This window comes from Anastrepha obliqua, chromosome 3, assembly GCF_027943255.1.
Source record: "Anastrepha obliqua isolate idAnaObli1 chromosome 3, idAnaObli1_1.0, whole genome shotgun sequence".
Classification (NCBI taxonomy): Eukaryota; Metazoa; Arthropoda; class Insecta; order Diptera; family Tephritidae; genus Anastrepha; species Anastrepha obliqua.
This window is the reverse complement of record NC_072894.1, coordinates 14,538,177-14,682,355: the sequence shown is the minus strand read 5'-3', so window position 1 is coordinate 14,682,355 and position 144,179 is coordinate 14,538,177. Positions and strand designations below refer to the sequence as shown.

Below are 144,179 nucleotides of genomic sequence, written 5' to 3'. Positions count from 1 at the left end.
AGACGCGATTATCTTGAAGTCGTGTTTTTTGAAAATTACCATCGCGGTGATCATTATTTATCAAAAACTATTTGACCGATTTGCATAAACTTTTTTGACGTGATAACGTCTTATAATTCGATGTAGCCGGCTGCACGCACCAAAAAATGCGGCGTTACCTTGCTTGAACTGCAAGCGAGAGCGCGGAACGAGCGACAAAGAGCCACAATTCGCCCCCGCGTTCGGCAACGTTCGGCATCTGGCTCTCTCCTACTTGAGTGAGCATATATATGTATGTAACGGGTGATTTTTTAACTATTATCTTTTTAAACAGTTGGTTTAAACAGCTGACGCACGTTTCATGTTTTGTTTCACTGTCACACATCTTCAGTTTGGTCTATAATTTAACCATGAATCATCGTCTTACAAACAAACAATTGAATTTTATAACAAAAATGCGTTTTCTGTTAAGAAAGTTTATCGCGCGCTTCTTCCATTTTATGGTCAGTTTAATCGACCCACTGAAGCGGCTATTCGAGCTATTGTGACTAAATTTAGAACCAAATTTACATTATTGGACATCAAACCACCAACTCGCTTACGTAGAGTGCGAACTGAAGAAAATATCGCGGCTGTATCGGCCAGTGTTTATGATGACCATCAATTATCGATTCGTCGCCGTTCGCAGCAATTGGGCCTCTGTTACTCAACAACGTGGAAAATTTTGCGAAAGGATTTAGGTGTGAAGCCTTTCAATATACAGCTGGTGCAGAAATTAAAGCCGAACGACCTACCGCAACACAGAGTTTTTGGTGAATGGGCTCTTGGAAAGTTGGCCGAAGATCCACTTTTTTATCGAAAAATTGTGTTCGGCGACGAAGCTCATTTTTGGATCAATAGGTACGTATGTAAATAAGCAGAATTGTCGATTTTGGAGTAAAGATCAACCAGAAGAATTGCACGAGCTACCAATGTATCCAGAAAAGGTCACAGTTTGGTGCAGTTTATGAGCTGGAGGTATCATTGGACCGTATTTCTTCAAAGATGCTGCGAATCGTAACGTAACTGTGAATAACTTTTTTTGCCCAAAAATGCAAGAGCTTGACTTGCATTACATGTGGTTTCAGCAAGACGGTGCCACATGCCACACAGCACGCGCAACAATGGATTTGTTGAGAGGTGAGTTCGGTGAACATTTTATTTCACGTTCGGGACCTGTCAATTGGCCACCCAGATGGTGCAATATAACGCCCTTAGATTATTTTTTGTGGGGCTATGTTAAAGCTCGTGGCTATTCAGACAAGCCTGCTTCAATTAACGCATTGGAAGACAACATTAAAGCATTTATATGTGAGATACCGGCCGAAACATTGGAAAGAGTATGCCAAAATTGGACTAAGCGGTTGGACCATTTGAAGTGCAGTCGCGGTCAACATTTGCATGAAATAATCTTCAAACCTTAAATTATATGAACTGTACTATCGATTTAAATAAAAATTATTCTTCGAAAGTTACCCTTCGGTATGATATATGCCTCATTTGAATAAAAGTGCTAAAACATATTAAATTATGACAATCGTCCATTTTTTCGGTCTCACAAGGTATATAACCCCTTAATTCATTATTTTTAGATGACTGGAGAAGCTCAACTCGGGGTGTACAAGGCAAAGCTACACTAAAAATAAAACTTAAAACGTAATGTGGACTTAAAATGAACTGTTAGTGCCATATTTTTGAAAATGTTCTAATACCATGTACAAGGTGGCGCAGATTTAAGCACCCCATGGAGGATTTACAATTTTTCCTCACCAATCGAAAGATGCACTGTACTATTTCAAATACTTTTAACTCGAACTATAATTTTATAAGAAGTCAGATACGTCACATGGTCAGTCACATTCCTAAATCTCAAATTACTCATCATGACATTTATAAATTTTATGGGCACAAAATGTTTTGTTGAATGTAAAATTATCAACACTTCCGTGAGATTTGCTTATTTGCCTTCTATTCATGAAAATTATTGTAAGGTGAGGTTCTATTAGTTAGGGGTAATGCCACAGATATTGTGATTCAGATGGACGCACATGTTGGTTGGGTCTTGGAGATATATTGAAAAGTATGAAAGTTGGCTGCCGCAAGCAACATTTCTTGATTAGTGAACAACTTCTTCAACACCAAACCATAAAGGTGTTTTACATAGCATTACGGCTGGTGAGGAAGAGTTAGCCCTGCTATCATCATGAAAACAAAATCTCCTGCTCTTGTGAAACTGACTGAAACATTCATTGCCATTAGCAATAAATAACAATTGTCTTTGACATCTATGTCGACTGATTCCCTTCATACTGAGAACTTCCGCATGGCCCCCGTAAACTCCTTTTTGTATGATGATAACAAATCATACAATCACTGCTCGATACTTGATTTTTTCCATTGCAGAAAATACTGTGTCACATCGATACGAAATGGTTTGTAAATAAAGAATGAACTGACAAGAGTGCTCCAACATAAACAAAAAAAATTAGGCTAGTAGCAACGTCATCTCTTACTTACGAAAAACTTATAGAACAACCTAGTATAGGCTTAATGACGAAGAACTAAAAATGATACAATGTTCTAAATTGAATGTGTAAATATTTGTTTGCAATCAAGTTTCCAGCTTTGAAACAAATAGTGCTTTTCTAATAAAAATTAATATCCTCATTGAATCTGAAAATCTGCTAATTGCAAATAGCACACTTTGTCACGAAACTCATTTCTCAAAGTGAGTTTATTTACACAGCAATTTGACGACTTTTTAAATATTGAATTGCTGAAAATTAGTTAGTGGCTTACAGTTGATCTGAGAGGCTCAGTAGTCGCCTTTTACGATTTTGTTTGCATAATTTTTCTCTCCATTAACTCAACATCAAAATGACACAACTAACAGCGTAAGCGCAATTACATAAAATACGCAAATAGGTAAAGTGTAACTACTTCGAAAATGAGAAAATTTAGCGTTGAAAAATGCAAATTTGTTGCAATAAAAAGTGGCGTCGCTGAGCGATGTTGATAAACAAAATGAACAAGTTAGGTAACGAGGCGAGACGTCCGCACGAGTACGAATGTATGTATGTATGTATGTGTATTAGATATTCATGAGTGCAAACTTACGTACAAACACAGTAACACATCTGTTTATATGTATGTATGCACAGTCAAATGGAGAGCCGCGATCTTCGGTGCTGCTAACGGAAGCGTGTCGCCCGAGAGATGGGAAATATGAAAAAATATACTATATTGTGGGTGAAACCTTGAAGACACTTTGATACGCATTTTGCTTAGTGCGGGCTATAAAACTTTCGACAAGCATCAAACACATACATACATACATATGTATGCGTGCAACTATTACATATATACTTGTACTACTTATATATGTATATACCCATGTAAATGAAAGGCCAAAGCATTTATGAAACCATGTCGCTAGCGTTGCTGGCATATTCGCGCATAAGTTAGTATTTAAAATACCGCAAAATCACAGTAACTCGAACAAAGTGGAAGAAAATTTGATAAGCGGCAGTGCCAGTGGTAATGTTGTTGCTGAATTCACTCTTTAGCACTTGCTGTTCCATTTGTGTGGTTTTGTAGAGAGTTTCATTGTTGTTGCATTTAATATATTCACTTGAAAAAAACGCTAACTAACTCACGCGCTAAGCCAACAAAGTTTGACATAAAAAAAGAGTGAGTGATGTGTGTTACATATTCGTAAATGCATGTGTAACTGTGCATTACATACGAGTACATACATACACATTGCTTATGCACCATCAAATACCGATGCCCATAGATTTCCAGTTTAAGACTGCATGCCACGCATACTCGTTACATGGCTATTACACAGACATATAAGTACATAAGAGGTAGTTTTAGTCTAACAGTTGGCAAAATGCTCCAAAGCCAAAGTCAAGTTGGCGTCAATGAAAACCATGTTGCTCATATTTACATATGCACTTACAAGTAAAATGACACCGGTGCCAGATGCTTTTAAGTCATACTAAGCCAAGCAGAGTGAGACAGCAAAACAAAAGCAAAAAATAAATAAAATAACGACAAAACCCTATTGAACAAAAAAATGGAGCCCTCCACTTCTTTAGGTATACAAGCAATCGATGTACCGTAATTTATTAGGTGCGCAACTAAGTTCCCCCTGTTTATCAATAGATGCCGCCAGCAGTGTGTGCTAGTCGATTCTAACATAACCTGAACGTCATAAACCAAGCTTAGACATATGGTAACCAAACTGCTTCGACACATTAGTGATTTTGTTTTGGTATCATATACTTTTGGTTTTGTGAAAATGTCTGATTTTGTGCCGAATAATCGCCATTTGCGGGAAGTATTGATTTTCCTCTTTCATTCGAAAAAAAACGCGACTGAAGCGCATCGAGAGCTACAAAAGTTTATGGAGGTGCTGCTTTAAGTGAAACAACGTGACGAGATTGGTTCCGTCGCTTCAAAGACGGTGATTTCAATGTTGACGACCGTCTGCGTGAAGAAAGGCCAAAAACCTTCGAGGACGCTGACGAATTGGAGGCATTGCTCAATGAGGATCCATGTCAAACGCAAGAAGAGCTTGCTTCAGTATTAGGAGTTACCCGCCAATCCATTTTCAAGCGATTGCATGCGTTAGGAATGATTCACAAACAGGAGACTTGGGTTCCTTATGAGTTAAAACCAAGAGATGTCGAACGTCGTTTTTTCGCCTGTGAACAACTGCTCCAGCGGCAAAAAAGGAAGGGTTTGCTTGATCGCTTCGTGACGGGTGATGAAAAATGGATTCATTACAGCAATCCAAAGAAAAGAAAGTTATGGGGACTGCTCGGTCATGCTTCTACGTCATCACCTCGGCCGAATATTCACGCTGCGAAGGTTATGCTTTGTATTTGGTGGGACCAAGTTGGTGTTATTTATTATGAACTGTTAAAACCAAGCGAAACCATCACTGGGGATCGGTATCGACTTCAATTGATGCGATTGAGCCGAGCACTGTGCGAGAAGCGGCCGCAATATGTGGAGAGGCATGAATAAGTGATTATACAGCATGGCAACGCTCGGCCTCACGTTGCCAAGACCGTTAAAACCTACCTGGAAACACTGAAATGGGCAATCATACCCCACCCGCCATATTTTCCAGACATTGCGCCGTCCGATCATCAGCTGTTCCGCTTGATGGCACATGGTCTAGCTGACCAGCAGTTCCTTTCATATGAAGACATCAAAAAATGGCTTGATCCGTGGATAGCCTCAAAATGTGAACAGTTTTACCGCGACGGTATACGAGATCTACCAGAAAGATGGGGAAAAGTGGTAGCCAGCGATGGGCAATACTTTCAATGATTCACTTGTAACCATTTTTTCAGAATAAAGTTGTGTTTTCATCAAAAAAACAGCGAGCACTTCGTTGCACACCTAATAGTAAACTACAAGGTGGTTCAATAAGTTTTGCGGTTCGATAAGAGAGAACCTTGCAACAAGGCTAGTGTTGTTTTTTGTTATGTTGGCACACTCTTCATATGAACGTACGTGAAGTCTTATTTCAATCTGCCAATTCATTCGTTGTTTGCAAGCCGTTTAGCATCGACGTGTCATAATATTTTCTACAAAAGAAAAAATTAAGTATCGTGCAGTGATTGAATTTTTAGTTTTGGAAGGTTTAAACGCAAAGGAAAATCATGAACGAATGTTGAAAGTGTATAAGGCCCTTTTGCATCTCATTTGCACAGTAGAAAGATGGGTTGCTGAATTCAAACGAGGTCGTACAAGCCTTGAAGACGATCCACGTCAAGGACGTCCGAAAACAGTAACAGCATCAGAAATCGTAAAAAATACAGGATATCGTATTGGGAAATCGTCAAGTGACTGAAAGAGATTAAGTAGAGCCTTAGGCATCTCATTGGGCAGTACAAGCAATAATTTGACTGATGTATTGGGTTTTAGAAAGCTGCGTGCACAATGGGTGTCGCATTTCCCCGCAATGGAAAAAAACCTATTCTAATGCAATTTTCTCAGCAACATTTCGAGTATCTTCGAAAAGATAAAGTGGGTTTTTGGGCATCGATTCATCACTGCGGATGAGATTTGGATATATTACCATGATCCTAAATCAAAACAAGAGGCTAAAGGGAGGTGTAAATCTGGTTCTTCAGCTCCGAAACGAGTTCGTGCCCACAAATTAAGCAAGAAGGTGATAGCATGAGTTTTTTGGGATACCAAAGGAATTTTGTTTGTGGTTTACTTGCAGACTGGTAAAACAATAAATTCTGAAAATTAGTGTAACCTCTTAGAGGAGCTGAAGAAACAACTTTGTGAAGACAGGCCCACTAAGCAAAAGAAAAAATTATTTGTCATCAGGATAAAATAACGCGTCACAGGGCATTTTGACAATGGTTAAAATCCATGAACTAAAGTTCGAAATGATGGAGCAGCCACCGTATTCACCGGATTTGGTGCTAAGCGACTTCCATCTGTTTCCAGACCCAAAAAAAATGCATGTTTGGAAAGAGTTTTTCCTCAAATGATGAGGTCATAACAACTGTGGAAGCATAGTTTGTAGCTCTCCGGATTCCCAGTTCAGGGATTTAGATATTCATAAATTGGAGTCACGTAGGAACAAATGTATTGATATTCAGGGAGACTTTACGGAATAATGAAGGGTATTTAAAACCTTAAAATTATGTTTTTCTTATCGAACCGCTAAACATATTGAACAACCTAGTATTAGAGTTGTCAAAATATAATATTTCATCAGCTGATCGGTACCCAAGTGTTGAGCAGAAACCGTTCGCGTGTTAAGAGAATGGCTCTAACCAACCTCACGCAGCTACTCCAGGAAGTTAGTAGAGAATTCTCCAGATTAATTTAGCCTTGGGATATCGAAAAAGACAAAGATCAACATAAGAGATAGATGCTATATATTTCTCGACCGCTTCCCACCTGCCTCCACACTTTGCTCACCTTGTCTTAAGCAAACATTCACTCAGGAAGTAGGACAACGTATTTCTAATCGAAATTTGAGATGTTTTTAAAATTGCGAGGTACGTTATATTTAGATTCTGTTAGTTGAGCTTCCCATGTTTTATGGCCCGAAAAGCTTTCCCTAGTCGTATCCTTAGTTAAAACCTTTATATGCCCTTAAACCATGCCGATTTCTTGTCGACTTCAATAAGTTCCTTCGGTGAAGTTGTATATAAACTGTTCGGGTTCTCCAATTGAATGACAAGAAGAAAAACACGGCGCTTTGTGTTGAACACATTAACACCTTAAGGGGGTCTTCTACCGTCACGGTTTGAAAAAATCGATTTTTTTTTTTTTTAGATTTTTTAAAAGCTACTAATGTTAAGAGTATGCTATAAAGAGGGTTTTATGAAAAACATGTTCCTTCATGAGCATTTCGGGGAGAATACATGCATGCGCGTGGCATTTTCGAGCGTTTCTTTATCTTTAAACGCCTTTTCCCGAAAGTTGACTTTTTTCAACTTTCTGGTCACACATCTACTATAAATATTTGTCGAATTCATTCCATCTTTTTTCCAGTTATTCAGTGAACATCTCGCTATGTTTTCCCAGACCACTTTTTTCAATTTTTGATTAGTTTAATTTTGCGGGCCTCTAAAGTGTAAAAAAAAGAGGAAATTTTCAAACTTTTTTTTTAAAATCACGCATTTTTTACAAATTTCAAAATATTTAAAATCGCCACTGGGAAAACATAGCCAACGCTACACTTTATGATAAAAAAAAAAATTTTTTTGATTTCAGATAAGTAAAATGGTCGATCGCGTGCCACAAAGTCGCCTAGGACATTTTTACAAGGGCAACCTCGAGGACGGTTCAAGGACACAGGGCCAAAGAATTCGATTTGAAAAATATATTTTTAAATAGTGCAAACTTGTGCAAATTAAATAAAAAAAATCTGATTTCATTATCTCAAGTGGTTGCTTTGTAATTAATTCCCAAAAATAGGCCCAAGATTAAGGCGCGACGGTAGAAGACCCCCTTAAGAGCGATCGTAGAGCAGTCTGTTGAGTGGCACACACCACTGTGCATGTGTTTCATCGACTTTGCGACTTTGCAAAGGCCAAGATATTGCGGGCTCGCAAACCTTTCACGCAAATGGCACTTAACTCAAAGTAGTAGAAAAGTTCTGCTATCTCGGAAGGGTCCGCTGTTTTTGGTCTTTTGACAAATTGTGGAGATCATCATATAAAGGGGTTTCCAATAACAGGTGTTATTTTGATTAGGATTGCGCTATCGAGAGATGATTAACGATTTTTTATGACCGAAATTGGATGGTATTGAACTGGACAACGTTTATTTTCAACAAGACGGCGCTACGTGCCACACAAGCAACGAAACCATTGAGCTTTTCGTGTTTCCGGAACGTGTTATCTCTCGAAGAGGTGATCACAATTGGCCACCGAGATCTTGTGATTTAACACCTTGTGACTTTTTTCTTTGGGGCCACGTGAAAGAGAAGGTCTACGCCAACAGCCCAGGGTCGATTCAAGACCTCAAAAATGGAATTCGTGAGGCTATCGAGGACATATGACAGCCTCTTTGCAATTCAATTATGGAAAATTTCATGAAAAAGATATTGTCCTGGGATTCTCCGTTTGATCTTCAGGCTGATATCGGAGAATCACTCTTGCTAATCGGTGTTACTATAGGCTAAGTAAGCAATTGAGTAGTCGATGATGACCAAACTGACACTTTACAAGACGCTCATCATACCCGTGTTGCTTTATGGCGCAGAGGCATGGGTAGTGTCACAAAGCAATGCAGCCGCTCTTGGGGTGTTCGAGAGAAAAGTTCTTCGTAAGATCTTCGGTCCTGTGCGCGTTGGCGAAGACTACCTTTCAAGAATGAACCACGAGCTGTATGAGCTCTACGCCGACATTGACGTAGTTCAACGCATCGCCATCCAACACCTGCGTTGGCTAGGGCATGTCGTGCGTATGAATGAAGAAGCTCCAGCAAAGAAGGTGTTCGAGGGCGAAGTTCAAGGGAGCCGACGCAGAGGAAGACCATTGCTCCGGTGGAAAGACCAGGTAGAGAAAACCCTAGCTCGCTTAGTGTACAGAATTGGGGAAGGCGCGCGCGGAGCAGAGGCGCCAGGAGAAAGCTAGTGAGGTCGGCCGTAACTCGGTAACGGGTTGTTATGGCCACCTAAGTAAGTAAGTAAGGATGTAGTCCTGTAAACGTGGTCGTGGTGGTCATTTGCCTGATGTAATTTTCCACTATTAACGGCATACCTTCCACTTTATAATGAAATAAAACATCCGATCATTTATATTAAAAAATAGCAAAAAGCACCACAAAGCTTGTGGTAGTGGGTTTAACTGAATAAAGTTTATATAAAACGTTCCAATATCGACTCCTGAAATGCATAACCTCCTCTTTTCTTGAAGTCAACATGAAGAAAAATTACAACACGACATGAGATTACATGAAAAACGCAATACAAAATATGTACGCAACCACAACAGCCAACAAAGGCTGGCCGTATAATCGAAGACAAATTAAGTCGATAAGCGACTTGGCCATAACGGACGACGTCGAAATGACGTCACGCAATGCGATACTAGTACGCAGCCGGCCACTGCCAAACTGTGTGCGGTTTGTAAAGACGGTGGTCGTGTCGTGGCCGTGGCTGAACTTGAGCTTGAATTTTACAGTTTTTGCAGTTTGTGATTTCGCGCGCAGCTACATAACGTCGTCGCAGTTACATTTGTGATCACGCCGCTGCCAGCTTCACCAATACTGAGTGACAGGAAGTGAATGAAAGCAAGAAGGTGGCAACAGACTGCCGAACAAGCGACTGCGGTCTGTTTTGGCAGATGTGCTCAAACTCGCCACGCCATATAACAAAGCAACTTGTAAGATTTATATCATTTTTTGTATTTTTATGGTTGTTTTGTTGGTGTGTTGCTTGCTGTTGCTTGCTGTTGGGGGTTTCCAGTCTATTTTCAGCGCACACATGCACAAGAGTGACTTTGCTGTTGTTGATTTATTATTATTTTGCTCTGCGAGTAGGTACCAGGTATTGTTGTGCTTGCTTTGTGTGAATGATTATGAGAGCGTTCGCGACGCAGGAAATGCGGTAACATTGTGTGTAAACAACAACTACAACAACAACGACAGTAATGGTAACAGCAAGTGAAGCAAGTGAAGCAAATTAAAAAATTGAATATTAAATTGTAAAATTGAACAGGAAACGAGGAAGTTTTGCGTTGTATTGTATCGAAAAGAGTCTTATATTTGGACATAATGGAGTTAACACAAGTTGTTAGAAATCAAATGGAAATTGATTACAAAAATGAAGTGGAGTTTAGGTTTTAAAATTTACAAATAGAAGTGCGAGTTGAATAATTTATTTTAGGAACTTTAAGCGCAAATGGCTGTATGCGTTTTCATGAAAATGTTGTACGAACGGGCAGTCATCGCTAAATCGACTTCTTTCATCATTCTGAGCCTTTTGGTATGTATACAGGCTGCATACGGTTCTTGAGAGCAACTTGAAAGTAAAACTAAGCTTTTATTTCGAACAAAATTTAATGAAACTTCACGACTTTTTTACACAACATTCATATAAACAGATTTAAAAAAATGTCCACAGTTGCAACATTCTTTTTTAGTTATTATTCTTAGCACCGTTAATACACATTTGTGTTGCGAGATTTGGTTTCCATATGAAATAATTATATGTGCAATCAGAGATCAATATTGATTTGGCAAGCATAGAGAGCAAGTTATCAAAATTTGTTATTATTTGCATTGATATCATAAAGAAAAATGTAAGTAAAATAGATACTTCTTTTGAACAAAGAATAATTGACGGGTTAATCTGTAGAATGCCACGTGGAAGACATTTATCCGATGAATAGACTGCTCTGATTAAAGAGCTAAGCGAAAATTTCAAAAGTATTATATATATGAAATTGCTGCTAGAGTAAATCGGCATAGGAATATCATCAGCAACTTTCTTAAAAATCCAGAAACATATGGTCAACTCAAACGAAGCGGCAGGCCACCTAACAGCGACAGCAGATGCAAACGAGAAATTCGTCATCTGGCTGCTCAAAAAAAAAGTCTTGCAAAAAAATCAAACACAATTTAAGTCTTAAGGTCACCGATAGACGAATACATCAAATTTTGGTCGAGGATGGAACACCTAAATATTGTTTGCGGGAGCCGGTATCAAGACTATTAGCACGCCACATTAAGGCTCGTTTAGCAATTGCCGGAAAATATAAATTTTGTACTAACGAAATTTTGTACTAAAAAAAGTTCAATTTAGATGGTCCAGATGCTTGCCAGAAATATTGGCGGGACCTTAGGCAACCACGGCAAACGCGCCATAAGAGGAACCACGGTGGCGGGTCTTTGATGATTTGGGCCGCTTTCGAACATGGTGGAAAGTCTCCAATTTGTTTTATCTCGACAAGAACCAACGCAGAATTCCATGTTGAAATATTAGAGAATGTTCCCATTGAGTTTGCGGGAAACATATATTATAATGATACGACTGGACTTTCCAGCAAGACAACGCCCCAATACATACGGCCTTCCTATCGTCAAGAAAAATTTCAGTTCAGGATTGGCCAGCACTAAGGCCCGATTTAAACTCAATTAACGACTTCTGGGGAATATTGTCGGCCCTTATTTATAAAAATGGTCAGTAGTTTGAGACAATCAAAGGCCTGAAAGGTGCTTTAGTGGAAAAGTGGGATAAGAACGGTGATTCCACTCTTCGAAACTTCGCAGACTGTAAGCCTAAGCGTATAAATGATGGCATTTCTCAAAATGAAAAACATATTAATTATTAAAAAATCGAAACTTATAGAAACGTTGAAAAAAGGTGTAAAGAAAGGCCAATGCGCATATACTTATTTCATATCAAGTTATTTTAATTTCTTTTTTAATTTAATAAGTTTAGCCAAGTTGAGTTTTTGTTGTATAACTTTTTGTTCCTATTTGTCCTAAATATATGTATATTAAAATTATTGGTTGAACCTTTCTCCTGCTTCTTTATAGCTTTTCATTTGAAAATACCCTTGCACATATACTTATTTCTGTGAGGGAAACTAAAATAATTTCAAACGAAATTTCTAAAAAGTTAACTTTGTTCAGACAAAAAAGAGTGACATCCTGGTTCCAAGAGAGAAAGGGAAATTTAAGATTGAAATTATAAAACTGGTAAGAAATTCGATGACCGAGTCTTTCAACGATCGTGAAAAATACTCCTATGTTCTCGCTGCCACCCTGTTGGAGGAAATTGGGAAATACAGCTGTCAGTGCTTAATGACATTTAATGACAATAGTATCGAGAAAACATATTTTTTTTTACTTTTATTTAATTAAAAAAAAATCCAATTAAAAAATGGCATCTGCTTGCGTTGTTAATTTAAGCACCGTAACATTACCTTTGGTTCATCCCACAGCGCCAGAAGTGGCCCACTGGACGCATTATGCCATAACCTCAACCTTTACCTCAAGAAGAATGAGGTTCTTACTGTAAAAAAAAAATGTTTTTACTCTTATTTCATTAAAAAAAAACGAAATTACTGTTAACCAAGCTTGAATGGTATAAAAACTCCTTAAACACTAACTTGCCTTGCAGGCGCTGAATCGACAACAAATGCCGGTCTACGAAGCCGAAACGAATATTTTTTTCAACTAAATCTGCATTCATTACCGTATCGATTGACCTCTCTTTGTAGGAATGAATTCTGTTAGAAGCTTTTCGGATTTTATGTTTAAGCTGGGAAGAGTCCTCATCGCGTGAAAAATTGGTCAGCTCAAGTTTGATTGAATCGCTTCTTAAAAGGGAAGATGAGTATTGCATTGAAGATCCATCAGAAATAAGAAATCTGTGTTGACTGCTTGAGAAGTTGAATTGTGCTTATAGATAGGAAGGAAAAAATTAAGGATTTTTACAATAGTATTAGGGGTTCTTAAATAATCTTAAATAATAAACGATGAACGAGTCCCTTGAAATGTTGAAAGAGTCGAAAAAGCACATCGGTATCTGAGAGCCAAAGCAAAACCGCATTTATAATTTTATTTTCAACCAGCGATGGGGGCCTGTTTTCTCAACAATTTTCAACTGATTGTGCAATCAGTGTATGCTGAAACTGTAAGGATACCAAAGGACTCAATACCAGGTTAGGTTAGGTTGGTTATGGTTGCCCTAGCTTAGGGCGCACTTAGACAAATATTGAAAATTCGTCCGTTGTGATGCCATACAGGGGAGAGGGGAAAGGAGAAGGGAAGGAAGAAAGAGCCTTGGGATTAGAGACGATGATGATCATGCATTTTACGACGACGCCGACGGTGGCTGATTTGCGTTCGTAGTTAGCCGCAACAAGCTACTGATGAACTTCACCAAATTTGTGATATTTACATAGACCCGCTATATTCACAGGCGTAGCGAGAAAATTAGAGCCCAGATGTCTAAATCTTTGCCAGACGAGAGCAGGGCAGCTGAGAAGAAGGTCTTGAGATGATTTCACCTCGTCCTCAAGATAGCTTCTGCAGAACGGACTTGAGGCAATCCGAAGTCTCACCGCATGAACACCTAACGCGACAATGTCGAGCGTCCCCGATCTACCCGTGGACAGAAGGACCTCACGACCTTGCACGTTTGCGCACTAGCCCAGCGCTCGCTGAGTTGACTCGAGGCTCATCTTTCCAGGAGCAGACCACAGGTTCTTAAGGGAACCCCAATTCTTTCATTTCGCGACAAAACTGTCTCCAAAGTTCCCTGTCTAGCCAGCTCATCAGCCTAGCAGCTTCCCTCAATGCCGCTGTGACCGGGAACCCAAATGAGCCTGATGTCGAAGTACTCGGAGAGAGAAGCCAGACATTCCCCGACCAATCTCAAACGCACAAACAACGAGCCCAAGGCCCATAATTACGATATCCACGGGTGCCACATTCAGCATAGCGTTTAGCGCTAGAGTAGGAGTGGTACGGAGCACCCCACTGATCCCAATGAGGGCAGACCTTTGTACTCTCTCCAGTTTCTTAATTGATACCATCCTTTCTAGCGCGTTCCATCAGACAAGGACTCCCTATAGCAAGATTGGTTTCATAATCGTATTATAAATGTTGGAAAAATAATAAAATATTTCAAAACTAATTTTTCTTTTCTAGATATTCGGAGCACTTGGGTTCACGTTTGTAGTGCAAGGGATTGACAATATACCCAATGATCGGAAGGTATCGGGAATGTTTAAATAAAACAAAACAGAGTTAAATATCAGGCAAATTTATTTTATCTTCTTCAAAATACGACCCGTCTGAAGCAACACACAGGTGCCAACGTTTAACCCAGTCCTCCACGCACCCCTGGTGGGTCGACGTAAGCATGGCCTTCAACTCCTTCGTCGCATTCTCTTTGATCTCCTCTATCGCCTGAAATCTCCTTCCACGAAGTGATAACTTCAACTTGGGAAACAAAAGGAAGTCGCACTGGGCCATATCGGGTGAATACGGTGTTTGCACGATGGTATTTACTAGGTGTTTGGTCAAATAATCCAGCACAATTTGGGCTCGGTGCGATGGCGCGTTATCATCATGCAAAATCCATGAATTGTTTGCCTACATTTCCGGTCGTTTGCGACGTACAGCATCTTTCAAACGCTTCAAAACGGATAAACAAAATTCTTCTTTATTGACTACCTGGCCCGATGGAAGGTACTGATGGTGCACTACGCCCTCGGTTCGTTTAAATTAAACATTTCCGGCACTTTCTGATCATAGGGTATATCACCCAGATTGTATGATGTCCACTGTTATGAATGCGAGAAGCACCATCCTTATCTGGGCCTGTATGGTTGATTGTGAGGGCACTAAAACATCCATTGTTGAAGTTCGCAAGATTAAAAGCACAGAAAAATATTTACAACTGCAGTTATAACTTCGTTAATGCACATTTTTGAAAATGTAAATCTAGAAAGATACTCCCTGTCATAAATTTAGAAAGAATATTTCACATTGTTTTCCTAGACTTTTCGCCTGTTTTGGCTGTTTTAAGAACTAAAGCAATAGACAAATGCTTCGGCTCATTGATTTTGGAGGGCCATCAGTGCAGCTATACTCATCTTCGCTTCCGCGATTTTGGCCGAGTTTAACAAAGCGCGCCAGTAGTTCCTTTCTAGTGCTAACCGACGCCAGTTGGACACACCAAGTGAAGCCAAGTCCTTTTCCACCTGATCTTTCGAACCCAGAGTAGGTCTTCCTCTTCCTCTACTACCAACAGCTGGTACCGCATCGAATACTTTCAGAGCCGGAGCGTTGGTATCATTCGGACGACATGACCCAGTCAACGTAGCCGCTCAAAAAATTCATAAAAAATTAATTACTTACATTTATTATCACTTAACTGTTTTAAAACCCGAATTTTCGTAAATTGCCAACATTTGTCATTAGCAAACTAAGGCCCAGCAACCTTGAGGCTAAGACCCTAACACTAAGTACAGATACTACGTTTTTCCATGCGGAGCTCTTCGCCATAATGGAAACAATGGAAATCATATCCAAAAGAGGGTTCGAGAAAAATTAAAATATCGTACTTTGGGACAGCCACTCGGTTCTCACAACCTTAAATAGCTTAACCTTCAAGTCAAAAGTCCTAATAGAGTGTAACAATGCACATGAGCGACACGAAGGAAGGCAGACTTTTATGCCGAAAAAGGGGCAGAAGGGCTATTCGTTGGACCAACCCCATTTTTCGGCTTTAACAAAAATAATATAAAACAGGAAACCAAAAAATGGATCCAAACTAAAATCAGGGAACACTGGAACGGCACAAGCGGCCTTAATCACTCCAAAAAGTTTTTGAACTTCAGTGCCAACAGAGCAAAATCTGCGGTAACCCTAGATAAAAAGGGCCCAGATTACGCTGTGGAGCACTTACAAGTCACTTTGCCAATAATAAAAACTTTAACACAATAGGATTATCTAGTACAAGTTTATGCAGGTACTGCTGTGATGAAGAGGAGTCTATGGAACACTTAATCACCAGCTGTGAGGCATTAGGCCGCAGAAGACACAGAATCCTGGGCTCGTACCTACATACCAGAGGAGGAATACCTACAATTGCTCCCTCCTAAGGAGCTGCTTCGATTCATCGGTATGCTAAATAATTATGATTAAGTAATTAGAGGCGCACAATATATCAATTTGGTCGCAGTGCATAAAGGCCTTAGCCTAACCCGTACAACCATTACCATTACTAAGACCCAGCAACACATTTGAAGACAATTTCTAGTATGCGAAGCCACCAGCCATATGCGCTGCAGTTGTAGTCATTTTGATTATTTAACAGCAACAATAATAATAAATTACCCCAAATTTATATTTTTCTACTCAACAATTTACCTTCTTTATACTCATAATAGAATCAAACATTGATTTGTTAACGCAGATTTCATCACGAAATACCACGCGTCGTATACGCAATTTCTAATACTTGAAACCAGGGAGGATTATTGTTCCATTTAAGCTCATTAGAAGAGGTTGCGCGTGCCGCATGTAGTTCGTTATGACTAAAGGCAGCGAAAAAAAAATATTTTCACGCATCACGCCACACTTGAAAGATTTATTTTCATTAAGCCTTTAAAATCACGTGGCACTTGTCAAAATATTCGTGGGTGGTGGCCGAGTGCTATGCTAATTCCACACATCACCGGTTAAACAGAACAATTTTTCACTTGAAAAGCGAGCGTGAGAACTTGCTCAGCAGCAACCAAAAATATAGAGTATATTTATAAGGAATTGCTTGGATGTGTATATATAGCTTGAATATTGAAACGAATAAGCATACATACATACAAATATATATGTGCGCGAGTATAAAATACATAGAAGAATAGTGGGGGGAAAGCTCTTCAAATTATCTATGAAACTAAAACATTGAAATTTAAATATTTATTTATAAAAAAATTAGAATAATTTGCTTTGTTCAAGAATACTTTCCTCAATACTGGCAGTTATGAAAGCCGAATTAGCCTTGATGAAATTAGCAAAACTAAAAATATAATCTTGGCCGCCACGATCATGTGATTTGACACCGTTGGACTTCTTTCTTTGGGGTTATTTGAAAGAAAAGGTGTACGTCGATAAGCCATCAACAATTCAAGAGCTAAAGGATGAGATAACTCGGCACATTAACGGCATAGAACCTCAATTATGCCTCAGCGACATCGAAAATTTGGACCATGGGATGGAAGTGTGCCGCCGATGTTTTGTTCCGTATGTAATTGAGCCATACCAATATTATCATAGTAAAGAGAAATGATAATAATTTCTTAAAAAAATTGTATTTTATTCAAAATCAACACCGGCCCTTGAAACTTAACCACCCTTTATGTAAATACATAGCACGTACATTAGGCCGGGTCGATTTGTGGGGAGGCAAAAAAATCGCCCATTGCTCTGTGAAAATCATATTCTAGGGATCAAAATAAGAAACTTTGCCGAAGGAACCATACCTCTAAAACGAATTCTGATGTCCCCCAATTTGGGTCGAACTTTTTAGTTTCTTTTCTCATGTAAAGGCCAAAAATTGTGATATTTTGAAATGATGGTATGGGGAACCCCTCAGGGGAGTTCCAGGGGGTGTGCCACTGGCATGGGTGGATCGGCCGTCCAAAGTTAGTGGGGATCGGTCATACATTTGCACTAAAAGGGTCAAAGTGGGATTTTTCGTTCGACCCAAATTGGGGGACATCAGAATTCGTTTTAGAGGTATGGTTCCTTCGGCAAAGTTTCGTATTTTGATCCCTAGAATGCGATTTTCACAGAGCAATGAGCGATTTTTAAATCGACCGCCCTACGTCGTACATACTTGCATACATACATACATATATGTATGTACATACATATGCATATGAGTTCACAAATTACCTAACCTTTTCAATATTTAATTTTTATTTTTTAAAAATTTGATAGGGTATTAATTGTATAACTGGTAGCACGCATTTATTTACAAAAAATCTGCAAGCTCTTTATCAAATAAATTATGGGCATGTTGCCAACCAGAATTCAAAATGAAAACATTTCAAATGTATGATAGATATTTTCTAAAGAAACTGATGCGAAAAAAAACCAAAATGCGAATATGTCACTAAGCGATTGCCGGCGAGGTACACAAATGTGCGCTGATTTAGCAAATCTATGTATTGGACACTTTTCTATACCTGTCGACATGCTAGTTTTTCTTACTAAACAGAAATTAGCGTGCTTGTATGTGGCTGTTTACTTGTCTACCTGACGAACTTTTGTTTATAGTTTGCCGCAAAGAGAGCGAATAATCAGCCAAATGTAAAGCGCAAATATTTAGTGTGAGCATTGAAAAGAGGCACGTCTATGGCAGCGTTGAATTGTTGCGCTCATAATATGCTACCACACACACACACACACGCGCGCACAGAGACACACACATACCTATAATATTAAACAGAGCAAATAGAAATACGTAAGTGGGTTTTTGTTTGGAATGGTAGAAGCAAGAGCCAGTCGCCATCAGCAGCGTTTACAGAATGACGCAACGCACATGCCAACGCTCTCCCATTTTATTTCTCTGCTTTCCTGTGACGCTCTTTCGAAATGTTAAGTGCCAAATAGACCGCACATGCGGCTTGTCCAACATATTTTTGTTTTGAAACAAATGATTTTTACATTTACACTCGTTGCATGTGCAGACAATAACTATGAGAGGTCAGTTCACTTGCTACTGCCATTATGCAAAGGAAAGAAGAGTTTAGAAAATTATGCTGTTTAAGACCAACCATTAGTGAAAAATCATCAATCTTGGTATCTTATAGCAAAACACCAAGAGAGTTTGTCTCTAATTGTGTTTCTTCTAGTCCAGCTGATTTTTAAGAAATTGCTGGAACGGAGTGCGTGAAATGATATTGCTTTACCTTACTTCTTTAGCAACTCGTGAGTAAGCATAGAATGGACTGAAAAAGAAAAATAATTAAAAAAAGAAAACACAAATATTGCTGCACTTGCACCATTATCGAAACCACCATCAAAATACAAATAGACAAGGACATGTTTCATATACAATCGAAAAAATCGTCAGCTTTAATATGAAGACAGATCAGGTTGGAGGCACTTTTTCCAATAGCGCTTATTTTACAGATCACGCGAGACTACTGCCAAACTAAATACTTAAGTTTTTTCAGTATTCATTGACACTTCATCGTGGAAAGACTTACGCTTCAACAACGTTTATAAATCGTACGAATGTTGTAATACATAAAAATCAACGCTCTGTAAAAGTGTTTATCGCGCCCTCAGGCCAACTTGTAGCTCCTGGTGACGCTCAAGCATGTATGTCCTTCAGCTTCTATGCGCGCGTGTTGGAGCGTCACCAGAAGCTATTATGGTGCGCATAACCATTCAGCGATGATACCTATTTTTGGCTTCATGGCTACATCAATAAGCAAAATTGCCGTATTTGGGCTGAAGCGCAGCCCGAAACTATTCAAGAACAGGCATTACATCCATTGAAAACAAGCTTTTGGTGCGGCCTATGGGCTGGAGGAATCATCGGCCCATATTCCTTTAAAAGCGAGACTAAAGGCGCCAATGTAACAGCGAATAGCGAACACTATCGCGCCATGATAAACGAATTTTTGGTGTCAATAATTGAAGCTCGTGATATCCACAACATTTGGTTGCAACAAGACTGCGTAGCATACAGCCCGTTAAACAATGTATTTCATGCGTCGTCGTTTCGTTATCTCTCGTTTTGGAAAAGTGAATTCTTCTTGGCCAATCGTGTGATATCACACCTTTGGACTTTTATTTTCAAGATTGCGCAATCAATTAAAATTTTCGTTGTTCTATTTCTATATAAAATCCGATACCTCTAAATTGATCACGCTTTACGTCTTCTCTATGTAGATTACTTGGGTGAGCGGCAGTAAGCGCATTACTGGGCAGCCTTTTTTCAATTTCTTTCGTTAATATGTCGCAGTTTTTTCATTATTATTTTGCTGTCATTTTTGGCATTGTTACTCTTAGAAAATTTATTGCCAATGAAACAATTTTTTACAGGCGCCCTACAAAAGACTTAAACTTCAATATGACGAACAGAAAATTAAAGATTTTAGATGTTTGTTCATGTGCATATATGAACAGAGCTCTGCTGCTACTTGAAACTTTGTGCCACTTATATCGTTTATTTCAGCCATTAGGTGTATAGCTAATATGAAACGAAGCGAAGATGGCGGCGGCTACAACATACACGTATACAGTTAGAACAATAAGAGCGCTCTATGTTCTTAACAGCGCACGTTAATAAACACTTTACACCACTAACATAAGCACCACTGCACGGTGCGGCGGCAATCTTAATTCGGTGTTGCCAGACTGCTTTCGTTTGCCTTTTTTCCGTTTAAAATAATGGTTGTATATGTAGTTATAAAAATTATCATTATTTACATTGTGAGTACCTTATAAAAAGTTGTATTACTTAACGCCATATTGATATGAATAGTTACTACAGGATTATTTGTATTGTGTTGGCCTTAGTGATGTTTTTAGATTTATGACTTCCAAATAGAGCTTCATACCAGAAGCCATTTATATGTATATTTGAGGAAGAAGCCTAAGATTTATATAGAGATTTCGACATTCATTAAAATTCAGCAATTAACATAATGTCAACGCCAAAAATGAAAGCTGGCGCAACTTTATAACGAGCGTCACCCGCAGAGCGCAAGCAGAATATGTTTCAAAAAGATCGGCAGCTAGAAAAGTTAATACAAAAAAAAAAGATCCATCAAAAATAAAGTTAAGGAAATAGAATTAAATACAAAGTGTAACGCGGCTCAGTTTTATCGGATAATTAAAAACCAAACGACAGTATTTCAGCCTAGAATAAATATTTGCTTATCTGAAAATGGTGATATATTACAAACTGACCAAGAAATCTTAGAAAGATGGCGACAACATTTTGACAATCTTCTAAATAATAAGCATGAAGAAGAGCATTCACCTTGGTGCCTATAGCTACAGCTGAAAACATCATCCCTCCACCAGAATTTGACGAAATTATCGTGGCCCTTAAAAAGCTTCGAAAAGGAAAGGCAAGCGGCGAAGACTCTATAGCGGCTGAACTTTTGAAAGAAGATGGTGAGCAGTTACATAAGTGCCTCCGCCATTTAATTAATAATAGACGTATGGGAAAAAGAATTCATATCATCTGATTGGTTAGGATACATAATCTTCCCAGTACACAAAAAAGAGAGTATGCGATAATTATCGTGGTATCTCACTGCTTAACACGGCCTACAAGCTCTTTACAAGTGTTCTCTATGAACGAATCAACGAATAAGCTGAAAGAATAATTGCAGGCTACCAATGCGGATTTCGTAGAGGCAAGTCTACAATCGACCAATGTTTTGTTCTTAGCCAAATGTTTGAAAAACACTATGAATACGGGCTAGATGCCATTCACTGTTCACTGCCTGTTCATTGATTTCAAACAATACCTGCCAACTTAATAAGACTCTTTAGCGCAACGCTCACAAATACAAAAGCAAAAGTGATCATTCAAGGGAAGCTCACAGAGTCGTTCCCTATTGAAACAGGTGTAAAACAAAGTGATGCCTTATAAAAAGTCATATTCAATTTGATGCTGCACTTTGTCGTAAGGGAAGTCAACAAAGGTGATAACTAAAACAACCCAAATATGTGCTTATGCAGATGACATCGCTATTCTCTCAAGAAATAGGAATGACTTAAAAGAAATTTTCTTAAAAATTAACAAAATTGCGAACGATATTGGCCTTTTTGTAAACGAGGGCAAAACCAAATATCTGTTGAAATCGAGGCGGCCTGAACAGCTGTCAAATTTCCATGTGGGAGCCTATACTTTTGAAGCAGTGCAGCATTTTAAATACCTTGGAGTTATGTTCGCATGTAGCGGTAATTCAACTTCCGCCGTCAGTGAGCACATCAACGCCGCCAACAAAGCGTATTACGCCTACCTTAACTTGTTCAAGTCCCGACTTTTGTCTAAAGCTTACAAAGTTCACTATGTACAAAATTCTTATTCGACCAATCCTAACATATGGTTGTGAGGTATGGACTTTTAAGGTTGATGATTGTGCTCAGATTGCTCGCATGGAAAGAAAAATTTTAAGAAAGATCTTTGGCCCAATAAGAATGGATGATGGTACCTATAGAATCCGATTGAACTCTGAATTGAACGATGTAACTCAGAACGAGACAGCTGTGCGTTTTGTTAAAGCGCAGCGCATAAGATGGCTAGGTCATGTGATCCGTATGCCTGTTGACTGTACCGTGAAGAAAGCCCTGGCAGAAAAGCTAATGGGCGTGAAGGCCAAAGGCAGACCGAGAAACCGTTGGATAGACGCAGTGGAACACGATCTTAAGAAGCTGGGAATACGTAACTACGAAGGAACAGCTCAAGATATACCGCTTTGGAGGAGCATTTTGAAGGAAGCTTTGACGCACCCCGCGTTGTAACGCTTTGAGAGAAGAACAATTAACATAATAGGGGTTTTGTCTGAAGAGCTGGGTTAACGCACGTAGTCATAACCTTTTACTCCCATAAGGTTACAGTTACTACAGATTCGGGTACTGAAATCTTATTGGGCCGAGTTATGTGAAGTTTTTTCGAACAAACAAATACATGTTTTCCAACGTGAATGCTCACAGTGATTGTTGATAACGAGCATTCAAGTGTGCTCGACAATTTCATTCGTTTTGACATTTAATTTCCAGTGTTTTGGTTTTTTCGCCATATATATTGATAAAGTGCCTAGTGTGGTGTTTCCGAATATATAAGTAGGGATTTTGGAGGACTTGAAAGCATAAATTTTTGGAGGCTCTATGAATGTGGAAATAGTCAGCTGAAATGCAGAAACACACTGGCTTTGAGAAAATACGAACAGTGTAACCGTTCTGACGGTAATTTGGCATGAGTATCTGCTGTCTGAAAAATATTTCGTCAGAATTTAAAGGTAGCCTGTTCATCACTGCAACCCTTACAGACCATCGGAAAGTAGGGGATCATGCAGCTAGACTCAATCTACCTGCAGGAGTTTTCAAGCGGAAGGTGCGAAGGAAAGTCTTTCCGCTACTTATGTGAATGTCCAGGGCTAGCTAGGCCACGACGCCGCTGCTTTGGTAACCCTTTCCTGCAGCAAATTAATGAGATCGCAGACATCGAGATAAAGAATTTGCTGCTATACTTGGACCTCGCTAAATGGATTTGACTTAGAACAACAACACATAAAAAACATCATTATACGAGGACGGTGGTAGTAAAACGGTGCTGGTCACCAATTAGGATTATTTCAGTGGAAATACTCAACCACTTCAACAACAACAACAACAAGGACGACATTTGGTTTCAACAGGACGGTGCAACTTGTCACACTGCCAAAGTTACACTCGAACTTTTGGCTACCGTTTCTGAAAACCGAATAATCAGCCGAAATTCCGATATCAATTGGCCGCCTCGGAGCTGTGATTTAAGCCCGTCGGACTATTTTTTGTTGGGAGCCGTTAAGGAAAAATGCTATGCGAACCATCCAGAGACGATTGATGCTTTAAAACACGAGATCGAAGTTGCCATTCATGAAATTGGAGCCCAAACAATCGAAAATGTGCTTAAAAATTGGGTTGATCGAATGGCCTACTGTAAAGCCAGTCGTGGCAGTCATTTGAACGATACTATGTCATTCATAAATGACAATGTTCAAACTTCAAAATAAAAACAAAAGTTTGAAAAAATATTGATTAGTTTTTTTTTAGCCGATTCAAAAAGCAAATTTTACATGACCCACCCTATAGTTACTCATTTCAGTTATATGTCAGTCAATTTTTAAGATTTTAAGTGCATAATTTTTTTACATATTTTTGAATATTTATACTTTCAGAAAATGCAAAAAATAAATCGAATTTTTAATTTTCACAGTGGCCTTCCCCCTTAAGATAGATTCATTTAAGAAAAGTTTGATTTTAATTGAACATAAATTTGTTTTTTTTTTTTTTGTTTCATTAAAAATATCGAACTCAAAAGTATACATACATCTTCAGACTGTGCAGTTTTCTTGTTTTAATATTTTTGTAAGGAACTCCTAAAAATCCATCTGGCATTTGTGACTGTTACTGAAGTGTTGTCGCTCTCTCATTGTTGTCTCTTTATAACTTCGCGCTCAGTTGAATTTACATTTGACGCTTACATGGGCCTGTGCTTTGGTGCTTTCTCGCTGTTGGTGGTAGTCACGGCTCGTCATTCATTTGAATTTGAATTTCAGTTGAGCAGTATAAACGGTATGTGTTGGACGCTTTTCATTGCGAATTTTAAGTTAGACGAGTCGCGTTTTCAGTAATTTCAATAAAACAACACACACACTGTGTAAAGGTGTGTGCGTGTGTATTTGCACAGTAGTAGAAACGCAAGCGAGTCGTGGAGAACGTGCCAGACACAACAAATATTTTACTTATTGTGCTGTTCTGATGTTTTTATAAAGAAAACAATTTTTTTTCTATTTGCATTTTTATGCTTGTGTACGCCGATTTTAGTTGCTAAATAAAACAAGGTAATTTTGTTGTTTTCCTACTATGAATCAGTGATTATAAAATCTTAATTAATCAAGTATATAAAAATAAATATTGTGTGAATCCAAAAATACATTAAATATTTGTGACGGTGAGTGTCAGAACGTCGCATAACGTTGGCGACGATGTCGATGGCAGCTGGCTGGCGTGAGTATAGTAAAGTAAAGCAGCAAAGCAAGGCAAAAGCAGTTACGTAAAGAGTGGAGAAGTGTGTACATGAGCGTCTTGAATGGTTATAAAACAAGTTGTTACGCCCATATGGCAGAATTTTCGTATGCATATTTAGAATTTGGCCTTTTGTGTAATAATTTGGCGATGTAATTGAGTTAATGATGCAGTTAATTTAATGTCACAAACAGCTGTCGCAGCAGCAGCTGCTGCCGTGGGGGCGTGGCTGTACAGCTTCGGTAACACCGATGAAGCCATCAGCAGCAACAGAATATTTCATTTAAGGTGAGCGATAAAAAGTATTATTATGTATTTTAGTTAAATAATTCATAATCGTGTCGATATTATGCAAGAATCTGTGACGCAAAATTCAACTAACGCGGGTTCTAAGAAAAAAAAACAGCAAACCCAGTTATAAAATCATCTCATGGCAAACACACGGCACAAAATCATATACAATCAAATGAAATTTCTCTTTGTAAATGTGTTGAACTCAATTAGAATGCGATTTTATGCTCCCAGCGGTGCCGCGCAGTGAGTAGAGAACCTATTTGTGTGGCAAAAAGAGTCCTAGTTGAGTAGTGTACATTTCTTTCTTTGATGGCGGTAAGCAACGTTGGGAGTGTCATATACTGCTGTGAGAGCAAATTACTTTTCTAACAGCGCCCGATTACTTGTTTAACTGCTCGAATATTAGTGAATGGAGCAACTATCCTATGCGCACAGTAAACTGTAAAGTTGCTGTTAATTTAGCAGCTGCTGTTCCATTGTTGATATGTGCACTGTTTTTGTTGCCTCTTGCCTCTCTGTGTTTGTTTCTCGAACGTGCGTTTCTTCAGCGTGTGTGTGTGTGCGTGTGTGTGTGTGTGAGTGCATGATGAGTACCATTTAGTTGTGTGCGTGAGAAAGCTTCAATTGGGTGCAAAATATGCTAATGAAAATCAAATAGACGCTGCAAAAACATACACATAAAGAGTAAAACAACAATTCTGTTATGTCAATAAGTGGAACTCAAAGAACGCCAAACGCTACTATGATACAATGCACTGAGAATTTAAAAAATAAAAGACAATAAAAAAACATTTCAATGTGAACGTTTTTGAAGTGCTTACGTGTTGTTAGTATTTTTAAATAGCATTGGTAAGCGTCATTTTGTTGGAAATCCACTGTACGACTCACAGTGGGGACTCGTCATTTATTTTTCATAGCCTGCCGAGTCATTTCTTCTCTATTTCTCATTTTAATTGTGTCAATGTTTGACAGCAAAACAATGTCAGCGTTTTGTTTTCTGCCACACAAATACAAACACTTTAAATAAAAGGGGGAAAACAAAAACAAATATAACAGAGCGCACATTGCCAATGCCGCCAAACAATTGAGGCACGCGCACGTGCGACTAAATGCCAAACGCAACGCTCGCTCTCCTGTTCGCATAACGCGCGCGTCTCTTGTTACGTAATCGTAGGCAGCCTGGTGAACGCGCGCCTCCTTGGCAAAGAAAAGTAAAAAAAAAAAAAAAATTGACGCAACATTCAATTGATATGCGTCGTAATCGATGGCACATCTAACTGCCGGTTAATGTTTGCATGCTATTATACACATACATACATACATTTGTACGTACATATGTATATGCATATGGATCTGTTGAAGCGAGCGGAAATGGTTATGTGATCACAAATATGGTGGCCTAGCACACCTTTCTTGATTACCAAGTTGCTTTAAAAGCAAGTAAAATGGTGATAATTGGAGAAATTCGATATTTTAGAACTGATATTTTGCGGGTTAAATTTCTATAGCCTGATGAGTTTTTTTGACTGCTAATTGGTTCTGTTTTTCAGCATTCACACGCAATTCTGGAAAGTCTTACGTAATTTTTATACATACATACATACATATGGGTCGCTTTTATTATATATACATATATCTCTAGTCGACTTCCAACTCTTACTTAAATTATGTTATTTATTACGTGAAGCTACCAGTAAATATTGTTTTCAGCTTAGTGCGCAAAGGCCTTTCACTTGAAGGTAAAATTTTCCAAAAGTGTTGCTAGTAGAATTTAATATGTAGAATAGTAGAGTTGAATGCGTGAGAACTAAGACTATTGATTATGCATTCCTAAGTATGTCAATTTCTCTGAAAGTACTTAACAAAAATTTAGCTTGAGTTTTAAGAAGATTGCGTTGAAGACTTAAATCTACATTTAGGCTGAAAAATTCTGCTGTATTAAATAAACAATTTTTTCGTAAATATCAATTGTGCGGTTGATAGAGTTAAATGCGCTTTGCCACTTAGCGTTTTCGAATATTTTTCAGTTCAATTTAGTTGCCGTAGTTTCCACTGTCACTACTCTAAAAAATAAATGCTCTTTTGCAACATTCAATAACGACTGAACAGCTTAGTGCCATTTAAAATTCTTCTACACGTCGAGAGTAAAGCGCCAAACGTTTTTTCCTAGTTTTTTAATGAACCTCAGATCTTCTTCTAGGCGAAAACGAGAGATAAATTTACCGGCGAATTGTATTAGTTTTAATTGTGAATAGTAATTTTAGTAGTAGATAAAATAATAACAGATTTTTGCGTATATTAGAAGGCCACCGTAGACAAATGTGTATCCGTAGCATTACCATTCAGTATGTAGGCCCTGGGCAGGTAACGGCGAGCCTACAAAACAGTTCTAACGCCATAAAAAGGTTCTTAATAAAGACCCATTTAACATTCGGAGGCAGCATAAATCCATAGGTCGCTCCATTTGTGGAACAACAACACCATAAATTGTTGTAGAAGTGAAATCGGTTAACAACAATGCCCCCTCCCATATAACTGCAATTCTCAGAAAAGAAAAAGCGTGTCATAAATAAAGCAAAATTACTTCAATTAGAGTACAAATGATGAACGAAAATAGAAAAAATTGACGCGACTAAAATTTTGCGAAATGTGCTTTTGAATAAATGCGTCTATCTCATTAAACACGTAAGGGGGGGTCCAGAGCTCGAAGGTAGTCTAGAGCTCGAAAATTTAGGGTATTTTCAGGAATAAAGATTTAAAAAAATGAAAAACGATATTTACATTTTTTAGACTTTTTATTTAACTTCTTTTACATACAAAAGTGAAACAAATTTTTTTTTTAATTTTAATAATTTTAAAAATGGCGCTGAAGTCGACCCTCTCAAAAAATTGGAACTGGACGGCCGTTTTGGCACTTCTATTTATCTGAAACACAAAAACCAAAAAAATATTAATTAGTATGACTGTAAGTCCCGCCACTAGAATAAAAAAAAAATTACAAAATGGCGCGGTTTTGAGTTTGAAAAAAATACGGAATAATTTAAATAATAATATGATTCTAGTACAGGTGATAGCCATTAATGTTGTGAGCAAAATATTAAAATTTCAGTCGAATCAGTTGACTAGTTTTTTTTTTTTTGACAACACCAGGCCGAAAAAAGTCATTTCGAGATAAAAGAATTTAAAGTTTGAGGTACAGGAGCGCGTGGACCGCTCTCTACCTAGTTAATGGGCTGTAAAAGCTATAATATTGAGAATTTCCGTTTGAAAATTTCACATTACATTCTTAAGGTACTATACTTTCGAAATATCGAAAAAACAATATATCGATTTTTTGAAATTTTTAGACCACCAGATCCTTTCAAAATAACTGGCACATACTTGGCACACGTATTGTTAGATCCACCATAAATATTATTGATATCGATTAAAAAACACGCCACCCTTTCATTTGTTAAGACTAAACTTCCATGCGTCCCTTGATATTATAAGCTCCCCTAGATATAACTCGCATTGCCTATGAGTTTGCTTGATTCGAAATTAATTCGGAACTGAATTTGAAACTTTCTTACATGCTCTTCATTTATTTGATAATTTAAGTCTTTGTAGCTGAACCGTCATGATCACGAAATTTGACACAACGGAAATATTTTCTTTGATGTTTTTCTTTAAAGAAAACGTGTGAAAATCGCTAAAACGAAAAAAACAAAATTCTTGTATTAAAAGCCGATACTCGCCGTAACCCTGCAATATCTTGAAAGTCAGCAAAAATTGCGTTCTAATAATCAATCGCCAGCAGTTATGGTACTGAATATTGCGTTTTATACACTTCCGTTACAATAGAAATATCTTAATGGGGCATCCAGAACATAATAATAAAGTTTATAACAATAAAATATATATAAACATATAATCAAACACAAATATTATTTTTCTATTCAATACAAACAAATAATATTTATTTTTATATTCAACTTATCTCTCTATTTTTGGCCCATCTCCTTAGTTTGCTCTCGAATTCTGGCTCTATTATTTTTAATAACCTCACTATCGCTACGAAATAGCTGTGTGACATAATTAAATATAAACCTCTCTACCCCTTTTGCACAAATAAGAAAGTAAAAAAAAACCTTAAGCGATGAACACAATTTTCGTTTTTGCGGACACAGCATAAGCATATCAAAATTTGATTTTCGCTACATACATACATACATATGTAGTTAGATGAATGTGTGCGTGAACACATGAATAAATCATTAGCAGCAGCAGCAGCATCGACAGCGTTAAGCATTTGTAGGCCACTTTGTTGTTATACAATCACACTCGATTACGCCCAATGAGTTTACTTTTGCACTGCTGTTCCCCTTTTTAGCATTGTTGCTGTTACTAACTGACTGGCGGCGGCTCGTGGTTGGTGGCTGCTATTCATAGGCAACTCTTCATATACGCGCACATACACACATACATACATGGATATGTAAGCTTTGTGGTAACTGACCTGATTTGCTTCATTAGCTGAACATCTGCCGCACAGTTGTTTAAAATAGAAGAATTTTAAATTAATTTAAAAATAGTAAAATAATAAAACCAACAAACAAAACATCAAATTCGAGTCATAAATCAAAGGAATACACAAAACAGACTTTTGGAAAAGTTTTTGTCTCTATCACTATGAAAATAATGAGGAAATGGGTAAAATTGAAAAATAAAAATATGAATAAATGGCGTGTTAATGACTTTGATCGAGGCATTGGCCAGAGAGAGTAAAAAACAGCAATCAAATCTTCAAGCCGACCGGACCATTTAGTGGCCAGTGTATTTGTTGTGCGTGGAAAATTTAATTACTTGCTGCTGGCGTTTCAACTGCCAACGACGCACAGTGTTTGCGTTTTTAATGTGAGGTATTCACAAAAAACAAAACAATGAAATAAAAATATAAAAAAATAAAAATAAAAATAAAAAAATAAAAAAAAATAAATAAAAAAAATAGAAAAAAAAATAAAAACAAAAGAAAACAAAAAAAAAAAAAATAATAATAATAAAAAAAAATAAAAAAATAAAAAAATTAAAAAATAAAAAATAAAAAATTAAAGCAAAAAAAAAAAAAGTTAAAAAAATAAACTAACACGTAACTAAAAAATTTTAACTTAGAAGATTTAATAGAATAAGAAACGGGTTTGCTTTGAAACGGAGACAACCGAACTAAATATACCCACTTTTAGCTGCTGAAAAATATATACAAAATGAAAAATATGTACAAAAAAATATATAATTTTTGAATTAGTTGAAATTACGGTTTTCAAATTTGTTGGTTATCTCCATTTCTAATTTTCCCCTGAGAAACTGTACGATATTATGTTAAATTCAAGTAGCATCATCAGAAGACACGAAGAGTTTTTAATATTGAATAGGATAAGGCTGGCAAAATATACAATGACTCACAGCTTATTTGATGCAGCAAAAAAAAAAATTATTTAAATATCCCATATATTTTATGGTATTTCCATTACAGAAAAAAATCGTATATTTTTTGTATTGTTAAATAACATACTTTATTTAATAACAAAAAATAACAAAAAATGTTTCTTCATAAGAAAGATATGGGAAATTAAAATAATTCAGTTACAGTTTTGGGGTCACAGCTTAAATGATGCACTAAATTAAAAGTATTGAAAAAACATAAACAAATTAATATTTCCAATTCATGAGTACAGCTAATACTTAGTGGGGTATCCTTTTTGATTCAGAACGGCTTTTAATCGGGAATTCATAGATTCTGCAAGTTTTGCTGTAAAATCGCGTATCCCATTCTGCCTGGCACTTTTCAAATCAGAAGCATTAGAAATGTTGTGGTTTCTTATTTCTTATTTTACAGCACTGACCACAAATTCTCAATAACGTTGAGATCTGGACTCTGTGTGCAGGTGTCTGTACTACATGTGGGCAGTTAAGCAGATAAGCCAAGTTTTTACAATACCAGACGTATGCTTGGGATCGCTGCCTTGGTAGAACCTAAACGAATCCCTATTGCCCATTTTATACGTACTTTGTACTAATCTATCGTTTGGCAAATCCAGATATATTTCTTTATTCATGTTTCATTTGATAAATGTTAAATTTCCGACTCCTGAATAGGATATGCAACCCCATAACATCACACTGTAATCCAAAGTTATTCATTTGCTATTTGGTGGTGTTCGCCACACGTGCCAGCTCACTATAAAAAAAGAGTGAAATAAATTGAAATTAAACAAAAATCTAGTGAACACAATCAAATATAGCGCACAAAAAATAATATTAAAAAAAAAAAAATATTTCAGTTATTTTAGATATTTTGTAGAAGGATGTTATAAAAGAGATTGAAATGAGTTGTTCGCTAAAAAAATTGTGAAATAAGAACTTTTGCCAATATGGTGTAGGCAGGTATGTATGTATGTCAGTTTGTTTATGCATCGCGCATTTATGTAGCGCTCACATTATTGAAGGGTAGGCGATGTTATGAAATCCACACAACCGCCCAATAACAAATGAAATGAAAGAATTTCATAACTTTTGCGTTGCGCATCGAAACGCTCAAAGCAAAGCCAAGGAAAGTAAAGCAAAGCAAAGCAAATGAAATGAAATCAAATCATATCAAATCAAATTAAACCAACTCAACTCAGTTTTATTTAAACACTAACACAACCAACGTTAGGGTGGGACCGTCTGCGGCAAGTGTACATGAAGGGCCCCAAGACGCACCCGCGCAGTTGAGCAGCGAAAAAGAACATCGCGCAAACAATTATCGATGTAAATTTTCTAACACACAGCTAGCACGCACACAACTACGTTTTGATTGCATGCACGCTCGACTGATTTCTATGATATGTACTCGTATGTGACCATAAGCGCGTAGTCGTTCGATTCTATTTCGATTATGCACCGCAAATGGGCGATTAATCATAAAAATCATTCAAGGCAGGCAACGCAACAGCTGGTCTTACGTAAGGCGAAATGCACTACAGCTCGAATTGAATGGAAATTTATATACGAGGGTGGCTATTCACTTTTCTGGCCTAATAATGGAGAGAGGAATGTTGGTGGTTCAAAATCGTTTTTATTATTTTTCATATTTTTTCCATGATAATCAGTAGAGCCTTTCATGCATTTGAACCAATTTGTTTAAGTATAAGATATAATACTTTGTACAGTTGAATTCTCAGGATGTATTTAAATTGTTTTTTTTTTACCACAAGAGGATCGTGCAAAATTTTATTGCAGCTCGCTCGCCATAGAGTGTCTGAATCACTCAGTATGTGACATGGCGTCCTTGTTCTTTTATTTCGCGCATAGCATCCATATTTTCTGGCATAACAACTGGTTTTGTACGACTGAGCTTTCCGGACTTCTTTGACGACCAAGCAGAGACCATGAGGAAGTTCATTATAAAGGGTGGTTAAGTTTCAAGGGCCCTTGTTGATTTTGAATAAAATACAATTTTTTTAGGAAATTATGTCCATTTTTCTTTATTATGATAATACTGATATGGCTCAATTACGTATGCAACAAAATATCGGCCAAATGGCCGCCGCGGCCTCAGCGGCACACCTCCCTCCGATGGTCCAAATTTTCGATGACGCTGAGGCATAATTGAAGTTCTATACCGTTAATGTGCCGAGTTATATCATCCTTCAGCTCTTGAATTGTTGCTGGCTTATCAACGTACACCTTTGCTTTCAAATAACCTCAAAGAAAGAAGTCCAACGGTGTCAAATCATATGACATCGCCGCGACGTGAGTTTATTCGGCTATCAAATTTTTCGCGCAAAAGAGCCATTGTTTCGTTAGCTGTGTAACAACAAGTGGCACCGTCCTGTTGAAACCACATATCGTCCACATCCATATCTTCCAATTCGGGCCATAAAAAGTTCGTTATCATCTCACGATAGCGAACACAATTCACAGTAACTGCCTGACCGGCCTCATTTTGGAAAAAATACGGCCCAATGATGCCGCCGGCCCATACACCGCACCAAACAGTCACTCTTTGTGGGTGCATTGACTTTTCGGCAATCACTCTTGGATTATCATTCGCCCAAATGCGTCAATTCTGCTTATTGACGAATCCACTGAGGTGAAAATGTGCCGCATCACTGAAGATGATTTTCTTCGAAAATTGGACATTCACTGTTGCTATTTCCTGCCATCATACTGACGCGTTGCTCGATTGTGTATCTTTCCATGGTTTAAATTGAGTTAGTCTGGAATTGAAAAATGTCAAATGAAATGCAGAAAAAAACTTGACGTGTGGTTGGAGGTGTGGTTCACATTCAAAATCCGCCCTTGAAGCTTAACTGCCCTTTAGATATCAGTTTTTTATGGAACGCCGGGATGGTGTTTGCTCGATCTATACTGACTTTAGTTCATAGATGCATTCTTCTCTCGCTAATCCACGTTGAAAATTGTCCAAAATAATCGCACGAAAATTTTCACAGTTTAATTCCTTTTTTTTGGCGAGTTGATTTTTAAAGCCACTGTAAACAGCATCACTCTGTCTCACACAGCTAAACGTTCCGAGTACGCCTATGGGAAAATATGTTAAATTTTCAAATTTAAAAGTGAGATGGCGCCTGTAAGCACTGGAAGTGCCCAAGGCTAAAAATATAAATAGCGACCCTCGTACTCGTACATATATTAATGTATAGGAATGTGTGTGTAGTTATAAACATATGCTTGCATGTGTGGGTGCAGGAGCTGCAGAGTATGCACTGGCTCTTACAAATATATAATATTATGGCGTACACGAGTGTGTGTGTGTGTGTGTGGGTGCGGGTGCCAGTGTGCCGCTCACTGTAGGCGCCACTTGTCACTGTGAAATAATCAAATAGTGGATTCTTGCATTTGGTGCGGATACGAATAAGATAACCTAATATTGTCTTCTTCTTTAATTCAATAATACCATAAAGCCCTAGGGATCGACCGCTTGGTGCTATTTTGTTTTTGCTATTGAAAATGCCATGCTGATATGTTGCATTTGCATAGTAATAAAATTAATTTTGGAAGAACTTTGAACAAGTATAATTTTTTTGCTTAAGCGAGCAATCAAAGTGTATTAATTGCTAACTTTTTTTTTTTTCTTGTTCGCTCCACTCGGGAGCATAGGGCCTCGAAAAGACTCAGTCTTTAATAAGTTCAGCGAAAGATTGAATTCTATCATCACCAGTAAAGTCTATCGATATCGGCTTGAAATTTAATGGCATCCTCTTGTATCTTGATCGCTGAGAAGGTCTTAAGGTCATCAGCATAAAGCAAAAATTTAGCAAATGAGAAACAACTTTTGATGTCATTAATAAATAGCACAAATAAAAGCGGTCCCAAGACACTTCCGGAACACCAGAGGTTTTAGCAAAGGGAGTAGATGAAATACCATCAAAACAAGCTAATTTGCTAACAAAGATCCTATGAGAAACTTTGTCGAAGGCTTTCGAAAAGTCAGTGTAGATACAGTCAACCTGGTAACCAGCCGAGAAAGAATCAAGGCAGTATTCACTAAAAACAGCCAGCTTAGATACTGTAGACCTATTAGCAACAAACCCATGCTGATTTGGGCAAATTAATAGTTTAACTGCAAATCTTAGGTTTGCATTGGCCGCGTGCTCAAACATTTTGGAAATAGTCGATAGCTTTGAAATAGGCCTATAATTTCTAACGTAATTTTTATTGCCACTCTTAAGGAAAGGCGTAATGGAAGAGCGCTTCCAAGCGTCAATGAAACATCTCGACGATAGAGATTTGATGAAAATAATTTTCAGGGGATAGACCAAGGCGGGAGATTTTTTTTGGCAGAACTGCTGAAAGTCCATCAGCATCAGTTTGAGAGGATTAGCATTACTAATATCCTCCGCAGAGAGGCTAAGAGCTCCAAAGTTCAAGGTATAAATTAATTCGGGAGCAAAATCGGACGGGGGATCAAGTTTTTCGTCAACAAAATTAAATTTAAAAAATTCAGCAAATAAGTTTGTCGATTCACTTGGGCTTCGCGCTTGACTATTAGATGAGTCATTGAAATTGGCAAATACGCTTAAGGAATAATTAAATGATAGCCTGGCATCAGACGGAACAGTAGCAAAACAGTAAAAGGCGGATTTGTCAACTAAGGGTAAATGATGCTTATCTTTAAGAATTATGGGACTCAAACAAGCCAGATACTGAGAATTGACCTATATAAGATATGATATTTTTCTATCCTTTTTGAGGTTTCGAGATTTTGGAATCGAGCGCAAATGTTTGCACAAATAGTTTATATGACACAAAGAAAATAAAAAAATAAATGCAAAAAACTCGATTCCCATAAGCGAGAGCACAAAATCGCATAATAAGAAAAGTGAAATATCCCCATAAAAATGACAATTTCCATTAATAATTTATCAGCTTGAGGGCTATTTATTTTGATTAAATTCGGGGAAACCCAATAAAAGTTTCACTGATTCAAGCAACATTCAATTCCCTAATCAGTCTTCTCTCTAGAGTTCAGTGACTGTGGCACCCATTTTTTTTTTCGTCTGCCAAGCCAGTACACTGACCGTGGGAAATGAAATTGAAATTTGAAAAGTCGAGCCAAGAAGCACCGAGAGATTTGGTATCTCCTAAAACACGCAGGCTAAGAAGCCCATCGTATTTAAAGCTCTCAAAAGTGAAAGGGTAGACAGTCAAGGAGAAAAGGAGAGTAGAAAAACGATAGGATGGAATACAGAAATAGTTAGACCTGTGCGAATTTTCCGGATACTTTGGTCAATCGGAAAATATCCTCCAGCTTGAGAGAACGAATTTTACTCGTTCTGATGGCATCGGCACCAAAAATCCCAGCCGTGCGCTAGCAAATGCAGGACACTCACAGAAAAAGCTCAGTGCTAGCAGACCGTGGGACCTGTTGTGAAGTTTGTTTGAAAATATATTATATAAATAAATAAATTAATTAATTAAAAATAAGAAAAGCATAAATATACATTTGCCATTGTTTTAATGCTTTATTTTTTGCGTTCTTGCGTGATAAGTATTTTTTGTTTTATTACTATTATTTTTTAGAAAGATTTTACGAGTTCAAGGCCTATTGGTTTCATTGAAATTTGAAATAATTCTAATAATAGAATTCACATAAACATTCGTGTTATCAAATCAAAATAACGGCAAAAAATTATTCAATGCAAATAAGAGGTGAATTTCTTTGTAAGCGAAAAAGCACTTTCTTGGCACACAAAATAGGTAATAATTTTAATATTTTATTTCCATTTTATTATTTCTTTATTTAAAATTTGTTTCTCTGCACTAAAATAAATATGAAATTTCATTCTTCAAACTTTTTATTGAATCTTATGATTTTTAGTTTGCCTTAAAAATTTAAATTTGCCTAAAAAAATAAAAAATATTAAAAACCTGCTATTTGCTATACCGCAAATCTATTCATTAGAAGAAGAAAAGTGAAGAGCTAATTTTGGCATTAAGATTTCTCACACTTCCTTTGTTCTTTTGTCTTTTGCCATGAAATTAGTGTGTCTATGTCTAATTGAGTACACCATAAAGTTGATGACTGATCCAAATCTACCGAAAATTAGAAATGCATTACATAAACGAAAATATCTTTGTAGTTGATTTCATCAGAATTATGCAGTAATTTTAGACAATACCGTCGTTGTTGCCCAGTGTGTCAAGGCTCGGCGTGCCGCAATGGTCTTGCTCGACATTCGTTGCGTTTGCAGCCGCCATTGTCTGGTATATTCTACAGCCGTACTGCACTTTATAAGATACATACATACGTACATATTTGATTATGTATGTGGATTTTTGATTCATTTGGCTTCCTAGAAAATGTGGTGTGCATGTAAGTAATACAATGCGGCGACGCGTTGATTTTCAGCTGATAAACAGGCATGCGAAAATTGAGCTATAAAGTATTAAGATTTTTTTGTACACTTGCAGTTGTGGCATTAACTACATAACTACGTGTATAAGTACTACAGTGAGTCAAAATGAAACTCGTATGATAATTTATTTGAAATTTTCAACATATATATTTTTTTATAATCTATATAATTTAATATTATATTTTTTATTAACTTGTAAAAGAACTCATTACAAAGGTTTTATTTTTTGTATAAAATTCACTTTGAATCAAAGAAGTTCAAAATTAATTGTTAAATACAGTCACTCACACCTTAGGTTAGGTGAGGTTATGGCCAGTCTGCACGACCAACTGCACTGTGCGACACGTGAGCCTTATTTATCTTCCTTCGTGGAACCATTTCGTGGCTCTTAGGAAACGTAGTATTGATGCCAACCTCACGCCACACAGTTCTGTAAGAGAATTAAAAAAGCATTTACCTAGACAACCTGCTCTGATTTTAGCTAGGCCTGGACAATTGCAAGGGAAGTGCTCGACTGTTGCTTGCTCTTCCTCATCTTTGCAACTTCTGCAATATTCATGGGAGAAAACTCCTAGTCTCGAGGAATGCTTGCCAAATAACCAATGACCGGTTAAACAAGCCACCACCTTCGAGATATTGTCTCTTGAGAAACTAAGCAATTCCCTTGTTCTTTTCTTGTTTATTTGCGGCCATAGTAACCTAGCTGTTAGACACGCATCTTCATTTCTCCATGACCTATTGGCCTCTTGGATAATGTGGTTTTTTATTACTAGTTTACTCGTGGCCATGGGTATTCTAATGGTACTTCTATCACTGAACAGTTGAAAAGCAATACCTTGAATACGTTACTAATATCATTTAGAGCTGCCCGGCATTGCTGTGCCACCTTCGATCTTAGCAAAGCCGCATTCATTGATTTGATGGCCGCTTGGCTAACCGAGAATATATTTATTGCCGTTTTTGTTATGGAATGCGTATTTAGATATGTAGCCACTTCTTTTATAGCTAGTACCTCTGCCTGATAGACGCTACAGTAGTCTGGTAGTCGAGCAAATAGTTCCAGTCCTAATTCCTTCGAGAAAACTCCATAGCCAACCTTATCGTCTAGCTTGGCACCATCTGTATAAAAATTTAATTCCCTCCCTCTCCATTGCCTTGGTGTTTGGCACTCCCTTCTTGACGGTATACTCGTCTTGAAGAGCCTTTCGAAAGTGAGTCTAGGAATAGAGTAGTCTATTTCTTGCTTATGACTATTCGGAGAATGCGAAATAGAAGCTTGGTCAAACCACCGGTCTTTCTATAGCGCCATACTTTTGAGTCTGAGCGCCGAGACGGCGGCCACGTGTTTCTCTACCAGATTTAGTGCAAGTAAATTGATTAGCACTTCCAGCGCTTTGTTTAGGGTAGTCCTTAAAGCGCCAGAGATGCATAAAAAAGCTGTTCTTTGGGCCTTACTCGTGATTTTAGCGTAGGTCGCCTTTTGAGCAAATGGCCACCATACAAGTATTGTCTGAGTTCTGGTTGCAACACCGCTGAAAGCCTTTTGTTTGTGATTCGTGCGATTATTTTATTAATCCTACTGAGCAAGGTAGTTCTTACACTCCGGTTTTTACATTCCGCCAGATTGGCTTTCTAGGGATTTTCACGACCACGCCTGTCAGGCAAGTCGCATGTTGCCCAGAATTTCAAAATTAACGGATGTATTAAGCTCGCGCTAGCCAAACTACCTATAGTTTTATGCTATCAAAGCCCAGCACAACAGGGTTTGGTCGTCAGCTAAAAAAATATACAGCAAAATACACTCAAGCCATTAAACCTGGTATTCAAAACAATTGTAAACTTAAACCTATAACTACTAAGTTCATAAACGCTAACCCTATACTGTTCTGACCCCAAAACCGTATAGCTCTATAATCAAAATACATACTAATACAATATCATTCAATAGCTCAACACAAAACTGTTTGTGGTATAATAAAGGCTGTACAATATTTCCGCTCTTAAGTATTAAGACCTATTACTATCAGTATATTAGGTTGTCGAAAAAGTCTTTTCGTATTTCTAATCAAACTTCAACTCATTTTTTAATATTTATAATGAACTTTATTAAACCAAATATGTACCATTTTGGTTGACCACCTTTTGCCATTTTTCTTCTAGAGACATTATTCCATCAGTGTAAAACTTTTGTGGTTTCTCGGCGAAAAACTACGACAAGTAATTTTCACAGGCTTCACTTGAAGCCAACTTTACTCCATTAAGGGAGTTCTGCATTGACCGAAACAAATGGTAGTCCGATGGTGCAAGGTCAGGGCTATATGGTGGATGCATCAAAACTTCCCAGCCAAGCTCTTCCAGTTTTTGCCGAGTCATCAAAGATGTGTGTGGCCTAGCGTTGTCCTGATGGAAGACGACGCGCTTTCTGCTGATCAGTTCCGGCCGTTTTGGCCGATTGCTTGCTTCAATCTCATCAGTTGTTGACAGTAAAGTGTAGAATCAATCGTTCGAGCAGGCTGGAGTATCTCATAGTGGATGATTCCTTTCCAATCTCACCAAACACACAGCATAACCTTTCGAGGCGTCAATCCTGGTTTTGCGACCATTTGTTGAGCTTCACCACCCTTGCACCATGATCTTTTACGCACATTATTGTCGTATTTGATCCACTTTTCGTCTCCGAATGGTAACCGCTTCAGAAATGGTTCGATTTCATTTCGTTTCAGCAAAGAATCGCAGATGTTAATTCGGTACATTAAATTTTTCATAGACAATTGGTGACACATGTGGTACCCAAACATCGAGCTTCTTTTTGTAGCCAGCCTTTTTTAAATGGTTCAAAACCGTTTGATGATGAGGCATGGCACTAAGCCTTGGCGATGTCATGGCAGCTTATGTGACGGTCCTGGTCAATCTTTTCCATAATTTCATCGACTTTTTCAAGGATAGGTCGACCGGAGCGAGGTGCATCTTTCACATCGAAATTTCCAGAACGGAAGCGAGCGAACCATTGTTGTGCTACACGAACTGATACAGCATCGTCTCCGTAAACTTCACAAATTTCATTGGTGGCTTGCGTGGCATTCTTCCCTTTTTTATACAAAAATTTCAAAATATAGCGAATTTCTTCATTATTTTCACTCATTTTTGAACAGCTATAACTTTTTTTCAGCTTCTTCGAATTTAATTTGTTTTTAGTTAAATGAAGCTTAAAATGACACATTTCTAACACCATCTGATATGACACAATGTGATTGGTAGCACTGGAGATAGATGACTCCAACGACATCTATTGACAAAATGCAAAAAGACTACCCAATATTTTTTTCTTTCTTAATTTATTTTTTTCATTTTTTTTTTTCATTATTATTTTTTTATTATTTTGTAAGAAAACACTTCCGCATGGTACTGATCACATACCATTTGCGCTCACTGTAGGAATGCGGTTGAGCATAGCCGCATCGTAGCGCAACGCAAGGCATTTTTCGTCAATGTCAGCAGCCGCAAAATATGTGCACACATTCATTTATATGCTGCAGCCAATTTTGATGAGAATATCATGAGCAATAAATGAATTAACTGAATCACAATGAAGTGCGCTCAATGCTAGATATACATACATACGTGCATATGTACTTAATTGAGTATAAAGAAAAAAAAATAAAAAGAACAATAAACTACTTACGTACATACTTACATACTTATGTGCTTATGTGATGCATAAAAATAAATCTATTAATATTTACATAATCATACAAACAAACCGGCACTCAAATGCAAATGTGAATACCAATACAACTACAAATGTTAGCAAATACAAACACAACTGCAAATAGAAATAGAAACAGAAACAGAAATACGAGTAAGAATGCGTCGGCTACTGCATGCCATTGTCAAACGTCCAACTATCTATTGTTATTCCACAGTTGTCAGTGGCCGCAGCTACTAATGTCGTTTATGTACTTTTTGTTGTTGCTGCTGCAGCTATTGATGTTGTTTGTGGGTTTATGTGATAAATATATTTTTGTGCGATAGCGTAATGTGTTATTGAAATTGTATAATATGATTTTTAGTTTCATTGTTCATTTACAATGTCAGGAATTCAACACACATAGGAGCACACACGCATATACATACGCCGATACACTCAACGTTGCACTACTACTCGTACAACACCCGAGTTTACTTGTAATGAACACATGTTCATTTGTTAGTAAATATTTCTATAACTTTCTGTTTTATAACGGTTGCGTAACATTTTTTTTATTGTATGCAAAGAACCTGAGCGAATGCACTACGCGCAAAAGCACTCCTCCATTTTTTCTCCGGTGCTCTTTTCTTACCCCACGCCACTCATAAGGGCAATGCAATAGCAGTGCGCCTTTTTTATTGTAATCCTATTAAATGTCATATACTGTGTGGGTGTGTGTGTGTGTGTGTTGGTTTTTATTGTCGTTTTTGTAATTGCATTGGGGCTTGTTGTTATTGTTGTACGGCTGTTATGAACGTTGAGTTGGCGGTGTTATTGACTTGTGTAATTATCAATTTGTGCAGTGTCAGGCGAGTGTGTTGTTGCTGTTATGACTGTTTATTATACGCCATTAGCTGTTAGCTGCTATTTATTTGCTTTTGCTGTATGTATGTATGTATGTATGTTTGTGTGTATATTTGTGTGCTTTAATTTTGTCTTATCGTTTTTCACTTTCTACCGTCACGACAAATAACAAACGCTGATGAGTTTTTCGTTGTAGAACTCAAGCGATTTTAATATCTGTTCACAAATGTGAATATTTGCGAAGTGTGAAGAGTTCGCTAAAAAATTCGTACGAAAAATGGTAGAAAAGAGAAGATTTGTGTTATTGTACTTATGACAAAAAAAGAACAAAAGTTGGGTAAAAAATGTTTACGAAAATTGCTAAAAAACAAAGGATTTTTGTTATTTTATCACCACAAAAAAGAAAGGTTGGCTAAAAAATTCTTACGAAAATTGGTAAAAAACACAGGATTTTTGTTATTTTATCGCAAAAAGGAAAGGTTGGTAAGAAACACAGGATTTGTGTCATTCTATTTAAAAAAAAAAAGAAGAAAGGTTGGCTAAAAACTTCTTACGAAAATTCGTGAAAAAACAGAAGTTCTGTGTTATTCAAAAAAAAATAAATAAATAAGTAAGGTGAAACTAAATGCGGTGCGTAACGAACTTTTTATACCAGCACCCATTATAACGGGTGGTTAAATTTCAAGGGCCGATGTTGAATGTGAACCACACCTAAACGTTAAGTTTTTTTCTGCACTTCATTTGACATTTTTCAATTTCAGACTAACTCAATTTGAACCATGGAAAGATATACAATCGAGCAACGCGTTAAAGTTATTCAGGCTTATTATGAAAACGGGCGTTCAAATCAAAAGGCATGTCGGGCACTTCGTGAAGAAAATCATCTTCAATGATAAGGCACATTTTCACCTCAGTGGATTCGTCAATAAGCAGAATTGACGCATTTGGGCGAATGATAATCCAAGAGTGATTGCCGAAAAGCCAATGCACCCACAAAGAGTGACTGTTTGGTGCGGTTTATGGGCCGGTGGCATCATTGGGCCGTATTTTTTCCAAAATGAGGCCGGTCAGGCAGTTACTGTGAATAGTGTTCGCTATCGGGAGATGATAACGAACTTTTTATGACCCGAATTCGAAGATATGGATGTGACACCGATATGTGGTTTCAACAGGACAGCGCCACTTGTCACACAGCTAACGAAACAATGGCTCTTTTGCGCGAAAAATTTGATGGCCGCATAATCTCAAGTCGCGGCGAATAATCTCAATTGGCCGCCAAGATCATGTGATTTGACACCGTTGGAATTCTTTCTTAGGGGTTATTTGAAAGAAAAGGTGTACGACGATAAGCCAGCAACAATTCAAGAGCTAAAGGATGATATAACTCGGCACATTAACGGTATAGAACTTCAATTATGCCTCAGCGTCATCGAAAATTTGGACCATCGGATGGAGGTGTGCCGCCGAGTCCAATATTTTGTTCCATACGTAATTGAGCCGTACCAATATTATCATAATAAAGAGTAATAATAATAATTTCCTAAAAAAATTGTATTTGATACAAAATTAACACCGGCCCTTGAAACTTAACCACCCTTTCGCAAAATTGAATTTGGGACGTACGGGCGGATATTTAGGTTTAACACATAAAAAGTGGGTGTGATTCTTCAACGATATCATAAATAATTATGTCGGTTCTAAATGAGGTGCGGAGCAATGCGTGTACAAAGGTTGGGCGAGTTTTATTAAGTCGCGTGAATTTACCTAAAAGTGGGCGTGGTATAAAAAGTCGGCACTTAGCTGTAGTAGTGAGAATTTGCACATGGACAATGTAATGAGAGGTGGAAATAATTTTACTTGATTTTTGAAATTGCCTTTCTCGTTTGCCGACATTGAATCCTCATAACTCAAGAAATACGTGCAAATGTATAGATTTATAAGTTAGGTAAGGTTGCATGGCTATTCCGTGGAAGAGGAATAGCATTTAAGCCAACGATGAGGGAAAACCACTGGATAACCATAGGGTAAGGAAACCGTTCATTGTGATGCCAGGAGAAAGAAATTAAAAGTAGAGAAGAAAAAAAGGTTGACTATTCGAGAATTTGAAAAAGGAAACGGTACATGCTAATGAAGCAGCGGTGTATGTAACCGAGTGTTCCTCATATTTAATCAGAGCCAAAATATTTAAATCGCAACTGTGTGAAAGCAGAACGTCTTAGAAATAAACACTGAGATGATTACATCAGATGCTCCTCTTCACAGCTGGGAGAGTTCCCGCTTAAGACTTTTACCCCGAACGTGAAATTTAGATTTACGTTGTTGAAATAGTATGAAAAAATGGCTATACTTTCTTGTTGAATGCTGCTGAAAGGCCAGTCTGAATATACATTTGACCCGATGGATTTGGGAACGTTCGTTTCAGACTTACCGATTTTATGTGCATATGAACTGTACAGTACTTGTACATATGTACATATGTATGTTCCAGAAGTATATGACCCATAATCATGCTGAAGAGGAGTTATTTAGCGGTATTTCTCTAGCTTTGTTTAGCTCATCACTTCTTGGGCAATACAAAAGCTGAGCTGAGTATTAGCATTACGAGCTTTTTACGAGGCTCGTTTGAAAAGTTCGTGCAAAAATAAAAACTGCTGAATTGTTTGGGATAAACCTTGTTTTACTTGTCGACATAGTCTTATTTTACGCTTGTACACCTCGTCGAACGCTGTTCTTAGTTTGTTGATCCCTTTCGAATCATAGGATTTGTTCTAGTCAGAAAAATAGCCATGCGTTTCTGGAATTACCTAATGGTTTGATTCAATTTTCTTTTTCCCCCCAGCCAATTCTTCAAATTGGAGAACAAATACTAGTCCGAGGGAGCCAAGTCTGGAAAATGCTGAAATGTGAAAGGAATTGGAACCATAGTTCTATTAATTTTGCGATCATAAATGCGGAGACGGGAAATCACTCGGCCCTCGTTTTTATTTTTTTTTTTTATTTTTTTTATTTATTTTTTTTTAAATTTATTTTTTTTTAATTAATTTATTTTTTAATTTATTTTTTTTTTTAATTTATTTCTTTTTTAAATGCGGAGTAAGCCTCGCCCAACCTCGTCAATGTGGGATACTTTAAGCCGAACTAAACCGCGGTACTACCTTTAAGTATCTTCCCGGGAGCTGGTTTGAGCGCTAAGCTCAACGTCCGTTATAGTCCAGATGCTGTATGACGAAAGTAGCATCTGCTTGTTACCACGCACTGTTTAGGTCATTTCATGAGAGACTCACCACCTGTCATAACAGTACTCTCCCACCCACCATGTTCTTGACAACCATACCATAGGGAGGCAAGTTTTTTAAGCCCGGTATCGTCAGTTTATCTGCATCCAAATAAATCAATCCAAAAATAGTTCTACGGCATAACCGTTATGTAAATATGTGGCCCTCGGATATGTAAGTGGGGGCGTTACCTTGTAGTGCCTGATAGAAAAGATTTCATTGGAGGGTCTCTAAGAACTTACCTATAAACATAAGTTAATGGGTGCATATAAATACTTATACATATAAATGCATGCGGATGTGTGTATGTATATACATACATACATACTTCCTTTTTTTTGGCATGCATTGCAGAAATTTAAATCTTCTAAAGAAGCTTACAGTCCGTACTATAAGCGTACCCTGTTCTGCAGCTGAGCACCTACGGACTAAAATCACACCCTCCACCTCTTCATTCTGCTGTTAAGAGGGCGATAAGTCAAGATACTCCTTCGTGAGGCAGGCTATTTGGACGTCTCGTCCCCTCAGTTGCTTCTCAGATGTTGCTCATCTTGTCGTAGTCCCCCCACTATTACCTACCCAAATTTGTTTTCTTTTTCCATTTCTCGAACTAATACATCTGCACATGTATATATGTATGTATGTATGCACTTATCGCATGGGTACGTAGCTCATTTCACGACACAGCACTCCAGCGCTCGCATTATCGTATTTATTATTGTGCTTGAATCAGCGTCTGCTTACTTTTAAAGCCTTTTTATTATTGGCACTGTTTACCGTTGCTCACGTAGCCACCACAAATACCACAATAATGTGTAACAACTGGCTAATTTAGAAGTATGCGCTCAATGAAATTTACACACATACATACATACATATGCATGTAATCAAATAAAATCGAATAAAAGCGAATGAAATCAGATCTGAGGCGAGTATGGCAGCGTTAAGGGTGATGTTTTCAACGAACGATATGAAGTGTTACCTATTCAAAACACCATAACTTTTTTGTGTGAAATTATGCAGTTTTTATTGATTTCAAAAACAAAATTGTTCAAAAATGATTACAAATTTAAAATATATTCACTTTAGCTCGATATGATCACCTTTTCCCTTGACGATAGCCTTCAAATGGTCAAACAATGGGTTGCATGCTGCACGAATGTGATCTTGAGGTATTTTGGCGCATTCTCGTATGATCTTTTTTTTAGCGCATCCATACTGGCATATTTTTTAGTCCTCACCTTGCTCTCCAAAATGGACCAGACGGAGTAGTCCATCGGATTTGCATCTGGCGAATTCGAAAGCCATTGTGTGGACGGAATGAAGTGTGGAACATGATTTTTTAACCATTCTTGGTTCACACGAGCTTTATGAGAAGGTGCCGAGTCCTGTTGCAACGTCCATGGTCTACGACCAAAATGTTTGCGTGCCCACGGCACTAAAGCAGCTTCTAAAACATTTTCCTGATAATGAGACGCATTCACTTTGACACCAGGCTCGATAAAAACGATTGGAGAGCGTCCATCAGCGGTCACTGCCGATGGGAAATTGCTTCGAGCGGCAAAATTTTTCATCAGAAAACACAATGTTAGGAAATTCGCCACGGTCGTGCAAGCGCAACAACTCCTTTGCTCTTTCGCAACGAACTTTTTTTTGCTGGAGTTAAAGATCGTGTGCTTTGTGGAACTTGTAAGCCTTGACCTTGAGCTCATTTTTCAATATGCGTCGAATGCTGTCTTGCGATATTTTCAGTTTTTTGGTCCACGTCCATAGCGCTTTGCAATGCTACCAGTATCATTGTAATGTTTTATAGTGCGATACACAAACATTTTATTCACTTTGAGGTGACTGAGCTCACGAACAAGTTGTGATTTTCCAGCTAAATATAACGCAATCACACTATTACGTTTGAGTTCCATCACAGAAAAACAAAATTCAACAAAACTGAGACGCAAATGCTTTTGATGGCTTTTAAACAATATATTGAACTGTCATTAGAACAATTTTGACGTTGATGTCATGAGCTGTTTTACAGATACAAGCAGTGTGAAGTTGGTAACATTTCATATCGTTCACCCTGTAATACCATTTGATGCATTTCTATGTGCATGCTCATTCATGTGTTTGTATGTATGAGAGTGTAGTGACGCGAATGTATGGCAAAGTTCTTACTTACTTTTCAATGCATTACTTACTTGCCCTTTAGTAGCCTTTTAATGGTATAATTGAATTGTGCTAAAATGCAGAATTAGGCACTCAATGGCAATGGCCTGTCGCTACTGTAATAGATCCAAAATGACCCTCCAATTAGGGCTAATAATATCAACTGCTTTAAATTCAATTCATCTATTAACGAAGTGCTTATTTTTTCCATTCGAACGCTTAAAAATTGCTTAACTCAAAAATCAAAATTATGATGGACAGATGTGTAGCCAATTAAATTTTCACGTTTCCTCTTCCAATCGCTTGCTTTGCGGCGTTGACTGCTTAAGCTATTTGTAGCTACATACGTGTATGCCGTGCCGTCGTCAATCCATCTGGTCGTTTTGTGTTTTGTATTTGTATTTAATGCCCGGCAAAATTTTTGTTTACATAACAATACAAAGCCAAAGTCGAAGAAACGAAAAACGAATGCAACGAAAAATACAAAAAATGAGTAAAATAAAAGCAAAACAATTTTAGAATCAGAAAAAATCAAAATAAAAAAAAAAAATCGGCGTAAATGAGAAAATCGAAAAGTTCATCACTGCTTTTTTGAACAAAAAAAAAAAGCACAATTGGCTTTTGTTAGCGTCTCGCCAATGTTTTATTGTGCTCTCGAGCGCTCGATTTTGAGCGGTCCGTGTGCTGCTATGTATGTGCCTATGCCCGCTGTGTGCGTGCCGTCTCTCAGCGGCGGTGAGTGTTGTTGATGTGAGATTGCGCGTTCTAGGCGCTCACTCATATATACATACCCTCATATGCATATGTGTATATGTATATATCTAGCTAACTTGTTTCCTTTGTTTTGCTGTGCTTTAAAGCAGACAGTTTTTATTTATTTTTTCTGGAGCACCACGAGTCTGTTCTCAATCTTCATCACCCTGGCTACATGTGGCTGTGTTCCTGCCATAAGTTCATGCAAGTACAAATGTAGGCATATTTTACGTTCTTTATGCGATTCCATTTAATTTCACTACATAGATTCCAAGTGGCCGAGCTTCAGTCAATGTTCGTTCACATGCGCAAGTAAGTACAATAAAGCTGCTGAAGCCACTAAATTTGTTTTACTGTTGGCGGGGGAAATTACTATTTTTTGGGTGATTTACATGTGTATGTGCATATGTATGTTAGTACGTACATACATACGTAAATATATTTCTATGTATTACATAAATGTATGTATGTATTATGTCATTACTGCGGCTCTATGCGATTTGTTTTGATTATGCATGCGTGCGCTCAAAGTCAAACTGCTCCTCTGAGATTTTTGGGAATATGTATTTACTGCATACATACATATGTGCAGGCTCGTATGCAAATACACACATACAAAGAGACGCCTATTTATTTTAATTATGATAGCATTGATGTGTTAAGGCATATCCGCTTTCCAGATGGCTTGCGATGACTCCCTGCAATAAAGATAAGAAATTATGAAATATGACAATTAGATTATGTTATTCCATTTAAGTTTTGACTAGAAATGCACAGAAATGTGAAAACAGGGACGTTCACTCTAGAAGTGCATAAACCGAGCTTAACTTAAAGTAGGTAAGCACTTAAAAATGCTTGCCAATGCTGTCAAATCAGCCTACGTATACAGCCCCTCGTCAAATAAATAAGAGCACGCAATTTTTCATAAGTTTTTCTTCTGTTCTCTGTTTCAGTGAGTGATAAATAAAATAAATAAATAATTGACATGCACAGTTTTGTTAAGGGTTTGACCGAGCTTCTAAAATGGGGGAACCTACAGTTCTAAGACGACCCCGAGAAACATTTTTTTGAGCAGAGTTTTCATGGCAGAAATATGTATATATATGATCTGAAAGTAACGAAAATGTTTAAATAAAACAAAACAGAGTTAAATTTCAGGCAAATTTATTTAATCTCTTTCAAAATATGTCCCGTCTGAAGCAACTCGCAGGTGCCAACGTTTAACCCAGGCAAATTTCAGGCAAATTTATTTTATCTCTTTCAAAATATGACCCGTCTGAAGCAACTCGCAGGTGCCAACGTTTAACCCAGTCCTCCATGCACCCCTGGTAGGCCGACAAAGGCAGGACCATGAGCTCCTATGTCGCAGGAGATCAACTCCTCTATCGACTGAAATCTCCTTCCACGAAGTGGTAACTTCAACTTGGGGAAACAAAAAGAAGTCGCACGGGGCCATATGAGGTGAATACGGTGCTTGTACGATGGTATTTACTTGGTGTTTGCTCAAATAATCCAGCACAATTTGGGCTCGGTGCGATGGCGCGTTATCATCATATGCAAAATCCAAGACACTAATGATCCGATGGCACTAAAAAGTGACTGATGTGTGTCTCACAGTCCTACAAAAATTTAAGAAATAAGAAAAGAATATGGACCGGTTTCCACGTGCGCGGTTCGTTTAAATTAAACATTCCCGGTACTTTCTGATCATAGGGCACTCGGCGGCTTGCCATTGCCTGCCGTGGGGACGACCGCTATTAGAAAAAACTTTTTCTTAATTTCGGTGTTTCACGGAGATTCGAACCTACGCACTCCCGAATGGTAGCCACGCACCATCCCATTCGGCTATGTCGGCCGCAGCTCTGTAAATACCCCTGAAAAAAAGTAGCGACGAACTGCTGTTGCTCCATCCTAATTATAAACCTGGTCTCCTGTATAGATGGACATTTATGGGAAACAAAACCCATCTCAATATATATCTATATAATTGGCGCGTACACCCTTTTTGTGTGTTTGGCCGAGCTCCTCCTCCTATTTGTGGTGTGCGTCTTGATGTTGTGCCACAAATAGAGGGACCTACAGTCTCAAGCCGACTCTGAACGGCAGATATTTTTATGAGAAGCTTTTTCATGGAAGAAATACACCCGGAGGTTTATTATTGCCTGCCGAGGGGCGACTGCTATTAGAAAAATATTCTTAATTTTGGCGTTTCACTGAGATTCGAACCAACGTTATCTCTGTGAAATCCGAATGGTAGCCACGCACCAACCCATTCGGCTACGGCGGCCGCCGCATCTCTACGTCCTACATAAAAAGCCATTGCAAAATAATCTGATTTTTGTCTTGCTTTTTCGATTCGATTTCCGTGGTGCTGTTGACTGGCCGGTGCTTCTTGCGCGCTTTTTCTTTAATATTACGCCTAGAGCTCTTGCTAGTCGTTCGGAGTTTTTCTATGTTGGTCTCTCAAAATCTATTCACGTTCGAAATGCTGCTATTACTAGAACCCTTATTGAGTTTAATAAAGTCGCTAAATTTATTGAATAAATAAATAAATGGTTACCGTACATTTTTCCCAATCCATTTTTCCCAAAAGTCATTTTTCCCAAAACTTTTGTTCCCAATAAAATAACTCCCAAACCAATTTTCCCAAAACCATTTTTCCCAATTCAATTAAAATCCTATTTTTCCCAAACTTGTTTTTTTTTTGCGTAGAACTCCTTTTCGCGTGGGCGGCCTTCGGCCGCGCTTCAAAAAAATAACCCTCATCAGTCCGACTCCGGCTACGCAATCCACCGTATTTTTGCGTAGAACTCCTTTTCGCGTGGGCGGCCTTCGGCCGCGCTTCAAAAAAATAACCCTCATCAGTCCGGCTCCGGCTACGCAATCCACCGTATTTTTGCGTAGAACTCCTTTTCGCGTGGGCGGCCTTTGGCCGCGCTTCAAAAAAATAGCCCTCATCAGTCCAACTCCGGCTACGCAATCCACCGTATTTTTGCGTAGAACTCTTTTTCGCGTGGGCGGCCTTCGGCCGCGCTTCAAAGAAATAACCCTCATCAGTCCAACTCCGGCTACGCAATCCACCGTATTTTTGCGTAGAACTCCTCTAAAGAATTTATTTTATTGGGAACAAAAGTTTTGGGAAAAATGACTTTTGGGAAAAAAGTCTTGGGAAAAACAGTTTGGATGAAAAAATTTGGGAACATTTGCCTTTGGGAAAAGTAAGCATTGGGAAAAAAGTTTTGGGAAAAACGGATTGGGAAAACTGGTCGGCAACGAAATAAATAGCCTGGTGCGTATAACTTCCCAAAATACTGCATATTGGCCTTATTGTATTTCTCAACAGAAAGCAAATAAACTAATTGCGATCTGTGGTTGTTTTTAATATATTTTTCTAGTTAGCTAATTTGTATTCCGGGGTGACATAATCATACAGCTCCTTATGAGCTGCCTCAAAGCTGAAAAGAACTTCGACATTCATCTGTGGTTGTAAATTTTTGTTACCTGATTTTAATGGCTGAACGTTCTTGCACAATTTTTTCAACAATAATTTCAAATATGTCTTTGTTTTTCTCATTTTTTACATTTATTAGAAAGTAGATCGTTTTTGAAGATGCCACATCACATAAATTAATGCAAGAAATTAATTGTACATAAAAACGTTTGAAAGCTTATTGAAGAAGAAGAAGAAATTAATCATATGGTGGCATGATTCTCTCAGCGCGCTCAATTTACGTAAATTACGCAACTTAAGAATCCAAAATCAACAGCTCCAAAAATCGCTTCGCTGTGTTTAGAATTCTTTAAAATGTGCGGCTTATTAAACTTTATATTTAATTATCAGAATTATATGCTTAATATGATGCAAAACTGAAGTGCCTACTATTACTAGTTCAAAAGTGATGCGGTTTTTCGGTTTGGAAAATTATGTACTTGGATGCATTCCATGAAAAAAAAATTACTCAGTGTAAAATGTTTGACCAAATCTGTTTCCAAGTTTTCAAATTTATTTCAAGTTTTCAAATCTTCAATTTTAATAAAATTTTGAAATTTTAATACAGTTTTTTAAATTTTAATAAAATTTTATAAATGCATAAGTTTTATAATTTTTTTTTAATTTTAAGGACAGAATCGTTGTCACTGACACTCATTTTACACTGCAAATAATTGCCATAAGAAGCGGGAAGAATAGATTTATGTGGTTTTTTTTTAATTAAATTACATATTTGTAATTTTATTATAAAAAATTACCAAGTAAATTGTTTTTTTTTGCAAAAATATGAACATATTTTGGATGCATTTTGCAAGAAATAGATAAGTTAACGATTTTAAAATTTTTTTTTTCTTAGACTTAGCATATCTAGAAAAAATTTAATATATACATGAAAAAAATTCTCTAATAAATACAGAAGATCACTCATTAAATACTCATTTTTCTATTAAGCCCTTGTGTATACTTATATAACAACCAGGCTAATTTGGTGCAAATAGATAGGAAAAGATTAGAAGAGTTGCTTAACCTCTCAAGAGAGAACATCTCGAAGCTCATGGCTGGTGCACCCACCGATAACTGACTGTTAGGCGCTCTCTCTGGTAGGCACTCTTCTAGGCTAGCAGTATTTGCTCGTGAATACAGCAGAAGTTGTATAGGCGAGGAAGAAACAGTATACTACTTCCACATTAATGAATTCCTTAGGAAATGGGATGAAAGAAAATTTGCTGCACACTGCCTAAACTGTGCCGGTCAGCGTCAAGCCAAACTATTCCTAAGTCCCAACAAAGGAATATCTGACAAGCTTCTCTCACCTGAGCCTGAGGTATCATGTAAATAATATTGGTCTATCTGAGACCAATGTCTGACGCTTTTGCGAAATGGACATAGAAAGCTCAGAACATGTGCTTTGTGAATGTCCTGCGTTGGGCAGACAGAGACTTCATCACCTTGGTGGTATCGTGTTATCTCCTTGCAATCTTTGGAACAACAAACCCAAAATTGTGCTAAAATTTTTAAAAAGCCTAAAACTCTAGGGTTACAAAACTAGGCCTTTCACAATAGATCAGCTCTGGTCGCAGTGCGTAATGGCCTTCTAATAATAATAAATAAATAGCTTCTCCAAAGCATTTAAATGCATTCGATTGTGTTGTTGTAACAGCTTTATCAAACAGACTAGTTGACTTAGTCTACACGCGAGGTCAGGGAACCGTATGCTTCCATTTGCAAAGCATCAAACTATCTTATCTTCACGAAAGAAAACACCCACTCAGACATAGTTTCTCGATTCGCATTACTGAGTCTCTCGTTTCTTCCCCCACTCTAGGCGAAATAATTCTCTTCTTGCATCATTTCTTCATAATGCAAAATTTGACGCGGCTAATAAAAATAAATTGGTATATAAATGAAGTTATAAAAATAGATGTGTTTACTAAATTAGAACCTAGCACCGCAGGAACTCATGATATGCGACCGCAGAAATGGCGACTGCTAATTATTTAATTTAGTACTAAACTTGAAGCAACAATTTAGTGCCAGCGTTGTGCATACTCATGCACCTAAGAATAACGGACAAGCATACTTACTTAAATATACAAACATACATATATGCGAGAAATGAGAATGCTTGTTTCTGTTAATTATACGAGGTTGCACGTAAGCAATTAGTGCTGCATTTAGTAATTCCAAACGCCTAATATTAAAGAGAATATTTAAAGATCCGATATACACAAATATGCGTGTGTTTGTGTGTGTGATTACATGCGCTACAGACGGCATGTGCTGGAAAATGAGTGAGCGCATTGACTTTTGACTTCTGTTACTACGCGAGAGAGCTAGAGAGAGAGAGAGGGAGAGAGAGAGGTAATTTTCGTTATATGTGTGTGCTCTCATTAAATGAATAGGTGTTGGTATTTTCATTGAGAATGTGCGTTGCTTTTGTGAGAGTTTGCAAAAACATGGTCTTTTGCGCTCAAACAAATACATGTAAACAAAGAAATAAACAGTTGAGCGCAGCAGTATTGTATTGTGGTTGCCCATTGTTTTTGTTTGGGTTTTATATGCTTTTGGATTTTTTTACAATTATGACTTTTTATTTTGGAGGCTCTGCTCATTTCAAATCGCCCATTCTCTCATTCTCACTCTTTCCATCGCTCTCTGTAACATGTAGGCGCACTAACACCCATTTTATTTGACACGTATCCATGTACACATACACATAATTGTATTCATGTATTTGTAGTACCTAAAGCAACCTCAACAACTGCCACCAAAACTGAAACAACAATTTTAATGTTACGTAAATTCTTCTTTTCCAAACATTTCAGAGTTCAAATACGGCGCTGAAGTCGTCGGAAGTGGACGCGAAAATTCCAACAACTGGATAAATTGGCAGAAAATAAACTTGACAGCAATGACAAAAAGCTAGAATAATATACAACAGCAACAAATGTGTGTGTTGAGTAAATGTTAGAAAAGAATATCGAATAAAAAAGTTATGTAAAAATTACGTAAAATTCAAGTGAAGATTTTTTTCTCGTACAAATTGATTTAATTTAAAATTAATTATAATTTCGTTTGTGTCAGTTTTCAATGTTAATAATTTTTGTGAAATAATAATTTGAGTTTAGAAAAAATTTTAATACAATTTAAGATTTCCGGTATTTAACAATTATCAATGTGGAATATTTTAACTGAAATACGCTATGTAAAAAATAGTTAAAGTATTCTTTTACGTTATAAAAACCTCCAAACTAATAAAATTACAAATAAATCAAACGTAAATGGGAGACCAATACTTTGCCTAATTAAAAAAAATGTTTATGATAAAATAAAAAAAGCAATAAAAATATTCAACAGCCAGCCAGCTTGCCAGACGCGCCGTGTGCCAATCAAAACTTAATAAACGACTACTGCGCCTAAAAAAAAATCATTAATATTTCTAATTTTTCTCTAAAATTTTTCGCTAAAAGGTCAAAATGAAAAATTGTGCATAGTATTCACGAAAATTTCCAAAAAAAAAAAAAAATATAAAAATCTATCAATTGTTGAATGTGTAACAATAAAGCAAAAAATTAGTGCTTGCAAGAAGAAGAAGCAACCGAGCAAAATTTTACAGTGAAGAAGCAGCAAATAATGTCAAAAAGTGCCACTGAGCAATATCAAATCAAAAAGAAGCGAAAACACAATAAAAACAAACTAAGCAACAACAACAACAACCAAGTGAAAAACACAAACAAAATCTATAAAAATCAAATTAAACTCAACAAAAGCAAGAACAACACCAATAATACACACAAAGTGCACAACAAAAATCCGACAATTACTGGCGGCGATTTAATTAAGCAATTAACGCTCACTGAAATTTGCCTGCAGCAGCAGCAACAACACCATCATCAACAACAACAACATTCACAATTTAAGTTGCCACACAACTACAACTACAGCATACATTTATCGGCACCACCAAAAGCAATCGTCAGCGCAAGCGTCGAAAACGACGTTCTTGTGACGTGTGGGTGCGCGTTGTGCAACAACCTTCACGTAAGCGGCGCCGCCCTACGCCAGCGCGGCATATGCGACAACGTTCAGGTGGTGTTACCGCACAGCGAGCATAGCTGTACCATTAGCAAGAACAACAACAACAGCAATAACAACAAAAACATTCTTAGTAAGAGCAACAGCAACAGCAACGTCAGCTGCAAAATGCCACTCTCACAAGGCTTCTCAGCTAAGGTGTGCGGCGGCGCAGTAAAGCGCACCGCAGCTAAACCTGCGCTACCCTACCAAGTGGAGGCCGCTAAGCGCAGCAAATCAGCCGCCGCGGACCATTTTGCACGTCTCAATCGGCAGCAATATCTGCACGCGCGCCAAGCCTGTGGCATTAGCGTCAACAACAACAACAAGTGCTCAAAGAGTAGCAACAACAAATTTGGCGCTACTTACAAGTCCACGTCTCCGCCAGGTTCGGCAACGCCTTTATTTACTGCGGGTGGCAACTATGCGCCCGCCACTGCTCTTACGCACAGCAGCAACTTGCAGTTCTATTATTTGTTAGCTGAGTCATTGACGCGCTATGGCAGCCTGCTGGAGGCATTCGATGTTTACGCATTTATAGCCAATGAGCAGCAGGACAGCTGCATACCGCTGGACCGTCTCAACACTTTTGCCAGCGCGTTGATTACGTATGCACGTCAAATGGGCGCACAACCCAATAGCAGTGCCCCAAAATTGATATCAGCATCGGGCACCGGTGTGGCCAAACTCTCCGATTGTGCTGCGCTAGAGTCGACATTGAAGGTGAAGTATGCACGCAGTGCGGCCAACTGGAGTGGAACGGCAGATGGCGTGGCATGCGGCATTACGGCTACCACACCGCCAGTACCAGATGCTGTGGTTGGTGCGGGACTGACGGACATGCATTCGCCTACGCGAGAATTATTGCGCGTGCCGAGCCCCACGCAGAATGAGGACTACGATCCGTTGCTTTGTCCGCTTTGCAGTGATATTCTGCGCTGTCCGGTTACCACCAATTGTGGCCACACTTTCTGTCGCCAGTGCTGCGAAACCATAACGCAATGTAATATCTGTCATGTGAAATTTCCACGCAGCACTTTAGACGACTTTGTCTCTGTCTCAGAGGTGTCGAGTGGCGCGCGAAACTATGCAAATACGTCCACCTCGACACTGGCAACGCTAACAACCGCAACAATGTCAGCAACGGCATTTGGCACGTCCGCAGCGTCAACCGCAAATGCATACATGATGCCATCAACAAGTTTAGGACTATCTACCGCGGCTTTGTCGACTGCATCATCAACCAATTCCAACCAGAATTCGTCGGCGGCAGCAACATTATTCACAGGCATTTCCACAAACGCGCCAGCTGCTTCAAGCGCAGTGCCGACAGCAGCAAACGATAATCCTTTGCTGCTGAGACGCTTGCAAACGCGCAACCTCGCTAGTGGCAGCAGTGGCAACGATGGCTTTGGAACAACTGTTGCGCCAAATCGTTTGCACTTGCTGCCTGCGCCAACTTCCCCAACTACAGTGACAACGGCGACTGTTGCCTCAACAACGGCCACTGCCACAACAACGATGGCCTCTTCGGCATCGGGCGGTGGTGGCACAGCTGTCGCAATAAGTGGGGCGGCCGCAAATATGAAATTCATGCCCGACGTGTTGGTGCGTCGACTGGTGGAGAAGTGGTGGGGCGCCGAACTGCAGGCGAAGAAAAACAACGAAACCGCGGCCAGCTACATGCACATGAACTTACTCGATGACGCGTTGAAATTTTGCAATGTCAGCCTAGAGAAATGTAAGTAGCAAACGAATTGAAGAAAATTTAAATATGTACATTCATATGCAGATAGGTATTACTCACACTTTAAATTGTCCGACGGTTGAAGGCACGTCTTACAAACATGCAATTACATATATAATTTAAAAGTATCATGAGTCAGTGGGCATTAGTTTTTTCCATGAACTCAGAATTGGTGACGCTTTACAGGTCAGGTGACGCTGTTAGTGGTCACAAAGCAATCAATAAAGTAAAAATTAAAATATGTGTTGGAGGCGTGATTTTTTATCACGAGTTTTTCAACTGACTTTATTATGAAAGCTCAATTACGCGCTAAGCTTTCATCTTTAGTTTGTGTAATCTTTAAATGGTGACCAACAGATAGACGCCATTTTCAGATTTTTAAAACTCATAAATCAAAATCTACTGGAGGCATTGAACTCTTAAAAGTTTCATTAAAAGCTTTTACTAATTTGCTTCCTGTAAATATTCAAAGTGAAAAGCTTGACAATCGTTTTCAGAAGCTTTTGATACGAGCTTTGATACTTTGTGGTATTGGAGTCGTTGAAAAATTCAATGCGCAAATTTTGTTGATTTTTAAATTAATCACATTTTCAAACCATTGGAAACCAGTTCGATGAAATCTGCGATGAGGCTAAAATATGATCTAAGCTAAGTTTGAATATCGAACTTTTTCTTGAATTCGCCATATTAAGCTTTCGAATTGAAAATTTGTGTAAGAAATGAGGCGATGTTTGCGAGGAAGGCGATTATACGATAAGTAGGTTTGATTGATCAATACGAGTATTTGAATTTTTTTGTTTTTTCTTGCAATTTTAAGACTTCCGAAATTAGACTTGCAAACTGAATAGGCATGCGAAAATAAAAACTATAGAAAAGGGTTGACTAATAAGTAAAATAAGCAAGTTTTTACTGCAGGCAATCTCGTGAAATTTCAGGCTTTTTCTGCTTCTTGCATTTTCAATAATATAACGCAATTCTGACTTTGCAAAGACACTGCAATTGGGAACTTTTTCATCAGAGATTATTATATTTTCATCATAAATCATTGGCTAATTTTTACTTTAAACTTTATGTCTTGAAATTTTTGGTCTATCTAACAAAGCTTGGGAACTGAAAGCTTGTGAAAAAATGTGGCTATTTAATGTGGCCATCGACAGGCAATTGAGATATACAGATTCAATTATTCAGGTTTGAAACTTCAGTTGCTTTCTTAGAAATATATAAATTTCTTAAATTAAGCTTCAGTCCTTAAAACTTTTGCAAAACACCAAGAATTCGGAAAGCTTTTTAAAAACAAACATTCATTTCTGTGAATTCTATGTGTACCATCTTTATTTTTATTTTACGTATGCACATCAAGCATATTTGACACTTATGAACTAGACAGCTGCAATATACAAACAGACTAGCAATGGAGCGCTTGAAGGTCAAAATAAATATTTTCATCACTCAAAATTTTTATTTTGATTTGTTAGAAAAGTTACTCAAAGAGAAGATCAGAATGATGATTTCCATCACTCCAGAACAGTTTTTTGTTATTTAGCAAAAAGTTATTCAAAAAAACATGGATGATTAATATTGCGCCACCTTGTATATTTATTTTTATTTAGTAGAAAAGTTACTCAAAGAGAAGATCCAAATGAAGATTTCCATCACTCCAGAGCAGTTTTATGTTATTTAGCAAAAAGTTATTCAAAAAAGGAATGATTAATATTGCGCCACCTTGTATATAATATTTATTTTTATTTAGTAGAAAAGTTACTCAAAGTGCAGATCAGAATGAAGATTTCCATCACTCCAGAGCAGTTTTTCGTTATTTAGTAAAAAGTTATTAAAAAAAAATGGATGAATTAATCATCCTTGTATACCTAATTATTTTTATTTAGTAGAAATGTTACTCAAAGAGAAGATTAAAATGAAGATTTCCATCACTCCAGAACAGTTTTTTTGTTAATATAGTTAGCAAAAAGTTATTAAAAAAAACAATTAAAAACAAAAAAATGGATGATTAATATTGCGCCACCTTGTATATTTATTTTTATTTAGTAGAAAAGTTACTCAAAGAGAAGATTAGAATGAAGATTTCCATCACTCCAGAACAGTTTTTGTTAGTTAGCAAAAAGTTATTAAAAAAAACAATTCAAAACAAGAAAATGGATGATTAATATTGCGCCACCTTGTATATTTATTTTTATTTAGTAGAAAAGTTACTCAAAGGGAAGATCAGAATGAAGATTTCCATCACTCCAGAGCAGCTTTTTGTTATTTAGCAAAAGGTTATTAAAAAAACAATTCAAAACAAAAAAGTGGATGATTAATATTGCGCCAACTTGTGTATCAATATTTCGCATGGACTACCTACCCCTATCTCTGTTTCTATTCTTTCCTAACTCTTTCTCTGATACTCTTCTCCTTCCCTCCTTTACTATCTAATCCCTTTTCAGAGCTTTAAATGCAATGGGCTTTTTAGTCTGAGTGTTTTAGGAGCCACCAAATCTCCTCGCGCTCCTTGGCTCGACCTTTTTTAAATTTCAAATTTGAATTTCATGCACGTAAATAAAAAAAATATCTGTCAAACACCAGAGCGTTTGTCAAACAAGAGACTATTTAAAAAAGATTTAAAAAATCTTCAACGGGTTTTCCATTCCTAAGAAAGTAAACGCATAATAAGAAACCTAATCATCAAATAATTTTGGTTTACGCAAATGTGGCAAGTGAGCGTAACAAACCATATTGTGCAAGAATATTTCTGCATAATCCTGCTTATCGATGCCGTTCTCCTGTTGCCATTTGTCAGTCTTGTGTATATTTGAAATAAGTATGTATGCATGTATGTGTACACCCGTCTGATTACATATACGCAAATGAAAATAAATCGAGAAAATCGATAAGCACGCAAAAGTGGTCGCTTTGCTGCTGCTGCTGCTGCTGTTGTTGGCTGTTATTATGCCGTTTTCTGTTGCCATTTTCATTGGGATTTTCATGTTTATATATCTGAATTCTGGTTGCATGTTGTTACTGTTTTTGTTGTTGTTGGCTGTGTATAACATAACCACCCACAATGCCAATGCTGATGTCATGCAGTGCACAGCGAGCTACACACATTGAACCAGCCAACCGGCCAAAAGCCACCCAAGCCACCCGGGGCCAGCTCAGAGGGCTTTGCTCAGTTGACAGCAGCGCAGAGCAACAAGTTATAAAATCTTGTACTTGTATTTGTGTGTTGTTGGGCACGCAAAATGGCATTTATGGTAGTAGTGGGTAGTTATTAAAGAGGTCACCCAATTTGTTGGCTAAGTGCTTGCCAAATTTTTCATGTACTAAATTTAAATGTGAGTAAGTTCTCTTATTCTTATTCTAACGCGGATGAAGTCTTCTTTGGATTTCACTGTGGATAAAGAGCCTTACAGATTACAGTGATCGCATGACGAAGAGAAGGGAAAATGAGTGCGTGTTAATTTTGAAAATGTCGTGCATTCATTGCATGGAGAAAATGAGCAACACCGTAAATGAAAAACTATTAAAAATCAACGAGAATTTTTAGCCACTCCAGACTTGCTTTGTTTTTATGAAATTTAAAGCGCTATAAAACTGCATAGGTACTACAATTATTTTTTATAATTCTGAATAAAATTAAAAAAAATTCAAAAAATTTTAAAATTTTTTTGAATTAAATTTTATAAATAAAAATGATGAAAATAAAAAAAAAAACTTTAAATTAAAAATTTTAAAAATTTTTTTCGAATTATTAAACAAATTTACAAAGTTTGAAACTTTGATTTTTATGATGTTTGCTGAACTGTGTTTGAAAAAAATTATGAAATTTGTAAAAAAAAGTTATCGAAACTTGTAAAAATTTGGTGATTGTGTGGTGGTAAATGAAATGAAATTTTTTAAAAAATTTTACAAAGTTTGAAACTTTGATTTTTATGATGTTTGCTGAACTGTGTTTGAAAAAAATTATGAAATTTGAAAAAAAAAATTAACGAAACTTGTAAAAATATGGTGATTGTGTGATGGTAAATGATTGTGAGTGATGGAGATTTTTACGCGCTCCATTGCTTGTCTGTATGTATATATCAGCTGTCTAATTCACAAGTGCCAAAAATGATTGACGCACTTACAATTCACAGAAATGCAAATTTGCAAGTGCAAAGCTTTCAATATTCTTAGTTTTTTCCAAAAATTTTAAGAACTGAAATTTAATTTAAGGAATTTAAATATTTCTAAGAATGGAACTGAAATTACAAACCCGATTAATTAAATCTGATATCTCAATTGCCTGTGGAAAGCCACATTAAATAGCCACATTTTTTCAAAAGTTATCAATTCCCAAACTTAATTTGAGAAACCCAAACATTTAAGGACGAACGTTTCCAGTTAAAATTAGCTTCTGAGCTTCTGAGGTTAACATAGGGATACCCTTACAAACATGTAAGCTACTCATCCTTGACGAAACTTGTAAAGAAAGCCAACGAAAGATGATGACGTAATGAAGCCACCTGCAAAATCGCCCGTCAACTGTGGCCGCCTCTAAATGTTAAACGCACAGAATCTCTGCTAAGCCAAAATAAACACTGTCTTAGCACATTGATCTCAGTTATAACGTGGCACTCTGCCTAATAGGTAGACACGCCCAAATGATGGGTGTGCAAACACATGACTTCTGTAGAAGTTGTCTAGATGAGGACGGGGAAGAGACAATCTCGCACCTACTGTGCCACTGTCCTGCTCTATCCAGACGCAGATTTACTATTCTGGGTGAATAATTTTTTGATGAGTTGGAAGATCTCGGTTCTACAGAAATCAGAGATATTTTAAAATTTTTGAAAAGCACACACTGGTTTTAGGTTGGAGAGGCATTACAATGGGCTATGAGCCTGAGTGTGTCCCACAGGACAACCGCTTCAACCTAACCTAACTTAACCTTCTGAGGTTGACATAATATCAGCTCTCGAATCTCGTGGAATGCATGCTGTGAGACTTGGAATTACCTCAAGCGCTTTTTGCGATGGATGTATGGAGAATGAGGTGGAATCATCTCAGCATCTTCTCCTTAGCTACCCTGCTCTGGCGGTGCTAAGATCCAGGCATCTTGGCTCTTACTTCTTTGCTATGCCTGCTGATACATTAGTTGGCGTCGACATTAAAAATGTGATGAATTTCATCAGCAGCACAAAGCGGTGAACGCAAACGCAGCACAGTCATCGTTCGTAAATTCGTAAACAGACTCTCCTAACCACCCCAGCACCACCTCTTCCCGCCCTCTCCCTGCATCCCATCGGTCTTCCTCTTTCACTTCACCTCCTTCATAATGGTACCTCAAAAGTACGAAACCGTTTTTCTTCGTCCAAATGTGCTCATTCCTTGGGCAACCATACCAACCTAACCTAGCTTAATTGGGCTATCGCTAGAAAAAAGCTTCAAATTTCATTATTTACGACACTATTTACATAAATTATAAATCTTCCGTTAGGATGCTTAATTTGCTATCATTTACCATAAATAACTTCTTCCCATGCGTTAGCACCGTCCAGCAGTTGAACAAGAAAAGTTTCAATCCTCACCGCATGAATAAATAGCCATCCGTGTCCCCTTTCCAACACTTTTCAAATTTAACCTTCCCAAATTGGGAAATTTTTGCCTCAGTTCAAATTGAAGCAGCTCAACCATCAGTAATTTGCACACTGCTCAAATCAACTTCGAATTTCTCTTAAATATGCACCTTACAACATCCTTGAATATTCTATCTACACTATTTCCGTTGAATTCTCGGTCACAACTATGAGCCAAAGTAGCCGTCATGCGGCTGTGTGGCCTTTCTCACATACAACTAGTGAAATTTATGAACAAGTGTTGGGAAGCCATGCTGCAATACTGAGTCACTATGCTATGCGGCCTTATGTCAGCACTCGTAAATATGTGCCTATGCGCATACATACGTACATAAGTGGGATTTGCGTTGGATTATGTTTTTCTTGTAATTTTAAATTCATTTACGTGTCAAGGCTTAGCCATGAACTAACTGCTCCACATACAGCAGAGTTTCAGAGAGAGTGATGAGTTGGGGCTGCCGCCTCTCTCTACCTTGCGTTGCAGCTGACCACGAGGCGTAAATCAATTGTGATGTTCACGTCACATCGAATTGTTCGCAAAATTTACTTTTTAAATTTCAAAGCTTTTACTCCATTAAATAATTCAATTGGTTGTCACCTCTGCGAGTGCACAATACATACATAAGTACACAGATACACACACATAAGCCCAGTAGTGCCAGGCACTGGTTTAGCGCATACGTCGTATAATTTTGAAATGCCCAGGGAGAAATGGTGCATATAAATTAAAAACTTTTAAACAGATTGGACGTTTAGATATATAAAAAGCGTACAGGGTTGGCCATATTAAACTGACCCATTGAGTAACCCTATAACTTTTTACTGTAATTTGAAATCTAAGGTTTACGTCAACAAGCCAAAGACACTAGGCGCACTTAAGGCCAATATCCGACGGGAAATAGCCGCCATATCGGCCGAGACGCTGGCCAAAACTATGGAAAACGCCGAAAAACGGGCACATTACGCTATACGAGCTAAGGGCGACCACTTGCGCGATATCATATTCAAAAAGTGATGTAAACGAATCTCCTTGAACTAAATTAAATGTTTTTCACAATGAAACACAAAAAAATGTTTCTTTTTCCATATTTTTTTAATAATCACATGGGTCAGTTTAATATGGCCAACCCTGTATATGTAGATCTTCTAAGGCAACTGAATGTTGGATCTGGCACCGTTATTACTCTGTTACTATGGTTGATAAAATTTTCAACTATACATATATCATTGCTCTTTTAATTTTAAAGGGTTAATTGCATTTTAAGGATTTAATTTTTTAAATTTCTTTTTAAGCATTTTTTTTAATGAATTTTGTGCATAGTTTGAAAGTTTATTTATGCTCTTTTAATTTTAAGGGGTTAATTTAATTTTAAGAATTTTATTTTTGTTTTAATTTTTTTTATGAATATATTTTTTATTTTGTGCAGAGTTTGAAAGTTCATTTATGCTCTTTTAATTTTAAGGGGCTAATTTAAATTGGAGGATTAAATTTTTTTTTATTTCTTTTTAAGGATATTTTTATATATATTTTATTTTGTGCATAGTTGGAAAGTTCATTTATGCTCTTTTAATTTTAAAGGGTTAATTTTAATTTTAAGGACTTAATTTTTTTTAATTTCTTTTTAAAGATTTTTTTATGATTTTTTTTTTGTGCAAAGTTTAAAAGTTCGGTTAACATGAAATTTGCTGTAAAATTATTCGCCTTTTAATAAAAAAAATTATGAAAATTAAAAAAAAAGAACCTTAAAGAAAAGTAATATATTTCCTACTGGGTAATTCATATAACATATTTACTTACATTGTGTCTTTATTTCCGTGCTTGTTGTTGCTCTGTTTATAGACACAAAAATACTTACACATATTTGTGCAGATGTGCGAATCCACGCCAGCTTTGCGGAATTGCCCGTCGGCGTGGCAGCACAATTGTCGGCACTCAGCTCATGCCGACGCACAGCGTACATATTTACGTAGATCATTCACTATATTTCATCATCTTTCAAATGATTCTGCGTTTGCGCCGGTGACATTGAACCCAACAACAAATGCAAAAACTTCTTATATTGCGGCACACAGCTGGTACGCCCAAAGGTCTGTAAATGATACGTCGTAAATACACTGAGTTTTCGCTGCTTACATACGAAGATCGTTTGAAAAGTTTGTGCAAAAATGAAAACTGCTTAATGGTTTGTGTTTAATTTTCGACATAGCTTCCTTTTAGTCTGATACACAACGTCCAGTGCTGTTTTAGTTTGTTGTTCCCTTCCGAATTATAGGATTTGTTGAAGTCTGAAAAATAGCTGTTCGTTTCTGCAATCATCTCTTCGGATGCATAAAATCTTTTTCCCGCCAGCCATTTTTTGTACATTGGTTAACAAGTAGTGGTCCGAGGGAGTCAAGTCTAGAGAATAGGGGGGGATGTGGAGAGGGTTGGAACCCTATGTCCATTCATTTTGCGAACACATCTGCTGAAGTGGCAGCTTGTCGTTGTCGTGATGGAAAGGGACTCTTTTGAAAATCACTAGATTTCCTTGATTCAAACGAATGCCAAACACACAGAAACAGACCGATCTGGCTGAAACTTTGTGTGTGTTCTTCCGGGAGATGCTACTAACTTTAACATAACCTCGATACGCGCTCGTGGTGCCATCTCTCTGACGTTGCCCTGACTTTTCTAACGACTCCCTAATTTAGTCCAAATATTATTCTAACAGTTAATAATTTATAGATATCTTTTACCAGAATTTACAACAAATAGACATCAATACGTGGGTATCGCGACTAACGAGATCTCTGACTCTTTAGCCAGAATGGGCCAACTGAGGCCAACCGTGGCCCGGAGCTCGTTCTGTCACTACCTTCTGCGGCCATCAAGACCACGGATAGCAAACGGGTTATTCTAATCCACACGCGAGCTCGGCAGGATGAGAGAGAGGCTGATGTTACCTCTCATGTCCGACCGACTGTCGCAGTTCTTCCTGTCACTAAACCGAGGGGACTGTAGAAGGCTGGTTGGCCTTCTTTCTATGGGCAAAGCACGTGGAAAAGGTAGGCATCGCAGACAGTGCACTCTGCCCAGCATGGTGAGCGGAGGATGAGATGGCGGACCACTTTCTGTGCGTCTACCCCGCCTTCGCTCGAATCAGGCTTGAGGTCTTTGGTACTGATGTGTTGAGAAGCGACCACCTTGGCTCGTTGGCACCACAAGATCTACTCTGATTTCTTAGGAGGTCGAGTAGATTTAAAGAAAGCTAAAAAGGGAATGCGAGTGCAGTAGAATGCACTCACTGTCTGAGTGCTGTACTTGCCTCTCTGACAAAAAAAACCTTTAACATCCTTTACTACTTCCTCTTCCTCTTTTTTAATAATATTAGTACCCATTTAATATTCCGTCCGCCAATGCTCTATTCAATTTTAATTACATAAGTTCTTCGTTTCTACTTTCGAGCGCTCGCTTGTCCCCGTATGAGGTGTCTGCACTGTGTGATGTCAGGTATTTCATAATGTATTTTATTGCTGGATCATCAATTGGCATTTATATTTAGAAGCACGTAAGAATTTATTACCAATGCATGATTTTCTATCGGCTTATAAGCTCTGTTGTTTTTATGGTTTTTTGTGGGATTAGATTATGCTAATTGTGATAAAAAAGACGCAGGTCGCTCATGTATGATTTGGTAACATGAATAAATGAAAACAAAAAATGAAAGCAGAGTTGACAACGTCATTAGATTGTAAGCCAATTATATTCAAATAAAAACTTCTCTTATCACGCGAGTGTGCTTTTTTTTTATCGTGCTGACTCAGCGCAAAAAGGTGATAACTATAAACAGTCATCGGTACACATATTATATATATATGTATATATGTATATACACATATGCAAAGAGCACCTGGGAGGTTTTTTTTTTTTTTTTTTTTTTTTTTTTTTTTTTTTTTTGGCGGTGAGGTTTGGTTAAAAATGTCTTCGCACCATATAGTAACCAACGCTACTACGTGTGTGGTGATTCCACTAAAAATATCCCTCCTCTGCTCTTGGATTTTTCCCTCCTCCTCGGGACTGCTTCCGCATTGCTTCGAGGTAGAGGGCCAAGACGGCGTCCCAACAAGGACACTTACTTACTCACCCTGCGTCCAGGGTCGCCTGGTTTGAGAATCCTATTTTCAATGCTCTTCAGCATAACTTTCCATTTCACGCTTCTTTTTTCGGATAATATCCTCCCCGGTGGTATCACAATGGGCCTACAGCAGGCCTAGGTGTGTCAAACCACAACCACTATACCTACCTACCTATCCTATATAAGTTTTATTTCGTTGGTGAGAAGAGCGCGAAAAGCGTCTCTTTTTTTCTTCCTAGCGCAAAATGCACATCCACCCAGGCAGACCGACCTTTAAAGCGCTTCACTGTGGTGTTATTTAACCAACATTTTAACTGAATGTTGTAAATCTCTAATGCATTAATGTATATGGATCAGCAAAGTCCGAACTAAAGGGAATTTAAATGAAAAATATATCAGGTTCACTTTTGTATCGCGAATAGCTTAAAAGTTATTTAACTCAATAGCGAAATTATAAATTTGAGTTCTACTTGAAAAGCAAATTTAATGCCTTAAAGAGTTTAAGTTACAAATTTGGAATAACTAAATAAATATTTCACAGGCGCTTCTGTGCTTCTGTGACGGTCGCCATCTCAATCAACTTTTTCATATCAGTTCGAAGTTAATGTGTGTGTGTGCATAAACATTTTTACTTGCACTAACAACTGTGTTGTTGGATTTTTGGTATTAAAGATTTATCTTAGCAAACCAAGCTAATTGGATGTAGTCCCCACTTTGCTTTCCCTCATCGTCGACACTTCAAAATGGAGCGCGCAGCTAAATTTATGGAGTGGAATGCAGCATTTTTGCACAGAATTTTGTTAGTGTCGTTTATTCGTATTCCCTAGAAATAACGAGTATAAAAATTGAAAATTGATGTAGATACTAAGGCAAAAAAAGCATCACTTTATTACACAGCATAAATCACGTTTTTAAATAACGCACGACTGACCCACTTCCTATTGCGAGTAGTCAGACGACGGCTTGTATTGGGCGGCAAAAATATTTTATTTAATTGGAAATTTTATTTTGTCATCTATTTAAGCATTCTTTTGTGTGTGTGCACAACTAAAAGAATGCTGCAGCAAAATTTTCTATGCTAGTTCGTGAAAAAATTTACGCCGAAAAAATTCTTTAGTCGCGGAAATAAATTTAGGCGTTGACGCTCATAGGCACTTTTAGCGCGCAAATTGTATTTATAGTATAAAAACAAAAAATTTCTAAATAAAATAATTTTGGGTTAGTGCACTAAATGCGGCCCCCTTTTGAGTTTCCTAATAGAGCGCAGGCTCGCAAAATTTATAATTTTTTTTATGCTACTGGTTTCCGTGGCCTATAAAAATGTGATTTTGAGTGTTGTTGTTGTTATTGAAGTGGTTGAATATTTTCACTGAAATACTCCTAATTAATGACCAGCACCGTTGTACTACCATGTCTGTTTTTTTTTTGTTTTTGTTTTTTGTTGGTTTTTGCTTCCAAGTCAGATCCATTTAGTGAGGTCCAAGTATAACAGCAAATCCTTTATCTCGATGTCTGACATCTCATTAATTTGCTGTAGGAAAGGCTTTCCTTCGCTCCTTCCGCTTGACAGCTTCTGCAGATAGGATTCAAGGGTAGGTTGAGTCTAGCTGCATGGTTCCCTACTTTCCAATGACCTGTAAGGGTTGCAGTGATGCGTGAGCATCTTAACAGATCATTCGTCCTTTGGATTTTGTATGACGGCCATGTGTTTTTTGATGTAATACATGAAGTTAGTTGCTTCCACCTTCTTTCGGCTAAAGCATGATGGATGCTTTTAGTGTGTTCAGTAGGGTGGAGACTGAAAGCGCCTCTGCTAAGTCTAGTGTCGAACCTTTTCTTGCTAGTTCATCTGCTATCTCATTACCCCGTATGTTCCTATGACCCGGAACCCATATCAAAGTGATTTCAAGCCAATGGCTATGCAATTCCATTTTCTCTCTACACTGTGAGACCAGTTTGGATGTAATGTAGTTGGAGTCTAAGGCCTTTATAGCTGGCCTTTATAGGTCTGAGAAGATAGATACTCTTGCACCAACTTACTTCTAGAGCTTTAGTGATTTGCATGCTTCTCTGATCGCCAACAGTTCTGCCTGGAACACACTGGCATAGTCAGGAAGACGAATTTACTGGGATAGGTTGAGCGGCTCCGTATGGAAGCCAGCTCCCACACCACAGTTCATCTTAGAACCATCGGTATAGATTTCAATATCGTATCTTCCAATCACCTTCCCTTTGCTCCATTCGGCTCTCGGTGGAAAACGTACCGTAAAGTCTTTTTTGAAGTTAAGGTCGGGGACTGTGTAGTCTGATCTGTTTTTGAGCAGCGAGGGTCCCTGAGGGGGAGGATCTTACTGTGACCGTACGATCTTGTTGTCACAGCATCCTATGTCTCTGAGTCTCGCCGCGCTGCAAGTAGCTATTGTTTTAATGTGTAAATCTAATGGTAGCAGATGAGTTAGTACATTGGGCACTTCAGTAGGACTGGTGCTCAGCGCTCCTGTAGTTAAGATACACGCTGTTCTTTGTATCTTTGTTTTGGATATATTCATCACTACTTTTCATAAACAAATTTTCTTAGTAAATACTTTAGCCTCTGCTTAAATTTAAGCTGGGGTGAGCTCTTTTTTTTCAAAGCTGTTTATTCTTTTTTGAAGATCTTGCATATAAGACTATTGTAGATTAAGTCTCTAAGACGTCAAGTTTTCAATAAAATTAAAGGTAAAAGCACCCAAAAACACGTTTTCAGGGATTTCTGTCCCCACTTTTCTCAAAACCCTGACTTGATGGCTACTTTTGGACACCAGAATCGTGTTTGGCGCACAAAAATTCAACGAAAAGTCAATCCCATGTCAAAACGAAATTTCAAAACCCTTGCGGGCGGGTGAACAACAACAAAAAAAAAGCAATTAGATCTGTGCAATTCAAGCAATTAACGTTGTTGCGTTTTGAGTCCACTTGATTCAAAATGGCAGCGCGCAAAATTGTGGTGAAAGTATGATCTGTAAACTAAGTACAGCCTTAATTGCTGATAGTGATCAAAGGATAGAAGTGCTGTGAATTTCTCGGGAATTCGGTATTCATGACAAAAGCCTAAATGACCTTCGCCAATACACAGAAATTTACGCGATTTTTCATTTAATTCCTAGAAATTCGCTAAAGCCTTAGCGTGATTTTAAATTTTCTGTACTTCAAATAGTGCAAATTTTCATGTATTTTCGTTTATATTCATATTTGTATATATATATGTATGTGTGCAGTGACAGATAAGAAAAGCGTCAATAAAAACAGGACGCTGTTGTCTGCCGCAGGCCGCCGACTCTCTCAAGTATTCATAAAACAATGTTGGCTTGTGCGCTGCCATCAGCTTTTAGTGCTGTTGACGTACTTTGTCCATTGCTTGAATAAAAGTGGAAAATAATTAATTGTACTTTTCCAGTGATGGGCTTACGCTCAGTGCTTTTAACGGTACATGCATACATGTACATGTGTGGGTAGGTGGGTAAAACATATGACTTCATTTGGATGCGCTGTTCGGCATAACTATGACAAAGGAATTTGTGGAGGTTTATGAAATGCGCTGAAAGAAGCTAATAGGCTGGGAAAGAGAATTACAAATACTTTTTTTGTAGTTAAATAGTATTGCAGTTGGTGAACTTGCCGTTATATGATATCTACCGGACCGTCAATTCTCTATGTCTGTTGCACTTTCCAAAGAGTATTTTTTTTGTGATGAGTAATCGGTATTAGCCCGTAATATGTGATCTGCCCATCTCAGTCTATTGATTATTATTGTGGTTATTACAGACGCGAGGGCACGTACAGTTTTGCGAGTTCATGATTGTAGCGCTTCCGCCTTTCGTCTTTATCACATAACGCGCCAAAGATTTTGCACAGAACTCACTTTTCAAAGATCAACAGTTTCTGTTTATCTGCCTCGCTGGTGATCGGGTTTCATAATAACTGAGCGATAAAGTGAAATTTTCGTTCTCCTGTCTAGAAGTCAGCTCTTTAGGTAATTGCACAAAGAGAAATCGGATAAGGATTCTAAGAGCGATTTTTGCCGAAATTTTGGTGTCGCGATTGATGATTACTCCCAGGTACTTATATTCCTTCACTACTTCGCCATCATAATCACCGAATTTAAGTATTTCACACACATTGTGTCTGACATAGTTCGAAGTAGTTCAAGAAAGCGCTTCAATTGTGGCTTCATTGCTTTCTAAGCCCATATTTTCTGCTGCTCTGTCTACCTATACTTTCGCAGGCTGCTTTCAAATTAGGCAGCGATGATGGCATAATGTCTATGCCGTCTGCGTGTGCAGTTGCTGGATTTTACGCTTGTGAGTACGCCTGAATCTCTGATAACCTTTTCAAAGGCAATATTAAAGAGAAGAGCTCAGAGTCCATCGTCTTACCGGAGTCCGTTCAGGGAAACATAATAGAGCACATAGGTAAGCCTTTTTATGTTTTCTGAATTTCGCATTATTTTTGAATTATCGAATTCGCCGTTAATACGAGTATTGGCATCGCTCTCACGTAAGTGTTTGTATGTAGCAAATAGTTTGACTAAAAATGTATCCGTTAGCTCACTGGAGGGTAAATATAAAAGAGCGTTTGCGGAAATATTCCAGTATTCAGCAAAAACTGGGTCAGAAATAACTACACATCCCTTGTTAATAAATTGAGAACCAAAATGGGTCGCAAAGTTTGCAGTATTTTTTTTTTATGTCTTTATCTGTTGAAAAGGCAATGCAGCTTGAAACAGAATTCTACGAGTACTAAGCAACGACGTAGTGCCTCGGGGCATTAATAAATAACCAACAAAGAAGCGAATTGCGTACATGGCAAAGAATGTAAAAGCATAAAAGCATAAACTAAAGCGAATAGCTGAGGCGAAGTTACAATAATAACACAGCAAGTTAATTGGAGTGTTCCTGGGGTGAGCGAAAAGCACTAAATATGCCATAATTTATGTCCGCACATATTTGCGCAGACCCATATTAAGGCTGCTATAGAGAGGGCATAGCTGCACAATGCGTAAATGTATAACAAATATCTATTATACTAAAGTTTTACGCATATTTGTATGTACATATGTATCTACATATATGAAAATCGGGATATTCACAAGTTGTTCGCAGGCCATGCGTTTGCTTGGATGTAAATGTGTGTGTGCAAATATCTGTGTAATTCTGCGAAAATGCCAAAAAGCAGTACCCTACAGCTATTTAGCTTGAAATATCATAGAAAAATGCGCAATTTTTCGGCAAGCATTCGCGAACACTACCCACACACATACACACATACATATAGTTAGATGGTTAGTTGTATGGCTGAATGTGCGCCTCTGCTCGTGTGTAAATGCATTTTCTGTTATGACATTAAACGAGTTTATGTCGACTTACAGAGAGTGCCTGCTATAAATGTTCATGTATGTGCGTGTATGCGTGTGCTTGCAAATAGCTTCATGTCACCTCATTGCAGCACAAGGATAAACCATTACACAGATCACCTACGTCAGTGCCTTGCCTTCGGAATGTTTTCTTCTGTTGGTGTGACTACGTTTTTTGTATCTTTGGATGGTAGCGTCAAAATTTTACGATGATGAAGGTGGAAATAGAGAAGGAAAAGTAGTAAAGGCAAAGCTAATGAAATGGAATTCGAGTAAAAAAAAAGAAAATAATGTGCACACTTCAGATTTCCAATTCCAGATTGAGTAATCTTATTACAGGAAGTACAGCGCAAGCAGTAAGTGGTTAAAGAAGAGTATAGTTGAAAGTTGCCTTAGAGGACAGTGATGGGAAGTGAAAAATCATTTCACTTCAACGAATATGCAAGGAAGAAATTAATCATGTATTTTAATGGCGCATTCTTGTGCTTGAAGTACTAATTAGTCAAGGTCTAAGGTCAAGCATTAGTGGCGTGTTCTATTAAATATTTAAAATTATTTTGAGACAATTAGTGTCTAAGCCCTCTCCGGTTGATATTCTTCGCCAGACATTCTTGAAAAGTCGAATTTATTTTTCAAAACAAATAAATAGAAAAAATAGTTGGCTTACCATCTACGACTGTTTTGTGCATTCCTCATAATCAGCTTGAAGATTAACGTGAGTTGAGTGCCGCGAGTGGTGACAGCAGCTCGGAGGGAACAAAACGTCTTAATTTTACGAGCATTTTAAAATAAAGTGTGGTTAAGTTTTAAGGGCCGGTGTTGATTTTGAATAAAATACAATTTTTGTAAGAAATTATTGTCATTTCTCTTTATTATGATAATATTGGTATGGCTCAATTATGTATGGAACAAAATGTCGGTCAAATGGCCGCCGCCAATGGCCTCGGTGGCACACCTCCATCCGATGGTCCAAATTTTCGATGACGCTGAGGCATAATTAGGGTTCTATGCCGTTAATGTGCCGAATTATCTCAACCTTTAGTTCTTTAATTGTTGCTGGCTTATCGACGTACACCTTTTCTTTCAAATAACCCCAAAGAAAGAAGTCCAACGGTGTCAAATCACATGATCTTGGCGGCAAATTGACATCGCCGCGACGTGAAATTATTCGGCCATCAAATTTTTCACGCAGAAGAGCCATTGTTTCGTTCCCAATTCGGGCCATAAAAAGTTCGTTATTATCTCACGATAGTGAACAATATTCATAGTAACTGCTTGACCGACCACATTTTGGAAAAAATTCGGTCCAATGATGCCGCCGGCCCATAAACCGCACCAAACAGTCACTCTTTGTGGGTGCGTTGGTTTTTCAGAAAAAAACTTAACGCTTAGGTGTGGTTTACATTCAACATCGGCCCTTGAAATTTAACCACTCTTTATTTAAAATTATTTTGAGACAATTAGCACTTAGACACTCCGTTTGATATTCTTCGTCAGACATTCTTGAAAAAGTCGACATTTTTTTTCAAAAGCAAATAAATAGAAGAATAAATAGTTGGCTTACCATCTACGACCGTTTTGAGCATTCCGCATAATCAGCTTGAAGATTAGCGTGAGTTGAGTGCCGCGAGTGGTGACAGGAGCTCGGAGGGAACAAAACGTCGTAATTTTACGAGCATTTTAAAATATATGCAGCACGTACAGGGATTCATTTATTTCGCTGCATTGCTACTGGACACGAAATCGTGGTTCATTAATGCAGTAGCGCACGAAAGGTGTCACAGTCGGTCAGGTAGGGAGATATGGCGCTTATTATTTTTTGGAATTCCGAAAGCAAGGCCAATGAGAACATTTTATTTATCAGTTCCTAGTTTCAGCGCAAAAACGTCGCTTCACAAGAGTTGGTAATGGTAATGGTTGTGCGGGTTCGGCTAAGGCCTTTATGCAGGATTCTGGTGATTAAGTGTTCCATAGACTCCTCTTCATCACAGCAGAACCTGCATAAACTTGTACTATATTGATAATAAAAATATTGTGTTAAAGTTTTTATTATAAGCAAAGTGACCTGTAAGTGCTCCACAGCGTAATCTGAGGCCCTTTTTACCTAGTGTTGCGCAGATTTTGCTCTGTTGGCACTGAAGTTCAAAACTTTTTGGAGTGATTAAGGCCGCTTGTGCCGTTCTAGTGTTGCCTGCATTTAGTTTGGATCCATGTTTAGTCTCCTATTTTATATTATTTTTGTTAAAGCCGAAAAATGGAGTTGACCCTATAAATATCCCTTCTGCCCCTTTCTTGGCATACAAGTCTGTTTTCTCGTTTCCTTCGTGTTTCATAATAGTTACTATTATTTATTTATTATTTCCAATGGTTCTTGGGAGAAACACAATGCCATAACAAATTCCTACCATTCAAATCTGTTCTGCGCCAGTTTCTTAGCTTCATTCCAGGTTAAATTCATGGCGCTCGATTCAAAATCCAACAATCGTCTCCAAGTGTTCGATGGCCTTCCTCGTCTATGGCCATTGACTGCTGCAAATCTCAAGAAGTATTGCGGCTTGCTGAGTTGTTCTCCACAGATCAGCATTCGAGGTTGTGTTTGTCCAGAAGATTTTCAAGAGTTTGCGAAGACATCGATCGATTAGTGAAAACTTGCCGTGCACAATGTTTCATGCATTCTAGACTGGACGTTGGTAGCCAAATGTTGCTCGAGCATTCCTAATGCAGTTTTAAATGACTTCGCTTGCTTGTTCTACCTGACACCGCGCTGATACTACCTAGATAGCAAAAAGGTTGCACTTCCTCCAGCTGGGTAGCATCAATCAGCAAGCGACGCATATTTTGAGTGTTCGCACGCATCACCTTGGTTTTGGAGATGTTGAAAACCAGAGCCCAGCTTTAGCGCTGGCTGCTTGTACCTATTAGTGTTGCATTGGCGCCATGTCGGAAAAAGTATGCGTTAGTAGGCAAATATCGTTCGCGCACTCGAGCTCAGCAAGCCGTTCTTGATAACGATGCAGTGGTGATAGTATGCACGTTTGACGCACCGTCTGCTAAGTTCTTTATCCTAACACCTAAGACCTGATCATAACAATTATTAGACGAGAAATATTTTTTTATTTCGCCCATAAGAGTTATAACGCAACGTAAATTTTTCTATTGCTTGCTAACTGCTATATAAGAGACATATTTTTCAGTTGCCTGCCTATTTCTATTTCTACAAGGTAATAAATATTACCCATTTTGTTTTTGAAAAACTTTTTCTACTAGAAAAATTTATATGAATTTAAAAAAAAATTAATTTTGCGCCACCTTGTATATATAAAAAGCGAAGGCATTTGCTGTGAATACCATCATATCTGCACCGTTTCTTCGATTTTCAAAAATAAGGCGTCAAATTGTCCTGTAGGTGTGCGATGATATTCGCAAAAAATGCCTTTGTGATTTTGCTTGCACCCCACTTATCAGGTAGCTTAAGGGGGCAGCCTGGTTTATGAGGTCTAAAAATTGCATGTCTTTGCGATTTTTGTTTTTAAGGAAAACATTTATTTAGCACTGCAAAGTTTTTTCTATCCTTTAGCGAACATTTAAAAAGTATAAAAAATTTTTGTACTGGTTAAAATAAGTTGAAAAAAATGTTTAACATAGAAATTAGTAGAACGCTGCAACGCTGGAGTTTCCAACTGGCGTTCAAGATACAGCTCGTAATTATTATCTGAAGCAAATGGATTTCTAATTATCATGATTTTTTATTCTAGATGAACTAAGAAAACTGAGAGAAATTCCTAAATTTCAACTTTTTGGAGGTTTTAAAGAAAAAAATGCCTTTCTATAAAAAAAAATTCACTTCAACTTGGTATAAAAATCTTGAAAATTTTTTTTTACCTATCTATTTTGTTAGTTCAAATAGAAGAGAATTTAATACTGAAGGGAACAAGCTATGATTCATTTCAAAAGGTTCATTAGTTTTTTTTTTCATTCATCTACGCCAATTCAAAGAAATCATAAAAATGAAAAGTCGAAGAAGAAGATAAAGTTTGTACTATAGCTGGCCGGTCACAGCGTAACTACCTAACGCTCGCCTACCTTTGGTTTTGTATTTACGGAAATATTGAGAATTAGGCTCTGTAACTTTGTGTGAATATTCTTAAATATATTAGGAATCGCTTAAAACGAAAAAAAAAATAGATTTTTTTGACCTTATAAACCAGGCTCCCTCCTTAAATATTAACATCGGATCGCTAGATCTATATGTATTCACTGCGCTATGCCTATGTTGTCGTAAAGCTCATACAGTTCATTGTTCCAACGCCCACTTTACTCGCCGTTGCTAACGGGCAAAGGTGCAAAAATCTTCCTCAGCATCTTTCTCTCAAACAGTCCGAGGGACGCCTCATCGGAAATTGGATTAGATTTCAAGGCTGACATTATTATCGGTGTTAATGCTGGTTCCTAGATAAATCGAGTTTCATACAACCGCGAAATCATAACTGTTAACAGTGACGAGGGTGACGTTACCGAAAGGACCCGAATTTATGTCCGGTCAGAAGCTATCACTCAAGTAGCATTCTCCAAACATTTTTGAGGAATATTTGTGCTGCTACAACAACAACCAATATTTCTGGTATACTGTTATCGCTCAATACCAGAAGATTTCCGTTTTTATTACGCATTTAAATTTAAGTTCTTAATGCTTTAGAATTAACTCAACTTGAAGCTTTTTCTTTAAGTCTTAAACTCTCTTCCAAACTTGGCACCGCTAACGATTCCCACTCAAAACAAAGCCACTGATTGTGCGCATTCAAATGCGCGACGTCTTTGTTAAATCGAAAGCAATATAGCATTCAAGTGACGCCTGCATGTGAGTACTTGTGTGTATGTGTGTGCCTTCGAGTGTTCCAGTTTACATGTGCACGGAAAAATTTTCAGCGCATATCCTTTTATTTCATTAAAATTCCACCGAGAAATTCTTTCAAACACGCAATCACATGCGCACGTATTTATATACTCGTATACCACTACATACATACCTATGTATGTATATACAGTAAAGCCTCTGCTAATGGACACCTCTATTAGACGAGCACTTTCCTTGGGCGTCAATTTTTTGTTACACCGAGTCTCAGGTATCAGAACAAATTACCCTCTCTTGACGTTAAGTGTTCGCCCAAGGGAGGCTTCACTGTTCATGTAGATATGTCTACGTGTATGTATGTACATAATGGCCACAGGCATCCGCCGCAACAACAATTTAATGGCAACAAACACACGCACGCAATTGTGGCCTTTATGGTAATCTCGTTTCGCCTCAATCCGCCACGCGTGTTGGCGCTGACATATTTCAACTTTTTTCCAGCACAGAATTTTTTCTATAAGCAGAGAGAGCGCCACAAAAGTGGATTGTTTTAATATTAAAATTGTTTGCCAAGTAGGCTACGATGCAAAAAATTGTCGGTCGCGCAAAGGATATCGCATAATGGGAATCGCTATGAACTTATATACTCACACACAAACACACGTATGTATGAGTAGCTGCCCCTTTGATCACTTGCTTATTTTTAGCCCGTTGAAGTGGGCGTTGGCATTTCAATGCGCCGCTGTCAAATGAGAATGACTGCCGAGTTCATTGCACTTCCTTTTATGAGTTCACCATTTACGCCGCTGCAATCAGCATAGCAAAGAATTTTTTATGAATGCGATTAATACTTAAAAAAAGAGCTGCCCTGTTGAAAGCATGCACACGCAAGCCAGCGTAGAGAAGTTCATAAAGTTCATTGTAGTACTAAAATATTGATGGAGAATGAAACAATTTTTAATGCCTATAAATTTTAAAGCTGTAGTACAAATTCGCAAAAGCACAAAAGCGCAGGCAGTGGAGTTACGTAAAAAAATTCTCTTTAATGAATTATTTGCATTGCGACACATCCAAGCTGCTGCCCGAAGGCGCAACAGTTTCTTATTGCAACTTGAGTTATTGTTGGGCTTGCGGTTGTGTTGTAAGCCGTGCACAATTATCGCATGTCAATTCAGATCAGCAGCAACAACTGAAATAAAGGCGCTCAAAGCGCCGCACCTAATTTAGACATATAAGATTTCACCTTCTCGCCCAGCAGGCTGCGTTCGTTGTTTAAAAAGTGAGACTTCGAGTTGCACGGTGGGTCGAAATTTGAGAAATTATTGCAAAAAAAAAAGAAAATTATAATAATAAAATATATGAAAAGACTAAATATATATATAAGTCCTACAGATGAATTCAGTCTGCTTCTAAAGGGTGGTTAAGTTTCAAGGGCCGGTGTTGATTTTAAATAAAATACAATTTTTTTAGAAAATTATTGTTATTTCTATTTACTATGATAATATTGGTATGACTCAATTACGCATGGAACAAAATATCGACCAAATGACCGCCACGGCCTCGGCGGCACACCTCCATCCGATGGTCCAAATTTTCGATAACGCTGAGGCATAATTGAGGTTCTATGCCCTTAATGTGCCGAATTATCTCATCCTTTAGTTCTTGAATTGTTGCTGGCTTATCGAAGTACACCTTTTCTTTCAAATAACCCAAAAGAAAGAAATATAACCACCCTTTATTTAGTTTACTACCTAAAACGAACCTTGCAGGATGTTTGTTCGGCTAAGACCTAATTGCGGTGCACGTCTGAATGTTGTCTCACAAGTGGAAGTCCTTAAAATTCTGTGCAGCTTCCGAACGGCTGATTGGTTGCCTTTTAGAAGATTTTTTATAGCAGTTTGAGACCAGTAAGTTTGCCATTCTCTGCGAGGAGCAATCGAGCAACCAGAACATGTTTATTAACTAACATCCAAAAATCGCAGGCACACCAAATTTAGCGAAGTCCTCAACCATCTGTGCGATCCTTCTGCCAGGAAAATGTGAAACGCAGATGGCGCTCCAAGCGTAAGAAGGCGTTGTTCCTAAGCAACGACAGGTGGGCACTCTCACTACTTAGGACTGATAGCGGCAGGCTAATCACTTAACGAAACCAACACAAGACAGGTGTTGGCGAGGCCCTATGCTCCTGAGAGAAGTGAAAAAAGGGGGGAAGAAACGCCCAAACTGGTAATTGAAGTCAAATTCTATTGGTAGTGTATGATGAGCTTGCCTTTTCAGCTGTGATGGGTGCCTAGTTAACTTAAGAACTATGAATACAATGTGAGACGACGTAATATCGTAGCTGAAAGGCTAAAAGCTGTCTCTCCCAAAAGTCTGTCCTTTTCTTGGGGTCTTTCGGCTAAAAATTTCAAATTCAGTTTTACTACAACTGAGCTCAGTATCGAATAGACGAGTACTCGTATATCGACTTTTGCATGTGCGAGAAGTGCGTGCATATGGTGCCATTGTAGCTAAACGATATTAATTATAGGGTGGCGCAAAATTACACCCCATCGAAAGTTTTATGATTTTCGACGTCGTACGTTAATCATATTTGGCACTTGTGAACTTAACAGCTGTAGTATACAAGCAAGCAAGTAGTGGAGCGCGTGAAGATCAAAATATAGATTTTCCTCACTTAAAATAATTTTTTTTATTTAGTAAAAATAACTAAATTGGATGATTAATTTTGCGCCACCTGGAAACTGACTGAAAAAGACAGAAATTGGTAGGAGAAGCAGATCAAAATATAGATTTTCGTCACTCAAAATATTTTTTTTGTTCAGTAAAATTTTTTTTTCAAAAACTAAATTGGATGATTAATTTTGCGCCACCTGAAAACTGACTGTACAAAACAGAAATTGGTATGAGAAGCGGGAAATTCCTTTGGGCTTGTCTACCCTGCATGGGTACTGAGGTTTGGATTTGTTACTTTCAGACATAAATATTAACTTATTTTGCTTATATTTCGGTAAATTAAAAGTTAAGAACCAGTTATTTAAAGGAAAAATGTGGAATCATGCCGTTTAAGAAATCTATTTTTCTTAAGGGGCTATTCTAGTGTAAAGGCATGCATTTGAGGTGTTTTTTCGAGTGCTATAAATAAAAAATAAAAAATATTTTCACTATCTCTTTTTTAATAAGATAATTATTAATGTTTTTAGAATACATAAAAAAATTAAATATCTAAAAAAAAAACGAAAAACTCAAAAAGTTAAAAGTTGTTGAAGTGGGGGGTTAACAAAAAATGGCGCGCCACATCTACCACGATTTCAAGCGTTCTAATAATCTGAAACCAAAAAATTAAAAACATTATTAATCTCGATGAATGCTGCTATAGTATTTACTACAAAAAAGTTGAAAAAAGTTAAGTGAAAAAAGTTGGCCAAATTACGGCTGCCCGAAAAAATGATAAATTTATTTACTACTTTTTGTTACTTTCGAAATTTTTTAAAAATTGTAAAAAAATTTTATTTTCTTTATAATAATAGCAAGTACGATAGATACCTATGAAATGAGACTTTTTTTCAATTTCAAACGTTTATTAACAAAAAGTGGTTACAAATTTAATATTCAAAATAATAGCCATCGCTAGCGACACATTTTTCCCGCCGCATGCACCAGCGGTTCCCAATCGTTCGTCTCCACCAATTACCGGGTCGCTCTTGTTCGATGTGGCGGTGCATTGTCATCAAGGAAAATTACTTTGTGATGCCGATCGGCATCTTTCGACCTTTAAAATCATGCCCATGTCTTTCAAACGTTTGGAAATGGTCTTTTGGGTCACTCCCAACTGCTCTGCCATTATTTCTTGCGTTTGACCGTCCATCTTCATCCAACAATGCTTGCAATTCGGCGTCCTCAAACTTTTTCGGTGGCCGGCCACGGTCCTCGTTCTCCACGCTAAAATCACCACTTCGGAATTTTTCAAACCACCTGAAGCACTGTGCTCTACTTAGAGCATGTCCACCATAAGCTTTTATAAGCATTTGAAGAGCTTGAGAAGCGTTTTTCTTCAATTGATAACAGAAAATCAACGATGTCCGCAAATCGTAGTTTGAAAGCACGAAATTCGACATTTTTAAGAGCAACAAAAAGGCATTGTCGTATGAAACGTAACAAACAATGGACTGAATATTGTTGACAGCTGACAGACGAAAAAAACAAGACATTTGGGAAGGTTTAAAAATACTCCTAGCGACATCTATGGACTAATAGCTTAAAGTGTCATTTCATAGGTATTTATATTGAGAAGGTTCACACCAAATTTCACGTAATCCGTTAAGTAGAACCTGAGAAATCAAGGTAAACGTTTTGAAATATATCGTTTCGAGAAAAACGCGTTTGAAGTTTTGGGTGCAATTACGTTCCAGCCGAGCCAGTTTAGAAGGCGTGACACTAAAATTGTTATATCTCTAGAAATAATTAAAATTGTAACAAATCCTTTTAAGGACATATTCTTGAAAAGTTAAGCTTTGAGAATATCACAAAAAAAAAAGAAAACTATTTTTTCGAATTTCTACACTTAAGGGGGTATAATTTAATATTTTTTTATTTATTTATATTTTTATTTTTATTTCTTTTTTTTAATTTCAATTATTTGTTTATTAATTTCAATTAAATACAGCGCGTTCTAAAAAATGTTGACCATAAATTTAACAATTTGGTCACACAGTGACAACATCCACTTCGCTCTCGTCATACCCCGCGCACCACTCCAATTCAATTTGATTCCACGCTCCTCAGTTTACTAACAAATTTAACTATTCTACTATATATGTGTGCGTATATGCGCACCCATACCCACACACACACACTCATACTCTCGCACAGTTGCAACATATCTACTTAATAAACTCCAAGTTGTCAGTTTTCGTAATGTTCTCGTTTTGCCATTTTACGCCGTTTTGATATTTTACTTTAGGTGCATTGCGATTTGCTTGGCTCATTTCATTGCAGTGCACATTTCACAACGCGAGACGACAACGGCAATATCACACCACATAATCGGCTCGAGGCTTGCCATGCAGGCGAAAAAATGCTTATAACTGCAACTTAAATGCAACAGCTGCACTATGAGCAACAACTGTCTGCCGTTGCATAGGCGATTGCAACAGCAGAGACGACGTCGCAACAATAACCGCAACAAAACGCAACCAGCATTGCAACAGCCGCAGCAGCAGAAAAAGTACGAGCAGCGACGGCAGCAGCAGCAGCAGCGCCAACAATTATTGTTCGTGCAATACGATATTACTTATGCCTGCACTCGATGTGCAACTGTTGCATATGAATAAACAGCTGCTGTTTGTTGCTAACTATGCCGCTTGCCGCTTCTGTTGCTGCATTGCCACTGCTGTGGTTTTGCCAAGCCTTGTGCGCTTTGTGTGTACGTGATTCGTGATTCGCTCTGTGTGTGTGTGTGTGTGTGCGCTACTTTGGCCTCATTTTTAGGCAACGTCAGTAAAAATGTCGCAATGTGAGCGTTAAGAGCGCCTGCCTTCGAGCAACTCAGTCACAGCCAGCTCAGCCAGACAGTCAAGTAGTTTGTTAGCCAGTTATGGATGCACGTATGTATGTATGTATGTATGTATGTAGTGAGTCAGTCAGCCAGCCTGCCAAGTAGTCTGATTGTTTGTTTGCAGTTTCATGCAGTGTTTGACTGCTGCCGCTGTTGCTGTTTTTGTTGCCTTTGTGGTTCACCCATAAAAAGCCCAGCCAGATCAAAATGAAAACTGAAAATTAAGTAATGCTTGTTGGGTGCGCATAAGCGCTGACAACACATATACACACACATTCCCGAATGCAAAACTATAAATGCACAACATTCATGTACACATACATATGTTTGTGTGTATGTATGTATGTGTATGTACGAATGAACAATAAGCAATTCTTGTTGGCAATTTATGCAATACTAAGCGGCAATCGTCGTAATCAAGTTGTACTCATGTGCAAAAGAATCAAGCTACTTGCATCTGGGCACCCTCTATTCCAAAAAAAACTATTCCGAACTGTTTATAAATATAAAGAATGCATGGAAATTTTTGAATACTTACACGAATATTTACTTATGCGGCGTACTTTGAACCACACAACTGATTCCTATGACATTTTGCGTCTTTTTGGTTCGCACAAGTCATGCTTTTATTAATAAAAATAATAAGAAACCGCAGGCAAACCTTAGGTTAAGTTAAATGGCTGCCCTAACTTAGGACACACTTGAACGAATATTGAAAATTCGTCAGTTGTGACGCCATACAAGGGAGCGGAGAAAGGAGAAGGGAAGGAAGAAGGAGCCTTGGGATTAGAAACGATGATGACCATCTCTAAATCTTTGCCAGAGGAGAGCAGGGCAGTTGAGAAGAAGGTGTTGAGATGATTCCACCTTGTCCTCCCGACAGCTTCTGCATAACGGACTTAAGGCAAACCCAAGTCTCACCGCATCAACACCTAACGGACAATGTTCGGTAAGGATACCCACCAAATTCGAGAGCTGGGGCTTTGTTAGCCTTAGGAGTTCCCTCGAGCGTCCCAGATCTAGCCGTGGTTAGAAGGACCTCGCGACCTGGCACGTTTGCCCACTAGCCCAGCGCTCGCTGAGTTGACTCGAGGCCCATCTTTCCAGGAGCAGACCACAGGTTCTTAAGGGAACCTCAATCTTCTCATTTCGCGACGAAACCGTCTCCAAAGTTTCATGTCTAGTCAGCTCAAACCTTAAAATCTATCATCCGTGGCGCTAACTCATCCATTGAGAGCTACGAGTGAGTTGCTGGCAAACGTTTCTTTATTTTATTTCAACATTCACCAGTTTCATCTTATTTGAAATCTTACCGCTATTATCTATGTATTTCCAAAATTGTTTTTGGCGGTGAAACCAAAGCGACATCGTCGATCGAAGCCGTTCAAGTCGCTTTGTTTAAACAACCAGCGATTAACGGAATTTTATAAGCAGAATTCAACTGTAAACACTTGACTTTTATTTGCTATCTTTTCTTTAGCGTCCGCTCTGTTCTGTGAAGCACCCAGAAGAGCGCGAACTGTCAAAGCGATCCTACTTATAGGTAAATAACAGGGTACCTCGTATATTTTAATATACAAATCTTAGAGTACAGTATGACTAATATTACTTACATATAAAAAGTCTTTAAAATTATAAAATTTTCTTGAACAGGATGTATGTGTGTATGTATGTATGCAGGCAGCTCATTTGATTACTTGGAAAATCATTCAAAATTATGTGCCGCAGTAGAACTTATATTCAGCTGAGTAAAGAAATGATATTTGTCACAAAATATATTCCCCTGTTGAATTTAGTTGCAAAAAGCTTGGTTTTTTTGGAATAGTGGCTGTAGCTATCTGCATGTTTGCGCAAATATATAATATTTCTCTACCTTTGTACGTATGTAGCCATGCAAGTGCATGCTTAAGTGATGATTTTGGCATTTCAATTATGCACATCAATTACGCTCAAGAATATGATTATGCAGCTGGCATTTGATTGCATAATTACTGCGTTTGTAATCTGAAGCCGTTATGAGCGTACCATTTCATAAAATAATTTTAGTATTTATATGTAATCATAATTGAACTAGAATTCTCTGTTTCACAATGATGGCATTTCACTTATATTCGTAACATTTTTATAGGAAATCGGAAAGGGCTTTTGCTTTTTTTTAGTTTACAGATTTAGTCATATTAGGTCCGTCAATTGTGTAATGCAGAAAAATATCTCATATATGTATATTACCGTTATACCTATGAACCCAAATTAATAAGAATTTTACACGAATAATAAATTTTTTTTGTTGGAAAAGCTGAAAAAACTGACATTTTCGAGAACTGGTATTTTCTGTGACCTGTAAAAGGAGTTGTTTAGTCAAATAAATGTTAGTTCTGCCACCTTTAGTGTTATTATGATAGAAAAAAACAAAAACAAAAAAAATTATGAGAGGAATTCTGTTAGTACGAGCGAAAATCGCTTGGTTATAGAAAATTCATATTCCTGATATTATACTGTAACTTTCCCTTTACCGGCAATTTTTCTTAAAATCATTAAAATAGTATAAAATTAAATTTAATGCTCTATTGAGTAACATAAAACTTTTGTATGTTTCTTATGGTTCGGTAGTTTGGTGGAAAGCTCTAGCGAGAGAGCACAATTCCCAATTACTCAGCAGAATACAAAGATATGCCTGTGCAATAACGGTCGGTGCAATCAGATTATGTTCTAGCGAGGCTATCAATGCACTGACACACGTTATTCCAATAGACCTACATATAAAGAAGACGACAACCATGAGTGCATTTAAGTTAAATGAAGCGGGTCGCTGGAGGGAAAAAACTTATGGTCCGCTAGTCTATTATTGCGACATACTCAGTTAATCTCGGTCATGGCTGACTACATCGTCCCGATGGTAACATTCAATAGGAATTTTGCCACTCTCTTTCCATCTAAGGAAGAATGTAATAAGTGATTATCTCTAAACAACTTCGATACTATGTACAGTCTATACAGATGGTAGTAAAATGGATTGTGGTGTTGGAGCTGGTACTGGTATCATAGACTTGGAATTGAAAGTCTGTGCGTCTCCTTAATACCAGCAGTGTCTTCCAGGCGGAAGTACTAGCAATTAGGGAAGTTTGTAGGCTACTAATCACGGATTTCTCTATTCTTTCTATTAGTTGAACACTAAGACTGATCTCGAAACTATGAAAGGGAATTTATAGAAAACTGTGTTAGCTTCAATTTATGTACCTACTCGTTTTCCCGAATTGGCTAAAACAGAATTCGTGGCATAATCAAAAACTTCGAAACAGCTCCAAAATCCGAAGATTAATCTTTCAACATTTTTTCTTAGAAAAAATTTTTATATGTCTGACTTGAACTTACTGTAATATCATTGTGAGACAGCGAAGCCAAAAAAAATTTAAATGGGAACATTGACTTATTTTAAATGTACTCCTAAAAACCTTTGGAAAAAATATTAGAAATACAAATTGAAGATGTTTACGCGTATAGGCAAAAGGAAAATGAAAAAATAAGGGTCAACAGCTGCGTAAATTCCCATTCATAGGCGAACATAAGTGAGTGTAAACGCGTACTAATAAATGATCATGAAAAAATGGCAAATAAATGATAACGAAAAAATGGCAAATAAATCTGTTAATAAAAAAAAATAGTAGTTGTGGTTACTGCAGCAGTAAATACAAATTTCATTTCATATAAAACGTGGAATTCAAATGCCTACGTAACTGCATACAAACTTACATATAGGGAGGAGTAGGTGCACAAATATTCGCATAGCTGAATGTGGATGTGGATTTTTCCGAGTTAGACTCTCTTATCTCGCACAAAAATTCTAACATTACACCGTTATGAAACACATTAAGGCATGCACTTTGAAATAAAAACCGTATATATGTGTGTGTGTGTGCATACTCGTATGTAGATAAGTATGTACAAATTTCAATATAAAGGGAAGTAATAATAATTTTACAAGTTTGGAACGCTTCATTCCGCATCTAATCGGGCACGCAACCGTTTTATTGCTTAGTCAAGCAAATGTGAAACAAAGCTTTTGAAAAAAAAAAACACGGAGGAAACAAATATACTCGTAATGCACACAATAATAGAACAGTTTTATTTTTACAATTGCCTTAATGTTACCTAACAAAAATTAGTATACGAAACTCAATTTGGAAGTAAATATATAAAAGCAAAGGCATGCATGCACATTAAGGTGGGTCAGTGTGTGGAGAATGATTTTGCTCGACTTTGATGCTAGCAGATTCGAGTTACACAAGAATTCTTGGAAAGAACAATAAATTTGTAAAGTCAAATTCGAGTCCCCAACATTGTAAAAGAAGCAATTCTTAAGGGGGGAAACCGGTTTAGGAGGCCAGAATTTTAGTGTTTTTCGAGAATTTCTTGAACAAAGAAGGAATAATCAGAAATTGCTTAAGTTTAGACAATATTTTATTTATATTTTTAGGTACACTTTTAAGTTTTTTTGAAGCTATTTCCGCGGGAGGTAGTGGCGTTAGAGCGTGCTGTCCATAGACGATCGCCATCCGAGTGTCTTGCTGGTGGGAATTCCTGAAGTTGCAAATTTTCTCTGAAATCAACAACAATTTGTTTTTAATTAACAACATATTTCCTAAGAATATGAACCTAATTGTGGTAATAAAATATTGAAAATTGCATGCTTTTGAGGCGTTTGAACACAAAGTAGTTTTTTTATACCATATTTTTTTATCTATTTTGCTTAAAAAACCATATTTTAAATAATAATATAATCCTAGAATTAGGTTCATATAGACTAGCATTGAATAAAGAAAAAATCCCGAAAAGTTTTAGAACGATTGGTTAATAACGATAACTTTTTAAGCTATAATGCTCACCAGTTGAAAAAAAGTAGTTTCGAGAAAAACGTCGTTCTAACTAATGCGCGCTACGGTGCGGAACCGACGGGCAGTCACTGAAGTGCTCATAGAATCGGGAATAATGCGAATTCCGCTTTAAAATTTTTACCACATATTCTTGAGTAGTCATACTAACGATTTGAGTAATAAAAAAAATCGATTTTTTGATCGATCTAAACCGGTTTCCTCCCTTAATTAAGACAAAAATTGAGAGGACGACTTGGCAATGAATATAGAAACTAGAGAATACCTGCTGTTGAGAGTAAAGAGGATTTAAAACCAAACAATTTTGACTGCGTTGTTAATCGTCAAGCGTTGATAGCCAAGCGATTATTAAAGCAATTATGGCGCATTCGACGCGCAACTCGGAATGTGTTCAACAATGCAGGTACAAAAAGGTTGAGCTCTGCGGAAGCGGGCAGGTCACTAGTTACAGAATACCAGGACAGAAAGGAATAGAAGCTAATGAGTGAGCCGATGAGTTTGCTTAAGCAGGTATTCGCATGCCGAGATTGAGCACGCCAGCAATATACTCAGAACTCTCCTTTCTGAAATGAAAACGGAACGGAACGGAAATGAGGAACTCGCTCTGGAAACGCAGTCGCTATGGGAACACTCAACCGCGTACAAAACTGCTGAGGTGGTGTGCGTCTTGATGTTTTCCCACAAATGGAGGGAGCTACAGTTTTAAGCCGACTCCGAACTGCAGATAATTTTATGAGGAGCTTTTTCATGACAGAAATACACTCGGAGGTTTGCCATTGCCTGCCGAGGGGCGACCGCTATTAGAAAAATGTTTTTTTTGTTAAATTTTGGTGTTTCACCGAGATTCGAACCTACGTTCTCTCTGTGACTTCCGAATGGTGGTCACGCACCAACCCATTCGGCTACGGCGGCCGGAATACGGAAAAGTACAATCTTTATTTCGCCACTCTCTACAAAAATACTGCAAAATATTGGTTGGAGTACTGACGGAACTCTGTCTCACCCCACATCGGGCAGTCAAAATGTGATTAGTACAGGGCGATGCGTGTAACACATGCAACGAAGCGTATGCTAGGGGCACTTTGGCACACCTACTTTGCGTCTTCCCGTTCGCTTTGTAGGACTTGACAAATGTGGCTAGGATCAACATATTTTTACTCCTTGAAAGATATTAAATATTTTTAAAATAATAATTCGACTCCTGATGCGTGGCACTGGCCGCCCAATGGACCCTAGGGGTCTAAGTGAAATCATTTTACAGATCAGCCAGCACTAGCTAACCTAACCTTATCGTAAAGAAAAAAATATGATTAGAAAAAAATCTTCAAAATAAATTTTTGAAATATTGCGAAATTTTATAGTTTTTTGCAAGTTTTAGTTTGATTTGCATCTAAAAAAAATTGCGTACAATCACTTTTCTTAATACAAAATTAAAAAAAATACATAAAATTTGTTTTGTAACACCATCATGAGGTTTTTGAAATTAAAAATTGATATCAAAAATTAATTCTTCGTACCAAAAGATTTCCAACTACAAGTTTGCATTAAACAAAAAATGACACTTGCAATATTTTGGTCAATATTAATGCACCTGGCTGCCATATTATATAACAATAATTAATGATAAGGAGTTTTAATCACTCATAACTCAACATTTTATTGAAGGCACTGATGATGCACTCAAATAAAGTAATGAATAAATGTTCCGCGTTCATATTTTCAAACCGCTCAGAATGCAAAGGATGTGTTAATAAAAGCGCATATGGCAATACTCATAAGTATTACACAAACAAACAATCAAACATACATACATACTGACATATATACATTTATATATTACCTAGTTACGTGCGCGCTTTATAACTGCCGTTATTATGGCTGGTCTTGAGGTTGCTCATTCAGCTCCTATTGCCGTAATCACTGACGCTGGCTGCTGCCGTAGGTGGCAACGTTTCGCCAAGCAAACAAATCGTTTTACGCTCGCCGGCATTCTGTCGAGTGGTGCATGTGTACACAGACATATCTACTTGTATGTATGTATGTATGTGTGTACATGTATGTATGTGTCACTATCTCCTACGTATCTCGTAATAATTGTGTAACTTTGATTACATTGGCGGACGATGTGAACAAAACAATTACTTGTAATAGAGCGATAATTATTATGTCATAATAAATGCGGGTTCATAGTTAGTTTAGCGTCAAGTGCGCTAGAATGCATACCCACTTGCGTACGTACATTTCTTTGCAGAGCCACACGTATGTGTCCGTATATGTAACTGGAAAGGAAACTGTGACGGCGTCCATGTCAACTAAAGTTGGTTAAGTTTCAAGGGCCGGTATTGATTTTGAATAAAACAAAATTTTTTTAGAAAATTATTCCCATTTCTCTTTACTATGTTAATACTGGTATGGCTCAATTACGTATGGAACAAAATATCGGCCAAATGGCCGCCGCGGTTTCGGCGGCACACATCCATCCATCCGATGGTCCAAATTTTCGATGACGCTGAGACATAATTGAGGTTCTATTCCGTTAATGTGACGAATTATCTCATCTTTTAGCTCTTGAATTGTTGCTGGCTTATCGACGTACACCTTTTCTTTCACATAACCTCAAAGAAAGAAGTCCAACGGTGTCAAATCACATGATCTTGGCGGCGAATTGACATCGCCGCGACGTGAGATTATTCGGCCATCAAATTTTTGGCGCAAAAGATCCATTGTTTCGTTAGCTGTGTGACAAGTGGCACCGTCCTGTTAAAACCACATATCGTCTACATCCATATCTTCCAATTCGGGCCATAAAAAGTTGGTTATCATCTCACGAAAGCGAACACTATTCACAGTAACTACCTGACCGGCCTCATTTTGGAAAAACTACGGCCCAATGATGCCATCGTCCCATACACCGCACCAAACAGTCACTCTTTGTGGGTGCATTGGTTTTTCGGCAATCACTCTTGGATTATCATTCGCCCAAATGCGGCAATTCTGCTTATTGACGCATCCACTGAGGTGAAAATGTGCTTCATCACTGAGGATGATTTTCTTCGAAAATTGGTCATTCACTGTTGCTATTTCCTGCCATCATACTGACGCGTTGCTCGATTGTGTATCTTTCCATGGTTTAAATTGAGTTAGTCTCGAATTGAAAAATGTCAAATGAAATGCAGAAACAAACTTGACGTTTAGGTGTGGTTTACATTCAACATCGGCCCTTGAAATTTAACCACCCTTTATTTCTTTTTAGCTGCATTTGTATGATGCAAATAAATACTGTGTATTTGTTTTAATTTGCGTACATGTGTATATACATTTTTGCGCCATTTTTTGGTGTGTGTCTTGCAAGTCACCTACTTAGTTTTACGACTCAATTCAATGACTTAAATGGAGCTTTTGGAAGTTTCATAAGGACTTCAGTATATAAAGCAGCATATTATCTTATTTTCCAGAAGGTATGCAATAATTGATACATACATTTGCAAAAACTAAAAAATTTCAATTGCTTCAAAAAAAAAAAAGAAATTAACAAAAAAGTAAAAAAGCGGTATGACAAAATTCTTCACAAACAGCCCAATTAGCTTAGAAACACACATTTTTTCTTTTAAAAACAAGCTTTTTTGAGTACTTTTAATATTTAGTAGCTTTAAATTACTGCTTGAAGGCATCGTGGCATTGATCCAACTGGTTGGGCAAGCTTTTCGAGCGTTATTTGTTTCCATGCTTCCATCAACTTTTTTTAAAGAGATTTTGCGTCAGTTACTATACCTCGTCAAATTTTTCGCTCTTGAACTTTTCTATCTAAATAAACATAAAAGTGCCCAAACATGTTCTCAGACTCCGCGGCGTTGTTTTTAGTTGTCCGGGTGCGAATATAAGAGCCATTCTTTGACAATTAGTGGAGGATGCTTAGCGTTATTGTTTTCATATTTACATATATCGGTTCATAGTACCGTCAACAAAGGTCAGCTCTCCCAAGATCGATGCAGCTATAGTTTCTCAAACCCTTACGCTACCACCGCCGTGCTTAGCAGTAGGTATCAAATTTTTAGTTTCCATATCCGCATATCAACAACCTAAAAAGGTTCTTCAACCGCACAGACTGGATGCAGTCATGCTGTAAATAACATCAAACAAGTTGGTAACGAGGATGTGGCAACAATATGGTGCGGAAGCGCTAGTTGGGATCTGGATGAATCACCACTTCAACCAATCAAACAAGTGTCTGAGACTTTAAAAAGTATTATAAACCATTTTGCATTATCAGGCGCTCCAATAAACGCAACAAATTATTTTTCATTGCATAACTGCCACATACCGCATCTATATTTATGTTTGGATGCTTGTTATACTACGCCAAATCCTCTGCCAAGGGACTAATTTTCAACCTATAAAAGTATTTATGTACACAACTCGCCTTGCCACCGTCAAAAGATCCTTTCACCCTAAGTTGACGTCAGCTATAGCTCAACTCCACCTTCACTGCACTCTTACCACATCGTGGGGCGCTGTGGTAACTAAATTTACATATTTTAGTACAACAACAACGCTGCACAGCCTAATAAGCCCATAAGCCCAGCCTTAACGTAACATTACAGCAACAATACAAAGCATTGCACAAACAACATAAATGCTACACAAACAACTGTTGGCCACAACACAACGATTTGCACAATCGCATCGCTTACAAGTCTCGTCTTGCATCTATTTTGTCTACATTGGGTTTAAAATTGGGATTGGTTTTGGTCTGTCCATATTTGATTAAGTAACCGCCGTGTAGTACACAATCAAAATTGTTACAACACAAAATTGCAGCAACAGTAACAGCAGCAGCAGCAGCAACAAGCCACAGTAAGTAAGGCAAACAAATGCGAAGGCATTGGCGAACATCGAATTCGGAGTGGCTGAGTGAAAAAGAAAAAAAAACACTACATAGTAAAAAACACCATTAATGTGAAAAGGCATGGAGCCACAACAAAAGGGGCATTTACAAATCACGACTTAATTTAATATTAAACTAGAAGCGTAACAAACAATAAAGAAAACCAACACAAAATGTAACAGAAAATTACAGCAAAGCCCAAGTAAGCATTTAATCACAAACGTCGGCCGCACTCAGTCCGCAATTGTTTCTAAACACTAAATGAAACCTACACGCATACACACAAACATAAATAACACACAACATAGCCCGCAACTGAGTCCACATCAAATTATAATAAAAAACCAAAAAAAAAAAAAAACAAAGCAAAAAAAACAAAAAACGAGCCAAGGAGCGCTTACATTACGACAAGGCGACAACATGCCAAAGATGAAGTTATATTTAGAAAATTTTCGGCGTTTGCCGCCACAAATAAACGGGGCTTATAATATTCGACTAAATTCAGTCAGTTCAACACAAAAGCCAAACGATGCGCCAAAAGAAAATAGCAAGCAGCAAAATATACAACCAAATTAAAGACAAAAACAAAAAACCTCAACGATCAACTTTTGCTGATGAGCCCGAGCTGAGTGGCAGCAATAATGAAGTGTGCTTAGAAACAGAGTAAGCAACAAAAAGGCAAAACAGCAGCAGCTTAGTTGAATTGCAAAAGTTCAACCAGTGCCAGTAGTGACCAATTGGGCAGTGCTTGAAACCAGGCCTGTCCACCAGCTGCTGGCGCAAATCACAAAAGTAGCGAAGCCGAAGCCGAAGTTGAAGTCGAAGTCGAAGCCGCTGACAAAGCTGCAGACATAATCGACGAATGTTTGATCTACAAGCGAAGCTGACTTAGCAACGTACATAGCTGCTGTTGCGGCAGCCGTCTCTTATGTAATAGACCCACTTATGCGAGCATCGCTTACCACAACAGCAATAACGACGACGACGACGGTAGCAGCAACAGCAGCTGTGGTGTTAATGTAGCAGTGACCACCAGCAGCAGCAATAGCCCCGGCAACGTCTTCGCCATAGTTAGTCGTCGTCAACATTTGACTTTGACATACTTTTCCATAAACGCAAGCCGTAACAGGCGAGGTAATAATACACCAACACCAAACCAACACAAGTAAAGCACACAAAAAAACAACTCACAAGAAAAAGCAGAGTAACAACAATTATGAGCAAATAAAAGGAAAATAAATAAAAGCAAAGTAGAGTAAAATTCGCAACTGGTCTCAGTAGCAGGTAAGAAAGAGCGTTCATCTCAGGCGCGCAGATAGCTGTTGGGCAAAAATGAAGAGCACACGTGTTAGCATTTGTTTGTAGCTAAATTATCGAACAGATAAAAGAGTTCGACATTACATCAGCAAACATGCGAGAGCACCGAGCGGCGTGGCGTGGCTACAAAAGCAAAAAAAAAAAAAAACAAATAACAACAACTATGTTTAATAAAAACATGCAGAAGAGCGGCAATGCTACAATTTGCCAATTTCATCGCCAGCAACACTAACAGCACCTACTCGTACAGTAACAATAACAACAACTATTGCGCAAAAAGCCGGTTTAAGTGACGTTTACGAGTGCTGCATACGAGGGGAGTGAGTAAGCGACCACGTTGTTCACAATTGTTACTTAGCACGATTGGCATTGTTGTTGTTGTTGTTGCTGTTGTTGCGATTGCGTTGTGCGTTCAATTACATAAGTATTTGCTGCCGAAAAATACGCTGCATAAAAGCCAACTTCAATTCGTCTATGATTACAACAAACAAACAAACAAAAGCAACAACTTACAGATTTGTGTAAAAAAGAAAAAAAAAAAACAAAAACACAACAAAACGAAATAATTAAAAAGTCCGTTATGCCAGTTGAATGAGTACATTTCTCAGGCGTTGCGGTGTATTCGTGTCGGAGTGTGAGAGAGTGTAAGTGCACGCGTCTGTTAAAGCATACGGAGTGTGTGTAGGCAGGGATGGCTGTTAGCTGGGATGATGATTATCTAATATGGAAAATTCGAAAGGACGTTTGCGCAACCACAACATATTGGTAACAGCAAATGAGCTGTTGATTGTATAAACAACTTTTAATGGCAGCTCGGTTAATTTACAATATTCAAGCGTATGTCGCAACGGACGACTAACACTGATGTGACTAATCAAATAAGTATGCATGCACGTACATATGTATAGGTATATCAATCAAAAGAAATACATAGTTAATAATCTTTTTTTTGAGGAGCAGAGGGCCTCTACAAGGCTCCTCCAACGTACATGATTAGATGCTATCGTCTTAGCAATCGTACGTCCGAGGCTTTTGTATGCGTTGCTATAAACGAAGTTAGTATTCTACAGGGTAATCACCTACCGGCCGGCCGTGGTAGATCTTAGGTGGTGGGCTGCAATCTAGCGCTGCCTAAGAACAGCGCAAATTGTACAGTTTTTCGGAGTAGAGGGTGGATGGCGGTGGTGGAGTTTGTGTCTGTGTATAGTTAATCAAATATCATAAATAGGGGTATTTGCAATCCGGTCTGCGATTTATTTATATGTTACTGATTGTGAGCTACTTTTATGAAATTAGGACAACAAAACTAATACAAAGCAATTTTTTTTCGAAGTTTCGCTTTTTATTTATCTCTTATTAATTTTTTGTTTTCATTTTATTGTATCATAGTCTGCGTTTATTTGTTGTTGTTGCCATATTTTTTTTTTTAAGAAATTCTAACCGTAACATTTTTGCCATATTAGCAGGCTTGACCATGTCCAGAAAGCTTTTGCCCACTATACTTTGGGTTCTTTGCGCTCACTGATGCGCATCCTTCCTATAGAAGGTGACGCGTGCTCAAACACTAACTTTCGTTTTGGATTTGATAAGAGCGGCGTTTGACTCCCCGTCATTACTCGAAAAAACTAATTTCAATATTCCTCAGCGAATTCATTATATCTTCTGGTTGCGTATGGTTAGAATTAATTATGCTCCGATTTCTAGAGTATCGAGAGAGCTTAAGGCACCTTTCTGGTCTAGAATTTCGAAAAAAATCGATTTTTTTCACGTTATGATAGTTTATACTTTCAAAAATATATTTGCAAATTTTTATATTGAAATTCTTTGTAGTTTAGACGTTACAGTCCTTTAAAACGAGACCGGTTTCAGAGTACGACGCCCAGGAATAAGCGCGTTAATCGTGTTTTTCTGGAAACTATGATATTTTTTCCGAGTTGGCGTTGGTAATTTCTTAATTTCTCAAAAAGTACGTAACCGTTTGATTTGAATTTTTAATACGTCATTGCGTAGACTTGTGGCTCTCGCGGGTAGCAGAATTATAATTTTATAATAAATTTTTCAATATTTTTTTTTTATGAGCGAGAATGTGAAAAGAATCCTTGATTTTTGTTTTCCAATAAACAGATAAAATTTCTAGAAAAAAATTTTTTGTTTTGTAAATCTGCTACCCACCATGGCGACGTATCTCCTTTTTTCAGTGGTACCTGATCAGCCCAATCAGTTACGCCAGTGGCATGTGTTACGTTAGGGGAAGCAATTTTTTTTATTATTGGCATTGAAAAAAATATTTTTTTTTTTTTTTTTTTTTTTTTTGTAAATAAAGAATTGATCGAAATGATAAAAACGATTTTCAATTGATACTACAATTGTATGTCTCTAGACCAGAAATGTGCCCCAATGTGCTTTAAATCATACTGGCCTGAATTTTTGTTTCATAAAATATTACTAAATAAGAGCAAGACGAGCTCAAAAACCATAAGAAATTAAAATTACAAATAATTGAATTGAATAATAATTGAGTTGGGAATAATATATTATATTAGCTGAAATTCTCCAAGCGATAAAACTTGGTACTCCTCGTGATGTTGTTCCGCAAATGGAGGAACCTACAGGAACCTATTTAAGCCGATTCGGAACGTCAAATGTTTCTTATGAAAACTTTTTATGGCAGTATTACACTTGGACGTTTGCCATTGTCTGTCGAGGGGCGACTGCTATTAGAAAAAAATTTTTTTTTATTAGTTTGCTGTTTCATGCACGGAGGTTCGAATCTAAGCACTTTCTAATGGTAGTCACACACCCACCAACCCATTCGGCTACGGCGGTCGCCGCTGCTTATTGTTCTTCGCAATAAATTACGAATTAATTATTTACATTTAAAAGAAGAGAAGCACTGTAATAGAATTTATGTAACTTCTTAATTTTTTTTTATAAAAAAACAAAATTTTTTAAAAGCTATATTTCTTTCATAAAATTGCATTCTCATAACTATGTTGCTCGTTTTAATACTTTTATTCATCATCCATAATAACTGAAAGAAACTTGAGTAATCCGCTTAGTCTCCGTACTCTGGATGCCCGGCTTATCTAGAGAGCACTGTATTTATATTTCAAAAAACCTCTCAATTGCATGAAAGAGACATTTTTTTAAATAAACGCGTAATTTCAAATCAAGTTTCAAGTTTTCAAATCCATTCGAAGGTCTTCCACGTCTATCGCAGCCTCTTGTTTTTCTGGCTAGTGATATTTCCGTATACATATAAAATAATATGTTTTTAGAAAATTGAATATCAATAATTTTTGTGGCTTAGCTGTGGAACTTCAAACTTCGAACTCAAAAAGCAGGAGCTAGCTGCCCCACTTTGCTTAGACTCCCAGTTTCATTTGTTTACATACATATATCAGCAACCATAATTTCTGCCATAAAAATCCATCTAAATCACTTAAGTGATTTTCTCCACATTTCCACTGATATGAAAAAACTTATCGAGAAATTCATTAAGTCGCTCACATAATTTACCAATTTGTCAAGCAGTAAAATAACACCGTAAATGACGTGTTGCTTAACACACAGAATTACCAACAACTAAATATGTCAAAGTTCTGTTACTATTTGACAACCCAACAAACCAAAAATTACTCATAGTTCAACGCCTATGATGACGAAATAGTCGAAATCGCAAAATTCGCACTTTTTTGGAAAAACTTCAAGTAACTGATTCCGTCAAGGTTAGAAAAAGAGCTGGTAACACAAAAACTAGTCCTGACTAACCAGGGCTCTCACATATAAAATATTACTTGTTTGCACAGCTAAAAATTATGAGTGTCCAAGATTGCCAATATAAGGTGCAGGGTTAAAACCAATGCAATACCAAACGCTCAGAGGAATCATACTCGGAAATAATAAATAATAGCTATACCTTTACACGGCTTCACGGTGTATTTAAAAATGGTTTCAGTTATTATCTTTTGACTCATTTAATTTGAGTCGCAGGGTGAATTCCGGGATGCCGAAATTACTTAAAAAATATGCTGAAGTTGAGTGATCAAAATTTTCCATTAATATTGGCAACCATAACTGATGAGAAGGGTCCTGAGACCATTAGGACCAAGTTATCGGCATCTGCTACCACCCTGTTAAGCGAGTTAAAGCTTCTTCACTACTACTAGCCAAAGGAGAGGCGAGAGGACGCCGCCCGGCGGTGGAAATTATTATAAAATAATTTCTTTAAATAGCTGCCATTGAATTTTTCTACACAAGGAGCCAAGCTAACTACCAACTCAGGTCGAACTATTTTACTGTAAATTACATGAAAAAATCCACATTCGAGTTTTTCAAAGTAACGAAAGTCGAATTGAGGCAACGAAAGTCGAACATTCAAAGTAACGAAAGTCAAATTGCGGCTCTTGGTCTTTGGTTGACTGGGTTACAGTCGAGTTGATGATAATTTGCTAAAGCCTGCCTAATGCTCAAAATGTATAAATGCATAAAAGGACTTACTGCCTTAGTGGCTGTAAAGGTAAAGTAGAAACGAGCGAGTGCGTAGAAATATCGGGTGTTTATTTACGCTGCATTAGAACTAGCGCTATCGCTAACTATCACAGCTGAGAATAGCAAACTGTGTTCTACTCAGTAAGGCTTAACAAGTCATCATGCATCGTTTAACGCCAGAACAACACTTCCAAATTGCGGGAATTTATTTTGAAAAAAAAAAAAATATATTTGCTAAATTAATTGAGCACTGGCGGCATCATCGGCGCTTATTTCTTTCGAAATGAAGAAGGTTCTTATTTCTTTCGAAATCAGGAAGGAGCTACCATTTTGGTGAATGGCGAGCACTATCGTGCCATGATGAATGAATTTTTCTTTCCAAACTTAATCAACCACGAACACTCAACCCTCCCCCATCCCTTTCCCTTTCGTCCTCTTTTTGCCTTCACCTCTTTTCCCCCTCTTGCAATGGTATCACAAAGGATGAACCAAACTTCTTCGTCCAAGTGGGCCCACTCTCTGGGCAACCATTACTACCTAACCTAACCTAAACATCAACGACATTTGGTTCCAACAAGATGGTGCAACTTGCCATACAGCGCGCTTAACAATAAATTTAAAAAAAATTGATCTGTCGCACAATCTTTTTCCAGATGTGGTTCTGTTCATTGGGCCTCTGGTTCTTGCGATTTAACGACTTTGGTTTACTTTTTATGGGGCTTTTGTTAAGGCATTGGTTTATGCCAACAAACCAGCAACTCTTGAAGCATTGGAAGCCTACATTCAATTCACAATTCCCGCCATACAGCCAGATTTATTAGAAAAAGTAGGCAAAAATTAGATTGATCGAATGGGTAAGGGCGTACATATGCCGGATATCAATAATCAGCAAATTAATGCCACGCAATTATCTACCAGATTATAATCAAAAAACAAATTCATTCCCATAATTCTTCTGTTCTGTATTTGTATTTTAAGTTCTCAAGCTCTTAAAAAACACCCGATACACACGTTCATAAACTGGTAGTAAAGTTGGAATTAATGAAGACACTTAGGAGCCGTGTATTAAAATAAAGCTATGACGCTGGACGATATGGAACGTGAAGGTCTCAATGCTGATGCAATGCAATACAATTTTTTGGGGTTTTATAAAAACGTAATTTTAAGTTTTTGTTTTGTGATAAGAAAGAGGAATGAGTATTTGAAAGGAATGTTGTTTTGGACGTCTTTGCGGTGGCAAAAGATAACATTTTTTTCAAAGGCGGAGAAATATAAATATTTTGGTACAAAAAAATACAGTTTTGCCGATAATACGTCGACAAGCCATTCTACTAATGATAAGTGCCATACTCGTATTCAATTCCTTCCATTGCTAAGCATCACTAAGCATGGCAAATGTAGATACTTAGCAATAGAATTACGTGTTGTCTAATTTTTGCATAGGACATTTGTAATTGTCTTCGCTTCATTGAAGTATTGGAAAATAATTTATGTGCTTACATTTGGTCTTTGCTGTTATTTTGATAGCCACAATTTGTTGGCATTGACCCAAATGATTTTTAGCGCATCGAATAGCTAAAGGCACGTGCCAGCAATTCTGTTTTCTGCATTCTCTGAGCAATACAATTTTTTTAATTTGTTTTACAGGAGCAAAAAAATGAAAAAATAAAAATATCAATGCAGGTTTCATGCTTCACTTGCCTAATAATAGCTGCTTTTGGTATTTTTGGTTCAGTGAAAAATAATGAATTGCACAAAAGCTGTTGGGTATTTACTCTGTAATCTACAGCGAAGGTTTAAAATGTTAAGGAGAATAATTAAAATACTTCAGATAATTTATTTTAATGCTACGAAATAAATGAAATTTATTCAATAACAAGGTAAAAACAAAAAAACTAAATAAAAAAAATACAAAAAAAAAACAATAAACAAGAAAAACTAACGAGAAAAAGGCAAGAAGAAAATTCAGTTAGGCAAAAATAAAAATAAAAAAAAACCAACAAAAAAATAAAAATAAAAAAACACAAAAAAAGTAGAAAAGCAATAAAAGTAAAAATAAAAAAAAATAAAATTCAAAAGCAAAAAAACAATTCAGTTCGAGCAAAAGTTTAAGACAAGCAACAAAAATAAACAAGCATAAATTAACGATTTAAATTAATCACAAAAAAAAAAAAAAAAAAACAATTCAGTTGAAGCAAAAATTTAAGATATGCAATAAAAATAAACAAGCACCAAAATTTGACTTTCTTAAGAGAACCAAATTTGTTTAAGAAGTTCAAACCCCAAAAAAAAAACAAAAAAATACAAACAAAAACCAAAACAAATACAAAACACAAAAAATAGGAAAAAAGACAAAGGCAAAAAAAAAGTCAGGAAAAAAATTTAATTAGAGCAAAAATTAAAGCAAGCAAATAAGAAGTTAAAAACAAAAAAAAAAAAATACAAAAACAAAAAAAAAAATAAGAAAAGAAACCCAAAAAATACAAAAAACCCATTCAGTTCGAGCAAAAGCTTAAGACAAGCAAGAAAAATAAACAATTAAAATAATTTGATGTTCTCAGGAGAACCAATTTTGTTTAAGAAGTTCAAAAACAAAAAAAAAAACAAAAATAATAATTACAAACAAAAACCAAAACAAATACAAAAAACAAAATATAGGAAAAAAGACAAAAGCAAAAAAAATACAGAACAAAAATTAAGTTAGAGCAAAAATAAACAAGTAAAAAAATTTGATGTTCTTATTAGAAGCGAATTTTTTTTAGAAGTTAAAAAAAAAAAAAACAAAAAGAAAATACAAACAAAAACCTAAACAAATCTAAAAAAAAAGATAGGGGAAAAACAAAAGCAAAAAAAAATACAGAAACAAGATTCAGTTAGAGCAAAAATTTAAGACAAGCAAATGAGAAATTAAAAACAAAAAACAAAATGCAAAAACAAAAAATAAATAAATTAAAAAAAAAAAAAACAAAAAAAAATAAAGAAACCCAAAAATATACAAAAAAACCGATTTAGTTAGAGCAAAAATTAAAGACAAGCAGTAACAATAAACAAGCAAAATAATTTAATGTTCGTAAAAGAAAAGATTTCAATAAAAAAAAAAAACAAAAATACAAAACAACAAAAACCACTTTGATCAAAAATCAATTCAGTTGAAGCAAAAATTAAATATACGCAGTAAAAATAAACCAGCAAAAAAATTTGATGTTCGTAAGAGAAAATATTTAAAAAAAAAATAATAACACACAAAAAAAAATAAAAAAACAAAGAAAAGAAATAAAACAAAAAGAAAATTCAAAAGCAAAAAAACCATTCAGTTCGAGCAAAAGGTTAACACAAGTAACACAAATAAACAAGCAAAAAAATTTGATGATCTCTAAACCAAGTTTGTTTAAGAAGTTCGAAAACCAAAAAAACAAAAAAAAAAAAATACAAACAAGAACCAAAACAAATACAAAAAACAAAAAATAGGAAAAAAGACAAAAGCACAAAAAATACAGCAAAAAATTCAGTTAGAGCCAAATTTAAGTCAAGCAAATAAGAAGTTAAAAACAAAAACAAAAACAAAAAAATAAATAAAGAAACCCAAAATATACAAAAACAAACCGATTCAGTTACAGCAATAATTAAAGACGAGCAGCAGAACTAAACAAACAAATTAATTTGGTGTTCGTCAGAGAACAAAATGTTTTTAAGAAATTAAAAAAAGCAAAAAGAAAATACAAACAAAACCCAAAACAAATACAAAAAAAACAAAAAATAGGAAAAAAGACAAAAGCAAAAAAAAATGCAGAAAAAAATTTCAGTTAGAGCAAAAATTTGAGACAAGCAAAAATGAAGTTAAACAAAAAAATACAAAAACAAAAAAAATATGTAAAGAACAAGCAGTACCAATAAACAAGCAAAATAATTTGATTTTCGTAAGAGAAAAGTTTTAAATACAAAAGAAAAAAAATACAAAAAAATAAAAACCAATTTGATCAAAAATCAATTCAGTTGAAGCAAAAATTAAAGATACGCAGTAAAAATAAACCAGCAAAAAAATTTTATGTTCATAAGAGTACCAAATTTATTTAAGAAGAAAAACAGACAAACAAAAACCAAAACAAATACGGAAAACAAAAAACAAAAAATAGGAAACAAGACAAAAATAGAATAATACAAAAAAAACTTCAGTTAGAGCAGAGATTTAAGACAAGCAAATAAGAAATAAAAAAAAACACAAAGTACAAAAACAAAAAAAAAATAAAAAAAGAAGCCCAAAAAAATACAAAAACAAAAAAATAATAATAAAAAAAGAAACCAAAAATTACAAAAAAGAAATTCAGTTAGAGCAAAACTTAAAGACAAGCAAAATAATTTGATACTCGAAAGCCGCATTAAATTATAGAGCACTTCATTCGTAGGCTAATGCAAAGCCAAGAGAGTCATTACAAGAAGAGCTGAAGAGGAGCAGTGCCGCTGTTCCGGCGAGAGCCGATTTTATATGTCCAATCTAAGCACTGCCTCTTCAACTGCATTCCGCAAATCAATGACGCAGACTATTTTATGTTATTAAAATAACAACAACAACTAAAGCTCCAAGTCCAACAAAAAGCTACTCTTTGAAGAAATTTTTTTTCATCAAAAGATTACTTTTGTCCTTTGTTCAAGTGCGTGACTTTCTTGCAAAACAAAAAACAAAAAAAAAAAACAAAAAACTCAGCTTCAATTAGAATAAATAAATGAAGTGTGAGCCTCTGAGCCTCTGCACTTTACTTTTTCAAAAGCAAAAACCAATGCGTGATTACGATGAAGAGATTTACTTTTACTTTAAGCGCAAATAAAACTCAGCGCACATTCTCATGCACATTCAAACGAAAAAGGCAAACAACACTAAACAAAGGTATTGTGTGTATTTGTCGAGTACACACACATATGCATATGCACTTGCATACCTGTGTGCATGTATGTATGTGAATGCAGTTGTGTATTATTTTTGTGATCTCAAAGCCATGTGCAGTGAAGTGTTGTTTATTATTCTTGTTGTTGTCACTGTTGCTATTGTTGCTATTATTGCTACAGCTGCTATGGGTCGTTGTGCACTTCTCTGGCCTTGAATATAAAATAACAATAATTTACTTTGTGGCTTTTTGCGCTATGCTTTATTGCTATTGGTGGCATGCGCTTCTTTGGGTGCTGCTGCTTTGGTGTTGGTGTTGGCATTGCGCTGCTGGTGTTATTACTGTTGCTTATCGAAACACCTGATGGCTGATGATGATAATCAAGTGTGCTTGTGTACAGATTACTTAGGCTATTCATCGTTTGGCTCGAAGCAGTCAAATATTAACAATAAAGTTTTTTTTTTCAATTGTAGACAAATTTTCAAGTTCATAAAAGACATTTGCTTTTCGGATAAATAATTCTAGGGTGCAGAAAAGTCTAAAGACTCGGCCTAAATCTGGCAAGTTTGCAATTTATTGCAAGCTGGTTGAAACGAGTTGAAGGCAAAAATAAATGAAATAGTTTTTCATTCAATACGCCAATATCCCTCAACTTCGGTGCACTTATTTTCCTGAAAAGAGATACAGTGTAGTGCTGCCAGAGGCTCAGTTGTAGTCAAGCTCAGAAAATGAGCCCGGCAAACACTGGTTTTGCATTTTTACGGATGGCTCCAGGACCGAGCATGGCTCCGGCTCTGGGATCTACGTGGAATCCAGCGGGACAAAACTGCACTTTGCTCTTGGAATGCATGCATCTGTGTTTCAAGAGGAAGTGCATGCAGTTCAAGAAGTGATGAACTTTGTTGTGAAAAACCAATGGAGAGGCAGTTCTATATGTGTCTGCAGCGGCAGCCATGACCTTAGACAGCCCCCCAACCACATCAGGGGTAGGCGAGTCCTGTAAATCTAGGCTGAACTATGTCGATAGACATAACAGCCTGATGCTAATATGGGTCCCAGGACATGTGGGTATCGCGTATAACAAGACCTCTGACTGCTTAGCTAAGATAGGCTCTGAGGCCAACTTCTTTGGCCCAGAGCCCGTTTTGCCACTCCCTTCTGCGGCCATCGCAGCCACGGTTAGCAAATGGCTAACTACCACCCATAAGCGAGCTTGGCAGGCTGTGAGAGGCTGCAGATGGACTAAACTGATGCTACCTGTCATGTCCGATCGGCTATCGCAAACCCTTCTGTCATTCTACTACTGCATCCGCTCTGACTTGCGGCGTATTTGCAAATAATTGTCTATACTTCTATGCGTTTCCTGGCCCATACCCAACCTATCTGGGTGTGCGTTGTTCATTCGCTGTGTGGGACATGTGTCATGTGCATAAATCATTTTTCCCATAGCAATTTTTAAATGCATTCTGGCATTCATTGAGCGTACGCAAATGTGTTTGTTAATTGCATATTCATATGTGTGTGTATGTATTTGTATAACGGTTAAGTGTTATTGTTACAACTTTTTCAGGCTTGTATTATATTTCATATATCGCATGTTTATCATATTTTAAATCGCTCCAATTTGCGTTGCTGCCATCACCTCTCTGCGTTCCGCTTGGTGTGTTCGTCTGCTGGTCTTTATTTGTTTTCATTGTCGTTGGAGGTCAGCTTACGTAAGGCTGTGCTGTGCGCATTATTTCACTGTAGCGCACACCTTTCCGTATTTGGGTAGACACGCACACACATACATACTTATATGTGGATATATATACTTACCTAAAATTATGTAATACTTGTTTTTCACTTTTATACTAAACGCTAACCTTGACTTGCTTAAGGCTCAACTTTTTCGGCTATTTTTCGTTTATTTGTTTTGCCTTTTTGCGTATTGTTTTCTTTGTTTTTTTTTGTTTACTTGTTGATTCTTTGTGCTTGCAGCTAGCAGCATTCCATATGCAAAAGCGGGTTTTTACTCAAGATTTTGTTTAAAACAAAGTTTTAGTAGCAGCAAATGTTAGCTTTAGCTTTTACGTGATGCCTTAAAGCTTTGCGTTTAAGATTATTCTTTTGTAAGGCCTCATTTGCTCAAGGCAGAGCTCCCTTCTGGCAAAATATTGCCGTGTTCCAATGAACAGCAGGGGTTCAGAAATGAGGGGACATACAAACGTACTTAAATAACCTCTAAATTGCTAAATTTATAAGATAATTACTAAGTTTTTGGACAAATAGGTGTGAAGTCAGTATAAATTAATTTTCATTTCTCTTTTAGCTTTAATTTGATCTTTAACTTTTACTCAACTTTTCATTTAAGGGGTCCCGGTGGTTTAGCGCTTGAAAACTTAGGGTATTTGTAGTAATTTTTTTTACAATAGAAACATAAAAAACGATTTTTAACTTTTCAGGCTTTTATTTAATTTCTTTTACATACAAAAATGATTAATGATAGAAAATTGTTTTTTTTTATTTTAATAATTTAAAAAATGGCGCTGAAGTTGACCATCCCGAAAAATGGTACCTGGACGGTGTTGTCCATTTAGGCTCTTCTATTTATTTGAAACACGAAAACCAAAAAAATTATTAATCACCATGACTGTAGCTATGTCGCGCACTAGAATAAAAAAAAATTCACAAAATGCTGCGGTTTTGAACTTGACACTCTAAAAATCGGGCGCTTTTTCAGTTTTTTAATAAAAAATAACGAAATAATTGAAAATGGTTCAACTACGCCCGCTCACCATTGATGTTGTGAACAACATATAAAAATTTCAGACGACTTGGTTGAATAGGGGGGTTTTTTTGGACAACACCAGGCCGAAAACAGTCGTTTCACGATAAATGAGTTTAAAGTTTGAGGCACAGAAGCGCGCGGACCGTTCTCTACCTAGTTAATGGTTAAATGTACCTATATATGTACATATATATATATTATAGATCATTGGCGCTACACCCTTTTTGTGTGCCTGCCAGAGCTCCTCTTCCTATTTGTGCCGTGCGTCTTGATGTGGTTCCACAAATGAAGGGAGCCGACTCCGAACGGCAGCTACTTTTGATGAGGAGTTTTTCATGGCTATAGGGGATATAATATTCGGAATTTCCGCATGAAAATTTCACAGTATACTCTTAAGTTACTATACTTTCAAAATATCGAAAAAACAAAAATTCGATTTTTTTTTTAATTCTAGACCACCGGGTCGCCTTAAATTGCATTGTCCATCTTAAAACTAAATTTATTTCCTTATCCTTACTTAACTTTAATTTTAAATATAATTTTAATTTTGATATTGAGCTTAATTTAGTTTTAGTTTTTCGCTTAATTTAAATTTAAATTTTATTTTATTTTCATTTCAGTTTTAACTTTAATTTTAATTTCCGTTAATTTAAATTTAAAAATATATGAATCTTAAATTACTTTTAAATTTATTTAAAGTTTTTATGAATAATTTTTACTTAGTTTTAATATTAATTTGAATTTCAGTTTTGATTTAAACTTCAACTTTAAGTTTAATATGAATTTTAATATTTATTACTAGATTTATTAAATTTGTATCAACTTTTTGAGCAAATTAGTTGAAAGTCAGAATATTGTTTTTTTATCTTTAATTTGATTTTTAACTTTTACTTAGCTTTTAATTTAAATTTCATTCCTAATCTTAAAATTAAATTTATTTTCTTATTTTTATTTAATTTTAATTTGAAATATAACCTTAATTTTAGTTTTTATTTTAATTTTAACTTGAATTTTAATTTAATTTTATTCTCATACTAAATTTAATATTACTTTTATTGTAGTTTAATTTTAATTTAAACTTTTATTTAAATATTAATTATTTTTTTTAACTTTCATTTTGTTTTATTTTCAGTTTATATACAATAATGATATTATTTTCGATTTTAATAGTTTTATTTTTAATAGTTTTCGATTAAAAATAGTTTTAAAAATTTACTTTAATTTAGCTTGAAATTTAACTTTAGCTCAAATTTAGTTGTTAAAATTAATTTTAAATTTATTTTATTTTTATCTCAGTTTTAATAATATATAATATTGATCAAGTGCACAGGTTTACTCGCATCATTGAAAACGCCTTTGAGGAAACAAGGTGTACTCTGCTGTCTTTCTGGACGTGTCTAAGGCCTTTGACAAAGTTTGCCACGGTGGACACCTCAATAAAATAAATACACTTCTACCAACACAATATTTTAATATTCTAAAATCGTACCTATCGGATCGTTTCTTCCGAATAAAATACGAAGACACATATTCCGAACTTAAGAAAATTAAAGCTGGCATCCCACATGGTGCGTGCTGGGGCCCATTCTCTATATTCTCTCCACATGTGATTTGCCTAATGACACAAATTGCTCCACAGCAACTTTTGTTGACAACACACAAACCCATATTAACTCAATCAAGAACCTTCAAATTTATTTAAATAAAATCTCAGAGTGAACCATTAAATGGCGCATAAAACTAAATGAAACAAAATCGGTTCATTTAGACTTCACACAGAAAAAATCCAATATCTGCCACTTTACATAAACGGCGTAATCCCGTATCACAACAACGCCAAATACTTAGGTATAACATATGACACTAGATACCAAGCTTAGATGGAATGTTCACGTTAAAAATAAAATGGAACAGTTAGAAATCCGATTTAGAAATATGTACTGGCTTATGGGCAACCAATCAGCCTTATCCCTATACAATAAAACTCTTTTATATAAGAAGGTGCTTAAGCCAAATTGGACCTATGGGATCCAGCTATGGGGCTTTTCAAGCTCAACCAATATAAAATCTATACAAAGATTCCAAAATAAGGTACTACGATGCGCTGTTAATGCATCTTAGTACGTCCGCAACACCGATATCGAACACGACCTTGGCATCGAATCAGTTGCCACTTCGATCAACATAAACGAAAGACTACGCCACCATGTAAATAGCCCTATTTGATCCCGGTAAATGGAAAGAAAGGCTGAAACGAAAGAAACCGTACCAACTCACGCAGTAGCCCACTTCTCTGTAAGCCTGGGGCAGAGCATTATTAAATTTAGTTGTATTGCACAAAATTAAATACAAATTGTTCGTTAGTTTATAATTAATTGACTAGTTACAATGTAAGTAATAACAAAAAAAAAAAACAAAAAAAAAAAACAGTTCTAATTTAAAATTTTAATTTTAGCTTTTGTGCTTTTGTTTTAGTTTTAATAATTAATTACTTGTTTTTAATTTTGGTGTAAATTTTATTCAGCTTTCATTTCCATATTAATTTCAACTAAAATTTTAATTTTAGTTTTTATTTTAGTTTTATTTTACTTTAGGTCTCGTTTTAATCTTAACTTTAACCTTAGCTTAACTTTAGTTTAGCTTGAATTTTAGTACTAACTTTGACTGTATTTTAAATTTTATTTTAGATTTATCTTTAGTTTCAATTTAAATCTATATTTTTATTTCAGTTTCAATTTTAATAGTACATTTTATTTTAATATCGATTTTAAATTTATAAACTCTAATTTTAGTTTTAATTGACTTTTATTTAACTGTTTATATTTTTATATTATTTTTTATTTTTATTTAAATTTTGAGTTTATTTTTAGATTCTTTTATTTTTTTTAACTTACATTTAAATTTCAATTTTTAATTTAATTTTACTTCTAACTCTTATTAGTTCTTGTATCATTTCGAGTTTCAATTAGGTTACTTAACCTCTTTGCATCACCGCTCGAAATGCGCGTTGTACTCTAAACGTTTACTGTTTCTTCTAGTGAGCAGAAACGAAACAATGCAATGTAATTAAACGTAAAATGTGAAGAATTATATTAGTACAAATATTCACAAGTTGTAAACATTTCACAACTTTAACACTCTCCAGTCAACATTCATCAAAGCAATCAAAACCTTAAAACAGACAAAAAAGTGCCATACCACCAAAGTGATTGCAGCCACTTCGTACTTTAAGCTCATTATTTTCTCCGCAACAAGTTCAAGGTTAAAGCTCTTTGTCAAAATAGCTTCTACTAATTGCGTTTCAGTGATTCATATGAAAATTTCTTGGAAATTAGATAAAGCTATTCACAGCCAGTGAGGAGTAGGCATGACTCTTGTTTTTTTTTGCTTGCCTATGAGTACTTGTGTATACTCGTACATATACGATTTATCATCACCTGTGTGTTTGTAGTTGTGCGCGTACAGAAAGTTTTGCCATGTTATACCTCAATGTGTCACAAATTCATTCAGTCACACGATTTGGTGTTTGCTTATTAGGTTTTGAAGTACGTAAAGCGCTGAAGCAAATTGCGCACTCATTGAATTCGTTTAAGCAAAGGACTAATCTGATAACAAAACTAGGCAAGTGAGGTTTTTTTATATGCATTCTTATCTTGTGCGTGTATTGATGATAATTGAATACCACTTGCCTTCAAGCTAATAGACTTACGCTTAAATACGTTGGAGTACATACATAATAGGCCGGGTCGATTTGTGGGGAGGCAAAAAAATCGCTCTTTGCTCTGTGAAAATCGTATTCTAGGGATCAAAATAAGAAACTTTGCCGAAGGAACCATACCTCTAAAACGAATTCTGATGTCCCCCAATTTGGGTCGAACGAAAAATTCCACTTTGACCCATTTAGAGTGCTCCAATCGAGTCCAAATGTATGACCGACCCCCACTAACTTTGGACGGCCTTCGGCAAAGTTTCTTATTTTGATCCCTAGAATACGATTTTCACAGAGCAATGAGCGATTTTTAAATCGACCCGCCCTAATACACATACCAGCATACATACATAAAATACATACATACACACATGCATCTTTACCTTACAAACAAATCGACTAGCTACGAATGATATGATGGCTCAACTGCTGGAATTCTAAGTAGCTGCGTCCAAGTTTGTGTGAAATTCAACGAAACAGCACTGCTAGTCAACTATCAACTAACTAGAAATCTGCAAGCAGTACTTTTTCACTAATTTTAAGCTAACTTTCGAAATGTAAATTCCACATAACGACTTATTTATCTACATTGAAGAGCATTCAAATTGTTAAATTTCACAAGCAAATTTGTAAAGCTTTTTTTACCTAACTACGGCAATCGAAAGCCTCAAAATTTTGTTTACTTATTTAAGAAATACAAATGCAGATTCTCGAGAAGGATTCATATCTGTATATTTCATATCAATTCTCGATATTCTATGATCTAATCACAAAAGAAACATTTCGGTATATTTTGTTGTAAATATTTCTTATTTTGCTATTTGCTTTTCGATATTTATTTGTATGTATTTTCTTCTTTTCCACGTATCCCACTAACTAATTTTTCAATCGCAGACCGCATACATAGCTTCCAGAATGAATTCTTATATTAGGTATGGGAATAAGTGCCCGTCCTTTCTTAGCCAAAGTTACGAATTATTTAAACAATTAAATTAATAGATGATATTAAGTCAAATATGTGCCATTGGAAGCTACAACTTTACTCCATCTTTCGGGCAGCATACGGATGCCTCTGATGAAAAATTCAAGTACTTTTGATCCATTCATTGAGCCAGTTTGCGATGCTCTCGTAAGAAGAGAATCGCTCACTCTCCAAAAAGGGAAGACTGCATTGATCGGAACAGATGGTAATCCGAAGGTGCAATGTCTGGCGAATACAGCGGGTGGGGCAAGATTTCCCAATTCATTCTCTCTAAATATTACCGGATCGATTTAGCAACGTGTAGCCTGGCGTTTTCATGCAGCAAAATCCGTTTGTCATGTCTAACGTCCCATTCTGGCCGCTTTTCTTCGATAGCTCGATTCACAGCTGCAGTCGGTAACGATGTTGTTGTTGTTGTTGTAGCAGCATGAACATTCCCCATTCTTACATACGGGGAATGCTGTTGGAGTGGCAATCCTTGGCCGGATATAAATCCGGGTCGTTTCGGTAACTTAGAACCGACTGCCATGGAAACGAGTAACGATCGCCAGTGATGGTTTCAAATGATTTAAGGTGTTCATAATAAATGACACCCTTCTGTTCCCACCAGATGCACAACATAACCTTTGAAGCATGAATATTTTTTGTCACTGTCGATGGACCTGGTTCACCTGGTAGGTTCCAACTTTTTCGACGCTTAGAGTTGTTATATTGTTCAAAGCTTCTATTAGTCGTTTTTTGCGTACTGAAGCGCTTGAAATCCGGTTTTTTCTGATTTTTCGTGCCAAATTTTCCCAGACATGTTCAATAATATTCAAATCTGTGCTTTGCGGTGGTGTATTTAATTGCTTTGGAGCATGGTAAAGCAGCCAATCCTTCACAATGTGTGCTGTGTGCTTTGGATCGTTATCCTGATGAAAGACCCAACCTGGACCAAGCTTCAAATCATCCACCGAAGATTTCAGATTGACTTCTAATAGTGATTTGTATTTATAACGATCCATATTACCTTCAATAAATACTAATCTTCCAACTCCAGATGCAGCAACAGCTCCCCAAACGACTACACTGCCGCCATCAGACTTCACTGTTGATACCAAATTCTTCGGACTCAGAGCAGTATTTTTTTTTTCCTCCACACTTTTGCTCTTCTATCGCTACCGAATATATTAAACTTTGACTCATCTGTAAACAAAACTTTTTGCCAAAAATCCATTTCCTTTCCCCGGTGTGCTTTGGCGAACTCCAGGCGAAGTTTACGGGTTTTTTTTCAGAAATAAGAGGCTTTTTTCGCTAACTAAAAAACTCCAAATTGACTCTAAATCAACAAAGAAAAGCCTAAATGCGTATTTATTTGTATATCAGTAAGTATATATACCTACATATCTGCATACCTACATACGTAAGTACGTATATTTTTCGCTCATTGAACTTTTGTTGTTAGTGGTTGATGCGCTATTCAACTCGCTATTCTCGAAAACCATACGAAAGTTTCACATTCATTGCATTCTAAACTTTCAGCGTTCATTGAATGAGTCGTGCGCGCTAGCGTCTATGCGCCTGGAGTGCAATGCATTTAATGATTTGTTTTCTACTCCTCAAACCTTTGCACTTTTGCATTTCATCAAATGTGAATTCGCAGCTGACAGTAGTGATCCCCACCAGCACTGAGAACAATTTCACACCACAGCTATCCCACAGCCCCACCACAGCCAAACACCAGCAGAGAATTTTTAGGTATTTCACAAGCTGGCGCAAAATGCTGAAATTCTAAATGTTGTGTTCATACCCGTTCCCTGCGCTTGGCCGTCATTGTTAGAAGTGCCCAATTTACCCAACATCTAAAACTTTTTTCATATTATCTTAAAAGCGTTTGTGTGTGTGTTCGTGGTTCGTGTGCGTGTGTGTACGTGGCCACCTCACTGCCTCTGCCGCTGCCGCTGTGTACTTTGTGCAACCCCAATGCTTCATCTACATATATGGCGCGCTCACGCCCCACCACTCCTTTCGCCATCGTCACGTCTGCCTAGTCGGTCAATCACCTCACATTTGCGTCAAAACGCTCATTATACTAAAAGTAGAAATAAATGAAACAAAACGGAATGAAATTGTTTGGAATGGAATCGCTAAGAATGACGAAAACGAAACGCGATTTGTCTCACGTATGACGCCTGCACATGTAGGTTGTGTGGTTGTGTGTGCGAGAGACAGAAAAATACAAAAAAAAAAACACAAAAACAAAATAAACACTAACAGCGTTGTTTTGCTCTCAAAAAGCAAAGTTTGTTTGTCGTTTGGCGTTTGGGGCTCGTGTGTAAACATTTACTTTCGTGTGTTTTTGTGTATGCACTGTTTTTTTTTTCCTTTTTTCACTTTGTTCTTGTTGTTGCCGCTGTAGATAACCTACTGAGCACTTGTCTTATAAAAATGCTGTGAGAATTTTAATGTTCCCACTATCACGACGGGTCTATGTTTTTTTCTGCTACCATCAACATTTTTCTGTTTACTTTTTTCTATAATTTTCGCGCTTTTATTTATTTGAACTCGTTTTTTTATGTGCAGTTGTTTGCGTATCAGTGGTTTGTACATTTTTCAATTGCTCGTTTTTTTCTAATTTTTCTTTGTCTATTTTCGAATAAAATACCAAATGCACAAGAAAAGAGAATCTGGCGCTTTTATTACGGAAAACGCTGGAATGTGAGTCCTTCTGACTGTCTGGCGTTATTTTCTCCATTAATGCGCGTTCTTGTTTCGCTTTGCATATCATTTCATTGATTTATGCACAGAAACCGCAACGTTGCTGCTTAGCCACAAACTCGCTAGGGTAGACTCAATTGGGTAATGATTTACAGTCTGGCGTTGCTGTAGATGCTTACGTGCGCATCTTCAGGCTATTGAAATTGTATGTATGTATGTACATGCATAGGTCCATAGGTATAGCTTCAATAATAGTATTCAGTCCAGACTTAAATAAGTACTTAAACACATAGTTGCGTATGCTTTGCAGTTTTATATTCATTCACAGCTAAATTTATGCATTTGACTTTGAAATCGTTTAAATTATAAACCATTTACAAATTGCAAAGCATTAAAGCCCCAGCGCAGAACTTTTAGTTTATTTAATCATCACTCATACGCAGTGGAGTTCTATATTTTGCTTGACAGAAAGTAACTCCCCGAACTCGACCAGCCTAAGTAGTTTTCAGGTAAAGAAGCAAACGTAATAAAATTACAAGTGTACGAGATGAAAAAAGGTTGTAAATGAAATGTTTATTCAAATTAAAACACACAAATGTGGGCATCGTTGCCCAATGGTTATGGGTCTACCATTCGAGAGTGCCTGGGCTCAAGTCGCCGGGCATTTATGTAACATGAAAATGATACAAGAGTCTTTCTCTAATAACAATCGATCCTCGCCAGGCAAACGCAACGCTTCCCAGTCCATTTCTGCCGTGAAAAGGATCCTCCCAAAGGGGAAAGCCATCTGCCGTTCGGAGGCGGCATAAAACTGTAGGTCGCTACGCTTATGAAAAAATCACAATAATCATACCAAAAATCGGACAAAGTCCTCGATAAGACTGATATAGCGTCTGTTTCCTCGAGAATCTAACGTACAAAACAATTTTTTTTTATTTTATTATTATAAATTACCGAATAAATTTAGAACAAATTCATAAAATCATGGCGCATAATAATCTTGAAAAATCAGCTCGTCTGGTGCAAAATTTAACTGTTATTAATATATGTATGTATGTCCATGCTCCGCTAAAATGTTTTTATGCGCAGTTGCATTTAGCAATCCTTTCAGCGTTCCACCGACAGTCGGTTCGATGTTACCGGAACAAGCCGCTTTTATATCCACCCAAGAACTGTCACCTCAGCAACATTTTTTTTTCTTCTTCTTCTTCTTAGCCTCACAGTCCGTGGTGGACCATAGCTTCATCAACAATTTTTCTCCACTTTATTCTATCCATGGCTACATCTCTCCAGTTGTGTACGTTCATTTGCTTAAGATCTGATTCGACGTCATCTAACCGTCGCTTTCGTGGGCGTCCTCTTTTTCTTCCTCCAATTGGTGTTAAAATAAAAGCTTTCCTAGCATTTCGCTCTTTCGGCATGCGCAGTACGTGCCCAATCCATCTAATTCGTTGGGCTTTGATAAAACGTATTATATTTTGTCCTTGAACGATTTCTTCGATTTCATTATTGTAGCGAATGCGGTAGCTGCCATCTATTGTTGCAACCGGACCATATATTTTCCTTATGATACGTCTTTCGAAGCACATCAGCTGATGAATGTCATTTGCTTTCAGCGTCCATATTTCTGCACCATATGTAAGGACGGGTCGTATCAGTACTTTGTACATTCTTATTTTCTGTGCTCTGGACAAATCTCTTGATTTAAATAGTTTTATGTTAACGTAGTAGGCGTTATTTGCAGCTTGGATTCTGTCGTTAATAGCTATCGCCGAATCTTTATCTGCTGATAGTTTAAAACCCAAGTATTTAAATTCAGTGATATTTTCGAAAGCAAAATTGTTAATACTTAGGTCATCGCGTGTCGTGTTGTTGACTGACCGAATCATGTATTTGGTTTTCTCGGTATTTACGCGTAGTCCCAGAGCTTTTGCATCTTTATCAATACATTTAAATACGCGTATAAGAGTGTTTCTATATTTAGCCATAATAAGAATATCATCTGCGTAGGCACATATCTGAAAATCATTATTAAATAATGTTCCATTCGTGTTTATTTCTTTAACAGTCGTGTGTAGCATTAAATTGAATATTAAACATGACAATGCGTCTCCTTGTTTTACTCCGGATATGATTTCGAATGGGTCTGACAGTCTTCCTTACACCAGTACTTTACTTGTTGTGTTCGACAATGTACAGAGAATCAAATTAATTAACTTCAGAGGTATTCCAATTTTCTGAAAGCAGTATTTTATCCGTTTTCTATTTATACTGTCAAACGCCTGTTTGAAGTCAACAAAGAGGCAAAATATATCAATTTTATATTCGTAAAACTTTTCGAATATCTGGTGGACAGTAAAACCTTGATCAATCGTTGAGCGGTTGTTTCTAAAACCACATTGGTAATCGTCTAGGATGTTCTCAGCATAAAAATACAGCCTTTCAAATAGAATGTTTGTAAATACTTTATAACCTGTATTAAGTAAAGATATGCCTCTGTAATTTTGGCATTCAGTTTTATGTCCTTTTTTGTGTATAGGTACTATTATGCTTGATGCCCATCCAGTGGGTATTTCATTTGAATGCCATATTTGGCTTACTAAGGTAGATATTTGTTTATGTAGTTCATGTCCGCCATATTTCAGAAGTTCTGCGGGTATTCCATCTTCACCACAGCTTTTATGGTTTTTAAGTTTTCTTATAGCCAATAGTACTTCGTCAAAGCTAGGTTCTTCAACATAGATTTCGGCCGTATGTACTACTTGTTCCTCCTTACTTGTATTATCGTAGTTTTCTTTGTTAAGTAGTTCGTTGAAATATTCTTTCCATCTATCTATTACTTGTTGCTTTTCGCTGATTATGGAACCATCCTTTGCTTTGCATATATTTGTTCGAGGTTGAAATGTTTTAGTCTGTTTTTTGATGTTCTGATACATAGCTCTGACATTTTTGTTTCTAAAATCGCTTTCAATTTGTTCAGACTTCAGATATTTCTGGAAAATTTTCTCAGGTATAACTACCTGTATGCCTCTATTGTATCCTATCTTTTTCCTTCAGTTACTTCTCCACTTTCCTCATTGACTATCTACCCTTTCACTTTCCAGATAATTAAATACAATAGGCTTTTTGGCCTGAGTGTTTTTGGAGTTACCAAATCTCTCGGTGGCTCTTGGCTCGACTTTGTAAAATTTCAGTTTCAATTTCAAGCTGCAATTAGTCAAGCTGCTTGGTTTGAATAGAAAAATATTATTATACGACAGGCTTTTCGAAACTATATGCATATGTATGTTTGTACGTAAGGAAGTGAAATGTTGCAATGTACACTTTAATGAATAAAAAACCAATTTATTACAAAATCATTGCATAAAGATATACATTTGGTGTCATTAATTGAGATTTTTTTCATTACTAAGTGTTATTTTCTAATAATATTCTATTGTACATGTATGTATGTGCGCATTTATATGCATTAGGGTGTCTCTCCAGGAAAAGCGGCTATTTTTTCGCCGGAATCATAATTTAAAACTTTCGCTAAAATAATTTCAAAAAAATTTTAAGATTTACGTGAACTGTACTGATGGAAATATCTTCAAAAATCGAGTTTTATATAAAATATTTTTTTTTATTACATACATACATTTAAATTTAAAAGAAGCTAACACCTTATTATTAATGCTAAATTTAAATCATACTGCTTTATGATTTTAATAATTTTGTGGGGTTTTCATGAAAAGAATTTTAAATCTCTCTATATTAATAACCCATGAGATCGTATGGTTTTTTTCGCTAGAGTCGTCGGGCGTGGCCTGCGGTATTGAAAATTTTGCTGGCTAGCACATTAACGTGCCACTGGTGTCTCATAGAGTGAGCTGGCGAGAATCTTGCGGTCACGCTGATTACCTGCATTGCCAGCGTACCTAAAGCGTAGACAATTTTTTTAGAATTAATATTATTTGCAAGTCGTTGGATTGTGCTGATATGATATTTTTTGACTGGCACAGCCCCAAATTTGCGCGTCATAAAACCACATTGGTTTGATAATTTGATTGTTTATCATTATTTTTTTATAAAGGGTGGTTAAATTTCAAGGGCCGATGTTGAATGTGAACACCACCTAAACGTCGACGACACCGTTGTACTTCTTTCTTTGGAGTTATTTGAAAGAAAAGGTGTACGTGGATAAGCCAGCAACAACTCAAGAGCTAAAGGATGAGATAATTCGGCACATTAACGGCATAGAACTTCAATTATGCCTCAGCGTCATCGAAAATTTGGACCATCGGATGGAGGTGTGCCACCGAGGCCAGTATTTTCTTCCATACGTAATTCAGTCATACCAATATTATCATAATAAAGAGAAATGATAATAATTTCCTAAAAAAAATTGTATTTTATTCAAAATCAACACCGGCCCTTGAAACTTAACCACACTTTATAAGGAGAGCTTTGAATTTCGTCTATTTTGTAAATAATTTTTTTTTTGTACAGATTGTTTTTCCTGCAAGAAAATGTTTAAAGATTACATTAAGCGAAAAAAAATTTACTTTTGTGCTCTTTTTGACTTTTTTGAAAGATAGGTTTAAGGCAAACTTGACCTATTTACACTACTAAGGTGGCATTGCAAAGATATTTTCTTACCCTTTATTCAAAAATTATCATTTATTTCCGTGCACACATTTTTAAACACTTTAATGAAGATATTTCAAACTTAAACTGTCCAGAAATCACCTGCCCGGATTTTTTGGAAATAACTTTTCCTAAAACTAGTTTTATTTATAAATCAACTCTATTTTTACAGGTATTTTCAAATCGCTCCAGCTCGCGTGAATCTTAGTATTTTTCGAAATTCAATTTTTTTTTACGGAATTCTTAAAATATAAACAATTTTATAGTTTCGCTGGGAAAACAGTGCCATTTTTTATGGCGTATGGTGCAGCCTAATGTGCTTATGTCATAATTTGAAGTGGGAAGTTTGTTATTAAATTGATAGCTCATGCAAATAAGTTGGTACGTAAATGCATTATTACAACACATTTTTCCTTTTATATCAGTTTATAATCTCATAAAAAGTTAAACGTGATTTCAGAAATCAGCCATGCATTTGAACAATACTGATGATTATAAACTGGTTTCATTGCTGACTATCTTGAACAGTAAATATATGGTAGTTGTGCACAAATCATACAATTTTCTGCTAATTCTAATTGTCATTTCTACTAGTAATGAACTCACAACAACTCGTTAGAATAAACCTTTTTCCTTTTATATCTAATAATAGTTTTCCTTCAAAGTTTCTACTACGTTTTAACATTTCTCTGCAGCGAAATATACGACAGTACTGGTGGTTTGCTATTTATCAGGCGATATTTTCTAAATTGTTTTTTTTTTTTACCTCAACTTGCTTTGCATTCCGTTACACAGGCAACCAGTTTACGATCAAATAGTATACATTGACACAATTAATATTATTTAAGCTTGAATTGACTGCAAAAAGTGCGAATCAGGCAGTAATTTTATACAATACAAAGTGTATACTTAGGAAACCGGAATTCCCGCATGGATGGCGAACTGCATAAACTTTGCATGGCTTTCATGGCTTTGACCTCTGCTAATAATACATATTCTGTACACAACATTGCAGATTTTTTACTATGCACTTTTTTTTCCTGCTTTCATTATGAGCATTTTACAAGTTTTGCGCCTTCAAACCCAGATCTACGGGCAGCATTATTTGTAATCTGTTATGAGTCGAGAATGATAGACTATTGAGAATGAGCGTAACTTTGGCTGCTAAGCTACTGAAGACTTCACAACACAACTACATCCACTCATTTCACATGCATTCTTACGCTCTTCCAATCAGTCGTTGCATAGACAACAACGAAGTTACGTGAGTGGAGACTGTTTTGAATTTTATCGCTTATCAGCAACACAATCTCAGTTTTTTCGAAACATTCGCTAGCATGACCCCAGTTGGGTCAGCCAATCAGGTGATTTGCTTCAAAATCGGTGAGAGCCGGTTAACGGTCTGATCAGCACAATCTCATTTTTGTTGAGAACAAACACTTCATATCATCATCAGACTTATTGCGTCAGCAAATCCGCTAATTCACATGCGCCCTGAGGCGATATTCGGTCACATACTTGCATTCTGTTTGCAAATATTAGTAGATCAGTTGGGAGTGTTTTAAAAAATTGAAACATGCCTTGCTCGAAAAATGCACCGCCTTCCGGTATACTTTTCCGAGACAAGCCTGCTAACGCAATTAGAGAAGTGCACATTTTCATCAGACTTAGCCGCTATCTGTGGTAAATTTATGTACATCGCTGTGATGATACAAAAATGTGCTTCATACTTTGTGTGGCACATTGACAGGCTTGACTATAATAAGAAATTAAATCATACATAAATAAATAAATAAATAAATAGTAATAGTAAATAAATGAAATAAACAAATTTTTTGGCGAGGCCACACAAATTTCTTTAACTTTGAGAAACATTTTTTTTTTTGTTTAATTTCCGGTTTCAACGGTATATACCGGGTAGCATTTTATCAATAACTAATCCATTGCAAAATTATTTTATTATATTAACATTTGAATAGAAGGGAAAAATGCAAGCAAAAGCATGTTTCTTGATTTTCATTTTGCTAAAAGTCAATATAAATTCGTTTAAAGAGTCATTTCCTATTCATAATTTTATGAGTGAAATAAAATTAGTCAGAATGAGTCATTTGATCTGCCTCTGGTGCATTGACTTGTCACCAGTAGTAAATAAATTATTATGCAGCAAAGTGATGTGCTTTTCGTACTATTTTATTTTGCGCAATATTCAAGGTATTTCATTGTGCACACATGCACACGTGTACGTATGCATACCTACATACGCATTGCTTAGGGAAATTCTACATTAAATGATTCGAATATTTTCTTATAAAATGCTCAAGGTGTTTTAAAATAAAAACACTTGGATATGCTGCATAACTAAATAACGAAATATAAATTCATTTTATCGCAATTAATGTGGTTGCCACATTAGAAGTGGGAAACAAATACAAAATAAGTTCAAAAATATTCACGACGATCGGTTTTTTGTATTTAAAGAAAGAGTTTTTGAGTTTGAAGTTAGAAGATTTTTGAGAAAAAAATGGGTACGCCTCTTTCTTAGTGGCGTAAATTTACTATTGCATTTGCACATCTGAGACGGCGCTTTGTTTTATTGTGGATTATTATTGAGATTAAACTTATTTATTATACAAGGAAATCCATCAGGGTGTACTGCTTTTTAGACAAAAGCTTTTAATCTCATTTTCGACGTTTTACATCAAAGTAGGTTTCATAGAGCCCAATCCTATATGACACTCAAAAGTGCGCTGATTCATGGTGGTTGTGGAAAAACTATTAAATCTTGTGATGTGCTGAAGATGTGTTTCTATAGTGATCATTCAAGGGAAGCTTGACTTAAAAGAAATTTTTTTAAAAATTAATAAAATTCCGAACGATATTGGCCTTTTTGTAAACGACGGCAAAACCAAATATCTGTTGAAATCGAGACGGCCTGCACAGATGCCAAATTTCCATGTGGGCGCCTATACTTTTGAAGCAGTGCAGCATTTTAAGTACCTCGGAGTTATGTTCGCATGTAGCAAACTTAGAAATGTTCGCATTTTGGGTATCAAAAAGCACTAAATTTATTGTGAAGAGCAAATGGTTGGCAGCACTGCACAACTTGGCAAAAGTGACGTCACGCACTTTCTGATGGGCGCAATCTTGTTTCTATCATTTTTGGTATCTATATGTACATACTCGTACATATAACATGCATTTATTGTTTTTATAAAAGAGAAACGGAATATAAAGTTTATTATTTTGCAACATTCTACAACCATATACATACATACATATGTACAGTAGTTCGCCGATTAAACGAACACTCGATTCTACGGAAGCCGAAGAGAGCAGAGATTCCATTTTTTACTTTCAATGAGTATCTTATGTAACGAATAAGCGGAATAAAGTTGTATGAATTTTAATTATTTATTAATTTAGTTATTAGAAATATAATTCTGAATAATTACATATACAGGGTTGGCCATATTCGACGGACCCATCTGGCAGCCCTGTATCTTTTGACAGAGACGTCAGATCGCTTAATGACGAAAACGATTATTGGGCCGTTTTTCTTCGAAAATGAAGATGGTCAAGCTGTCACCGTCAGGAGCGTTATCGCAATATGATAGCCACTTTTGTGATACCAATTATTTGTCGAAAGTGTATGAAGCAGTTCTGGTTTTAACAAGACGGCGCTCCACCTCACATAGCTAAAGGTTTGTATTAATACGCCAAAGACCATACAAGAGCTCAAGAACAACATCCGTGCGGAAATAGCCGCTATTTCAGCCGAAATGTTAGCTAAAACTATGTAAAATGCTGCAAAACGGGCACAATACGCCGTACAGGCTCAAGGCGACCATTTGAGAGATATCATAATCAAAAAGTGATGTCAACAATTCTACTTGAACCAATTAAAATGATTATTATCGTCAACATCAAAAAAATTGTATCTTTCTTTGATTAAAAAAAAAAAAAAAACACATGAATCCGTCGAATATGGGCAACCCAGTATGACATTACGAAAGGCACTGATAGCTAGGACTAAGATCTTGTAAGTTGATCAAGAAGTGTTCAAATAACTTTTTCGAGAGAGTAAAAAATAATTCTAAATTAAAATTAATTAGAAGTTTATCTAATAGCGTAAAAATACTTACTTTTCTTCAAGCGTAAAAAATAATTCTAAATTAAGTGAAACAAATGTAAAAAAATAATTCTAAATAAAAAAATGTTTTTTCGAGAGTAAAAAATTATTCTAAATGAAATGAACCGTTAAAACTCAGTCAAACCTATAATTGTTTATGTTTAGTTTCGATGTTTGACCTCGCTGGCTGTATTATCATAAGTTCCTAATGCATGTGATTGTTTTTCTTTTAACTCTTGTTGTTGTGGTGTGCTGTGTTTATTTTGTTAACACTAAATCAGCGACCTTTTGCTTTTTTATTAAAAAAATATACACATTTGTTAATTAATAACCTATTCAGTACTATAATAGGAAGAAGAAAAAATATTTTACCATATTTTAAGTATTATTTAGGAGGAAAATGATGAGTGTCACCTTGAAAAATAGGAATAAAATCACTCAAAGCGTTAATTTATCTTTGAAATTATCAGCGCATTACTAAATAAGAAGTGCTTTGTACGTTATTACCTGCAAAAATATATAGTCTTATCGCCACTTGTAAAAATTGAGGCCATCAATTAATTGCTCATCTTTTATTGTTGACATAATTTCACTGAACAAAATTTGCCTTGCCATTAATTTTGTGTTCGTTAAATCGGGGAAACACCGTAGCTTCTAGCCCGTTAGCTTCCCCTCTGTTGTTTATTATTTATGTTCGCGCTGTTAATCTCAATAAGCGCTTACAGCGCTCGCCTCCTTCAAGGCACACCTCGCCACACTGTTTACTCGGTTGACCGTCGGCAACCTCAATAGAACCAAATACATGCATACATATTAAGTTAATGTAACAACAACATCAAATTATATGGGTAATAAATAACACAATAACAAAGCATGCGGTATACCTCAGCCAAAATTTCCCTCACTGCTCTGCTGTAGGTTCTTGTCGATTTAGTACTTTGCCATTGTTTACTTAAAGACAATTTCATGGGCTTGGTTGTTTCTGCTTTGCTACTGTTCGAATCAGTTAGCGCTCTCTGAATAATGATTTGTGGCTATCATTTTTTTTTATCAAGTATTTTGTTTATTTTTAGTTCTTGAGTTTATCTTAATGGGACACAACGAAATTGGTGGCGCGCGGAAAATTACTAAAGCCACTCATTGTTTGATTACCTGCGATCGAAGCTGTTTGTTGTTTGTACTTCTTTTGTATGTAATTTCTAGAATAATTAACAATTAATTCACAATGTTTAACTGATAAGTCCTTCGTTAAGAGGTTGTTAATTATTTTAAGATTAACATAAATTTAATGAAGTATTTGCGCTGAATCTTTTATCATTTAAAGATAACACAAAGGAAAATAAATGACCGCCGCAACCCTTTTTCAATGCGAAATTAAACTTTGTTTTACAAATAAAAATTATCAGGTTCTTATTGAGAATTTTGCAGTAATCTGAACAACTTTTTTGATGGGCCCAAGCAGAATCTTTTCTGTAAATTAATTTCTGTGCTTTTGCTTACAAATTTGGTTGTGCAAACCCTTTTTTCTATTTTACTGTTAATAAAATAATGATTTAAAGTCCGCAGGTTAATAAAATCTACAAAGAATAAGTTGAGTTCGTACTTTTATGTTTAATATTATATTCTATACATACTTACATATATACGCATATAAAATATTGTAATCAGAGGAGTAAGAATTTTTATTGCTATTTCCAAGGCTCAAGTTGCTACACAACCTTACACAATTTTGCTGTTCCCTTCCCCAAACATTTAACTATTTACATAGTATGCATGTTCTACCTATGTGTAACCACTTACAGCACTCATTCGCAAAACATCCATTTGCATTTCATGCATATTCATGAGCACTGGCTACTGGAACTGTTGGCCCCTTATTTTCAGTTTCAAATTAAAAACAAACTCACTATGTACTTACATGCGAGTGTTAACAGCGCAATAAGCAGTCAGAGAACGAAATAACTGGCACTCGTTAACAGCGGAGAAAATTTTCTGTTAATAGTTGTAGTAGCGCAAAATCAATAACATGATGTTGTTCACACAACAAAATAACAGCAGATAAATCAAACGCAACAGCAGTGCTCGTAAAAGCAAACGTAACAGTAGCAGCAGCGGCAAAAACAAAAGCAGCAACAATAATTGCCTCGGTTGCGTAATGTTATGAATTGTGTTTGTATGTATATATGTACATGTGTTGTGCTCTTTAAAATACTGACGTACTCAAGCGCGCCCTGTGCTCATCTAACAGATCTATTTCTAGCTGTTGGTATAAGACTGTTAATGCTCTCTGTTTTTGTTTGATTTATGCTATTAACACAGCTGTATGAGTTTTTTGAAGAGTACTATCGGATAATGTTAATGAAACATTCTCTGCTAATATTCAATGGAGAATTATTTTAACCCTAATGAACCTTTATATGGAAGGTTGCATAATTTGTATAACCCAAAACACAAAGAACAAAAAAACAAAAATAGGCAATAAAGTTTTATTTACAACACACACTTTGATATATAAGTATACAACATTATACACATTTGCAATTACATATTGTGATTTGGTTTTATTTCTAAAAATAAAATCTCGCATACGTGACTGATTTCGCGTATTTTGTGCTAGACTTATAGTGTATAAAGGCTATTTTTTTATTTTATATTGAAATTGAAAGTTTGGAAAAGAGTAGTGCAATGAGTTTGCATTTTTCAAATATGTTGAAATATTTTATGTATGTATTTATTTATGTATGTATGCTAAATATATATTCATGCATATGATATGCGTGTGTATGCGTGCGATGCAGCTAATTTATATTTTCATTTTCTGTCTTGAAGTTTTAGTTGATATTTTTGCTATGAATTGAGCGCGATGCCAAATAATAACTGGTTGAATGGATTAAATTTTAATAATATTTAGTTGAAATATACCCCTATTGCAGAAGCTGCAATGGAGATCCTGCAGAGAAAGAGACTGTGGAGCACTTTCTCTGCAAATGTTCGGCTCTGGCGGATAGGCGCTTGAGATTCCTTAGCGTGTCCTTTGGGGATGACTTGTAGAAATTCTCCAGCCTAGATCTCTTTTCTCTCCTCCGCTACATCAACAGCACTGGATGGCTGTAGACGGTTTTCTCTCCTCCCTAAATCCTTTCACAGGTAGCGGTCCACATTATGGTATCAAAACGGCACGACGTAGTGCTACTTGTAGTGTACCTGGGGTACTCTTGCCATCTTACCTACCTACCTAGTTGAAATATTTATATTCGTCAACGCACAACTCAAGATAGTCCAGAAATGCCAGCAGCTGACAATTAAATAACTCCTGTGTTTGTTTTTGTTTTCTTCATTTATGCTCAACGAAAAGGTAATAAATCAATAAAATAGTTAAAGATGTCATCAACAATCAAATGGTGGGAACCAACGCTCGTCGAAAATTCGGTTTATTTCTGTATTCAATATTTATTCAAGCGCGCTTGAATCATCAGCCATTGCGTGCGTAATCAATTCATTAGATAGTTCATTCACAACTTTTGCACAAAAGGTTTTTGCTCGAGTGCAAAATTTACAATTGTGGGAATTACTGTAAATTTGGAATATAAATGCACTCACGTGAGTAATGCATATGTATGAAGAATGACAGAAACAAGATTGCGCCCATCAGAGTGTGCTTGACGTCACATTGGCCGAGTTGTGCAGTGCTGCCCACCATTTGCACTTCGCAATAAATTTAGTGCTTTTTTATACTCAAAATGCGAAAATTTTTAAGTTTGGAATTTGTTTATTTTTTTTTTTTTTATTTAAAGCTATCGAAACTGTAAGTTAAAAAGAAACACGTCGTATTAATAAACAAAAGGAGGTTAAAACAGGCCAGTCTGAGAAGATTTTAGTGCTAATGAAATTTTGTTGATTCTTGTAGAATTTGATATTTTGAATATTATTTATTTATATAATATTTATTTAAAAAAGCGCACATTTTAAAGACAATTTGTCACGCATACGAAGTTCTTTAAGTAATTCAATAAAAAGTTGGTATTTTATTTTCTTTAAATGGGCATTTTAGTGCGTTTTCATATCCAAAGCTAGGAAACACTGCAGTAGCGAGAGAGAGATTTGATTGCTGAAAGGGAAGAACAACAACAATAACCGCAATCGGGGGTAATGCGACCAGATGTTAAATAAAAGTAAAGCTAAATAAAACTGAGTGAATTATTGAACTAATTAAAAAAAAATGTATATTTTAGAAAATTATAAGCTATGGATTTTAATTAGAACAGGCTAGAAAAATGTCATCAAGAAAGAACGTAAAACTCCGAGACTAAATGACAAAAAAAAAATGCTAAATGAAGTTACGAAAATGGTAGTCTGGCAAACGACGTCACTCATTGTAAAATTCGTTGAGCGCAAAGTAACGGTACCACGATAGGCGCCATCTCGTTCTTTCCATCATGCATATGTATTTGTATGTGGCGCTTAACTGCACATAAGACAACTAAAGTTCTAGTAGCTGCTTATTGATGTTCCTAGGGTTGCCTCGATCGATTTGAAAATGCGTACTCTGCACTGATTTGCTGTATTGGAACTTAAATCGAAAAGTTAAGAAAATTCCATTATGAAACTTGCACGGAATACAGAACTTAGCCTCAGCTATTATTAAAAAAAAAATAATAATAATAAATAAATTATAAATGTATGGAGATTGTTCTTCAAGAGCTCCAGAGACACAAGACTCTTTAAATTTGTCCAAAGTGTGTGCTAAAAAACTTTGTGAACTGTTAAACTGAAATAAATAAACTCGCAAGCGAGCGCATCCAGAAGCTCAAATAACACTCCCTCAACCTTTCTCTCCCCCCCTCTCTCTCTGTTCGCCAACTCTTCCTTAGCTAATCATTTCTTTCATTTAATTTCGTTTAATTTGTGTTTCGTGCAGTTTAAGGCTTAACTAGAATTTCTCAAGTACTTTCAAGTGGCCCATATACTAGTTGAGCGCTTTCCACTCAAACCCTTTTATATCAGTACAAGTAAGAGTTTTTGTGTTGTTGCTTTCCGCGTAATTCACTCAATTACCTAATAAGTTTTTACAGGTCGATCGCAAAGACACAGAACAACACTCCGCCGACTTGCAATGCCAACCTAAATTTCACATTACGAATTCGTACTACAACAAAGGGTATAAAAGCAATTCATACATTGGAATTCGGTGATTGAGGTGTTTGGTGGTGGTGGAGCCTGCGGAGATGATAATCAGTGGGATTTTCTGTCTAGATTTAACTCTTAATGGTTACATGCCATATAGTAGAACGCGAATGCGTAGACTCTTTGTTTTTTAAGGCGGGACTTTTTTCTTTTCCAAACCACTTTTATACACTGAAGTGGAGGGCCGCATGGCGCGTACCAAAGGTCGATGAAATTATGGAAAATATTGATCAGGACCGTCACATAAGCTACCATGACATCGCCAAGGCACTAAACATTCATCATCAAACGGTTTTGAACCATTTAAAAAAGGCTGGTTACAAAAAGAAGCTCGATGTTTGGGTACCACATGAATTGTCTGTGAAAAATTTAATGGACCGAATTAACATCTGCGATTCTTTGCTGAAACGAAATGAAATCGAACCATTTCTGAAGCGAATGGTAACAGGAGACGAAAAGTGGATCAAATACGACAATAATGTGTGAAAAAGATCATGGTGCAAGGGTGGTGAAGCTCAACAATTGGTTGCAAAGCCAGGATTGACGCCTCGAAAGGTTATGCTGTGTGCTTGGTGGGATTGGAAAGGAATCATCCACTATGAGCTGCTCCAGCTTGCTCGAACGATTGATTCTACACTTTACTGTCAACAACTGATGAGATTGAAGCAAGCAATCGAAAAAAAAACGGCCAGAACTGATCAGCAGAAAGGACGTCGTCTTCCATCAGGACAACGCTAGGCCACACACATCTTTGATGACTCGGCAAAAACTGGGAGAGCTTGGCTGGGAAGTTTTGATGCATCCACCATATAGCCCTGACCTTGCACCATCGGACTACCATTTGTTTCGGTCAATGCAGAACTCCCTTAATGGAGTAAAGTTGGCTTCAAGTGAAGCCTGTGAAAATTACTTGTCGCAGTTGTTCGCCGAGAAACCACAAAAGTTTTACACTGATGGAATAATGTCTCTAGAAGAAAAATGGCAAAAGGTAGTCGACCAAAATGTTACATATTTGGTTTAATAAAGTTCATTATAAATATAAAAAAAAATGAGTTGAAGTTTGATTAGAAATACGAAAAGACTTTTTCGACAACCCAATATATAAAATCAAGAATTAAAAAACAACATAAAAAAAAAAAAATCAAAAATTCAAATTACTTTGTTTCGCAATCGTTGAGCTTCTGCTCGAATACATTGCATATTTAATTGTTTTCGCCAAGGTAAACCCACATACGTATATATGCCCATATGTTCTTTGCAATCATTCAAATTTTAGAAATTATTCCCGCATTGCAAATGCCTTTATAGACTGTTTTCTTCTAATTACGTAAACGAAGCGCACTCGATTTGCATAAAAATACTCGCATTTGCATGAAATTGTGCACAAACAAGCACATTGATATAATCACACACACACACACACACACGTACCCACACATACACGCACAAGCCAATAATTCATTTTGTCTTTTCTACTGGTGCCGCGCCGCCACCAAAGGCAAATACATAATACAAAAAGTTTCTTAAATAACAGCAGAATCGCCAAGAAACCAATTGAGTTCCGCAAATGCAGCGCCGTCGCGCATATGCAATAGATGCCTAAGTGACAACTTAAAATACAAATAATAAATATTTACATATGCAAAGAGCCATCACCAAAGCAAATACTTACACGAACATACAAATAAGGCTCATCGTGCACAACCAGCCCAACCTCAGCCGCACGGCTCCACAACGAACTAAGCCACTCAACGGCGCAGCGAGGCATGCGGCAATCGCTTGTGCAATAAGCCTTGCACTCCCCACGTAATATCCATTGCAGCAGCAGCAATCCGATAGGCGGTTGGGCGGCAAGCGACCCGAAGGGCCACATTGGTTGCGCGCAATTGGCAAATGGCAATTGGCAATTGCTTTGCTGTAAATGCTGGCAATGGGTGGCGCTAACAAACAACAACATCAACAACAGCAATACCGAAATAAACGAAAAACAAAACAATTATAGGAAAACAAGCGCTGTGGCATCCACAATAACAATGAACGTTGTCGACGTCATGCTGATCGCTGATTGCGCCAATTTGCAAATTCGCACACCCGCATCCAAGAGGCGCGCGCACACGCGGCCGCTTGATAACAAGCTAAATGTAATGCAAATAACAACGCAATACATAAGTAATAGTTTACAAAAAAAAACAAAAAAAAGTAGCGAAAAAATAAAATTAAATGCAAATTTTACCTTAGCAAATGTCGCCTGTTGCAACATCGCGCGCCTTTGCCACATCACTCGCCTTTGCCACATCACTCGCCTTTGCCAACGTTGCATTGCGGCATACAATATTTATTTTGTATCTGACGCCGCATGCCGCATGCCGTACGCCGCGCTCCTCTATCTAAGTTGTATTAAATGGCGCGTGGACAGGCATAAATTTGAATATTTTCTAAGGCGCTGCCGCGGCAAGAGGCACATATGTATGAGCGCCTTAATTGTTTACGTTTACAACAAATTTGTCTATGATTAGTGTAATAAGTGCGAAATGGATTATGTCAATATAATATTTCGTAAGCATAAGTACCCCAGTGTGGCCTCGGTATCATTATTTTTCTTGCTTGTTTTTTCTCGACATTTTGCGGCTGCTCGAATTTTTGTTGGCAGCGCGTCAAGCGGGCTAAGGCGCACACCTCATCTCGCTCACGGCGCGGCATATTCGGTGTCAGCCACTCAAATATTGACAGCACATAAGTATTTTTCTGCAATAAAGTCATAAGCGTTGGGCATTCACTTGGCTATTTGAGTGCGTGTGTGCGTGTGTGTGTGTGCGTAGGACTGTCATATTTGGCTAGTTCAAGCACTGCAGGGAAAAGCCAAGTGCACATTAGAAACATTCTAGTTCAGATACTGGTCTTTAAGGGAAAACATCATACTAGTTCGTTAATGACTAGAATGGTGCCAGTAGCAAACAGGTCAATTTGCCATAAAATGGTTGATTGTTTCTTTAGATAAGAAGGTTTGAGACTCGTCTGTGGATACATTAAGGCATCACTGTTGTTTGAAGGATTATGTAGAAGAATATTCTCTATCGAAGTCCATCAAATACAGGCGAAAATTATTTAATATATGCATGAAATTTATGCACTTTATATGTATTTATTGTCGCCCCACAAGTCAGTAAGATTAGAAGAGCGGATTCATTATGTTGTTGCAGCAGCTCAGTTTAAGCTTTGAAACGTCAAAAGGAATAATAATTTCACAGCATTTTCTTAATAATTCTTTTATTATTCGATACATACCAATATAATATTAACTATTTTCCCACAACTTAAGGCGTACCGGTGGTCTAAAGCTCGAAAATTGAGGGTACTTTCGGGAATTTTTTTTTACAATAAAAAAATGAAAAACGATTTTTAATTTTCTAGGCTTTTTATTTTACTTCTTTTATATACAAAAATGAAAAAAAAAAAAACATTTAATTTTGATAATTTAAAAAACGGCGCTGAAGTTGACCCTCCCGAAAAATCGGACCTGGGATGGTGTTGTCCATTCTGGCTCTTCTATTTATCTGAAACACAAAAACCAAAAACATGATTAATCAGTATGACTGTAGCTATGTCGCGCACTCTAATAAAAAAAAAAATTGACAAAATGCTGCGGTTTTGAACTTGACATTCTAAAATTCGGGTTCTTTTTCAGTGCTTTAATAAAAATAAAATTAAAAATAATTGAAATAATAATATAATTCTAGTTCGGGCGATAGCCGTTGATTTTGTGAACTACATATAAAAAATTCAAACGATCCGGTTGAATAGTTTTTCTTGGCAACACCGGCCCTAATAAAGTAGTTTTGAGATCACTGAGTTAAAGTTTTGAGAGCGGATATTTTACGTTGCTGCCGCCGCGTGACGAATCTGAAACTACCAGCTAAAACGGCTGAAGATTCAAAAATAATGGGAATATCCTTAAAAAAATTTGACAGTATGTTCCTAAAAGCGTAAAAATATCAAAAAAAAAAAAAAATGATTGTTTGAAAATTCTAGACCACTTAAGTTTTTTGCAAACTCTCGAACCAATTTTTTGCTAGATACCTATGAAATGAGACGTTTTTTTCAATTTCGCTGTTCAAATCGGCCAATTGTCGTTAGTAGCGTGCACCGTCAACTGTTTCACCTGGTTTTAATAGCTCGTACCAAATAATACCACGCTGATCCCAGAAAACACACAGCATTGCCTTGCGGCCGAGGCGATTGGGTTTGACCGTTCTTTTTGGCTTATGGCCGGGCGCACCATACGATCGTTTACGCTGGGGATTGGAGAAATACACCCATTTTTCATCACCCGTAACGATTCGATGCAAAATGGACTTCCTTTTGAACCGGGAGAGCAGCATTTCACAAGTGGTTTTTCGGTTCTCTTGCTGCCTTTCAGTCAGTTCATGCGGCACCCATCTTCCGACCTTTAAAATCATGCCCATGGCTTTCAAATGTTTGGAAATGGTTTTTTGGGTCACTCCCAACTGCTCTGCCCTCATTTCTTGCGTTTCCACCATCATCTTCATCCAACAATGCTTGCAATTCGGCGTCCTCAAACTTTTTCGGTGGCCGGCCACGTTCGTCCTTCTCCACGTTAAAATCACCACTTCGGAATTTTTCAAACCACCTGAAGCACTGTGCTCCACTTAGAGCATGTCCACCATAAGCTTCTATAAGCATTTGATGAGCTTGAGAAGCGTTTTTCTTCAATTAATAACAGAAAATCAACGATGTCCGCAAATCGTAGTTTGAAGGCACGAAATTTGACATTTTTAAGAGCGACAAAAATGCGCTGTTGTATGAAACGTAACAAACAATGAACTGAATATTTTTGACAGATGACAGATGACGAAAAAAACAAGACATTTGGGAAAGTTTAAAAATACTCCTAGCGACATCTATGGACTAATAGCTGAAAGTGTCATTTCATAGGTATCTACCTGTAATTTGCAGAAAAATCTTTAGAGCAACCGGACCCATAAAATATGAATCCGAAATTTAAATAGCATAAATTTTGTTTATGTTCTGAAAGTGAATACCTTAAGTTCTTAAGTTTTTTTTTATTAATTTCTTTAAATAATTTTCTCTAATTTTTTTAGGATTTACTTATGAGTTTGCATACATTTTTAAACGTTTAACAAATTACAGTACCGGAAAGAGGTTTCATTTAATTTTAAGAAAAAGCGAATTCTTTGCAAACTTTTCATGTGAAATAGAATATCTTAAAAGCTTGGAATCGAATGAAGTGGATGTCTTTTTTGACATTTTATTCTTACTGGTCTAAAATTGGTTCTTTTAGCAACATATCCGACCAGAATTTATTTGGCTGGCATGAAATGATATTTTGCTGATGCATGACATTTCGTAGGACATCGAAAGAATTTTTTTTTATTTTTAATTTTTAAAAAATTACTTGCTAATATGAAAAAAGGCAGAACACAAACTGACTGAGCTGAAAAGTGAACTGATAGTATTTTTCCCTGCAGGGACAGCACAAAGCAGCACAGTGTGCGTGCCGTTTGTGTGGAAACCCGTGTGTTTGCTTTTTTGACATTTCCACTTAAATTGGCCTTAATGAAACCATTATCTTGGCATTTTCGTTTGAAGTGACGCGTTTTGGGGCTGCTCCAAAAAATAAATATTTAAATTTTGTATTTTTTTTCGCTCATTTATGGCATTAATTATTTATTTTATTCATTTAAGAAAGTAAATACACAGAATAAAACATCCAATTTTGTTTCTGCACGACTTTCTTACTAAATAAAAAAAATATTTTGGGTGATGGCAATTTTTATTTTGATCTTTTGCTCCTTTGCTTGCTTGTTTATATTGAAGCTGCCTGGTTTACAAATGTCAAATATGATTGTCGTACGATACCATGTGCATAAATTATAAATCATTCGATAGGGTGATTAATTAGGGCCACCTGATACCTTAAGTGGTCCTATATGACCGAAAACTATATCGTCATAAAATCATTTGCCAATGAAAAAAAAATCGGATTTTCCAAATTCTTATTTATTTTCAATTAATTTAAGCAATAAAAAACTTAAATTACTCTTGAAAGACATACCCTTACGTGTAAAATTTAAAGCGTTTGTTTAAAAAACAATTATTTTCAGCTTAGTTAGGTTCGGTTGGGTATATCTGGTTGTTCTAAATAGATCGCACAAAGACCCCAAGAGTCCGTAATGTTACCAATGTTGTTTGAGTCGTGTTAAACATAGTTCGCAGCAATTCCCTTCAGCGATGTAAAGTATATCGATCCCAGGCAGTTGCAGCGAATTCTGCTTAGAGTAGAGCGGCGACAAAAGAGGTGTTCTAACATACCTCTCTCTTCTTCGCGTAAGTTACATGCGTCGTGCTGGACCAATCCCATTTTAGCTGCGTGGTACGGAGTGAGACAATGTCCCGTCAGTACTCTAACTAATATTTTACATTTTCCTATCTTGGCAGTCCGAGCGTAAAATTGGTTGTTTGCGTGGTGCAAAATCCTAGCATTGTTTGGGCAATCTTATGGGAGATCGAGGAGGCTGTGCTTCCAGAGTTAGTTCCTCATCTAGTTCCGTTTTCAAAACTGATAGTGAGGAATATATGTTCGACGTAGTCATCCTAGGCAAGGGTGAGCCTGCCTTAGCAATCTCGTCTACTCTCTCATTTTGGTATATTGACTTGAGCGCTGGCACCTAGCTGACTTAAGGCAGTAGTCTGCTTTAGAAGCCGAAAAAAAGCGTTTTTTTAGCAATTTTTTTTGAAAGGGAAGGAAATGATTGCGGTAAACGGAATTTTAAGACGATAGTGTACTATATTTAAGGTTTAAAAAACAATATTTATTTTTAAAAAATATTGAAATTTTTTAAAGTTGTAAATATTTTTCTGGAGCGCCTGGAGTCTGCACTTGTAAATCGGTGCCGGTGATGGAGGTCGTGCGATGCATCTGAAACAGTCGAACCAAATTTTTTTTTAATTTTTATAAGTTTCTTTTCTTTATGAACTAAAAAAATACCGAAGAAGTTATAAAATTCCAAATTTTTTCGAAGTTTGAAAAAAAATTCACTTTTTTAAGAAAAAAAATTGACTTTAAGTTGCAAAACAAGTAGTTTAAATAATACTTTTGTCCAACTTTTTTAGTTCAAATAGAAGATAATTTAATACTGAAGCTAGATCACTTTGGTTTTTTTCGATCGGACATTTATTCTTTTTGCTATCGCCGGCACCGTTTTCTAACACTTGTGAAAATGAAAACTCGAGAAAACGCGCTTTAAAGGTCTGCCTGAGCATTCGCACCTGCTCGACGCTCGGCCACCAAAACTGCTCTAGCTTCGAAAATATGTCGAATTAGCCTCTGGAATTTTAAAGACATATTCTTGAATAGTTTTGGAAGAGATTTAAAACAAAACAAAAAAATCGATTTTTTGAAGCCTGTAAAGCAGACTACTGCCTTAAAAAACTTACTCAGCTTAGTTAAAAAATTAAAAATAAAAAAACTCTTCTGTTCTTATTCGAGAAAGCAATTATGCAAAGTATTGGTTTTTTATAATTCTCACACCAAAAATGTATATTTTTTAAGACTGTAATATTTTTAAAACTTTTATTTCAAAATTCTTCCATATAGTAATAATTGTTTGTTGTTTAAACTGAGTTCCAACGTAGGAATCTTATGCTCATTAGTTGGCTTTAAGAATCAAGTATATATTGAGGATATGTAGAGCACCACGTTGGTGTTGTTCCTCTTCCGGATCTCTTAAGATTCATCAATGAATCCCAGAGATTTGTGGAAAAGTGACCTCAAACTAATTTTTCCGTCTCTCCACCCACATTTTATCTTTCCTATCTGTCTATTATTTCTACTGAAATCTATTCGGGTGTAGAAAAATGGTCTCCTGACTGAGTGCGTGGACTTGTCCAACCCCCCACAAATCTAATCTAATCTTATCTAACCACGTTGGCATAGCCTCGTGGATCTGTGAATATTTGATTAAAAATGAAAAATTAGAATGTCTTAAGTTAGCGCATTTGTCGAAGTTGCCGGCGTGCAGCGGATATTTTTTATTTAAAGTTCCAATTTTAATTTAAAAAATTCCAAAAAAAAAAATTATTAAAAAATCTCTCAGCACTTCAACTGTTCCTTCCAATACTTAGTTTACAAATTATCTCCTTTCCAATAATTCACTTACTAACTTTTTTCTGTTGCTCTACTCTTTCCAGCGCCCGCAAATTTCAAGAGTTTACTGCTTCGTGCCGAAGTCCTACGCAAACTAAATCATTTCCAAAGCTCGTTGGCCGACGTTGAGAACTCGTTGAAGACGCGCTACACCTCAGCGAAGGTAATGCACAAAATGAGTACTGGGTTGGCGTTTTTATTGACGTATTTTTCTTTTTTTTTTCTTTCTTCTTGTAGGCGCACTACCTACGTGCGCTGGCCCTGTGCGATCTTGGCCGTTGCGATGAGGCACTCTACGACAACTGCTTAGCCATCAGTCTCGATAAGGATGCACAACTCACCAGCTCGGAGCTATTTCAACATGATCTCGCAAAGGTAAGACAGGAGAGGGTTTTGAAGAAATGGAAAGATTATGGAAAGATGAGGTTTCGTGAGAAAATTTTCCATATTTACATGGATGTTGCAGAAATTCACTGGGTACTACTTCTAAAAGTGCAAAATTCTGGCTGTGGCAGGTGGAATGTAGCACAAAAATGTGCAGTGCACTTAACTTATATCGGAATTCGAGAATTTTGCGATCTTTTATGAAAATTATAAATAAATAAGTAAAAATTAATTAAAATAAAAAAATTAAAAAAAAAAAAAATATTTTAAAAAATGCAGTCTGGAATACTGTGAATTTTCAAGCCGGCAATAAACGTTTTTATAATGAAGCAAGCCGCATTTATTAAAGCTGGTGGCACTAGACCAACAACAATATTTAGTACTTTTAAGTGTCAAAGAAAAGTATTGACAAAGTAGAAAACAAAAAAATGAATTCGCCTTGTTTCACTCTGAGCTGACAGCCACACGAACATGGCGAAAGAAAAAACATAAATCGGCTGATTTACCTATACCCCATTCAATAGATTCGCTTGTATCGAAGGGAAAGTAGAAGTATGCGTCATCTTCAAATAAGGCGTCTTGAACTAACGAATTTGCCAATCAAAATATTTACTCAGCAAATATCTACATTGCAGTCTATATACATACATACATAATAGGGCGGGTCGATTTAAAAATCGCTCATTGCTCTGTGAAAATCGTATTCAAGGGATCAAAATAAGAAACTTTGCCGAAGGAACCATACCTCTAAAACGAATTCTGATGTCCCCCAATTTGGGTCGAACGAAAAATCCCACTTTGACCCATTTAGAGTGCTCCAATCGATTCCAAATGTATGACCGATCCCCACTAACTTTGGACCATGCCAGTGGCACACCCCCTGGAACTCCCCCCATACAATCATTTCACAATAGCACCATTTTTGGCCTTTACATGAGAAAAGAAACTAAAAATTTCGACCCAAATTGGGGGACATCAGAATTCGTTTTAGCGGTATGGTTCTTCGGCAAAGTTTCTTATTTTGGTCCCTAGAATATGATTTTCACAGAGTAATGGGCGATTTTTTTGCCTCCCCACTAATCGACCCGGCCTAATACATATGTAACTGTACACCCCACTTCTCTTCTCCTCATATTATACATAATTAATCTATTATCTACTTTTGCAGAATTTGCAGAAACTTCTCGCCCAAACTCCAAAAAGTAAATCGCTGCTTCAGCGTACCTTCAGCTCAGGCGCACCCACTGCCTCAGTCCCCTACAAACTGCTTGCGGCAGAACAACACTTGCGCCGACGCAAACAAATCGCTTTGCTCAGCAATGCCAACGGCGATCATCTGAGTTCATTCGATGACGAATTTATACCGTACGACAGTAAATGTGATATTATCGCCGATAGCGACTACTTGACCGCAATGGATGCTACCATCGCTGGCGGTGGTGTTGTTGATGATGACGGTCGCAGTGGCGCTAACATTTCCGAGTATATTTCGGGCATCGGTGGCACGCTCATGGACAAGCGTTTCTCGATTTATGCGGGTATGGAGAAACAATTCGATACTGAGTTGCGGCGACAGGCATCACGCAAGCATTTCCGCCGGAAATGGTCGAAGAAAGAAACGGAATTGGTGCCTACACTAAGCGCGACACTGGAGGAGATGCACTACAGCGCGCTCTTTCGTAATACCTTGGATAGGGTGCAGCAGGAGCTACAGCGGCTGAAAAGTAAGTATTTGCCAACTGGTCCAGCTGAAAATCGTTTTTAACTAAATTTGCTTCTCTCTCTCCACGTATTTTGATAGAGCTCGATTTGGCAAGTGGTACGCCACAGAAGCAGCTGTTGCAAGTGCCCGCCGGACTGGTGGATGCCAGTGATTTTGATTGTGTGCTGTGTTGCCGCACGTTCTGGAAGCCGGTGGTGACGCCATGCGGTCACACCTACTGCCGGGTATGCTTGGATCGTTGCATGGATTACACCTCCTCGTGTCCATTGTGCATGTCGCCACTTGTGGAACCAAATGTTAATACCATGTATCAGGGTTCCTCCTCGCCTGTTCCCTTCATTGTGGCCAAGCGGCCAGTGACCCAATTTCTTGAAGCCGCAATGAAACGATTCATTCCAGAACACTACGAGAAACGTTTCCGACAGGAGATCGATTTGGAGCCATCGGTGCCGGTCTTCATTTGCACCACCGCTTTTCCGTACGTACCCTGCCCGCTGTTTGTCTACGAGCCACGCTACCGGCTAATGGTGCGACGCGCTGTCGAATCGGGTGAGAAGCAATTCGGCATAGTGCAGCCGAATAGCGGTAAATCGCGCTACTTTGATGTCGGCACAATGCTCGACATACGTGACTGTGTGTTGCTCGGCGATGGTTGTTCGATACTCAGTACGGTGGGCTGTAAACGTTTCAAGATTTTGGCGCGCAACGAGAAGGACGGCTATGAAACAGCTAAAGTGGAGTACATCTATGACGAGACGATACCCGATGAGATGGTGAAGGTGGTGAACAACATGCACGCAATCGTTTTGGCGAAAGCGATCGAATGGTTCGAGAGCCTCAGCACCGAACTGAAGCAGGAGATATTGCAAAGCCTAGGCGAAATGCCGGCAGTGGAAGAGAACTGGGAGACAATTGCCGATGGGCCGGCGTGGGCTTGGTGGATCATTGCGTTGTTACCGCTCAATCAACAACTAAAGGTAAACACTTCCCCTTTGTGCAAAGCTCATAAAAATTTTAATATTTGATTTTTGTTCCACAGGTTGACATTCTCGCGACGACTTCGCTGGAGAAACGGCTGCGCGCCATCGAGAAGACGCTCGACTACATGTCAGGCACACTGCGACGCACGCAACAGCACGATTGCAGTGTTGTGGTAGCGCAACAACAGCAACAACAACAACAGCAACAGCAGCAACAATTACAGCAAGAACAGCAGGAGGAGTGCGACAATGAACTGCCGCAAAGCGATGAATGCTGTCAACGTGCAACGGCGAATGCGCTGCGTACCGTCAACGGAGAGCCGCACCATCATCACCATCACCACCATCATCATCACCACCACCATCACCATCATCATGCGAGTGGCAGTGAACAACAGTTGTTGCTGTAGTGTTGTGGTACCGGGGCAAGATTGTCAAGGGAAGAGCATATAAATGGAGTGGGGAGTAGAGGAAATAATGGAAATAGGGAAATCAAACGTAAAAACCAAACGGAAATTGTGAGAAGTGAAGAGTGAACAGTGAACAGTGGAGAGTGAGTGATGAACAGTGAAGCGTTAAAGCCGCAGAAAGTCAACCAACAAATACCAAAAGCTTTAAAACATTTCAAAAATGAATTAATAAAATAAACTTAACTAAAAATCACCAAATATGAAATTTGCGCATTGCGCATGCGTAACCTCTGCGTAGCACACACCAACTGACGCACCTAAAACATATTTAAACACTTGCTGCATTTTGCAGTCTCCAAAAACTATATGGCAACACCACGTATAATGCCACATTTAGATTTAGTTTTCCTAATTTGTATTTGTCTAACACTTCTGTATATGCAAAGAGGTGCAAACGACGTAGGTATAACAAAGAAATTAGTCTATAAAAATATATGTGTAATGTTTGTGTGGGCAGTTTTAGAAATTTAATGTAATTAATTATCGTAATTGTCTTATACCAATAAAAAATGAGGGAATTTATCAAAGCATACAAACTAAGTAAGCAAAAGTTAAACGAAAATATTTAATGTAATAGCAAAACGCGAATTGAGAACCACATGCATGCGTGCATACCAACATTGGACAAATTTTAATACGAAAAAACTAAAACATAACTGTTTAGATGCCAAAAATAGCGAAAAGTGAATATTTCCAATAATGGATGTTGCAAATATTAGAGTAGCAATTCGATGTGTGATTGTATTGTGTAGAGTAGAAATTCTTTGCGAAAATTTCGAGATATAGTGGTACATAAAATAATGTAGTTTCGATGTTAAACACCAGAATAAAATACAAAAAATTATTAAAAGAGCTAAGTTGACAAAAAACAAAACAAAAAAAAAAAAAAATTAATAAGGCAGGGTTTTTTGGCCATTAAAGAGAGTTCTTCGCTGCATGCAAATGAGTGCCTATTTTTGAAGCTAAATTACGAAATTGAAAGAAAATGCGACATTTATGAATTGTTGTAATTTTTCTCGTTTTTTGTGGTGACGCAATTGGCGGCCGCCGCAGCCGAATGGGTTGATGCGTGACTACCATTCCGAATTAAGAAAAAAAATTTTCTGATAGCGGTCGCCCCTCGGCAAGCAATGGCAAACCTCCGAATGTATTTCTGCCATGAAAAAGCTTCTCATTAAAAATATCTGACGTTCGGAGTCGGCTTAAAAATGTAGGTCCCTCCATTTGTGGAACAACATCAAGACGCACGCACAGCACTTATAGGAGGAGGAGCTCGGCCAAACACCCAAAAAGGGTGTACGCGCCAATTATATATATTTATAATGGGCTGGGCACAAGAGAAACGCTGTAGCAGCCTTTGTGCTACTGTTCAGCTCGCTCGAAAGCTAGACTATGCCACCTGGGTGCTCTCAGAGACTAGAATCTATCGCTGATGCATAAAAATGGACGCTATGGACCAAGATAGCCGCTGCGTGGCTTCGGCCAGCCAGTATAACCCAAGCTAGCATTTCGTTTTCCTTCTGACATAAATATATATTTATGTAGGTGCATACTCAGGCGCAGATGTATTCCACTGAAATCTAAAAAATGCTGGCTGAGGAACTAGAATTGGCTTTTATTAAATAAACAAAAAATATTGAAATATTTAATTTTTGCACTCAGCGAAATTATTTGCATTCAGCGAAAAACTAAAAATTCCAACATTCAGCGCAAATCGATGAGCCAATGATTTAAGCAGCAACTGACGAATGCTAAATACAAAGAGCGATCACTATAACTAATAACGAGAATTTCAAAAAAGCGGTATATTTATTAATTGAAAAAAAAAAAAAAAATAGAAAATAATTGGCAACATATAAATAAAATACGAATCCACTATTTTCTATACTTACTCAACAGAAAATAATATGAACAGCTAAATTTATGTAGACAGCGATTTTTTAATTAAAAAGTAACAAATTTGTGAGTATTTACATACCTGTGAACAATGCAACCCTGTATGTATGTTAGGTAGTAGTGATGAGATGTTTTTATCGTCGTGTAAACTAACAAAATGTAACGTAGCAGAGGGAATATACCAAAATAACAAAATATATGTAAAATGTAGTTTTGTGTACTTCTGAATTGAGCAGAAATTAGGAAGAAATATGTGAGCCTAAACATATTTACAAAAACCTCTATACATGTAGAGCAGCGCAAGAGAAAAACTCAAATTAAGTAATTCCACTGATTTTCGCAAACATTCCGTAAATAAATATTCTTTAAAAAGGCTGAAGAAAGCGATAGAAGTGGTAGTGGTGGTGCAGCAAAAGATATGAGAAAATTTGTTTTGATGAAAAGCTATGAAAATTATTTAAAATTGTTTTTTCACGCATATGAATATCTGCGATGACTAAAAATATGACTTTAGAAATATTGTTACTATGCAAACATTTAAAACAAGCTAAATTTTTTCGACGCATAGTTGTGAAAAAAAATTTGAAATTTTTTTTGCTAGTGCAATTTCTATGGATATAAAAAGTTATGACTTGAAATATTTTGCAAAACAAAACTTAATTTTTGATACAAAATTATAAAAAAAAATTTCAAAGTTCTTTACTAATGCAATTTCTATGGCTACAAAAACTGATGACTTAAAATATTTTGCAAAAACTCGAAGATAAAGACTCCTATCGCTTTAGAACAAGTGTGTTAGAAATATTATGAAAAGAAAATTTCAAAAAAAAACAAAATATTGCTTACAATTTTAATACCAATTTTCCATTATTTCATCTTTGGTAATAAACCCAGCTGAACAAAAAAAACTTTTGCTGATATGTGGAAAAAATTATCGGTGGAAATTATTTCCTTTAATAATAGTAAATAGATTTGTTTTGAAAAGTTTATAAATTTCTTTTAATATATTTTTTTATAATAACTTTTTTAAGCTTAAATAACAATAGGAAAGTTTATAAAATATTTGTTTTTTTATTTTTTGTTTTTTTTTAAGCTTAAAGCAAAGTATTTAGAAATATTAAATAAATGAAAACAAACGCAGCGTTTGCAACCGAGGTTTTCAGTTGATTTATAAAATTACTTTTCAATTACATAGCCTTTAGAGTTTAAAAAAATAATGAATCATCGGAAAAAACGTAAAAAATATGAGAAAATTAAAAATTGCGAAAGTAAGTCAAAAGGGAAATATCACTCATAAGTAATAATAAAAGAAATTTTTATAGAAAAGTTTATAAAATTTATTTTTTATAATATTATTATTTTTTAATATTTTTTTGTTTTTTTATTTTTAATTTTTTTATTATTATTTTTTAATATTTCTTTATTTTTATTTTTTATTACTTTTTAAAATTTTTTTATTTTTATTTTTTATATATTAATTTTTTTTTTGGTTAAATAACAATGGAAATTGTAAATAAATAAAAGAAACGGCGGCTTTCAGATGAGTTATAAAATTATTTGTCAATTGCATTATTTGGTGATTAAAAAAAGGGTGAACAGTAGAGAGTGAATGATGAACAGTAAAGCGTTAAAGCCGCAGAAAGTCAACCAACAAATACCAAAAGCTTTAAAACACAAACAAATTTGAGAAAATTAAAAATTGCGAAGGTTAGTCAAAAGTGAATTATCACTCACAAGTAATAATAAAAGAAATTTTTATAGAAAAGTTTATAAAATTTATTTTTTTATAATATTATTATTTTTTATTATTTCTTAATATTTTTTTAATTTTTAATTTTTTTACTATTATTTTTTAATATTTTTTTATTTTTAATTATTTTTTAATATTTTTTTATTTTTATTTTTATTTATTTTTATTATTATTATTAACATTTTTTATATATTTTTTGGCTTTATTTATTTTATAAGATTATTATTTTTTAATATTTCTAATATTTTTTTTGCTTTGTTTTTATTATTTTTTAATATTTTTTTATTTTTATTTTTTAATATTTTTTTATTTTTATTTTTTAATATTTTTTTATTTTATTTTTTATTATTTTTAAAATTTTTTATGTATTTCTTGGCTTAAATAACAATAGAAATGTGCATGTATGAATAACAGAAGCGGCGACTTTCAGATGAGTTATAAAATTATTTGTGAATTGCATTTTTGATGGTTAAAAAATCTTGACTTTCAAAAAACACAAAAAAAAGAAAAAATTATGAGAAAACTAAAAATTTTGAAAATTAATCTCTAACGTATTACCATTCACAAATAGTAACAAAATAATAAGCAAATTTTCACTGAAATGCTTATAATATTTTTTAAATTTTTTATTTATTTATTTATTTATTTTTTTTGTTTTTTTTTTCTTTTTTTATTTGAACTTAAAAACTTGTGCTGATATGCCGAAAAAAATATCATTCGAAAATTAGAAGCATTAATAAAAAAGTTTTACGGAAAAGTATATAAAATTAATTTGTTTTGTATATTTTTTTTATTATTATTTTTTTAAGCTTAATGTTAGCTTAAGTTTAGAAAATTAAATAAAAAAGTTTATTATTTATTTATTTTTTTTAACCTTAAATTAGGATAGAAATGTTAAATAAATAAAAACAACTGCAACACCAGCAACGGAGGCATTCGCCGGATTTATTTTTCTAACTATTTTTCAATTAAATTACCTCTGGTGATTAAAAAATCACGACTCTTAGAAAAAAAACAAAAAAACATATGAGAAAATTGCAAATTGCGAAAGTTAGCAAAGTGAATTACCGCGCACAAAAAATAATAAAATAAACAAATTTTTTTTTTAGAAAATTTAAAAAATTTTTGTTTTAACAATTTGTTTTTTTTAATAATTTTTTTTTAATATTCTTATTTTTTATTATTATCTTTTATTCTTTTTTAATTTTTTTTAAATAAAAAATTTTCTATTCAAGTTTATACATTTTTTTATTATATTTTTTTTGTTTTCAAATTTTTTTTATTTTTTTATATTTTTTAAGCAAAAATAATAATAGAATTTTTAAATAAATAAAAAGAAACGGGGCTCTCAGATAGGTTGTAAAATAATAGTTTTTTGTTTTTTTTAAGCTACAATTGCAATAGAAATGATAAATAAATAAAAACAAATGCAACACTAGCAACGGCATGCTGGCGAATGCCGGATTTAAGAAACTTTTTTCCAATTGCATTATCTTTGGTGTTTAAAAAATCATGAAATGCAGTCAAAAAATAAAATAAAAAATTGTGTATTGAAGTTTATACATTTTTTTATATTTTTTTATTATATATGTATATTTTTTTAAATTTTCTTTATGTATTTTTTTATTATATTTTTTTTTAATTTTTTT

At 36.5% G+C, this 144,179-nt stretch overlaps 1 protein-coding gene across 1 annotated transcript; it reads left to right on the top strand.

Moving 5' to 3' along the window:
• Positions 1-54,714: 54,714 nt before the first annotated feature.
• Positions 54,715-139,729, top strand: LOC129240447 (uncharacterized). The gene is made up of 6 exons (XM_054876239.1): positions 54,715-57,046; positions 135,372-135,490; positions 135,565-135,702; positions 136,880-137,435; positions 137,513-138,411; positions 138,474-139,729. Exons 1-6 carry the CDS (start codon positions 54,865-54,867, stop codon positions 138,822-138,824), a joined length of 4,245 nt encoding a protein of 1,414 aa, XP_054732214.1. The 5' UTR covers positions 54,715-54,864; the 3' UTR covers positions 138,825-139,729.
• Positions 139,730-144,179: the final 4,450 nt, after the last annotated feature.

Excerpts from the sequence above, each read along its gene's own strand:
- LOC129240447 (XM_054876239.1), top strand. The coding sequence starts at position 54,865 with ATGTCAAAAAGTGCCACTGAGCAATATCAAATCAAAAAGAAGCGAAAA. Across the intron at positions 135,491-135,564 it reads CGCGCTACACCTCAGCGAAG|GCGCACTACCTACGTGCGCT; the intron begins GTAATGCACAAA and ends TTCTTCTTGTAG. Across the intron at positions 138,412-138,473 it reads CGCTCAATCAACAACTAAAG|GTTGACATTCTCGCGACGAC; the intron begins GTAAACACTTCC and ends TTTGTTCCACAG.